We start from the raw sequence: 144,179 nt of genomic DNA on the forward strand, positions 1-144,179 counted from the left end.
ATTCAGGAGTATAGAGCACTTCTAACTCATTCTATGAGACTATGTGATTTAACTAATAGGTAAAAATCATATAAACATTGTATAGAAAAATCGAGGATCAATAGCCTTTCTGAATGTAACTGAAGTATAATGTAAACTTGTGCATAAATTGAAACTTTGTTCTCTGAGGAAGAATGTAATGTAGCTCTGTTGCCTGTCCCTTCACATGTTAAGCTTACCTTTTTCATTGAAAAGCATGTTTTTTGAAATAGGTAATCTTAACATCTCTTTCATTGCAGTGCTTCTCAGTTTTCAGCATGTACTAATCCATTACTGAAAGAGATACAAATTGAGTAATTTCATGATTTTAGAAGAGAAAAAAATGCATGTTAGATTGGAGGTTTTTATACAACATAATAAAAAGCCACATATTTGAATTTGTGAAATTTTGGAAATGAAAGAATGAGACACAGTATATTTGGTGCTCACAAACAAAAGTATATCATTCTTTAAAAAATTAAAATGGCAAATTTTCAATACTTGGTGGGAATACATTACTAAATGTATGTTACAAACCAGTTCCTTATTCTTGGCACTGGAGTAGTAACTTCCTTTTTTTGTTTGATTATTCTTGGTGAAATAAACCAAAGGCTGATGTCTAAACACATTATGCTTCAGGTGGGTGACCTTACTACTAGGCCCAACACAAGAGTGTTTACAGCTGAAAATACCAGAATCCTACAGCAAACTGTTCTCATAACATTGATTCTGACCATATAGTTTCAGACCTTGACATCAAAGGAGTTAGAGGTCAGAGGAAGTGAGTCATTTCTGCTCAAAGCAAGTTGTGGCTTCTAGTAAGGAAAGGCAGAAAGGACACCTCCCTTCTGTGGTATGTAAGATGCATGGATTTGAGGACATGGAACTCAAAAACATTGGAATATAATGGAACTAAAGAGGGAGAGGTTTGTGTTATAGATAGGGAAAAATATGCCTTCTCCCCAAATTCCCTCCCATTACAATCACAACAGCAGACTTGGTTCTTGTACCCCTGAAGAAGAATCCACAAGGGCCACAAGTAGAGCAAGCAAGTAATCAAGGTGATTTTGGCAGCTGAGAAAACAAAAGCAAAGTACACTCCCCAGAGTGAAAGGCAGATTGAGCTGAGCAGCAATGGGAAAAAACTTCTAGTATCTTGATGCATAAGACTTGGTCTGTCATTTTTCTTCCCCTTATCCATTCCTGGGGCTGTTGGTCATGGTTTCCTTCCTAGAATGGGTGGAGGCTTTCTTAGAAGCCAACTTACTCACAGTTCAGTATGTTACAATTAGGTGCATTAAATGTAGTAGTATGTATAAAGGTGTAACTATTCTTAAGGTAAAAAAGTTTACTTCAGAAATCACAACAGTGTCTTGCAGGTATTCCTAAAAGGGTGTTTTGTAGGAGCTGGTCAGAGCCTGATGAGACCAACTTCATAGTTTTTATTGCAGTCCTAGTTTTCATCTTTCCTCTTATCATGTCAGTTTGGCTATATCATAACCAGATATAAGCCATCTTATTTATCTTCTGTAGTGTTCCCAACATTTCTGTTTTCCCCTAATATCTGTTTTTAACTCAACAGTTGGGGTGATACTGTTGTTATAGGTCACAGCAGATCAAAGGAAGATGAAATTCTCTTTGATTAAACATCACATGGGTGCGGTTTGCTCACCTGTAATCTTAGTACTTTTGAGGGTAAGGCAGGAAGATTACGGGTTTGAGGCCAACCTAGGCTATATAGCAGTCTCAAAGGTAAAAAAAAATGAAAGAAAGATTATATATAAAAACTTTAACCTCTCATTTTCTTTGAGCTGTGAATTATGATCATAGAAAGAGCATAAAAGTTGGGTCTAGGGGAAAATATCAACTACATATTTCAAAATATTTGTGAAAACTACTTTGAATGAAGACTCATTTTATTTTCTATGGCGACTTAACAGATATTGATCTGAATGAGTCTTTTATATGAATCTTTGAGTGAGAAGTCTGTGAGTTTTTGTTGTTATTGATTAGCCATTCAATAGTTGACTCCCAGCAACATTGGCATGCTAACCTTATCACATTGTTTTTTTATCCACAAGTTTCCCAGGGACAGAAACTATCTGATTCATTATTATAAGCTCAGCACCTGACTCACAGTAACTATTCCCTGAGGACTACATTATAAAAATATGTCTTATTATTTCTGTGAGAGTGTGAACTCTAGGTAATTTATTCCAGTTATCCCCTTGTTATCTCTTGCACAAAGCCATGGTTTTTTCCATGAGAAGAATACATGACTGACTTAGCTCTGTGCACCCATGTCACTAGTGTGCAAAACCACACATGACACATAGTAAGCCCTGTTTGCTAAGCTAGTAGAGGAAAATAAGCCTTGATGCTTTTCACAGTAGATGAAGGGCTTTGCCACATTCTTGAAGGCTACTAAATAGTTATTGAGGCATTTAAAATCACCCAATCTGTGCAGTGGTTCTCAGACTTTAATATGAATCAGAATCATAGTTTTATTCAACTTGAGATCATGGTCTGTTCTCCAAGAAGCCAGGTAGGCTACCAATCTTCAATAAGCCAATCACAACATCCAAATTAATAGCAAAAAACAGACAAAGAAATATTCTGTATGGCCATATTGTAAATTGGAACAAAGAGATCCAGTGACCTCCAGTGAAATCCATATTCAAGGTCCTTAAGTAATATTAAAATTTAAATAGAGTGCCAAGGATTTTCATATCTAAGCAGTCCCAGTTATGTTTGGTCCTGCTCACCAGTGCTGACCTCCAGTATCTCTAGCAAGGTGGTCTGACAAGTTGCCAGCCTTGCATGTAATTTCTTTTCTGAGAGGCAAGTGCCTCCTGGGGCTGACATCAAGTTTTAGGTTTTCTCTTTCCCAGAATAAAATTACTAGAGGATATTCAGTTTTTGGGAGTCCATTGTTTTAATAGTCTGATAGCCAAATAAAGGGCACAAGTGTCTTTTCAAAATCTATTTGCTCCTGCCAGGCTGGTAACAATGGAGGGCTATGGATTCATGTTCTTTGAAAATGACAGGGTCTGGGCCTTTGGATTCCTCAGGTGATTCTCATTTCCACCCAAATTAAAGAACCCTTTGGTGTAGACCTCAGCCTTTTTTATGTCATCCCATCATGAAAAAACATTATTTCTAAGTACACTAATATAAATAACACAAAATTACTTGCAGGAAAACAACCTCTACTTCCTGGGAAGATGAGTTGGTCCTGCAAAAGCTCAGTGTTGTACCCAATGCCAGCAGTTCCAGCACTAGCCAAGAGCTCATTAAAAATACAAATCTTAGGCTGGCAATAGAAGTCAATGGAAGAGAATTTGCCTACACTGTATAAAACTCTGGGTTTAATCTCTGGCACTGCAAAATGAATGAATGAACTTTTTAAATCAAATAAAAATTCAAGGCTCAGGCTTTTTTCAGTCTCACAGAAGCAGAATTAGCTTTCCAAAGAGATGTCTGGGGAATCCTTATGCAGATGAAAATTGAGAAGCATTGACTTTAACAACCCCAACCTTAAAACTCTATATCATCTTTGACCTCACCATAACTTATGCACATCCAGGAAAGGCCTGAGTTTGCTGCAGTTGACTCAAAGAAGCAAGGGAAGTGGGGTTGAAATCTGCTGAGCTCAGATATCCCCACTCCTGTTTACACTTGAGATGTATTGGCTCCTCTGCTATTTTATTTTTTATTTTTTTTTAAATTTTTTTTTCATTTTACATACCAATCCCAGTTCCCCCTCCCTCCTCTTCTCCCATCCCCCCTCCACTCCTCGGAGAGGGTAAGGCCTCCCTTGGGGAGTCAACAAAGTCTGGCATACTAAACTGAGGCAGAACCAAGACCCTCCCCTCTGTGTCAAGGCTGAGCAAGCTATCCCACCTTAGGAAATGGGTTCCAAAAAGCCATTTTATGCACCCAGGATAAGTCCTGGTCCCAGTGCCACGGGCTCCCCAAACAGATCTAGCCACATAACTGTCACCCACATTCAGAGGGCCTATTTTGGTCCCATGTATGTTTCCCAGCTGACAGGCCAAAGTCCATGAACTACAAGGCTGTCTACTCTCACCATATCTATTCAATATAGTACTCAAAGTTCTAGCTAGAGCAATAAGACAACAAAAAGAGATCAAGGGGATAAAGTCAAACTTTAGCTATTGCACATGATATAATAGTATACACAAGTGACCCCAAAAATTCTATCAGAGAACTCCTACGGCTGATAAACACCTTCAGTAATGTGGCAGGATACAAGATTAACTCAAAACAAAACAAAACAAAAACAAAAACAAAAAACAGTAGCCCTCCTATATACAAATGATAAACGGGCTGAGAAAGAAATCAGAGAAACATCACCTTTTTACAATAGCCACAAACAACATAAAATATCTTGGGGTAACTCTAATCAAACAAGTGAAAGACATGTATGACAAGAACATTAAGTCTTTAAAGAAAGAAATTGAAGAAGATCTCAGAAATGGAAAGATCTCCCATGTCAGAGTCAGCCTGCTGACAGTCGACTGGGTATCTGGGTAGAGGCATGTGGATTGTAGAGACAATAAAGAAAACAGAAAAGAGTTGAGAAGACTGCCAGTCAATGCCAAACAGTCATGAGTTTATTTCACAGCTAGCTTATATACAGTCTTGAAGGACAGAAAGTAGAACAATGCACAGACATTCAATCACTATCTATCCTGTCCTTGAGTCAAGGAGCAGGCAGTTTCATTTTCTATCTCAATGTACCTCCAGCTGGCACCAGCAGTCTGAGCCTAGCTAGATAGTATGTTCCTTCCCATGGGCTAATCAGGACTTTCTCACAGCCCTGGAGCAAACAAGCCTGAACTCTATTGACTCAGAATAGACTTCAGATTCAAACTGGGAAACTGAGTCAATTGTGGGCTTCTACAATCCCAATGTTCTTGGATAGGTAGGATCAACATAGTGAAAATGGCAATCTTACCAAAAGCAGTCTACAGATTCAGTATAATCCCCATCAAAATCACAACACAATTCTTCACAGACCTGGAAAGAAAAATACTCAAATATTCAACTTTATATGGAAAAAAAACCCAGGATAGCCAAAACAATCCTGCACAATAAAGGAACTTCTGGAGGCATCACCATCCCTGACTTCAAGCTCTACTATAGAGCTATAGTAATAAAAATAGCTTGGTATTGGCATAAAAACAGACAAGTGGAACAATGAAATCAAATCAAAGACCCTGACATTTATCCAGACACCTATGAACATCTAGTTTTTGACAAAGAAGCCACAATTGTACAATGGAAAAATGAAAGCACCTTCAACAAATGGTGCTGGCATAACTGGATATTGACATGTAGAAGAATGCAAATAGATCCATATCTATTCCCATGTACAAAACTGAAGTCCAAATGGATCAAAGACTTCAACATAATTCCAGCTACCCTGAACCTGATAGAAGAGAAAGTGGGGTGTAGCCTCAAATGCCTCGGCACAGGAGACCACTTCCTAAATATAACATCAGTAGCACAGATAATGAGGGCAACAATTAATAAATGGGACCTCCTAAAACTGAGAAACTTCTGTAAGGCAAAGAACATGGTACAATAAGACAAAACAGCAGCCTACAGAATAGGAAAATATCTTTACCACCCCACATCTGACAGAGGGCTGATTTCCAAAATATATAAAGAACTCAAGAAACCAGACATCAAAATACCAAATAATCTCATTTTAGAAAATTGAGCACAGATTTAAATAGAGAATTATCAACAGAAGAATCTTGAATAGCCAAGATACCCTAAAAGAAGTGTTCAACATCCCTAGCTATCAGGGAAATGCAAATCAAAATAACTCTGAGATACCATCTTACACCTATCAGAATGGCTAAGATCAAAAACGCTAATGATAGTTGGAGAGGATGTGGAGTAAGGAGAACACTCCTCCACTGTTGGTGGGAATGCAATCTTGTACAGCCACTTTGGAAATCAGTATGGCAGTTTGTCAGAAAATTGGAAATCAATCTACCTCAAGACTCAGCAATACTACTCTTGGGTGTATAGCCAAAAGATGCTTATCCATACCACAAGGACACTTGCTCAACTATGCTCATAGCAGCATTATTCATAATAGCCAGAACCTAGAAACAACCTAGATGCCCCTCAACCAAAGAATGGATAAAGAAAATATGGTATATCTACATAATGGAGTATTACTCAGAGGAAAAAAAAAAGACAATGACATCATGAAATTTGCAGGCAAATGGATGAAACTCATGCTGAGTAAGGTAACCCAGACCCAGAAAGACAAACATGATATGTATTCATTCATAAGGGATATTGGATGTAAAGCAAAGGATAACCAGACTACAATCTTCAGCCCCAGAGAAGCTAGGTAACAAGGAGGACCCTAAGAGGGATGCATGGATCTCCCTAGGAAGAGAAAATAGATTAGATGTCCTGGGTAACCTGAGGGTGGTGGGGGGCATGCAATGGGAACATGAGGGATCAGGATGGTCGAGTTGAAGGCTGGAGTTTCTTGGAGAGTCATTCCTTGGTATAAAGACAAAGTCATTTCATTTTAGATGTTCAACTTTGATTAAATATTTTTGCCTACCCTACACCACTATTCATTTTAATTCACTCTTTTGTCATTTTAGTAGCTATCAAAATTTTAAACTATGTGCTGCACACATATCTATACAATATACTTGCCACAAATTTCTCATCCTCCTTTTCACCTTTCTGTTCTCTCAACATTGTTGCTAGTTAAGCTAATAAAACAATCTCTTTCTTTTCAAACTGCTGAAATCCTTTTACTTTAATAATACAAAAAAAAATGCATCTAGATGTGGTGGTCCATCTATGCAGAATGTAGAATTCCACCTTTAATTCTAGTACCTGGGAGGCAGATGTAGGTGGATCTCTGTTCCAGGCTAGCTTCCTCTACCTAGCAGTTCCAGACCTGTCAGGGTTACAAAGTGAAACCCTCTTTAAAAAAAAAAAAAAAAAAAAAAAAAAAAAAAAAAAAAAAAAAAAAAAAAAAAGTATGCATTTAAAAAATACTTTTCAGCCAGGCGGTGGTGGCACACGCCTTTAATCCCAGCACTCGGGAGGCAGAGCCAGGCGGATCTTTTTGAGTTGGAGGCCAGCCTCGTCTGCAGAGTGAGATCCAGGAAAGGACCAAAGCTACACAGAGAAACCCTGTCTTGAAAAAAATAAAATAAATAAATACTTTTCAAACCACAGAAAAGACTAGGAATAAGACAAGAATGTACATTTTTACCAACACTACTTAATATGGCACTGAAAGTCCTCATCAGAGAAATTAGAAAAGAAAATTTACTAAAGAGGTCTGAATAAATTGTTCAGTTAATAAAGTGCTTGCAATACAAGCTTGAGGACCTAAGTTTAGTCCCAGAACCAATAGAAGAGGGAAAAGCCTAGGAATGGTAATATTTGCTTATAATCTCAGCTCTACATAGGTAGATATCGGCGGATTCTTGCGACTCACTGGCCAACCAAACTAGCCAAATTGTTAAGTTCCAGACCAGTGAGATACCCTGTTTCAAAAACCAAGGTGCATGTTATCCATGAAACATCTGGAGTTGACCTCTGGCCTCCATGTGCACTGTATAGCTGTGCATTTGCATTCATCCCCCCACATGCACACACACATAGGAGAAAAGAAATGCATAAAAGGCACTGAAATTAGAAGAGAAGTGAGATAATCTCTGCTTATGAATTATATGATCTTTCATGTAGAGTCCGTACCAAAAATAAAAGTTTCTTAGAGATGATAAATTAATTTGGCAATGTTACAAGACATAAAGTCATATAAATGGCTTACAATATATGTACAAAAAATAAAAAGCCAAAAAAGAAAACTTAAAAATAATAATTCAACTTATAAACATAAAACAAAGAATAAAATATTTAGAAATAAATTTAATCAAAGAAGATAAAAAGTCATATCTTCTTTTGAGAATTCTCTATTTAAATCTGTACTCCATTTTTTAATGGGATTATTTGGTATTTCGATGTCTAGTTTCTTGAGTTCTACATATATTTTGGATATCAGTCCTCTGTCAGATGTGGGGTTGGTGAAGATCTTTTCCCATTTGGTAAAAGTTGGGGGCAGGACAGAGGGGGAGAGTAATAAAAGAGATAATCTTGCTAGAGGGGGCCATTAAGGGGTTAGAGAGAAACCTGGTGCCAGTGAAACTCCCAGAAAACTACAAAGATGACCCCAGCTAAGACTCCTAGCAATAGTGGAGAGGGTGCCTGAACTGGCCTTCCCCTGTATTCAGACTGATGACTACCCTAATTGTCATCATAGAACCTTCATCCAGTAACTGATGGAAGCAGATGCAGAGAGCCACAGCCAAGTAGAGGGCCAAGCTCTGGGAGTCCAATTGAAGAGAGGGTGGAGGGATTGTATGAGCAAGGGAGAAAACCCACAGAGACAGCTGACCTGAGCTTATGGGAGCTCATGGACTCTGGACAAAGAGCTAGGGAGCTGGCATGGGACTGATCTAGGCCCTCTGCATCTGGGTGACAGCAGTGTAGCTTGGTCTTTTGTGGGGCCCCTAGCAGTGGGACTAGGACCTGTCCCTGATGCATGAGCTGGCTCTTTGGAACCTATTCCCTACAGTGGGACGCCTTGTTCAGCCTTGATGGGGGGTGGGAGCTTGGTCCTGCTGCAACTTGATATGCCATGCTTTGTGGATTTCCAAAGGAGACCTTGCCCCATCTAAATGGAGAGGGAGGAGGAGTGGATTGGGGGGGGGTAATAAAAGGGAAGTGTGGGAAGGGAAGAGGAGGAGAAGAGGGAGGGGAAACTGTGGTTGGTATGTAAAATATATAAAGAAAAAAAACCCAAGCCTTGATAATAAGCTAAACAAAAACTCCAAACAAACATACAAAGTAAAAATTAACACATTAAACCAGAGGTTTGAAATAAAGGTCCCATTTTGTATCTCTTCTCATAAAGAATCTTCCACTGGGGTCTTGGTCTTAAGGAGCCAAGTGAAAAAGTACCCATGACACATCTGTTGAAAGACAGAAAATTGGTCCAAAAATACAGAGAGGGAACTGAAACATTTCACAGAAGGTAGGTCTCAAGAGTAAGAAACCAAAAGAGGAAGATAATGTTATAGAAAAAGAGGAACAGAAATTGAATTGTTTTACAAACGTCTATCCCTCTTCCCTGAGTATTCCACCAAGAAACAACAAAGTGGAAATGGTCCATGAGTAGCATTCCAGAGAAAAAGAATTCTCTGCACTTTTCCAATTGAGAATTCAAATATCTTTCATGGGAGAGTAGTATAATTTCTTTATTAAAAAAATTTAAAGTAGAAATTTTGTTTAAAAGTAGAAATGGATTTTCTTTGTTTCGTCTCCCTGCCTTATATCTCAGAGACTGGCATTAGTTTAAATGACCTCTGAAGCCTTCCCTGGCTTAGAGATAAGGCTGGAAATGTCCTTGTCTGATAACTGTCTTATGCTCTTTTTGATGGACTCTCATTTCAAGATGATTGACTCTTTATACTGAACTTGCTGCTCCTTCAGAGGACCTGGTTAAGTTCCCAGCACTCCATTAGCTTTGCTTAGTATCAGGTTTACTTCTAAGCCTGTGACTCCCAGAGAAAGTACCAAAGCAGAAGACTAGACTGACAGCTTATCAAGAGTGCTCATTTTCAGCCACATTCCAAACCTTTGAAATCACAAACTCTGAAGTTGTTGGTCAGTCTTAAAAAGCTCACTTGAGGATTTTTGTACACTATGATGCTTTATTCATTACATACAGCATGGATGATAAATGTATTTCACAATTTGCAAAAAAAAAAATTACATATAATTTTGGCAAATAACCCACACAAAATTTTTCAGGATAAAAATTTAGGCATTGGTACACTTTTTAAGGGCTCTAAAATAAAATTGATTGCAGCCCCAGTTGCAGGTCAGCAGGCAAGACTCCTGCAGGCAGGCCTTCCTACCATCTCCCTCATCAGACCCTGTAATCTACAAGGCCCACTTTGTCCCCGAAACCTTCCCACCCCGCAGACCTCAGCGGCTCCCTGAGACATAAACTCTGCAAGCTCCAGTTGGAACAAGAGGTGAGTGACTTTTCTCCCAGCCAGTCAGCCAGTCTCTAGGCCCTAAGCCCCAATGCACAACCGGTGCTCCGACCCTGACCCTTTGCAGCCCCAGTTGCAGGCCAGCAGGCAAGACTCCTGCCTGCAGGTCTGTCCACCACCACCCATTGGACCTTGTAATCTACAAGTCCCTCTCAGTCCCCCAAAACCACCCATCCCCTGCAAGACCTCAATGGTTCCTTGAGACACAGAGTCCACCAGCTCCAATTCGACCAATAGGTGAGTGACTATTCTCCAGAGTATTTTTAGAAGCATATAATGCTAGGTCAAATGTGTAATTAATTGTACAGATAAAGAAATACTATTGGCCGGGCGGTGGTGGCGCACGCCTTTAATCCCAGCACTCGGGAGGCAGAGGCAGGCGGATCTCTGTGAGTTCGAGGCCAGCCTGGGCTACCAAGTGAGTCCCAGGAAAGGCACAAAGCTACACAGAGAAACCCTGTCTCGAAAAACCAAACCAAAAAAAAAAAAAGAAAAAAAAAGAAATACTATTAAGTGCTCCCATTTTTTAAGTCTTTATATATCATCATGCTGGTTAGGAAGCTGAGTCTCAAAGACAGTATTTCCTTCCCAGGACCAAAATCAACTGGACCTAGCAGAGCTGGATCATAATATGTGGTGTCTAGTTTGAGGCTCTGCCTACTAAGCCTACATGTATTACATTTGGTCATCCAGATCAACAGCAGGCATCTCTGGACCCTACCTGATGTTTTTGATTACATAGAACATCTTTTCTATTGCAGAAGCTCTGTTTTTCTAGGCCTATGATTTTCAAGCCTCAATGTGCATCGGGATCACCTGAGAAGCTTGTTAAAACACAGATTGCTTCATTCCAAGAGTTTCTGGTTCTGGAGGCTTGGGTGAACTCATGAATTATCTCCCTCCCTCTGTTTCCCTCTTCACTTTTGTCTTGGCCATGTCTTTTCCTTGATTATCTCCTCAGATTTAAATCCACCAAAGTTTATATCAAACCTTTTATCTTTTATCAAGTATTTAATGAAAACCACCATTAAGAGGTTCTCCTTACTCTGAGCTCTCCAAAGCACCGAAGTCTACATTTGTAGGCACTGTCTTATGTTACTTTGTGTTAACACTTCTCCAGATTTTCACAGTGTCATATGTATATTATCATGTCATGCATGGTGGTGGTATTGTGTTCCCCAAAATATTGTGCACCCTAATCAACTTATCTGGGGTCAAAGAACTGAACAGCCACTAGATAAAGAGGCTAGAAAATGGTGGCACTCACACCTTTAATCCTAGCATTCCAGAGGCAGAAATTCCTCTGGATCTCTGTGAGTTCAAAGCCACATTGGAAACAGCCAGGCATGGTGACACATGCCTTTAATCCCAAAAAATGAGCCTTTAATCCCAGGGAGTGATGGCAGAAAGCAGAAAGATATGTAAGGCAGGAAGACCAGAAACTAGAAGCATTTTGGCTGGTTAAGCTTTCAGGCTTTGGAGCAGCAGTTCAGCTGAGATTCATTCTGGATGAGGACTCAGAGGCTTCCAGTCTGAGGAAACAGGATCAGCTGAGGAACTGGCAAGGTGAGGTAGCTGTGGCTTGTTCTGCTTCTCTGATCTTCCAGCATCCACCCCAATACCTGGCTCCGGGTTTGTTTTTATTAATAAGACCCTCTAAGATTCATGCTACAATGCATCTTTGTATTTCATTAGCAGTCTCCAAACACTTTAGGTTTTCAGTCTGTGTTTGATGAATGAATTCATACACGCTGTTCCCAGTAATATTTGTTAATAATCTAAGTGAACTGTAAACATTCCATCATATTATTAGATAACAAAGGTAAATACAACGCTACTATAAATAAGGGAGGCAATTTAATGAAAAATCTTAATCATTCAGACTTTAGAATCTGCTAAATAAATAGTGACCAAGTTGCTAACTCAAGAAGAAAAGACAGGAAATTTTTATAAAAAGCTCTAAGGTTCTGCTACATTTCCCAAAGTCTTGGGTAATAAAGTGAGAACTTTTGGTAATATTCTGTGAATAGTAAAATTTCCCATTTTCTTGACAGTGAAGCAAGATCTGAAGAAGTCTGAGGTGCTTTTGTGTCTGCCACAATCTTCTGAGGATAATGACCAATAGATAGCCACCAAAATTATGTTTATGAATAATTTATAACATAGGAAAAACTTAGCTTGCTTAGCAGAAAAGACAGAAAGTACCAAAGTATGCATGCATGCATAAGCGTGCACGCGCGCGCACACACACACACACACACACACACACACACACACACACACACACGCTATTATACTATTTTAAACAATACGAGCAAAATAAAACCTATAAGCTGAGAGTAATTGGGGCAGATGGAAGTAGCCCAAAATGCTAACATATTTGAATGTATTTTTATATCCTTCTGCTTTTGTTGCTTTGCTTTGTCACTTTCCTTTTCTTTTCTTTTTGAGATAGGGTTTTCTGTGTAGCAGCTCTAGCTGCCCTGGACCCAGGCTGGCCTCAAACTCACAGAGATGTGCCTGCCTCTGCCTCTTAAGTGCTGGGATTAAAGGCCTGTACCACCACTGTTTTTTTTTTTTCATTCTTAAAGTTAACTCCACCTTCATCTGGTTTTACTTATCTGCATCTTCTCTCTTCTCCTCTTAGTGATATAAAGGTTTGCCACTTTGTTTATGTTTTAAAATAAACTTTTGTTTTCAAAATGTATTGCTTCTGAAATAATGATACATACCTGAGTTGCACTACAAATGAGTTGTAATCCACATTCTTGTCCCTCTCCCTACCACATGTTTATGGTTCTGGCAAAGCCAGTATTATTTGGGTAGAACTTCAACTAGCTGTGATTAGCCAGGGAGGGTCCATCTCATTATTTCCATCACCTGCTGCTCACCCAGAGTTAGGCCAGCAATGTGTACCAAACAGAATTTCTGCCACATCCAGGTCTGAGGTTTTTTTTTTTTTCTTCTTTTTTATGCAACTGTACCCACAAAGAGTGCATTTGGATTTTCTGGTGCTTGCTATAGCATCATGGCCCTCCCCAAGGCATGTCAGAAGCTACAGTTTTGGGCATAAAACCAGACACTGATGGTATTCACTTTCATGCTACTTTTACTCATCAGGACTTAAGGAAAGATGCAATGGTATATGAATGCCATCCTTTCCCTCCAAACTGGCTGTTGCCATGTCAGAGTTATTGATACATGTCTGCCAAATAATGTGCTATGCCTTACCACTGTCAGGTCTTCTTCCTAATGGCAGGCTACTCCTAAGACATCTATACTGAGCTCTAGATCTAGCACAGAGCATCTGACCTACAGAAAGACAAGGGACTAGCTCCTTAACACTAGTCTGCACAAATCCTTCTAAGTAACTTGACTGAGTCGGGTTTTCATTTGCAAGTAAAAAGCAAAGTTTCTGACTTCATATCTTTCTTCTCAAATTTTATTTGAATGGACAAAACAGAAACATCCAATCTGCTACCTTTATATTATAAATTTATTAAAATTTAATTACTACTTGGATGGTCTTTTTATTTTTTCTGACATATGTATGTGTATGTTTGGTATATGCATGCATGTGCATATGGATGTTTACTCCTGTGTGTGTATATACATAGAGGCCAGAGGAAGATATGAAGTGTCCCCTCTATCTAAATTATTCCCTTGAGGCAGGGTCTTTCACAGAACCTGGAGCTAGGATGGCAACCAGCAAGCCTTAGCAATCCTCTGTCACCATGCCCCATTGTGTCATGGTTGCATGATGATGACTAGCTTGTGGGCTGGAAATTTGAATCCAGATCCTTACACTTACTCAGGAAATGTTCTTACCTGCTGAGCAATCTTCCCAATGCCTTATTTCTATTTTTGATTACATATTTTTGTCTATTCTTTATCTGGACACTTTTCATGATTATAGAAAAGGGGAAAGAAATTCATGCCTGATCTCTAATCGTTGATATGTCCTTTACAAGAATCAGGAGTTGCTGGCCTTTCTTGTTTTGACTTTTTGTGCCTTGTTGTCTTATTTTATTATTTGGCACAGAAGCAGTGGAAATCATGCATATTTTGTTATGAAGATAAGACCAAAGCAAGTGTCAATATAACGACTGCTTTATCTGTATGTGTTGTATTAGTTTAGATCATGTGTGACTAAACTGAAGGTGTAAAATCCTAGAATTCTCTAGTTTATTTTAATAGGACACAGGAAGCACATAAACCATAGTGAACCCAAAGCATCTATGATGAGAAGAGGCAAGAGTGTTTGCACTTTTAAAGTAGCAACTGAACAAACCCATCACAGAAGAGTAAGGAAGTTATAAAGGACACCATCAAAGTGGCCTTCAGACCATTAATAAACCTTTCTTGTTCTGCTGTCACTTCTCTGGACATGCTATTCCACATTTTCATTTGGTTGTGTCTTGCCATAGATAAGTGGCAAAGAGATAGGTTTTGATATCATCTTAACTTTCAGTTTGAGTGATTTAACCCCCATTGGGGTTCAAATTAATCCTTTTAAGTCACTTGAGAGAACATAACCTTCAGTTAACCTTTAAAGTGATAATCAACATGATTTTAAGCCTCTCATGTCCAGTGTCAGTCTTCTTACAGCATTTTGGGAGTACAAATGATTTTCATTTCATTGGTTTGTAGAGAATTGAGATGATCCTCATCCTTCTCCAGGCAACCTGAAGCACCATAGCCATGACTTCACTGGAATCCTGCTTAGCTAGCAGGTATACCAGAGCTGTGCAGCTGGTGATATGTTGGCTTTGAAGTATCTCAAAGACTCATCTTTCTGACTAAAAATCCTAAAAAACATGAACCTATTGCTGGCAGATAGATACGGAGTTCTCAAACTCACACAAAGGCATCCTTTCTGTTTTCCTTATCCACATAAAGACTTTAAGATGTAAATTCACAAATTTCTAACTATTGATATGGTATAAATGAGATGAAGGTGGCAAGAACAGTTTTGTGGTTCCTCCAAGATCCACTCTGAGCTTCCACTGGACATGTTCACTTCCTACTGGTCCCTTGTCTTGTAGGGTCTACTCATTGGGAGGCAGACAAGGGATCATAAAGTAGGAGTAGGCAGTTGAGGTCTTTTTCCCGCCCTGCTTTGCCAAATAATAGCAACTTATTTTTAGCTCTGAATGTCAGAGTTCAGGTGGTGGATTTATTTTGTTTTTGTTTTGACCCTTCAAGTTCTAAGGAGGAAAACAAAATTCTTTCCTCAATCTGGAAATTTCTTAGTAGGATTATACTTGTGTATCAAATGATGAATTAACAAGGGGGGGGAAAGAAGTATATTTAATATTTGGAGAGAACAAGTACATTTCAAACATGTGGCTTTGGATTTCAACTTATCTTCAACAAAGTATAGTGAAAGTTTAAAGAAGTAGCAAAACAAAGAAAAAAGGAATTTGCATCTCTGTGGGTGAAAACTTGTGGGACAGTTGGAAAATGGCAGCAAAAGACTAGTTAGTAAAGTTTGTGTTGATTCTTCTGGTATAATTTCCAGGTTGATAAAGATCTAAAGTTGTCTTCAGTGGTTAGCTGTTTCTCTCTAGGGTAGGAGGATACCTTTTACCCTTAAAAACTGTATGTTCTGCTTTTGGACAAATAGGGGAGGGCAGAGAGCTTTCTGAATCTGCTGCTGTTCACCAACCACCAATATGCCAACAAACATGGCAGAGTCATGTTCTGGGGTAAACATAGGCCTCCTGAAAAACACAGGGGTAGTAGCTTCCATTGTGGCTAGTCTTTGAGTATTGGTTCTTCTGATCCTATTCATCTTTCTATACCCTAGAGTCAGATCATTTTTTTACTTACCCAACACTGCATTTCTCCTTGTTTTCAAAATGCCATGGCTAGAACTAGTGATCTACATAGTATGAAGATGGAAGTGAAAAACAGTCTTAACCAGGGGTCTTGATTGTAGAAATGGATCTGTTCTAGGACAAGAAAAGAAAACTTTCTAAGAAAAACTGGAGATGTTTTTTGCTTAACAAAACCTAAGTATTATACACATGATTGTCAACTTCCTGAAATCTGGAAAGGACTCTTGGTCTGCACTAAGCTTCCCTGCCGCTGCCATCACTTACAGTGGTGGCACCCCTCTGTCCACTGCTCTCAATAGGGCTTTGGTGGGTTTGCTTGTTTCTTGCTTAACATCTACTGTACACAAGATGACCCATGAGCTGTTTCATAGCCATTTACCCATCCAAAGACCCAGAGCTCTGATGATTCAAGTTTGACTGTTGGGAAAATCAATGCTTAGAAGATTCTGACTGCCAGGTCTGGTAATACTGCAGAGTTCCAGAGACCAGCTCAGATAACTCTGTCCAGATTTGCAGAACATTAGGGACATATGTAAGTAGGTGCTTATGATGCAGATTTTGTTTTAAACAAAGCCTCTTTCAGAGGAAAGTGAACTACAATAATAATAATAAGAGAGCTCCTCTTGCTAAGAAGATCCTTAACACAAAAGATCACTAAGCATTCTCCTTCATTAGAAAGCTTTATTTAAGTAATATTTGTAACCAGATTCCAATTCACAATACTCTGAAAGCAACACACAAGTCTCAGTGAAACCTCATTGCATTTCTTCTGTTATGATCAATGTCCTCATTAGTATTTATTCTCTGGGAGTAATGGGTTCTATTGCACTTGGGCCATGCCAAATAACACAGAGAAGAGAACAGAGATTGGAAAAGCTATGAAAGTAAGTCAAAGAAGCTCAGAGTTGAAATATACTGAAGCAGGGGGACAGGGAGTGGCTGACTCACACTCAAAATTGCATAAGCAAGATTTCAAAATTAATCCTGTGGAGACCTCAGCCCAGTATACAATGTTCCTGGCTGGAAAAGAAGAACTGTAAATCTTTGACTTTTTTCTTCAAATCTTTACCATCACTTGCTGTTCTATCTCCGCCTTCTCTTTCTGCAGGAAACTTTATTTCCTACTTCTGCACACCAAGTTTCTACCTCCAGATCTGAGGTTTTTGTTGCTGAGAAGTCTGAGATACCAGTGCTACCAAGAAGAAGCCATCCCTGGTGAGTTTTGATTTTTCCATGACTTTTTGAATGTTAAGCTCAAGCATCTCCAAGCTTGAGGTGCAGGGCACTAGAGAGACAGCCTGAGAGGTTGTACAGCCTGTGCCTGTGGAGACAATGATCAAGATTCAGGTAGAGGAGAGGGTGTAATATGCATTAAGAAATGTTAGAAAGACCCTAGTAGCAGTCAGGAAATGAGGGTGTTGCTGGGTGGGACCATCCTTTGGGGATCAGGTGATTAAAAGGAGACAACAAAGGGAGGAAAAGTACTCTGCCTGGTCATCTTCTAGGCATCCACAGGTCTACTTAGCATGCAGAGGGCTTAAATTTCTAGAACTTTCTACCATGAAATCTTTCACTCTAGTCTATATATGGGTTAGTCTAAGTCCAGAACCAAAATATTCCATTTAAATATGGCTTTTGCTCTTCTCATGAGGGCCACACAAGCTGAAAAGACCCCCCCCCCAAAGGCAGCTTTCCTGCAGTCCTGAGTGTTAGGTTTTGATACCCAAAGTGATACACAGGCAGTACCTTCCAGTCACTTTGTTGGCTCCTTGATATGTAGGGTTAGATGAATTGCCTAGTATTTTCCATAACAGCTGGAACTTCAGGAACTGACTAGGACTTAGTACAGTGTAATTATTCAGACATGCCAGGTGGTGGTGGCACATGCCTTTAATCCCAGCACTGGGAGGCAGAGCCAGGTGGATCTTTGTGAGTTTGAGGCCAGCCTGGTCTACAGAGCGAGATCCAGGAAAGGCCCAAAGCTACACAAGTCTCAAAAAACCAAAAAAAAAAAAAATGTAATTATTCAGACACATACATTTTCATCTTGACTTTCATCAGAGATCTCATTTAGTTTTTGCAGTCTAGTGATATGGCTCAGTGATGTGAAATGCAAGCTTGTAAAATGTGACTATCTTTGAAGAGATGGAAAAATGCTGTGCTATATAGGTTATATAGGATATAAATAACTTACGGTCAATATCAAGAAAAGGTATTCTTAACAATCAAGATCTAATGATGTTACATCATATAATTTTATAATTATAAATATAGACTTGTGTGCACTCATTCAGTTAGTATTTACTGGTAACTCTTTTAGGCAGATGAAATTATAAGAGTGAGATTAAAAACACTGCCACTCCTTAACCTCAGAGAGGTGCATAGTATGCAAAAGATAGCATGATAAGTGCTTACTTAAATTTCACAAGAGCAGAGTGATCTGTCAGAAGGTGCAGATTAGGCTTCACAAGAAAAGGGAAATTTGAGTAGGAGGTAGGATGAATAGGAGCCATTTTAGGCCAAGGGACATACACATAGTAAATCACCAAGGCATGAAGGAAATGGAGAGATGATGGTTGTAGCTGTGCACAGGACTGGGAATGTGAGAAATGACTGGAGATGAAACTGAGAAGCAAGTTGCCCTAGTGAGTGGATCAACCACTATGAGATCCCACCAAATCTAAATCATGTATAGAAGTATATGTGTGTGTCTCTTCATGTATAAGTCATAGTAGATGCTAAATGAATATTGACTGTATGGACAAATTCATGAAGAGATACCATCAAATAGTGAAAAAATAAACTAAAGTTTTGGAAAAGGTGGGACTTGAACATAGAGCCTTGGAAAATAGGCGTTCAGGAGAATCAAAATCCTGAGATTATATGACATAATCCAGCCAATCTGAATTAGAAGAATTTTGGAGCAAGAAACAAAAGGTAAAAGGGGGCAAAAGCCAAGTATAATGCCTGGGAGCTTTTATGGAATGAGTAATGAGATGTCACAAAAGAAATGTATAAGTAGTCAGGTAGGAACGTCCTCTTAGAAGCTAAAAAAAGTTTAAAAAAAAGATTCATCTGTTTATTTATTTTGTGTAAATATGTGTGCCTACTTCAGTTCATGTGAATTAAGTGTGTACAGGTGCCCATGGAGGTCAGAAGGTTATAGATCCCCCAGAACTGGAATTACAAGTTTTTATGAGCTCCCTGTTGTGTGTCCAGGAAACCAACTTGGGTTCTCTGCAAGAGCAGTAAGTGCCTTTGACTGCTGAGTCATCTCTCCAGCCCCTTAAACAGGGTTTTGAATAAGGAAATTAATGCTCAATGAGAATGAATTTGGAACAAAGTTAAAGCATTTACATTGGGTTGTCATTGAAACCTTGTCAAAAGAAGTGTGGGAGGATGGTGGAGGCAGGAGTTGAGAGGGTTATTAGAATGCTTTTGGATGCAAGGAATGGATGATGCAATTTACAATTGGTTATTTTCTTTCTCAAATAAGAAGTCAGAAAGTGAGCCCCCTTTGTGGTTTCTGTACAATGTCTAGGTCTTTTGTTTATAGTGCTAATCATCAAGCTTATGCTAGGCAAGTTAAAATAAGAGAAGGGGCCAGCAGTGTTTCTTTTGTGTCTCATCTCTTTTATTGGGGAAGAACCTCCATAGAAACCTCCTAATTACATCTTATCATTCAGTGATGTGTCATACTCCTGTTCACCACATGCAAAGGAGGTAACAAATCCAGACATGCACTGATGTAGTGGGTAGCCATTCCAGCTTTGATCTGGAAGTTCCAACCCCCATTGAGGCTTCTGTAACTGTCATGCCTACAAGGCGGGGCCAAAAGAGGACCCTGAAGACCTGAGATCCGGATGGGCCAGCTCCCTTGGTTGCTGGACCCTGGAAGCTGGAGTTAGACCGAGCAGAGTTCTCCAGAGAACACTACTGGGCTGAGCCACACCTTTCCCAGACCCTATAGCCGATCCCTTCACTTGTAAGTTACCCCATAAAATAAACCTCCCATTTAACTACATGGAATGGCCTTAATAATTTCACCAATATCTGGCGCTCACGTGGGCAAATTCCAAAGGCCTGGGTAGCTCCCACCATCAGCTTCCTCCCCAGCTGGTGGGCACTTGAAGCTGCAGGGTACCGCCTACAGAGCTCGGTAAAACCAGGAAAAACCTACATGGTTTCATTCCTGAAAAGGAGCTAATCTGGTCTCAGTTCTGTGGCAAGTTTAGTCCCCAGACCAGTGAAACTGCTGTGAGTGAGACATTCCCCCTACTCCCTGAGTGCTGGCTCCCCATCCTAGCCTGAGGCTTTCACAGTTTCACCTAGTTAAAATAGACATAGCACTGTCCCTGGCGCCACCCTACTCAGGCACAGAGAGGGCTTGGAGCTGTGCCTGCTGGCAGACCTGGAGCTCTACAGGCAGTACCCTGCAGCTTCAAGTGCCCACCAGCTGGGGAGGAAGCTGAGGGTGGGAGCTACCCAGGCCTTTGAAATTTGCCCCATGTTGGGTGCCAGATATTGGTGAAATTATTAAGGCCACTCCACGTAGTTAAAAGGGAGGTTTATTTTGTGGGGTAATTTACAAGTGAAGGGATCGGCTACAGGGTCTGGGAAAGATATGGCTCAGTCCGGCGGTGGAGAACTCTGCTCAGTCTAACTCCAGCATCCAGGGTCCAGCAACCAAGAGAGCTGGCCCATCCTGATCTCAGGTCTTCAGGGTCCTCTCTTGGCCCCGCCTTGTAGGCGTGACAATTACCTAAGCCTCAATGGGGGTTGGAACTTCCAGATCAAAGCTGGAATGGCTACCCACTACACACCATTTGTAGCCTTCCGATGAGAAACATGCTCACCAGGGAATATCAAGGGTGTTAAGGAAATGGTTACTGAGTTGACAAGGTGTATCTACTATGAGGAATAAAAGGAAAGTGATAAACACATGGTGTCAAGAAGACAACTATAAAAGAGAAACTGAAGACTGGATGCTGCATGAGTCGGGCAAGGCTATTTAGATTAGGGAATTTGATATTTGTGTTATAGGTAATCATTTTGTTCTCTGTCCACAGAAGCAAGGGAAATGGGAGACAGTGATATGTTACCTCAGATCATCCATGGCATACTGTCAACATCTCATTCTCTGATTACAAGAAGTATCCAAGAGCTTGATGAAGATGCCACCACACCTTATGACTATGATAATGGTGAACCTTGTCATAAATACAATGTGAAGCAAATCGGTGCCTGGATCCTGCCCCCACTCTACTCTCTGGTATTCATCTTTGGTTTTGTGGGTAACATGTTGGTCATTCTCATCCTGATAAGCTGCAAAAAGCTGAAGAGCATGACTGACATCTACTTGTTCAACCTGGCCATCTCTGACCTGCTCTTCCTGCTTACTCTCCCAGTCTGGGCTCACTATGCTGCAAATGAGTGGGTATTTGGAGATATAATGTGTAAATTATTCACAGGGCTCTATCACATTGGCTATTTTGGTGGAATCTTCTTCATTATCCTCCTGACGATTGATAGGTACTTGGCTATTGTCCATGCTGTGTTTGCTTTAAAAGCCAGGACAGTCACCTTTGGGGTGATGACAAGTGGAGTCACTTGGGTGGTAGCTGTGTTTGCCTCTCTCCCAGGAATTATATTTACTAAATTCAAAGAAGAATATTATCATCACACCTGTGGTCCTTATTTTCCATTAATATGGAAGAATTTCCATGCAATAATGAGGAATATCTTGAGCCTTGTTTTGCCCCTACTTGTCATGGTCATCTGCTACTCAGGAATCCTCCACACCCTGTTTCGCTGTAGGAATGAGAAGAAGAGGCACAGGGCTGTGAGGCTTATCTTTGCCATCATGATTGTCTACTTTATCTTCTGGACTCCCTACAACATTGTTCTCTTCCTGAACACCTTCCAGGAATTCTTAGGACTGAGTAACTGTGTGGTTGCCAATCACTTAGACCAGGCCATGCAGGTGACAGAGACTCTTGGAATGACACACTGCTGCATCAACCCTGTCATTTATGCCTTTGTTGGGGAGAAGTTCCGAAGGTATCTCTCCATATTCTTCAGAAAGCACATTGCTAAACGTCTCTGCAAACAGTGCCCAATTTTCTACAGAGAGACAGCAGATCGAGTGAGCTCAACATTCACCCCTTCCACTGGGGAGCAAGAAGTCTCAGTTGGGTTATAAAACAAGTGGCAGTTTGTATTTTTGGCAGGTACCAGGAACAGTTTGTATATGGCAACAAGCTTCAAAGACAATAAATCTCACCTTTAGGTCTCGACCCCTTGAGGGCTGAATGAAACTTTCACGGGAATTGCCTAAGACCATCAGAAAACACAGATATTTACATTACAATTTGTAACAGTAGCAAAATTACAGTTAAGAAGTAGCAACAAAAATATTTTTATAGTTGGGAGTCACCATAACATGAGGGACTGTGTTAAAGGGTCATAGTATTAGGAAGGTTGAGAACCACTACTCAAAGATATATTGAAGAATAGAGACCTTTAAATCAGGTATCCAGGAACCTTAGGATTATGCCAAGACAGAACTACATCACTTCTTGTATATATAATACATGTTCAGGCAACATTCTAGAATAAATGTCGATAGAATCTTCAGCTTTGCAGTGAACTCATCTCTGTCTCTAGGAAGAGCCTTATTGCCTTGTGTTAATACTATTTTGCCAATCTTCACTATGTTTCCCTTTATTTCTAACAAGATAGGCATGCAATAAACAGGAAGGAGATTGTAAGGGTGTCAGGACTGAGTGAGAAGGAAGAAGAGTTAAACATTGTTGATCCTGGATGAAGATGAAGATGAGCAGGGGTCTTTTTCATTTGGAAAGAAATGTCCTGGTCTTTAGCTCCATCTCCCACCTGTATTTAATTATGAAGGCTTTATCAGGTTGTGGAAAATCTGGCAACTATAATAACTAGTTGGGAACTTTATTTGAGCCCCATGATCCTTTTATACATAACTGCATAGCACATTTTTGCTTTGTTATTTTTATCTATGACAACATGGAAAATCTTCAATATCACACTCCATTGCTTACATGTTTTTCAAGCCACATCTCTTTACATAGTATTTATAAAATTATTGTTTATAAAATATGCATCATTAGTAGTTAGCCTAAAAATAATAAAGGCTCTTTTTTTTATCTTTCCAGAAAGAGCAAAGACTTGAGGTAGTGAGTAACCAAGAATGAGGAGAAAAGCCAATCCCTCCATCAGACATAGAGAGCTGAAGCAAAAAGGCAGGGGATATGTGGAACAATATCACAATAGCAGGGACGTGTGTTTAGAACCACATAGAATCAGAGGCAAAATGGATGCCTCAGCACTGAGGAAAGGTTGCTATCTGGGTGTGAATTGGTTTTATTTCATTGCTGCTATTTCCTGCTGCTCCACTACTTTTTCGCCTGCCTCTTTCCCATTGGTTTTTATTTCTTAACTGCCATACTTCAAACATCAGTGGGCCTGAGGGAAGTATGTATGAAATAGCCAAATATGAACCCCTAGATAGTCCCAGAAGAGAAAATGCACTGGGTATGTTTTGTGGGCAAAGAAAGGGATGGATGCAACAGGGACATGTGGTGGTAATCTAATTGTATTGAAATATTATTTTGATTTGTACTGAAATATTAATTTGATTGTATGTTAATAAATAAAGTTGTCTGGGGGTCAGAGCTATTAGAGCCATAGCAAGAGTGTGGCGGTGGTGGCACACGCCTTTAATCCCATAGATATCTGTGTGTTCAGGGTCAGAGCTATTAGAGCCATAGCAAGAGTGTGGCGGTGGTGGCACACGCCTTTAATCCCATAAGATCTCTGTGTGTTCAGGGATACAGCCAGCATTGGAGACATATGCCTTTAAGATCTAGGGGGCTGTACATTCACACAGTGACGAGGCAGTCATGTGTTTGGGTTTACAACCAATGAGAAGGCAGAACAACATACTTTAAAAATACGAACCGACAGGAAGTAGGTCTCTTTTCGCGAAGCTGGGACAGCAGGAGGAAGGGTGAGATTTTAGCTCTGAGCTCTGACCTCTCGGCTTTCTCTTTTACATTGTTTCTGTGTTTCTTATTTAATAAGACGGTTGGTTACATAAACATCTGGCGCCCAACGTGACAAGAATCCATTAAAAACTGCTTGGCTTGGCGGCAGGTCCGCTTTCCCGCAAGGGCGGCAGGCGGCCCGCGGCGGCGGCGGCGGCGGCGGCGGCGGCGGCAGCGGCGGCACACGGCGGCCGGCGGCGATCGGCTTCTTAGTCCGAGCTGCTGGCGTCCTAGTCCGGGTAGCAACTTCTAGCCCGGGCCTAGGTCTGTGAGCAGCTTGCCTAAAGCCGGTGCTACAAACAACTCAGACCTGCCCTGCCGAACAGGGCCCTGCCTGTAAAACCAACGCACGTGGTCGGAGCTTAAGGAAGCCAGACCCAAGCCTTGACTCGGCACAAGAGGGAACACGTGGCTGCATTTAAGCTTTAGCCGGCTACGCTTTCTTGTGCGTTCTCTCTTTTCTCTCTCTCTCTCTCTCTCTCTCTCTCTCTCTCTCTCTCTCTCTCTCTATCTCTCTGGATTTACACCTGGGACACTAGGTGGCTGCTTTGAAAATCCCCTCGGATTTCTACTGTTCTACGCAGATTTGGTAAGTCATAATATATCAGATATTTTAAAGGAAACTATCTAAAAGAGAATTTTTTTCCACATTAAAAAACAAATGGGTTTTATGTGTACATTGGAAGAAAATTGGTTTTTGTTCGAAATTTTAGGCAGTCTGGCAATGGAACAACTATATAATATTAGTATTGGTGGAATTATGCACCTCATCACTATAATAATCCACATTTTAATATTTAAAAAGATAGTCAATTTAAGTGCCAGGATAACAGCGTTAGAAGAACTTGTTAAACCTGTAAAAATTCAGACAGAAGAAATTAACAGTGAAGTTGTTTCAAGTCGGGATCATAAGGTTGCAGAAAGAAAGCCTGTTTTCACACAGTCACCCTTAATTTATCCTGTAACAGTACAGCAGATGCCTGATCAAATGGCTACACAAAATACTTGGGCTCCAATTGAAATGTTGGATTTAAAAAGGTTTAAGGAGGCAATAGTATCTTATGGCATGCATTCCCCACATGTAAAGCAAATGTTAAACACTTGGTCAACATATAATAGGATAGTACCACAGGACTGGCGGGACCTCGCACAAGGTGTTCTGGAACCCAGCCAGAGACTTCAATTTCTGACTTGGTTTAAGGAGGAGGCTAAAAACATAGAAAAACAATGGAGGGATAAAGGAGTACAAGTTTGACAGGATCAGCTTATGGGCGAAGGCCAATATGCTTCAGCACAAGCACAATGTTTATATGATGTCCAAACCCTAATTTTATGTCGAACGGCAGCCTTGAATGCATGGGACAAAGTTGAGGAACCAGGAAAAAAATCTGAGTCATTTACAAAGGTGAAGCAAGGCCCAAAAGAGTCTTTTACAGATTTTTTACAAAGACTGGCTTCAGCAGTAAAGAGAACGGTCTCGGATTCAGAAGCTGGTAAGGCAATAATTGAATCTTTGGCCTTTGAGAATGCGAATGCAGCATGCAAAAGAATAATCAGGCCATTAAGGGCAAGATCTGCACCTATGGAAGATTGGATTAGAGAAACAATTAATGTTGAAGCTGATGAGCATGATGATACATGGGTAGGAGAAGTAATTTCAAAAGGTTTGAGGAGTGTTAGATGTTTTGGATGTGGAAAGCAAGGACATTTGAAAAGGGACTGTAGACAGGTCATTTCCAGAAACAATGTTTCTTCAAGGAACAATGGCAACAGAATGCCCCTTCCTTCTGGAGTATGCAGAAGGTGTGGTAAGGGAAAACACTGGACCAACGAATGTAGATCAACAAAGGACAGACAGGGTAATCCTTTGCCTCAGTCTTCGGGAAACTCCCAGAGGGGCCTCAGGCAGGCCCCCAGTGCAAATCCAGTTCAAACCTTTCCGGCAGCCATAGAGGAAATGCCTGCTCTGGAGAGCAATTAAATAACCAAATGCCTATTGGAATAAATCATGCTGGTCAGAATGATGAAACAGAGAGAATAGAAAATTCAGGAGAAAACATAAAGAAAATTTTTTGGCAAACTTCTATTAATGAACAAAGACCAAAATTAACGATAAAAATAAATGGTGTTTTGTTGTCTGGTCTGGTAGACACAGGTGCGGACGTTACCATAATTGCACCAGAATTTTGGCATCCAACTTGGCCTCTTCAGGAGGTAAACGTTCAACTGTTAGGAATTGGGACATTATCTCAGGTGAAACAGAGTGCAAGATGGCTCGAATGTATAGGTCCAGAAGGACAGAGAGGAAAATTAAAACCATATGTGGCTAACATAACTATGAACCTGTGGGGTCGAGACTTGTTGCAACAATGGAATACTCAGATTAACATCCCTCCAATCTCAGAAACAAATCATAAACTAGCACATGTTACTGAGAGAAATATTAGAAGATATTGTTCTAATGAGTGGTCACCAGCCATCCATATTATACAAGAACAGGGCACAATAACTGATGATCTTCCAAAGACACCAACAGCTCTACCTTTAAAATGGTTAACAGACAAGCCTGTATGGGTCCAGCAATGGCCTTTAACAACAGAGAAACTCCAGGCTTTAGAAGAGCTGGTAGAAGAACAGTTAAATGCTCAGCATATTGAAGAATCAACCAGCCCTTGGAATTCTCCTGTATTTGTTATTAAAAAGAAATCTGGTAAATGGAGAATGGTAACAGACCTTAGGGCAATTAACAAAGTAATTCAGCCAATGGGTTCTCTACAATCTGGGATGCCTTTGCCTACTCTGTTACCAAAAGGATGGCCTCTCATAGTTATTGATTTAAAAGACTGTTTCTTTTCAATACCCTTACAAGAAAAAGACAGAGAAAGATTTGCTTTTACAGTGCCTACTTATAATAATTCTCAACCGGTTAAAAGATTTCAATGGAGGGTCCTCCCACAGGGAATGTTGAATAGCCCAACTCTGTGCCAATATTTTGTACAACAGCCATTGGAAGTGATACGTAAAAAATTTCCTAAATCTATAATTTATCATTATATGGACGATATTTTACTAGCTGACTCAAATGCAGATACTTTAGAAATAATGTTTGAAGAAGTAAAGAAAATTTTGCCTCGCTGGGGATTACAAATTGCTCCTGAAAAGATACAAAGAGGAGATTCTATTAATTATTTAGGATATAAAATAGAGCTACAAAAAATTAGACCCCAAAAGGTGCAAATTCGGAGAGATAGACTACAGACTCTTAATGACTTTCAAAGATTATTTGGAGATATTTCTCATCTACGAACTATTGTTGGGGTAAAAAATGATGAACTGACTAATTTGTTCAAAACCTTAGAAGGTGACAAGGACTTAAATAGTCCAAGAGAATTATCACCTGAAGCTGAGAAAGAATTAGCCTTGGTAGAAAAGAAAGTGCATGAAGGACACGTGAATCGTATTGATCCAAAGCTGGATTGCATTTTGGTTATCTTACCTTCTAGGCGTTCTCCTACTGGAATATTAATGCAGAGGGAAGATATTATATTGGAATGGATATTTTTACCAAATAAACCAAATAAAAAATTAAAAACTTATGTGGAAAAAATCTCTGACTTGATTTACAAAGGAAAATTGAGACTTCGTCAATTAGCAGGCATAGACCCAGCAGAAATTGTCGTACCATTAACTAAGGAGGACATTGAAAAATTATGGACAGAAAGTGAACCTTGGCAAAGAGCTTGCAGTAATTTTTTGGGAGAAATTAACAGCAAATATCCCAAAAGCAATAGAATTGATCTTATAAAGAGAGCTGATTGGATCTTGCCTCGAATTGTACGGCAAAAACCCATATCTGGAGTTCGTACATTTTATACAGATGCCAACAAAGAAGGAAAGGCAGGTTACAAATCAGAAAATTTAAGTAAAGTGGTTCAAAGTCCGTATAATTCAGTTCAAAAATCAGAATTGTATGCTATTCTGTTGGTATTAATGGATTTTTCAGAACCTCTCAACATAGTAACTGACTCTCAGTATGCTGAAAGAGTGGTGTTACATATTGAGACTGCAGAATTTATCCCTGATGCTTCAGAATTAACTTCACTATTTATTCAATTACAAGATACAATCAGGAAAAGGAATCATCCTTTATATATAACTCACATTCGATCTCATACTGGTCTGCCCGGCCCTCTAGCACAAGGCAATGATGAAATTGATAAATTATTGATAGGAAATGTGCTGGAGGCCTCAGAATTTCATAAAAAACATCACGTTAATAGTAAAGGTTTAAAAAAGGATTTTTCCATAACCTGGCAACAAGCCAAAGAAATAATAAAGAAATGTCCTACTTGTTCCTTCTACAATCAGACGCCATTACCAGCAGGATGTAACCCAAAGGGTACTCAGAGAAATGAAATCTGGCAGATGGACGTGTTTCACTTTGCAGAATTTGGAAAATTGAAATATGTACACCACACTATCGATACTTATTCAGGATTTCAATGGGCAACTGCTTTGAGTTCTGAAAAAGCTGATTCTGTAATCACTCATTTGCTAGAAGTTATGGCCATCATGGGTATACCTGCACAAATCAAAACTGACAATGCTCCATCATATGTCTCTGTTAAAATGAAACAGTTTTTTGCTTATTACAATATAAAGCATATTACAGGCATACCACATAATCCTACAGGTCAAGCAGTTATAGAAAGATCAAACAGAACTCTAAAGGATATGCTAAATAAACAGAAATGGGTAACAAAAAGCCCCAGAAATAGACTGCATAATGCTCTTCTAACTTTGAATTTTCTGAATGCCAATGAGAAAGGAACAACAGCTGCAGAGAGACATTGGATAATAGAAAAAACTACAGAATTAAATCAGCCTATATACTTTAAGGATGTGCTGACCTCAGAATGGAAACCAGGGTATGTATTACATTGGGGACGTGGTTTTGCTTTTGTTTCTACAGGAGAAGATAAGCTGTGGGTACCATCAAAATTGATAAAGGTTCGATTTGAACAAGAGAGACCTCTTAATTAGAGGAGGTGATAGTTCATCAACCAGCATGAACATCCAATTTAAACTAACTTGTATCAATAACACATGCCTTTTCATTTAATCAGATAATAACTTGTCAAAAGGAAACATCCCCAAAATTAGTCTTGGGGAAAGGTTTTTGTTTTTGTCTTTTAGGAGAATGAAGGTTAAAGAATCTGAAGAACACTGGACAAATGAGACAACTGAAGAAAAGGGACAAATCATCTATCCCAAGAAACAGAGTGAAACGGTGTATGGGTATATATTATCTAAAAAAATTTTATGTCTTCCTAAATGTTTGTTTCTGCTTTTCTCTAAAGATTTAACACTATTGGTCTTCTAACAGTCCCAGTTCAATTAAAATTTAAAGCTGACTTTGGAGTTGGAGAATGGCTCTCTCCTTCTTTAAAATCAAGCATGTTGTTAAAAGGAAAATGCAAACTCCCTGTATCATGCCAGAATAAGAGCCATTTCTGCTATGGTACAGGACAAAAGCAAAATTAATTAAGGGACTATTCTATTACTAATCTCAACTCTTTGATTCTATTCTGATTCTTTAAACTGTTCTCAAAGTATAAATTTTATATCAAAATTTACAAGATTAATATATATATATACATTTTAAACTTTGTTAAGATATGAATGGTCACATAGAGTACTAACTAATTCTAGAAAAAAGGCTAGCTGCATATATATGTTTTTGTGTTCGAGTCTCTTATCAGTTTTCTGCAGGAAATCACGGCCTGGCCTAACATCAACTGAAGTCTCCAGAAAGAAGATGGGGCCCCACAACAACAACAATTCCACGTGGACAATAATAATATCATTAAGCTGACAAACATCATCCACAGATCAGCTTTGAACTACAAGGTGCTCAGAGCAAATTTGAGATGACTAGCTGAGATGATCCAGTCTCAAAGACTACTTGAATAAGGACTTGAGATAAACCCTCAACTTTGGCATTATACACAGACTGGATAATGAAGGATATAGTTACCTCTCCTAGAATTTGACAATTAACCTAAAATTTTTCTTTCAGGATAAAGAAAACTTCGCCCATACCCAGCAGGAAGCAATTTTAAGAATACGACGCCCACATTCCCAAAGAGGTGGTGTGGGGCGGGTGGTTTTTTGGTCTTTTTAATGGGTTTTGGGTCTGGGATAATTTTCAGTATTTAGGGAGGTTGGTTACAAGTTATTGTCAAGGGTTAGGAAAAAGGCTAAGCAAAGGAGATTAGATTTAAAGTTCTTGTTTAAAAAAAAAAAGAGAGAAAGAAAGAAAAGAAAAAGACAATTACTAGTTTTAAATACTTTACATTGGATTGAATTGTTTTATATTGTACACAAATTTGAAACTGATATTGTTAGAAAATGCTATATGTATATTTCTAATTGTATTTATTCCATCCATTTAACAATGTAATGCAAATTTCTGATCCTTGAATGTTATTATTATCAACTATTAGGATATAAAGAAATGAAAGCTAGTAGTTAGACATTATCATAGAACTTGTAGTCATATTAGATATGTTTTAAAAATTGAGCAGAGATGTTTTAGACAGGTCATCTTCAAACCCTTCAGAGATCTACAGAATATGGCATTTAAAATGTTTTAATAACTTAGAAAATTTTTCTTTTTTGAGACATGTCGGCTCCTGGCAGTACCAATCTACTTTAGAGAAAATATGGGCATTGAAGAAACTGCATATGGAGTCAACTTTCATTCTGGCAAAAGTTAGCCACTGGACAACAAAGTATCCTCGAATCAACAGGACAAAATGGACAGACAGATCACGAAACAAGGGACTACTGATTCTTGCCAAAACAAGTGTGGTTATGGCTTTATCAAAAGGCATCTTCTGAGGCCAGGACAATATGGCCCCATCCCTGAAGTGGCCTTCGCATCCGGAAAAGGTACGGTGCCCTTTTCTTCGAAGGCAGCTTAACAGGCAGAGGGCCGATGGATTCTGTTGTACAATGGAACAGCAGCTGAAAGCTCATGCCTCTCAAAAGTAGACTGGCATTTAATAGAGGGATGTGGAGAAGAAGGGGATGCTGAGATGAAGCCATATATACACAGCCAAGAAGAATGGACAGCTGAATTAAAAAACTGTCAACAATTTCCAGAATTTAAAATCCTGAATCATGACAGGACACTAGTGGAATTCAGGTGTTTCTGGTACGTGGACTGCTCTCACCCAATGTGAGGTTGAACTGTTGACCTTGTGTACATCCTACTTCACAAATGAGTCTGTCAGATACACTAAGCCTATAGGCTGAAGATGATGCCCCAACACTGCGGAGAAACCTCAGGTGACTGCCCAGGCAGCTGGCTGTTTCTGTCAACTCACAAAATTTTTTGGAAGTTGCTTGCATGCACTTCCTGTTTTTATTTTTGTTAGCTAATATTATTCCCTTCTTGGGTCTCTGAGGGAGTTGAAGATTAGTTAGTTATGGTTGAAGATTAGTTAGTTATAGTTGAAAATTAATTAGGATAGAAAGTACATTAGATACATCTTGGAATTATCAAAATAGGATAGATAATGGAATTATTTTCTCTGATTCGTCAAATACCTGTTTAGGTATTTATTACTTGTATATATTGTATATAGTTATTGTACTTTTGTATATAGTTTTTCTTTTGTTAGTCATAACCTTTTGCTTTTTTTCTTTTTATTAAAATAGAAAAGGGGAAATGTGGTGGTAATCTAATTGTATTGAAATATTATTTTGATTTGTACTGAAATATTAATTTGATTGTATGTTAATAAATAAAGTTGTCTGGGGGTCAGAGCTATTAGAGCCATAGCAAGAGTGTGGCGGTGGTGGCACACGCCTTTAATCCCATAGATATCTGTGTGTTCAGGGTCAGAGCTATTAGAGCCATAGCAAGAGTGTGGCGGTGGTGGCACACGCCTTTAATCCCATAAGATCTCTGTGTGTTCAGGGATACAGCCAGCATTGGAGACATATGCCTTTAAGATCTAGGGGGCTGTACATTCAGACAGTGACGAGGCAGTCATGTGTTTGGGTTTACAACCAATGAGAAGGCAGAACAACATACTTTAAAAATACGAACCGACAGGAAGTAGGTCTCTTTTCGCGAAGCTGGGACAGCAGGAGGAAGGGTGAGATTTTAGCTCTGAGCTCTGACCTCTCGGCTTTCTCTTTTACATTGTTTCTGTGTTTCTTATTTAATAAGACGGTTGGCTACATAAACAGGGACAGAAGCCCTTGCTTTGGAAATCATACTCCTAACCTAGGAATGTATCTTAATTACCAGGCAGGATAAGCCTGGATAAAAAAGATTGCTGATGGAATGGGAAGAAGCATATCACAGACTATCTTCCAGTGCCTTATTTTTTGGATACAAACATAATTCAAAGATTTAAAAGAATCAAAAATAGCCGGGCGGTGGTGGCGCACGCCTTTAATCCCAGCACTCGGGAGGCAGAGCCAGGCGGATCTCTGTGAGTTCGAGGCCAGCCTGGGCTACCAAGTGAGTCCCATGAAAGGCGCAAAGCTACACAGAGAAACCCTGTCTCGAAAAAAGCCCAAAAAAAAAAAAAAAGAATCAAAAATAGAAAAAAATAAAATCAAGACTGGAAACTTTAACTTTTAAATGTGATGAAATACCTCCGTAAGAGGTTTTACCTTGCCAAACTTGAATATGTTACATTAGTTATAGAGAAAATTCTGGCTTTAAGCATCAAAACTGACATAGACAACTCTGGATTCACAGGGTCTTAGATTTGTGATCTGTGGACTTACCCAACTATGGTGATACAGAGTCTAAGCCATCCGGAGCCCAGCACATGCTATACAGATGCCATGTCAGCAGTGTACTTGTTCTCTCAGCCTTGTTTTCCCCAAACTCCTTTTTATCATTCTTCCTAGATGTGCCATTTGGTGATAGATTGTCCTTTGGGTGAGTGAGGATCCCTAAATCAAGCCAACTTCTAACCAAAGCTTTAACAATTTAATTTACAAAGAAGAGGACTTAGACAAATTCCTTCTCATAAGAAAAATATCTCTCCTGAACTGAACCAAGAATGTTCTTCCCTATCCCATAGTATGTTTCTCATCTGACAAAGCAACAAACAAAGGATCAGACAGCCTGGGAACTGGAAGTCTTTGTGGTTTGGCTTTGCTACCACGTGATAAGAAAAAGTTTCTGGAAGAAGTAAGGGATAAGAGTATCACCTTCAGATATTCTAATAGTTTTATTTTAATGATAATAAGATGTAAATATTTTTTAAAAACCTATGATTTGAGAAATAAATCAGTGCTCTATCTATATTGCTAGAAATATTAAAAAGAAACAAGCATATGTTTTGTTATACCAATGTGGTTGATTGTTTTGTTCACAACTACACATATCTTCCCCTGTACTACTTAGCAATTCCACATGCCTGGTACCTGCTGGAGAGGTGTGACTTACAGCTTGCCTTCCAGGCTATACACCCTTCTGCAGTTATTCTGCTAAAAGACAAACACAAAGGACATCTGCCTTTTCCAATTATAGCTTCAGCATGGCTGGTGTGAGGCTCTTTTCAGCAAACTAAAGCCATGCATCTTGGTCAGTGAGAAGATAAGAGAAATGAAACCAGGACCACAGCATGAAGAAGAGGAGCAAAAATCCATGTCCACTATGATAAGCCAAGGGGATTATTTGTTAAGACAATGCTAACTAATACAGATGGGAGATAATGTTTATTAAAAATGTTTTTCTACTGTGGAATGCAGTGTAAAAAAATAGCCTGTCTACAGATTGGATGGGTAAGGTGAAAATGGATGTCACTGTCATGTCCTTCATGTCCTTTAGACCTTGCAGTCCAGGGCCCTGGAGAGTGGTATAGGTGCAGAGGGCTCAGATATGATCACATGAACAAAGGGAAAGAAGAGTATGTAAGACTTTTTTGAGAATCCAGAGGGTGGGGACTAACTCAATGTTGGTCATGCAGCACAGTATAAACATCTACAATAGGATTTTGTTGCCACAGAAGAAATTGCCTTGTAGGAATTGTCTGTTATGTCTTTCCAGAAGTGAGCTCTAAATTCATCTGGGGAGAACCTTTGAGTGGACAGTTGGAGGAAAGTAGGAATGAAGGGAAGAAAGGCCACCATACCAAGGGATGGGTGTTTGGACAGTTTTGGTGGAATAGTGGGCTTGACACTGTGCCTAAATGGCCTGTGGTCTGTGCTGTCAAACAGCTGGGGAAGCTGAGTATGTGCAGAGGACCCTGCAGTTGTCTGAAAGGACTCCATCTGCTTTTACTCATTATTTAGACTTCTCTGGCCAACAAAATTACATCAAATGAGAATATCCAGCAAAGTTGACTACCCAGGTATCTCTACAGAAACACATCATGGGAGAAAAGGAGTCTGGGCTGAGTGCTCTTGCAAGGCATCTCAGGAATGGGGTGGGAAAAGAACAGGCATAGGTTTAGGGAGTGACCAATAGAGGCTAGAATGTTAAAATATGGACACTTTGGCATTTTGTCTTAGTCACTATTCTATTGCTGTAAAGACACATTGTAGTGGGTAGCCATTCCAACCTTGATCTGGAAGTTCCAACCCCCATTGAGTCTTTGATAACTGTCACGCTTACAAGGCAGGGCCAAGAGAGGACCCTGAAGACCCGAGATCTGGATGCAAGGGCTCTCTTGGTTCCTGGACCCTGGACGCTGGAGGTAGACAGAGCAGAGTTCTCTAGAGAACACCACCAGACTGCGACACACCTTTCCCAGACCCTGCAACCCACCTATCCCTTCACTTGTAAGTTACACCACTAAATAAACCTCCCTTTTAACTATGTGGAGTGGCCTTAGTAATTTCACCAATAACACACTATGACCATGGCAACTCTTATAAAGGAAAGCATTTAATTGGGGTTTGCTTACAGTTTCAGAGGTTTAGTCCATTGTCATCATGGTGGGGAACATGGTGACATGCAGGAATAGTGCTGAAGAAGTAGCTGAGAGTTCTACATCCAGATCCACAGGCAGCAGGAAGAACAAGACACTGGACCTGGCTTGGGCCATTGAAACCTCAAAGCCCACCCCTAGTGACACACTTCCTCCAACAAGTCCACAGCTACTCCAATAAGGTCATACCTCCTAATCCTTTCAAATAGTGCCATACCCCAGTGACTAAGCATTCAAATATATGAGTCTATAAGAAGCCATTCTTATTCAAACCACCGCACATATTATCTGTAACTTTGAGAAGGTTCTGGTATAGTGTGCTATATGGTGAATGTGTGTGGGAGGCAGGGGAGAGGGTAGATAAATCAAGCCTTATATCCCTGCTGGCCCCATCATAAAGCTTGTGCCGCATCAGCTCAGCAATTCATAAGCAAAGGTCAGGGAACTTAGTAAAGTTTTGGTTCATTGACAGTGACTATTAAACCTCCTAATGTAATCTGTTTACAATATGAAATTATTTTCTTTCTCCTGAATAAAGTTCAGTTGATTCTTAGAGTCAATTAGATTCTGAAAGGCTGCGCCTAAAGTAGGTATGAGTTCTGTCTTTTCTGTCCCAACTCCACCTCTACCTTCAGCCCTGGTTTGTGGTCTGCCTCAAGATGACCTCCAGTGCCTCTCCTTTCCAGGCATAGCAGACATGAGGAAAGTGGATATGGCCAGGAGAAGGGCACATATTTCTTTACATAGCCGGTCCCTGCCACAGGCCCCTCTGTGTTGGCAAAGATGCCAAGAAAGATGAACACTGATGTGTTCTTCCTTCAGAGGACCCAGAGCTAGTAAGGATACCCATGACCACCTATTAGATATTAGATAAGTAAAATCTCCTTCAAATGGGCCTTTTCCAACCCACCATTTCTTGGGTGATGATGTTACCTGTCTCTGATAGTGGGCTCCACAATACAACTGTAGCCTGGTTGCCTCTTTTGGTAGTCATGCAACCTAGTGAACATGAAGTAGATATCTTTGTTTCCTAGTTACATACCCTGCCTCTAGCCCCCACCTTCAATTCTATCCCTTAGTGCCCTGTTCAGCTAACTGGCTGCACTGTGAAGGCCCATGTTGTAAGGAGTTCTGCCCTTCCTTTTTGTAAACCCCCATTTTAAATGTGATTCTCTCAGAACACCACTTTGCTTTGAGAGGAAGAGCCTCATCAATCTTGTCCTCCTACAAATTGGGTGCTTATACAGACATTAGGAAGAGTTGATGAGACAGCACAGAGATGGTTCTGTCACTTCTTAGTAAGCCCAGGAAAGATGTCTAACCCCAAGTGTCAGTGGTTTCCTCTATAATGAAGAAGCACTTAACACTTCTTGACCTCAGCCTTAGGTTATGGTTGCCAGTTTCACAGTGATCAGAATAGTCTTACATAATATCCTGTTATGCATGGAGCTGCAGGTGTGATCTGACCCACTCAAGATGACAGTTAAGTGTTGTAAGCTTTAACTGGTGTTTAGATTCTGTGACCATCCCCATCCTTACATCCATGCCTTTGAACTGTTCTAAAATAAAGATTCCAAACACATTGTGCAGAATTCCAAACTGAGCTAAGTGGTTTATGCCATGTCCCAGACATATCTAATCAAAGTATACAGCAGACAGTCTCTGAATATTACATGATTTGATATTTTTCATGGAGCATATAAATGGTGTATAGGCTGGGGAGAGGCTTTTACTTTTCATTATGAATGTCTAGAGGACAAAGACAAAAATGGGAAAATAGCACAGTACCTCCCAATTCCAGTTTTCATGACAAGAGTATGTAGCATGAATCTTAAAAGTTCTTATTAATAAAACCAAACCCAAGGCCAGGTATTGGGGTGAATGCTGGAAGATCAGAGAAGCAGAACAAGCCACAGCTACCTCACTTTGCCAATTCATTAGCTGATCCTGTATCCTCAGACTGGATGCCTCTCTGCTGAACTGTGCTGCTCAAAAGCCTAAAAGTTTAACTAGGCCCTAGTTCCTGGTCCTCATGCCTTATATACCTTTCTGCTTCCTGCCATCACTTCCTGGGATTAAAGGTGTGAGTCACCATGCTTGGCTGTATACTTGAACACACAGAGATCCAGGCAGATCTCCACCTCTGGAATGTTAGGATTAAAGGCGTGTGCTGCCACTGCCTAACCTCTATGTTCAATATTGTGGCTGTTCTGTTCTCTTACCCTAGATAAGTTTATTAGAGTGTACAATATTTCGGGGAACACAATACCACCACAGGAGTATGAAACAGAAGGTAAAGAGTCTGGGAGTCATTGAACCCAAGTATCATTGCTGAGGCACACAGGTGACAATGTGTGACATTGAGAGGTGATGAATAGAACTTTCTTATTTTTGTAAGGACTGGAAGGAGTCTCTGGCTACCCTGATAAAGGTAGCCTTGTGGGCACTAGGGACTTCCTCCTTGACAGGACAAAAGAACATTGACAATGGCAATTAGTATAACATTGTTCCTGTTAGTAAATTACAGAAAAGATCTTATCTGATCTGTAAAACACATGTAATGTTGTGATGTAGAGCAAAAGATACCAGGCAGGAGGAAAGCAGCATCTGGGATTTCCTTTTTATGAAGTTAAAAACCATCTGATCTATACAAGGTCAGAATGACACTTACCCCCTGGGCAAGACAGAGGGCACCTTGCTGGTCCATAGGGAAGATATATTCCTTATCACCAAATCTTGATGGAGTTTTATAACTATCTAAATCAAAACTGTCAAAACTATACAACTAATATATAAGACTTCAATTAAAACTACAATTAAAGAAATATATTCACAATAAAAATGTTTTTGAGCCAAAGTCTCACTATTTAGCCCTAGCTGGCCTGGAACTCACTATGTAGACCAGGCTAACCTCATACTCAAAGAGATCCACCTGTCTCTGCCTCTCAAGTGCTATGATTAAAGGTGTATCCCACTATACCTGGCCCATAAAAAAATTTAACAGCACAAGGAAATGACTGTGCCACAATACTGAGGAAAAATATTATCAAAAAACCTAGAAGCTAGAGTGGTATATGTGTGAGAACAGTTTAAAAGGGTTCATGGGAAAGGTTTAGGATTGAAATGTATTAAAAAGGGGACTAGATTTTGAATTATGAGAATATGGCTTATTTTATTTTTGTTTTTGTTTTCCTCCACTTCTTCTTATAATTAGACATTTGTCTGTATGTGATATATGCATGTGTATGTGGGTTCATGCACCTGTGTATGAACATGTAGAGGCCAGAGCTCAATTTCAGGTGTCCTCAGTCACCCTTCACCTTAAATCTTGAGACAAGATCTTTTACTGAACCAGAAGTTCACTAATTGGTTCGACTGGCCGGTTAGTGATCCCCTGGGATCCTCCTGTCTCTGTCCCTCAGGACTGGGATTAAAGGCAACACTGCTACATTTGGCTTTTAAAAAAATCTGAGTACTGAGGATCCAAACTCAAGTCCTCATGCTTTCAGAGCAATCACTTTATCCACTGAGCTGTCTCCCCAGCACTAGATACTTGTTTTTTCAAAAGATTCATTTACTGTTTTCACAGCCCATCTTACACTGACAAGGATGCTGTGTTCTTGTGTTCATATAGGTGACCCCTTGAACTCAAAGGGAAAAATCAGCATCTCCCTATTTGTTGAGGATGCTCTGAATATGGGTTCAGGGATGTTGCAATGAGAGCAAAGCAAGGAGAGGGAAACTTACAATGGCTAGTGATGGAGAAGTTGCTTAAAGACTTACTGGTGTCCCAGAAGAAGACTGGCTTGAGATACTCCACATGGACATTGAGTCTAGAGGGACAAACTAATCATAAGATCATTTCATATTGGAGTCTAAGTACAACATATATAAGAACAAAGTAATGCAAACTGAGATGGACAAAGCAGTAAGTGAAGCAGAGACCAAAATCCAAGTCGCAGCACAGTATACTATTGTTGTAATGCCCAGAAGTTTATTTGTGAGTAAAGACTTCTCCATGGGTCCATAGGCCCTCATTTCCTTGCGCATCTTGAGACAAACTTCTACCCAGGAGCTGACTGGAACACATCTCTGGACCAGGCACTCAATAGAGAGACGGTAATACCTTGCTCAGCTGGGCTTCTTGTTGCAAACTGTGATCTTGGCCCTGGCTCTGTTCTAAGATACACTGCATGATCTCTGGTAGCATTAATTCTTTCATGCATCTTCTAGCACATCACTAACAGGAGAGACAATGGAATTTCAGAGATGAAGTAGCTTGCCAAGACTACATTGGAGTCCTTGTCTGAGTGACTTTTGAGCCTGTAGAACTTCTCCACACTGCCCTCTGGGGGTGAGCTATAGCTCCCATATCTTCCATTACCCTATGAAACTATCTCAGCACAGGCTAAGCCCTAGATCTACATGGAAACAATAAGAATCAGTAGTATTCACAAATGAAATTATAAAATTTGTCTAGCAGCACTGGAGAGGTCTACCTCAGAGAATGATAAAGAAATGAAGATTTTTAAATTGTCTTTATTTTGAAAAGACCACTGAGTGAGTAACTAAGAGATTGCTGTTTATTGTGTGTGTAGTTTATCTATATACTTGCTGTAGTGCATCTTATTGCTACCACTCAGAAAATTAGTCTCTGGGAGACAATAATTGGAAAAAATAAAGCAGGCTTTATGGAGGATGCCAGTCACCTGGAAGGAAGAAAACTGATGACTCAATTCCCCCCATTCCAAGTTGTTTGGGGAAGTGGGAATATTTATGTGAGGACAAGATTAAAGGTTCTGTGTAGACTCAACATTCCCAGGAACCTGAGTTAGACAATCCTGTGCTAGCCAGAGATGTTAATCTCCTGGTGATGGTCTATTCTTACCTTGAAGACAAGGTGCTCTGGAGTGTGGAGAGAAGGCCATATCTTGGGAATGAGGAATAAGAATAAAGAAAAACGAAGTTACTGAAGGCAACAGCCTGTTATAACAAACCATGAAGTGACTACTGTTATTCAGCCTAACACACACATGAGGCAGCTGATGGGAGTCAAGAGTGGCAGTCTGGAAGCAGAAGCCTTGCTTTGGTCCATGTGCTAGGTTGTCTCATGTAGATTTAGGGACAAGTAATTTTGCTGTTTCAAGTTCCCTTGCTTTCCTATAGGTCATAAATCAAAGCTGCTGCTTCTACGGCTCAGCTGTGGAAGCCCAGAAGGGCTCTTGTGTATCATTGGCAACTCTGCTGTGTTCTCTCTCAGCTTTGCTGTCATTCCTTGATGTCTTTAAAAAGTCCACCCACCATCCAGCAGACCTGATATGGCCACATACAGCATTATCATATTATCCTGAATTTTATCATGCCCTTCTGTTCATTGTTGCATGAAAAATCTCCCATGGCTCCAGATAAATTATGTTCTTGGAGTGAGGCACTCCGTTACCTTCAAATTTGGCATAGAGTAGGTACTCATAGATGTCTACTTAAAATTATATGTCTCAGCAGCTGCCAGATTTAGGGGAGAACCAAGAAATATGTTTAGTTCCCAGGAAAATATGTGGTAAACCCTTTGATACTCTTTTGCCAGTTGCTTTAGTTTACACAAAAGAGTCACACCGAGCAGTAAATGGAGGACAGAAGGGGAGGATGGATAAAAGAAGGAACAAGGTTCTGTTCTGTAATGAACCTCCTATCTGATGTTAAATTGGCTGGATTTTACTTTAACCAAGAACAACTATGAGGAGAACAAACTATGTTCTTGCCCTTTTGGCTTTACCAGTGAGAAGCTGAGGTATTGTGTACATTATTTGTCACTTGAACAGCCCTTGATTCAAACATGGGCTTTAAGTAATGGATATAAGTGTTTTTTTAGCTTTAATACTTTTTACTTCTTTCTAATTTCTAATGGACTGTGGAGTTGGTGAGCAGAGAACATAAGTAAAATAATGTGAGGAGGGAAGCTCCTCAATAAAATTTCAGACCAGAGCTGCCTTCTATTTTCTGCTTTAAATGCAACTTTAAAAAAAAAAAAAGAAGAAGAAGAACTGATTCAACACTCCCACACATATACTGAAACACTACGTAATACCCTTTCTCATAAAACTCCACCCCCTTTGAAAGAAATTGTGTTTCTTACTTTACTGTCTATATGTTTGATTTGTACAACACTCACAGACAGAGGAGCTGAGACATCCGTTCCCCCTACAAGAAACTCTGGTAAGTCACCTCTCAGCCCTTGGCAGGTCAGTTAGCTCAGCTTCTGTGATGAGTAAAAACTTCAACAGGAAATCCTGAGAGGACATCTGTCAGCACCAGGTGCTCACTGAATTATCTGAAAATACAATCTTTAAGATACAGAAAGGGCAAGAATTTAGGATATGTTTCAGCATGTGATGTCATCCAGTATATAAAACATAATTGCAAATGAAATATTTAAAAGACAGTTTGTGTTTTTAAAACAAGCAGAGTTTTTACCTCTTAAAATAGCTTCTACAACAATGATAATGGCTGAAAACTGCTTTGATAATTGTTATCTTCAGCTGAGAAGAGGTGAAACCTCTCCGTGGGTCACCTGGAACATGAAGCTCTAAGTCTCTTGTGCTTTCTTTCTCTCCCTGCCCCATCTGTCTCCCAGAAAAGAGGGAAACGTGAAAATTGTCTAAGTTCATATCAAATTACAAATATCAAAGTTTCTAGAGCACACTTAGTAGAGGATTCTTGTTCTGGCTCAGCACTTGAAGGTGCTTCTCTCAACTAAGTGGGAGATATGAAGAGCTTTAGAGGTACAAGGATCAAGTAGAGAAAATTCACAAAGAAAGCAGTGGAACTTGGACAGGAGAAGCCAGTTGGTTGTAGAGGCTGAACACAGAACTATTTAGCCTGTAATATATTCACCCATGGAGAAGGATGAAACATTTTCTACTTGATCATTTCTTCTGCTTGTATGAGAGCCCTTGATGGTGGCAACTTAGGAAGCAGAAATAACTTGAGAGAAAAGATGAAGATAGCCTACTTTAATAATTGATGGTAGATTCTATGACACTGTTAGAGTACTTGGATTTCAGCCCATGTCATCTTGACTACAGAGAGGCAACATGTTACTTTAAAAAGCTTATTAGTTACCAAGAAGTGACAGACAACACATGTCAGTTAAGGGTTCATGGTGCCCAAATTCAAAAACAGTTATTCCTGAGTGGTGTGGTTTCGTGTTAACTTATTCATTCTCTCTGTACTTGGGGCCTTTTTATCTAGGAAAAATGTGAGCAATATTATCTGCCTCAAACAGTTACTTCAAGCATTTAATGAATGAGTAGGTAAGAAGCTTAGAACAGTGATTAGAACTCAGTGTTCATTCTTACTGGCACTTGTGTGGCACCTACTATTTGTGGGTAAATGCCTATAAGCAGCATCTTCAATAAAGTACTTAGCCTGTGAATTACATAGTGCCTGGCTCAGTTTCACAGATTAATTCACCTCACATTGATATGGAAAGCAAGATTTTATTTGACAAAAATGCATCTTTGGCAAATTTCAGGTCATACAATGAGGGGAAAATTAAATGTAAAAATCTATGCCTCATAGACCTACTAAATTATAAAACCATTTGTAATTGTGGTAGGCCAGTAACAACTTTTAACTTTATTAAGCATTGTCTTTTTTTTTTTTTATTCATAGGTTCTTATAGGATGGATTTGCAAGTGTCAAGTCCAACCTATCTCTATGATACTGATTATGGTATGTCAGCACCCTGCCAAAAAACCAATGTGAAACAAATTGCAGCCCAGCTCCTGCCCCCACTCTACTCTCTGGTATTCATCTTTGGTTTTGTGGGTAACATGTTGGTCATTCTCATCCTGATAAGCTGCAAAAAGCTGAAGAGCATGACTGACATCTACTTGTTCAACCTGGCCATCTCTGACCTGCTCTTCCTGCTTACTCTCCCAGTCTGGGCTCACTATGCTGCAAATGAGTGGGTATTTGGAGATATAATGTGTAAATTATTCACAGGGCTCTATCACATTGGCTATTTTGGTGGAATCTTCTTCATTATCCTCCTGACGATTGATAGGTACTTGGCTATTGTCCATGCTGTGTTTGCTTTAAAAGCCAGGACAGTCACCTTTGGGGTGATGACAAGTGGAGTCACTTGGGTGGTGGCAGTGTTTGCCTCTCTCCCAGAAATAATCTTTATCAGATCTCAAAAAGAAGGTTTTCGTTATACATGTAGTCCTCATTTTCCACACACCCAATATCATTTCTGGAAGAGTTTCCAAACGTTAAAGATGGTCATCTTGAGCCTTGTTTTGCCCCTACTTGTCATGGTCATCTGCTACTCAGGAATCCTCCACACCCTGTTTCGCTGTAGGAATGAGAAGAAGAGGCACAAGGCTGTGAGGCTCATCTTTGCCATCATGATTGTCTACTTTATCTTCTGGACTCCCTACAACATTGTCCTTCTCCTGATCACCTTCCAAGAGTTTTTTGGACTGAATAATTGCAGTAGTTCTAATAGACTAGACCAGGCCATGCAGGTGACAGAGACTCTTGGAATGACACACTGCTGCATCAACCCTGTCATTTATGCCTTTGTTGGGGAGAAATTCCGGAATTATCTCTCAGTGTTCTTCCAAAAACACATTGTCAAACGCTTTTGCAAGCACTGTCCAATCTTCCAGCAAGACAATCTTGATCGTATAAACTCAGTCTATACCCGGTCCACAGGGGAGCAGGAAGTTTCTACTGGTTTATGACCTGGGCTAAGTTTTGTGTATCACTTGGTTTTTCTATGTAGCTTGGGAGTCGGAATGTTTTTTTTTTTTTTTTAAAAAAGAAGTTACTATCATTGAGGGCCTAAGATACATGTATGTTTTGGATATTTATTTTAGATAGATTGGGTCTTTTAAAGTCGATTGATTTTAGAAAGCCAAATGAGAATGTATTGATAAGGTAGCAATCCCTGGTCTCATTCCCACTTACCTCCAGTTATTGGCAAACTCTTCTTTAGCCACAAAAATTCACTACAAAAAAAAAAATCCCAAGAACTGGGAGTTTTTTGAGCTTGACTATCTGAACAGAAATAACAACATCAATCAAGAAGAATACCTTGTACAGTTTTTCCCCTTACAAGGAAAAATTCAGGCTATATATGTACTTAAAATAGGTTTTTGTCTTGCCCTGAGAAGAAGAGATGAGAGTGGGATTAGTTAGGAGATAGATAACTAAGTTACATGAATTAGTTTTATAGACTTGTATGATCAGGTGAATTCTCTGTGACCTGGGAGGGCTGGAAACAAATCCCTTTATAAGAAGGGATTTGAACTGGATCATATGTTAGCAAATGAGAGGGAAACCATTCTTTGGGTGGCATGACTGCACAAGCAAAGCAAAGGTATACTTGTGGGTAGCTGGAAAGGCCATGGAGAGAAATGTCAAGGCTGGATCAAAATGCATCATGTCAGCATTGCTCCTTCAAGTTATATGCAGGGTGGGAGCACCTGGTTAGGTTTGTACAAAGCCTATTTCATGGCTAAGAGTGTACTGACAATGGTGAGCATTTAGGGAAAGTAGATCAGCAACAATAAGGTCAGAGTGCAATCAAGTCACCTGGGCTAGACAGTGGGAAAGTACCACTTCTGCATACAGAATGTAGAGTCAGCAGAACTTGGGGTAAATTTGAGGTAGAGGTGAACAAGAAGACCTAGGCTCAAGCACATTGGAATAATTGTTGAAGAAACAACAAATACAAAAGAAGAGTACAGGAAAGAGTCTGGTTTAGGGTAGTCTCATTTTACAACCTGTTACCTCAGGCTAGCATTTTGTTCCTTCCCTCAGACACAAATCTTGCCATACCAGCTTTGAATCTTAAGAGGTAACCAGGGGGCTGTGAAACACCTGGCATATGAATCATGAACCTAAAATCTAGGAATAATATGGACTCCTTGTGGATTCTAGCTGAGGGTTGCTTATACAGTTTAAACCCAGACCTTTACAACCTTGAGCAGAGGCCCTAAGATATGAGGGGGAAACATCAATTTTCTCTATTTACCTAGCAATCATCAAATCAGAGAGATAATCCATCCTTTTAGAAACAAGTTGCTGTGAGCTTCAGAAGTCATGAAAGTGTAATTACCACCCTCTGTGTTCCAGGCTAAGTTTGAAGGCTTTAGTAACTCTTTACAGATGGCTTCTTTACACAAGCAATGCTATTTTTAGCCACTGCAGAGAGATTTAGGATTTTTTTTTTTTGTTTTTGCAGTTGCTATTTATGATATTGTTTTGAATTTTGGAGCAGTTAAGATCTTCATAGTGAAGACTAAGGGAAGAAACAAAAGGGTGAGAATCACTCAGAGGATTAAAGTGTCTGGTTAACAAAAGGTGCTACTTGTTTTTCACGAGCTCTGAATGTGAAACCAGAGCCTTGTGGCTGTCAGCAAGGAGATGAGCATTTGCTTTTTTCTTTCCTGGAATCCACATTTTCTCCCCCAATATGTAGCTGAGACTAGACTCAAACTCATGATCCTCCTTCCTACATCTCAAGCACTGGGATTACAGGTGTATATGAACACACCCAGCTCTGTATTTCTATATTCTTAAGCATATAGAAAGTTGTAAATTCTTTGAAGATATGAGTCTTATAAAAAGTGCTTTGTAAAAAATAATTTCATTATTGTTCTTTCAATCAAGTGTACATTCAGTGAGTAGTACACAAAATTATGAGAGTATTTTATAAGTAGTTGTTTTGAAGAACATCCCCAAATAGTACTTATTTAAATATAGTCCTTAGCTTAAATGTATGGTGATGGTGATTATATTTTCTTTAAAATATTTTTAACAGTCAACTTTCTTCCTGAGACAAATTGTTGTAACAGTTTGTTGTTAAAGGTGTTACTTCTAAGCGTGTAGTTCCTGAGCAGAGTTGCCTTGAAAGATTGTAAATTTCAAATTGTGTTTACCCTCAACCAAAAGAGTTTTAATATACTTACAAATTGATGTCAGAAGTCAAGAATCTGCTTGAAAATAAAGACATGCAACTTTGTGGTCTGGTATCTGAGTGGGAGGCACATGGTAGGGAGGATGAGCATTGCTTTTCTTTTATTTAAAATTCTTTCCTAAAGTGTGTTAGTAATTTTAGTAATGGCAACTATGTAACACTGGGATTTCTGTCATCATATTTCTTGTTCAGAGAGAGGATAGATGCTCTAGGGAGAGTTTGGAACATACTGGTTTTCAGTCTGCTACAGCATCAGCTTCCAAAGCAGGATGTGTGAAGATGTTGGAGCTGGTCATGCTCTTAATGGAAGGTACACAAAATGAGTAGTAAGCAAGACAGGGCTCTGGCTAGTACAGTAACTTCTTCTTACCAGATTCAAAGGGTTGCTTCTCATACCTTAGATCCAAAGGTGGAATGTAGCAAAGAAGAGTGGGAAGCAGCTAGGGTTAGAGGAGAGAAAAGAATCAGGGGGAAGGGATCCCTATCTGCTATGATAAAGCCAGCTGTTGTATGGATATGAGAAAGTGTGCTAGTAACTTTTCTTGTTGCTGTGACAAAATACCTGAGGAAGGCATCTTAAAGAAGGAAGGGTTTACTTGTGTTGGTAGTTTGAAGGAATGCAGCCTATCATGGTTTGTGAGGAATGCAAGGTTGTTGATCACATTGTATCTGCATTAGGAAGCAGAGAACTGAATGCTGGTTTAAGTTTCCTTTCCCCTTTTCATTCAGTCAAAGTCCCCAACCTATGGAATGGTGTTGTCCACATTAAGGTTGGTTTTCCCTTCTCAGTTAATCCTTTCTAGAAACACCCTCATAGATACAGCCAGAAATGTATTTTCTAGGTAATTCCAGTAAAATACCAACCATCACAAAAAGTGTCAGTTTTTTTATGGCTGATGTATACAGTCCTTCTTACCTTTCTATATGTAGGATGAATCCATGAAGAAAAGTTGCTTGAGGTGTCATATAACTATGCATATATTTCTTTCACAATTTTATAAATATTTTAATGTTTCATTTGGCTCCATATTGTTACTACTTCATTGGATTATAAGTTCTGGGTTATTATAATTCTGTCATATTCCAGGAGCTTATTTTTGTTATTATAAAAATAGTTTTTTCATTTGTTTTGTGAGACAGGGGTTCTTTGGGTAGCCCTGTCTTGTAACTCACTTACTGCCTTTGCCTCCTGTGTGCTGGGATTAAAGATGTGTGCCACCACCTCAAAAAATAGTTTTTAAAGCATATGTGGAGGATATGAATCTTTTCCCTGACTGAGTCAATGGGAAGGCTATCAAAACTGCAAATAACCTAGGCTATACTGCTTCCATACTGCCCACCAGTGGCCAACTAGCAAATTAACAAGGATGCTTGGCAATCAGCATTGACCACAGCACACAAACAAGGAACATGGTTTCACTCGGTTGTTTACTGTTTGTGTCTTTCATTCCACTGTGGACAGAGGCATATCCAGAGCAGCAGCTCAGGGCAGATGTCACACAGCTCTTTCTCACTGCTTCTGAAGAACAGGAAGAGCATCAGTTTAGGACACAAGTTGACAATTTGAATGAAATAAATGTTTCAGGTGGATCTGCAGAATGCTGGAGCCCAAACCTAGAATAAAGTCAGGAAATTATTCTAACTAGGCATTTTTCACATATGTGAAATGCTCCAAACTCCTCCTGCATTTCATTCTAATCTGCATATCCCATGCGTTTGAAGTGAACAAATATAGTTGAGATGCAGGTGGTTTTCTTTGATACTTATATTCTCTTTTCTCCATTACTGTTATCACTCCATTTGGATGCAACACTCTTACAAAACTATATACCTTGAAAATGGAAAAGCCATTGAGTACCATTCAGTCTAGGTGCCTCCCTCTGTAGGTGAAGAGCAGAGTCTACTACAAGCCCCAGAGAAGGCTTCAGAGGACCCAAGCATCAGCTATGCTATGACAGTGTTCCCCAGTCTCAGTGGGCAGTCAGTGATAAGTCATTGAGTGGAGTAGGTGGGAGGGGTTCTGGTATCCCTTACAATCATGCCTGGATAAATTCAGAAGCTGAACCTACAATTCATGGAGGCCATAATCTGCTCCTGGCTTAATCTTAGCTGTACTTTGAAGTGAAATGGGGGAGTTTTACAAATAGTGACCCTGAGTCCCACTCTAATCAATTCTACTCCAATCAATTTTGCTTCAACCAACCCACAATGTGGCTTGTGGTTTTAACTCCTAGAAACTCCCCAGATGCTTCTCAGAATAGCCAAGTTTGAGAGACACTGGGAGTCAAAACTGGGGTTGAAGCCTGTCATACTGGGTATGATGGCTGGAGGCTGAGCCTGTCACACAGAGTGTGAAGGTTGGGGTATAAAGAAAATCATGCCTGGCCTGCAAATAGGTGTCATGTAGATCAGGGAGTCTAGATTCAGATTCTTGATTTTCATCACTGAACATTAATTAACTCCATCTTCCTCAAAGCTGCTTTATAAAGCATATGAATCTCGATTCAGTGATGATACAAAACACCTGAATTTGAGGCTCTCAGTTTGCAGTTTAATTTCTGGTTCTGAGGTTCCTGTCCTTTCCAAGTGAAAAACAAATAAAAGTCAGATGACATCTGGGACCCAAGCTGAGCCTAGAGACTTCAAATTTAAGAGAAAACAAGTCTCTTGAGTAGAAAAGGGTATACTAGGGATGTTTTATAAACAAACATTGATTTTGCTTATGTTGGCAAAAGTGTTCTCCTCTTATCTCTAGTGTTTGTTGCTCTTGTGAGCTCCCTTTAAACTCTGCCTAGTAAAGTATTGTTTCTGAAGAATTGAGAATCCGAGTAGTTCATTGCAGCCCTAGTCAGGAAATGTTAATTCTTTAATGAGTGAAAATTTAGCATTAAGATAGCAACTCTTAGATGGCCTGGCATCTAATTTAAATGTATGCACACACACACACACACACACACACAAATATATATATATATATATATATATATATATATATATATATATATATATATTATACAAAAATATATATATATATGTATATTAAACAAAGCTTGGCTTGTGTTAGTTACTTTTGTGTCACTGTGACAATACTACTCAATTAAAACAACTGAAGGGAGGAAAAGTTTACTTTGGCTCATTTTTTTTAGTTCATTATAGAGGAGAATAGTTCATCTGTCCTATTGGAATATATGTGTATGTATAGCAGAGACTGTTCACATTACAGCAGTTCAGGAAGCAGTGGCCAGAACCAGGGTGCAGGCTATAACTTTCAAAGGACCATCCCTAGTGACCTACTTCTGCTAGCCAGACCTCACCTCTTAAAGATTCTATAGTCTCATATAGTGCCACCATCTTGGAACTACACACAACACATGAGCCTATAAGGGATATTTCTGAAAAGCAGATATAAGTTGCTCTTCTCGTGAAACTATATAACTCTGAACATAATGCAACTAAGTCTAAAAATAAAAATATAGTGGAAATATAGACCAGTATAGTCTGTATTTACTCCAAAATTCTTCTACTTATATTTATTTCCATTATCTTAGATTACTCAAAAATATCCTATAAAGAAGTTATATTTTCTCAATACATAATCAAATCATAACTGTTGATTGGTCAACTCAGTCTTTCCTTCATGATAAAGATCAAACTCTGGGGGTCAGAAGAGTAATAACTTAAAGGTTATATTGGCCTGAATATCATCTTGAGGCAGTGGGAGTTTAGGAAGGGAACTTGGTAATTTGAAGTAATACTGATATTAACTGACAGGGCTATTTTGGATAGAAAATATGTAGACCAGTCTGTCTAATAGAATTTCCCTAATGTCATGCTCTTGGTCTTTATCTTCTAAACGATAAATGATAAGATATCACACAAGTGCAGAATGTGGCTATTGTGGGTTGTAAATTTTACTTAATTTTAATGTGGCCAGGGTTATTATATTGAACATTTCAAGTCTAGTGTGCATATAAATAAGTATCAGTTTGACTTGGATTTTGGCGTCAGGGTTGTGGTGATATATTATGTCACCAATATATTGTGTACTCTTATAAAGCTTATTTGAGCATCAGAGGAAAAAGCCAGCCACTATATTAAATATAGAAGTCAGGTAATGGTAGCACACATCTTTAAACCTAGCATTCCGGAGGCAGAGATCCATCCAGATCTCTGTGATTTTAAGGCCACACTGGAGAACAGAGCCAGGTGTGGTGACACATGCCTTTAATCCAAGCACTAACCATAGAGGCCTGGAAGTCTGTACAGACAGACAGGAAGTGATGTAGCTGGGTAGAGAGAGGAAGTGAGATGCAGAACAAAAAGGCATATAGGCTTGGGTATACAGGAAGTAGGTCTCTTTGGCTGAGGATTTCCAAGTGGTAAGAATATGGCTGGCTTCTTTCTGCTTTGCTGATCTCTCAGATTTTACTCCAATATCTGGCTCCAGGTTTTTTATTAATAAGACCATTTAGCAATTTGTCTTACACAGGGTATTGAGTTAATTTGCAAATTTTACTATTTTAAGCCTTAGTTTTCTTCTGTATAATTGAGTATAATAATACCTGCCTCATAGTTTTGATTAGAGGATAAATAGGATATTGTATGGGAAGACCTTAGCATGGCATTACCTAGCTCACAGACATTCTTGTAGATATTTGCTATTATAAAAACTTGCTAAGGATATCTAGTTCCTCTTTATCTTGGAGCACTCTTACCTATGTCCAGAAATTCAAATCAAATTCTGTCATGAGACAGAAGTTACAGGAAACCAAATTCTATGTGAGGGTTCCTTGCCTGTGAAGTCAATTGTAGATGTAACCAACAATCTTATTAAATAAGAAACACAGAACCAATGCAAAGAAGAAAGCCAAGAGATCAGAGCTAAGAGCCTTACCCACCTGCTGCAGCTAACCTCTTTAGCCAAGAGACCTCTCCGAAAGAGACCTACTTCCTGACTGTTTGTCTTTATATAGACTTTCTCTTCTGCCTTCTCATTGGTTGTAAATCCAAACACACGACTGCCTTGTCACTGCCTGTATGTACAGCCCTCCAGATCTTCTAAGGTATTGAGATTAAAGGCGTGTGTCTCCAATGTTGGCTGTATCCTTGAACACACAGAGATCTACCTAGCTCTGCCTACCAAGTGCTGGGATTAAAAGGTGTGCGCCACCACCACCTGGCTCTTGCTATGGCTCTAATAGCTCTGACCCCCGGGCAACTTTATTTATTAATATACAATTAAAATCACATTTCAGTACAAATAAAATATCACCATAGTCAATACCATTTTGTATTAGCCAATCAATACCATACTACAGAGATCAGTGTAATGTCCTGGAAAATTTGTCATTGTCTTTCATATATTTCATATATTGCTCCTTCTGAATCATTTTTTGGTGAGCTAGCAGGACATTAATAATTCTGGTCAGATGTATGCTGTGGGATGTTCTGTATGCTGTGAATATGTGTTGCTCTGATTGGTTGATAAATAAAACGCTGATTGTCCAGTAGCCAGGCAAGAAGTATAGGCAGGATAAGCAGACAAGTGCTGCAAGCTGCAGGAAAACATAATGAATTCAGCTACTATCACAAAAGCTACTGCTTGGAAAAGTCAAGGACTTCTCCAAAGGTCAAGCCATGGCTTAAGAAGTCTTGGTGATATTTTAGCTTTTGTATATATATTAGCTGGTTCCTACAGTGATTTTCTTGTAATGCTATGCGTGCTTCCAAGAACTCTTTACAGTGTATTTATATAAAATACCTATCAAGCATCCAAGGCCAAATGAAACAACACCTGTCTCCTAGGTCAGGTGGATAGTTTTATTTCTTGTGCAATCTGAGACCCTCCTTTTCTATCACTAACATTATAGCTTCCTAACTTCTTACCTAACTGAGCACATAGATCCCCTTCTTGATATACTAACCGATCAGCTCTCAATTGGCCTCCTCCCTTAACCACTCCATTTTCAGGTTGTAAAAGAAAGCCTGATGGTCACTGCCTGAGGAAAATCCTTACCTGTATGACCCTGTAAGAATTCAAGCCTGATGATCTGGCTGGAGGTGGAGGATTGCTATTGCTTGAGTATATAACTGGATACCCTAGAGAACTAGGGGAGGTAAAGAATTGAGGGTTATAAGGAGATTCAGAGGAGGAATTTGAGGGATGAAACTTGAGGATGAGACAGAGAAGAGAAATGAGAATGGAAGAACTAGATGGGTAAGAACTGGAGAGGAACAAACTAGATGGGATGAACTATATTGAGGGCTAGAAGAGAGTCCTAGAAGAATGAGATGGAAGATGAGGAAGAGCCAGATGGGGAAGAACAAGATGAGAAAGAAGGAGATAGGAGAGAAGCTGAGATGGGAAGAACTAGATGCATGAGAACCTAGATGGGGCAGAACTAATATGAGAGAATTAAGATAGAACTTAGAGAGGACAGCAGATACATGTAGAGAGAAATCAGGCAAGAAAGGAGGTAGGCATGAGAGCAGAATAGAAGCTATGCAGAGAGAGAACTGACACAGAATAATAAAGTGTATGGACTAAGGAGTTTTGTGTACATAGATTCATTTCCTATTATCAAAAATTAATTATCAGCTTGTTGTAGATTCTTCCCGGGCCCTGGGAGGGCACTATCAAGGGACTGGACCCCAATAGTGTAGCTAGAGTTTTCCTGCCTTGCCCACAGTTAGGACAAATCTCTGTCACCCGCCAGTCCCACAGCTGCTCAGACCCAACCAAGTAAACACAGAGACTTATATTGCTTACAAACTGTATGGCCGTGGCAGGCTTCTTGCTAACTGTTCTTATAGCTTAAATTAATCTATACCTTGCCACATGGCTCGTGGCTTACTGGTGTCTTCGCATGCAGCTTGTCATGGTGGTGGCTGGCAGTTTCTCTGACTCAGCCTTCCACTTCCCAGAATTCTTCTCCTCCTTGTCCTGCCTATACTTCCTCCTGCCTGGCCACTGGCCAATCAGTGTTTTATTTATTGACCAATCAGAGCAACAGATTTGACATACAGACCATCCCACAGCACAATAGTCCTTGATAGACAAGGAGAATTCTGGGGAAAGGAAAGCTAAGTCAGGAGACATCAGCCTGCCATTCAGGGAGCAAGCATATAATGGCACATAGGTAAAGCCACAGAACATGTGACACCATATAAATTAACATAAATGGGCTGAGTTTAAATGTAAGAGCTGGTCAGTAGTTAGCCTGAGCTAATGGCTGAGCAGTTTTAATTAATATAAGCCTCTGTGTATTTACTTGGGTCTGAGTGGCTGCAGACCAGGCAGGGCACAGGAAAACTTGCAGCTACAGATGTAGACTCTATAACTCAGGGGAAACTAGGAGAGCAAGTGTAGTTTTAAATCTCCACTATGGATTTCAATATAATATGACAAATTAGGAGAAACACATAAGAATTAACTTATCAAGAACTAAAGGAGCAATACACAATGAAAAGCCCCAACAAGGCCACATGGGAAAATATTTACTTAGGTACAGAAAGGAAATTGTTCTTATATTACCCTCTCCTTTCATCTACATCTAGAGTCTCACTCTCAGATGTGCCTGTGAGAAGGGAATTAATTAGTCAACCCTAAGTCTGCTTTCCCCTCCCATGGAAGATAATGAGTATCATGGCTAGGATAGGAATGCTTTCTTCAGTTCTCCTTCAAGAGGATGAGGGAACTTGGGCAGAACTTTCACCCTTCTTGAAGCAGATGTGGAAACATTTAGAGAAGGTAATATGTAATATGGTACACTAACCATCCATAGCAACATTCAGCATCCTTGTAATCATTCAACAGATATTTATGGAGGCCTGCTGTATTCAAGATGTTAACCTATGCCACAAAATAACTCCTAATTTTATGAGATTCACTATTTAAAGAAAAAAATGTAGTAATATAGACAAAGTCACATTAGTTTCTAAGAATCACTGTGAATGACACAGAGACTCCAAGAGCAAAAGGAAGGTGGGCTACACAGTCCAAGAATAGAAACCTAGAGAAAGGAGTTCTGGGGAAAGTCCTGTTGCATCCAAGCAAGAGTTGGCTCACAGTTAAATGGAATATAGAGTAGAAATTCTCTGCAAATGTGCAGAGGTAAAATAGAGCAAGGTGTGGTCCATTTACCTAAAGTGACACAAAAATTAGATGAATTGATAGATGCATTACAGATATATAAATACACAGACAAACAGAGACAAACAAGGATGGATGGATGGATGAATGGGTGGATGGGTACATGGACAGATAGACACTGTATGAATACAGGAATGGGAAGGGAAGGAGAAGTAAGGGTGGAGAGGGAAAGGAGGAAGAGAAAAAATGAAAGGAAGGATGATACGAGGAGAGAATAGGATAGGAGAGAAAAGAATAGCCTTTTAAGGAGCATTGCAGTTTACACAAGTCACAGAAAGCTGCCTTCTGGTCACAAATGTTAAGTCTGTGCCATCTAAAATGGATCAATTATAGCCTAACTACTAGAAATAATGAACATAACTGGGCCCTACAGAGGCAGTCAAAAGGCACATCCCTGAAGAAAAGATCTATGGCCACCAGAGTAGATGTCCCACACAGAACTGACCTGAGTCTGGTGTTTCTAAGTCCAGATGCCCAGGTATTTACTCTGTGCTCCGACCAACTTTGCCAACCTTCAAGTCTCTCCTTTTTTGCCAAGTAAGCCCAAACTCATCTCACTAACTTGAGTGCTTTAACTAGCACCTGGATAAAAGTATCCATTTCTTGCACATTTTCATCCTGAATTACTTCTCCCATCCAGTTTTCAGCAGCTCTTCTCCCCTGAGATTCTTGCAATAGAATGAACAGATTTCATACTCAAGTGAACAATTACTTGTTTATTAGCACTGTTCATGACAAGATGTTTATCTATAGTTCGCAAACTTGCTTTCTTATGGGACCTATGTTGCTTACAAAAGAATATTCTCCTCCTCCTTCAAAGTAACTGCCATACTTCAAAGGGTCAAATAGTACTCTTTTTATATTAAATTCCTTCTACTAAGGAATAAATAAAAGATTACAATGGAAAACATCACTAATTCAGAGGATTCACATTTAAAATTATTTATTCTTTAACAAAGATTTATTGAGAAGCTACTATTCTGGTACAAGGACTATAATAGACACAAGTTATCTTAGAACAATGTAAAAGTCTAAATACAGAAGCTAGAGAGGTAAACCCAGTCACAATGCAGTGATGCATGTTCCATGGGCACATAAGAAGGCTTCCAAGACCAGGGCTAAGCTGTCTAAACTGTCTTCTGATGTGGCTAAATGAGAACATGAGCCTCAGAGTGAGCTTTCTAACATCTACTAGTTACATCAGTGCAAAGGGCACATGCTTTAGAATCCAATGTTAATATCTAACCCCATAACTTTCAGGCATACTCAAGATACATAAGATCCATTTTTCTGTTCTGTGATCCCTAATTTTATCCCTTCCTTATTCAACCTACTGTTGATTATTCTAGAGTAGGAAAGATTTATTTTGGCATGAAAGATAATGGTAGAGAAGAACAGCTAATATCTTGGTGGCCAGGAAGCATAGAAAAAAATGACTGCTTTGGTTGGTTTTCTTTTTTTCCTTTTTTATTCCATCTTGGTTCTGTCGTGGAATATTACTTTAACTATGTAAAGACATGTTGCATTTGTTTAACTTTGTAAAGATGTGTTGCATTTGTTTATGCTGTGTTTAACTATGTAAAAATGTGTTGCTTTGTCTGCCTACAGCATCTGATTGGTCTAATAAAAAGCTGAATGGCCAATAGCTAGGCAGTAGAGGGATAGGCAAGGCTGACAGGCAGAAAGAATAAGTAGGAGGAGGAATCTAGGTTCAAGAGAAAAGAGAGAATGAGGGAGGAAGAGAGGGAGATGCTCTGGGCCAGCCAGCCAGGCAGCTGCCAGTCAGCCAGACATGGAAGAAGTAGGAAAAGCAGGAAATAGAGAATGAAAGAAAGGTAAAAAGCCCGGAGGCAAAATATAGATGAAGAGAAACAGGTTAAAATAAGTTATAAGAGCTAATGGGACAAGTGTAAGATAAGGCTGATCATTCATAACTAATAAAGAGTCTCCATGTCTTTATTTGGGAGCTGGTTGGTGGCCCAAAGAAAGCCTACGATAGGCTCCTAACCTGTAGGATGGTGCTAACTACTTACAGGACAAATCTTCCCCCTTTTGATGAGTCTCGCTATAAATGCCTTCACAAACTTACCTAGAGGAGGGATTTACTACGTTCTTCTAGGCACTTCTCAATCCAATCAAGTTGACACTATAAAAACTTATTAAATCCAGAGTATTCACAGAAACATGGTTTTGAATCTTTTGTTGGTGATGGCTTGTGGAGACTGTGGTGGAAGAGTCAGGCTGAAGACAAAGTTGTGGCTAGTGCTGTTTCAAGAATATAACAGACATTATCTCAGATAGACAGGCTCTGAATGAAGATATTAATGGCTTGAAATGTGATGAGGGAAGTTGGATGATCATGAAGACTTGGACTTAGGGAGAGGTTGTGTCAGGATGTTCTGTGTAGCACAAGTTGGTTGAAGGAAAAAGGCACTCCAAGATGAAAATTTAAGGCCTATGTGGCAGCAGGAAGATTCAGCCTCTCTGGTGGACTGAACCCCCTGAACAGCCATACAAAGGCATATTTATTGATTGTTACACAAAGTGTTTCTTCATACCAAGGTCCCTAGCCTAACTTACATGTCTTACTAAAGGAAAGCATCACATGCCCTCACAACTTTAGTCCTTTATCATTTGCAATACACAGTAATACAAGAAAAAGCCTCAGGTGTACCTGGGGTGTCTTGTGACCAAGGTCATAGTATGGCAATAATGTCCCTTCAGTAAAACAAATGATGGAAAACAATATTTTCCACAAGGATTCTTCAAGGTCAAAGTACTTCTAAAAAACAGCTGTTTGTTTTGGATACAGTGACTCTGCTAAATTCCCACCACAGGTATGGGAGTCAAGCTTGACCCTCAACCCAGTGAAATGAAGAACACTGACTTCAGAATGTGGAAGGATGGTTTCCACTTTTAAGATAGGTTTAGTTAGAAACCATAAGGAAAATCTAGCAGTAGAGGAAACTGGGTGGGGAATACTGGCAGGGCACTAAGAAGAGTGACTGAATAGAGATGTACACCTGGAGTTATGGGCAATGGATGCCTCAGACAGAAATTAGAGTAATGCAAGCAGCTAAAGAACAAGGAAATTTGCTAGGAAAGGCAGAAGTGCTTTTGTACTGAAAATACATAGCAGCCTAGGGAAGAGGACCCTGAAAGGAAGAGAAAGTAAAGTGTCAGCAATGACCAATGCTGCAAAGACTCGCAAAAGACATGGGTAGACAACAGAATATCTACAGCATTATGATGGTTTCAGAATGGCATACCACTCAACTCCTGTCTGCTTCTTCCTTGGTGATCTGTTGAAAAGGGATGTAAAGAAACTTTTCTTCTTTGTCCCAGAAAAGCACTACTTTCTTTTTGTCCCCATGTTTGGTCTCTTTAGAAAGTATGAGACTAATCTATGCCCCTTTCTGAACAGCAACATAGGAGACATGAATGGGGGAGGGGAAACTGTAAAATAAATAAATTGCATATGTCCTAGAAATGATTGGCTCATAACTGTCTGTAATAAGATCTGGTGCCCTCTTCTGGCCTGCAGGAATACAATGAGGCAGAATACTATATGCATATAAATAAATTTAAAAAAAGAAAAAAAAAAGCAAATTGGGGAGGAAATAGTTTATTTCATCTTACACTTCGATGTTGCACTCCATCACCGAGGGAAGTCAGGACAAGAACTCAGGCAGAGCTGAAGCAGAGACCATGGAGGCTGGCTCTCTCATGTCTAGCGCATGTCTAGCTAGCATTTTTTGTATGGGCCAGGCCCACCTGCCTAAAGATAGTACTTCCCACAATCAAGACAATACTCCACAGACCAATCTGATCTAGGCAATTCCTCAACTAAGTTTGCACTTCCCATAGAGACTCAGAATTGTGTTACATTGACAACCAAGATTAGCCATCTCATGGTACAAAAACTGCTACATATGTAATTATTGTTTTTTTTTTATTTTATATAATGAATTATAATTATAATATGTAATTAACTGCAAAAAAGAGAGTATGAGACCAGCCTTGTGGTTTTGAGAGCTTGGTTTACTTGAGATGGAGACACCTTATTAAGAATGTTTCCAGAGGATGTGGCTGAATCCTTTGTGAGGAAAAGATAAAGGTCATTGATTCTGGGGTAGATAGTAGCTCAAATTCTTGGAGACTCTGAAGCCTGAGAAAGGAATGGTGTGCAACCTCTGAGGAGTCTCAGGACTGTTCCTGAGGATAGCTAGTAGGGAGGAAGCAGAGCTTCCTAAGTGCTCAACAGAATTTAGGACAGGCCACCTAGGCTGTAGCACAGGCTGAAACCCCTTTCCTGTACAATTAGAATGAATCATAATTTAATTTTATTAGAAGTACTATTGTAAAATGAGGATGCTGTTATTAATTTTACAATATTAAAACATAAATGAAACATTTTTATCTGAGTCTTTTTAAACCCCATCAATCTTGAGTGTCTAAATAGATGGGAAAAAAGAGGAAATAGGAGAGCTAGAAAAATGGGGGTTGGGCAAATGTCTCAATTCCTCTCTGATCCTTCTGTTCACATTTTTGGGACAGAATGAAAAGCCAACCTAATGATCTGGTGGAGCAATAGACACTGTCCCCTCAGTGGGCATGTGACTTCCTCTTTCAGGATGATATGTCTCTGTGTGGTTTCTACAGTCTTACAAAACTGTGGTTTTATGATTTTTAGTTTTCATTTCTTATTATTCAGAGTAAATAAATTTTGTAAGAAATCCAGATCCCCTTTTCTAATCATAAAGGATACTGTGAGAGCTGTCCAGGTGCCCTTTTCATGGCCAAGGCACTTGCCACTCCCTTGATTACCATGGATGGGGCTGCTGAGACTTGGAACTACCTGTCCAAGCTATGCTATTTCTTATCAAGTGGCTTAATATGGGAGCTGATGGAAAGGCTTTGTCCAACACCCAAATTTAGAACACTCCTCAGGGCCATTTTATCTCTACTGTTCCTTATAGTATTAGCTGAACACTGGTTGTTACTACATTATGACCCCCTCTCTTCTGCCTGATTTTTGCCTCATTCTGTCCCATATAGGGAAGACTCTGACCAACTCTTGGAGCCCTGGATTCCCAGGAATCTAAATGATCTGGTTCTTGGTTTAAATTTTTCTCTTTCACTGAAAATCACAGATGTCAATAGATGATAAAAATGTTACCACTTGGACTTCTGTGACTTTTTCTTCCCCTGTCCCATCTCTGGTATACCAAAATATAATCCTCCAAAACTCACAACATGTGGGTATGTATTCCTGTAAACTACTATTTAATAACAAAGAGCCAAGCCAGCAGAAAAAAGATTGTTTCCTAAAAGCAGTTTTGGTACTTTTCCCATTAAGGACTATATGACAGAATAGATGCTATTTGAAAGTTTCACCACTGTATATTCTTTTTTATAAACATTTCAAATTTTCTATAATGTAATGTTTACCAATTAAAATTAGATGGCTAGAAAATCTATGAAAACAAATATTTCAGAGACAGTTATAAGAAACAGATTCAAATATGACAATTCCAAACAATCTAATATCTATTCTGAATGTCAAGTTAGGATCTTGATACCTGACACTGGCCAGCACTCTTCATCTCAGCATCCAAGTATTTTGTGTAACTTGAACTAGACACTAAATATAAAGAATTCTTAACTAGGAAAGAGTATGAATGACTAAAGAGAATAAGAAGAACTCTAAATGATACAGGAATAGTGCTACAGGTAGCACCTATTGCATGTAGATTGATGTAGAGAACCCAAGGAAGGAATTAACTTTGAACTTCCTCCCAGGTTCATATATCTTGTTGAAGAAGGATTTGTTGTGAGTCACTAAGTGGTTAACAAGGGTGATAAGTTACAACAGGTTAAGTTTGGAGAACATGAAACTGCCTGAAATATACAAGTGAGAGTCACAAGACAGTAGATTCCCTAGGTATTGTTCATGCCTCTGTGTTATTTCTTGAATATAAAATGTCCCCAGAAGGCTCATTATGTTGAATTCTTGGTGCCAGATGTTGATGATGTTTTGGGAGGTGGTGAAAACCATTTGGGAAATGGGTCTTATTAGAGAAAGCAGGTCACTGGAGCTGTGCTTTTGAAGGTCTGTCCTTCCTCTCTCTTCTCTCTGCTTGCTATCTACCATGAGGTGAAGAACCTCCTTGACCACATACTTCTGCCACCATGATATTGAGACCAAATACATAGAACTAAGCAATCATGAACTGAACATTCTTGTTGTATGACATTCCCTGGGAAAAGATGATAAAGTGTCTGTTTTATCCAAATAAGTCAATGACAACAGATCAAGAAAATTATCCCACTGAAGTGTAGCTTGGTAAACCAGAGAATTTATTGGGATTACTTACGGGAACATGGTTGAAGGGACTATCTAGAGAAACTTGGATGACTCAGGCAGCCATATTACTGAAAATTCCACACCACCATGGGCAATAAAAGTTGTATCATTGGAGCTTCCTGAACAATTTGTGGGCCCCTCCATTGAAGAGTCTCCTTTCTCCCAGAGAATGTGTGCTGTTTATGCTTCCTCAGGGGCGAACCACCAGTTTCATGGGCTTCTGAATGACATGTTTCTTATGAGTTTCATGAGTCTTCTGCTCCTCCCAAATGTTTCAATTTGCAGGAAGCAGCTATACAATATCTTTGACACCATAACCAAAATAAAAAATTCCTTTGTTCTGCTTTGTGGCTGTTTCCTTCATACGAAAGTTCACATGTTAAGGAAAACAGAAACTTTGAGAATTATTAAGTGCCCATCCCCAGCAGTATCAAAAGGAGTAAACAACTTCTGGTAGAGGAAACTCTGACCATCTTACTACAGAGAAAAGAAATCTTCTGACTAGCTTCCTCAAGCTGTGCAGAAAGCTCCAGGGTTGCAGCTTTTGTGAGTCATGCAGCTGCTTTTGAGTCATCCCTGATTCTTGTAACTCCTCACCCATATTCCTGTTAGTAACAACAAAAAAACGGTGTTGGTTTATCAAATTGTACATTGTTTCAGTCTTTACTTTGGTCTGTAATACGTTCTCTTTTTTGGGATGAAGAGATGTGTTTGTGTTGTGTCTTCCCGGCAACTGTATTTTTTTGAAAAAGTGGCTGGTATGTTTTGCCAAGAAATATGTTTCTCAGATGCCAGAAAAATTTACTGAGAGGTTACCTATTCTAGGTGTCAGCAAAATTCAGTAAGAAGACACCCATATGATGTATTGGTCTGTTGTCTTTTGCTATAATAAAGTGCTCAATGATGGGTACCTTATAAAGAAAAGAGTTCTATTTAACTCATTGTTTTGGTATATATTAATTCACTCTTAGACAAACTTACTGGGACTCTATGTAAACTGCATCAATGCCTTCCTAATGATCTTTCACTCTCTTCTTCCAACTTCACCTCACTGAAACCAAGCTTCAAACACATGAAGGTTTGGGAGACACAGACTGTATCCAAATCACAGTATGGGTGCTTGCAAAGCTCAGTGAAATGTGGTCACTATAATCTCCACTCAATACTGCAAAGAATGGGTTAGTATCTGAAAGCAATATGTTGATGATAGGGACAGTATATACTTTGTTTTTAAAATTGAGAATATGTCTGTTTATTTTAAACAGTTACTGCTAAAATTATGACCTAGGATGTGCTTTCAGTACCCTTGATATAAAAACTTTGTGAGAAAGAATGGGGCAACTTGAAGATGGACTTATCTGTCCTGCCAGCCAGTTTCCAAATAACCACACAGAGACTTAATATTAATTATAAATGCTCAGCTGATAGCTCAGACTAATTTTTAGCTAGCTCTTATAACTTAAATTAACCCATCTCTATTAATCTGTGTGCTGCCCCGAGGCTCATTTACCTGATGTATGTACTTCCCATCCTGCTCACTCTGCATCTCGTGGCATCTCCTTGGACTCTGCCCTTTTTCTCCCCAGCATTCTTTCTGCCCCCAAAGTCTTACCTAACCATCGGCCAATAAGCTTTTTACTAACAATGAGAGCAACACATCTTCACAGTGTACAAAAGGATTAGTCTACAGAAGCAATTGGTGTTATTTATTGGACTGATCCTTTGCTGCTTCTTTGCCCATTCTCTCAACAAGGCTGCCTCTTGCTACTGAACCACCATTGTTTTGAAAAGTCTCTGAGACCTTTTAGACGTTCCAGGATATTAGGGTGAACTGCCTTGGAGCACTGGCTGAAGCATCCACCATCCATGCTTCTGTTATAGGCCTAGGTATATTTGCTGCATAGCATACAGGATGCCATAAACATCTCCACCCATGACTAAAGAGGAGATAGGGGGAGTGAGAGCATCACAGAGGTAATACAGTCTCATTCTAAATAGCCTTGAATATAAACAAAAACACTGTAAGGAGGGGAGAGGGGAGAGAGAGAGAGAGAGAGAGAGAGAGAGAGAGAGAGAGAGAGAGAGATATGGGGGTTAGGTGTGAGTGTGTAGAGGCCAGAGGTTGATACATACCTTAGTTTTGAGACAAAATCCCCCACTGAACCAGGAGCTCACCATTTCAAGTAGACTTGCTGGTCAGTGAGGTCTTGTGATTACTGCTCTGGTTATGGATCACAGGATCACCCTATCCTCCATCCCCATTCCAAGGAGGCTCTTACCATTCAGACTTCCAGGGTTAAGAATATTTGGGCCCAGCTCCCCCTTGTCCCCTAAAGGACCACTAGAAGCTGCTGCTTGGCACCTAACCCTGATTTTCTGGTGGTAGCTTATGTGGCTTCCACAGTGTCTTTTGGTAGCTTCAACCCCAGCTCCTAATGCTAGACGCCTTAGAAGCTCCAACATGGCTCAGACTAAGTATTTCTTCTTCAGGTCATTCATGGGAACAGCTCTTTCCAGCACCTGACAGTTTACCTCTGGGTCTAATGTGGTTCCACCTCCCAGGCCAAGTTCTTATTGCTTTTCTGTCTGTCCTGATCAACAGCAAGATTTTCCACACTTGGACAGTGACTGCAGTTGACATTGTACATATCTTAAGGTTACCTATGGTTATTGTAATGGTCAATATGGATTGTGAACCCTGAGATTGTATTATTTGCTGGAAAAACCTGCTTCTAATTGTGGTATGGCTCAGCCCTACCATACACCTTTAACCTAAGAGCTTTCTGCTTGAATATTGTCAACAGGATTAAATGAAGTCAACCATAGGTTAAGAGGCAGAGCAAGCAATCAATTGATAGGAAGTGAACATAATAAACCATAGAGATTAAGAAGAAGTGAGGAGTACAGATAGAGAGACACATAGGAAGTAGAGGAAGGAACATCCAGTTGGTAGAGTTTTGCTTAAGATGGCATAGGAAAAAGCTCTTTCTGGGATGCTGGTGGAGAAGAAAGCAGCTGGATGCTTTCTCTGCTTCTCTGAGCTAGCAGCCTTTCATCCCAGCATCTGGCTCCCAAGTCTTTATTGGTAAAATCAAATGATTGAGATTTAGTTAAAAAACAACACTAGAGATTTTGTTAAAAACAAGTTCATCTGCCCAGCAACTATCTGTTCTATCCTGGGCTGATATGATTCTTGTTATTGTGGTAAGAATTAGTGTTTCAAAATATCTGTTCTAATCCTTGAAATTTTTGCATTTAAAAATACCATTTTCTGGAAGTAGAGCTTAGTGTAAAACCATTTTCTGGCTATGTGAAGTTGTAAGATCAGTTCCAAGAAGTACTATATAAAGAGAACCATTCCTCAACATCACTGAAACATTTCCATAGTTTGCTATAATATATATGTTCCCACTGCAATGATATACTCTTATGATTGCAATACTCTTCATCCCCAACATTGATTTTTTTTTCAGTTGTAATGTGTTTCTTTCAGTAAACACCAGGTACTCACTGTGATTTGCCATTGTATACTATAGGAAATGTTTGGTATTTTTTTTTTTTTATTAGAGTCAGGAGTCAAGGGTCAGGGGTCAAGGGTCAGAAGTTACAGTTAGGATTAGAGGTTAGAGTTAGGGGTTAAGGTTAGGATTAGACAGGGTTAGATGTTAGGGGTTAGGCTTAAGGGTTAGGGTTTGGGGTTAGGATTAGGGATTAGGGTTAGGGGTTAGGATTAGGTGTTAGGGTTAAGCTTAGGGGGTAGGGTTAGTGTTAGAGGTTAGGATTAGTGTTTGGGTTAGAGGTTTAGAGTTAGGGTTTAGGTTTAGGTGTTTAAGCTTAAGTTATGGTTAGGGTTCAGGTTAGAGAGTTAATGTCAGGGGTTTAGGTTTATGGCTAGGGTCATATTAGATGGTTTGGGTTTGTGGGTAGGGTTATATTTAGATGTTTTTAACTGAAAGTGAAAAAATGCTTTTCCTCCTTTTTATCATCCCTCCTTCCTTTCCAAGGTGCTCTCCTCTCTTGTATCCCTTCTTTTTTCCCCACTCCCCAGTTGACTGCTTCTTTTTTTTTGATAATTATTGCTGCATACATACACGTATGTATGTATGCATGAATTTTTTTTCAGGCAGAAATGTGCTCTCCATAGCCCTGAATCATGTGTTAAGAAGGTCCCAGTTCAGGACTGGGGATTTAGCTTAGTGCTAGAGCGCTTGCCTAGCAAGCACAAGGCCCTGGGTTTGGTCCTCAGCTCTGGGGGGGGGGGGGGGAAGAAGGTCCCAGTTCAGGATTGGGTATGGTGGTACACAACTTTGATCCTAGCATTCAGGAGGCAAAGGCAGGAGGAATTCTGAGTTCAAGGACAGCCTGATCAACAGTGCTAGTTCCAGGACAGCTAGAGATACACAAAGAAATTGAATCTCAACAAACGAAAACCAACAAAAGGAAGGTCCCAATTGAAAGGATAGAATCTAAAAATGGTGTTTTGGCGACCTCTTTTGGAAAATCAGTTTTTATGCATTTTTATGGGGAAACAAAATGGTTCATAGAGGGCTGGACATGCTATCTACCTTCTGTCCTTTTTGTCAAATGCCACTGTTCAATTTTTTTTTTTTTTAAAAAAAGACAATCTTATACTGGTTCCTAGATGTATACTAACCAATACCATAGCACCACTACCTCCACTTGCCTCTCTCTCTTGTCATTTGGAGTAAGAAGACCACAATAAAAACAAAGAAAATGGTATGGGCATGCAGCCATAGTTACATCTGGAGGGAGCCCAGAGTTACAGGACTGTTCCTTTGTTTGTTTGTTTGTTTTTATCTAAATAGATGGTGTAACCCTGAAAGTCATTTTGTTTTGGCAGGTGCAGTCAAAGAGGCTACAGAAAAACTGAAGTGTAGAGGAACAGCTCAGGGTAGTAGAGAGCAGTGTGGGATGGATGCTGGAAAGATATTTCAGCAGTTGAAAGCACTTGTTCTTCCAGAGAATCTGGGTTTGGTTTTCAGTACACACCAAAGGCTAACAATTACCTGTACTTGTAATTCTGTCCCAGGAGAGGCAATGCTGTCTTCTGGACTCTGCCCACACCTGGCAAGCATGTGATGCACACACATACAAGCAGACAAAACACACAGAGACATAAAATAATAAAATGGGGGGAGGGAGAAAAAGAGCATTCCTTAGACAGAAAACCTGGGATTCCTCTATACTCAACTAGAGCCACAAAATGTCAGAATCATGCAGCTAATCAGAATTACCTGCAACTGGATATCACAGAAATGGCCTCAATTGCATGGAAAGAATTGCTTGATGGGAAATGGTAGGCAAAGTTGCTCACCATAACCATAAGAAGACGCTTTCCAAATTGATACTCAGGAACAGCAAAGTTTGGAACAAGCTGATTCTCTCTTAACGTTATCTCTTTCAGTTTTGAATTGTAGTGGTATATATTTATATATATATAGCTTAGTTGGAAGTTTTGTTTTACAAACAACACTGGTCTTAAAGGCAGGGAACTGATAGGATGTTAAAAATAAAAGGATGTTGTAAAACAGCAATAGAGTTTAAGACTACAGTTGTATTTTTAAGCAAAATAGATGTAGACTTTCTAGCCTACTTTTTTATTTGTTTAAATAATAGTACAGAATCAGCCACTTTGGCTTCTAAAAGATCCTATGTAAAACTTAGTTTTATTCCCCCCACTACCCCCAGCCTTCTTGGGGTTTTTCTCAGACAGGGTTTCTTTATATAGCCTTGACTGTCCTAGAACTAACTCTATATATCAGGTTGGGCTGCAAGTCAGAGATCTGCCTGCTGGGGTTAAAAGGCATGTGCCACCATCCCCTGGCTATATTTTTATATTAATATTTTAATCGCTTCTGCTCTTATCTGTCTAGTTGCTTGGGTTTCTGAGTTTCTCATGAATGTTCTCTTGGCATGATAAAGTTTAATCTTATACTTTGCATGCAGAAGGGACACACACACTATAATATCTGCAATGACATGTTCATCTTGGTTGCCAAGTACTGAAAATCATATTTTGGAACAGAAGGTTTCTTTCATGTGTATTTAGCCTGGAGCTATTTATATAAACCAGGATGTTTTACTCCCTGATATCTGCCTGCCTCTGCCCTCCTCCTTGAGTTCTCCAGCTAATAGTGGGCACCACCAAGGCAGGCAGTTTCTTCTTGGTGTCCTACAACCACAAACAATCACATTACTATTGGCTCATTATAAAATATATCATTCGTTTATGGGATTCAGGATAATGACTGAATTTCTACCATGACATCTGACAAGGCTTGTAGAGTAAGAACTTTTAGTTGGGTATTTGGAGAACAGTGTCTTAGTGTCCCAGAAGACACTGGCCTGAGTTTTCCAATGATAGTCAGTGACCTGGGTTCCCTAGCATTATCATGGCTCTGAAAGACCTTTGAACTTTTGCCAGGTAGAGGGGTGAGCATGAATCTCACCAGAGAACAAGTGCGCCTTTCGGTTATGACTAAAGTTGGGTTCCTTTTTGAGAGAGGAAATATGCTTGTGGACCAAGGCAATTATAGAAGACACTGTTCAGATGCACTAAATTCTTACTTCCACAAGGTGGCACCCCACACCTGGTATGCACATCATCACATGACCACCTTTGGCCAGAAGAGAGCACAACAACACCCTCCTTCTGTATGTATATATATTTCCCTTCCCCCAACCAATAGCTTAGGAACCTATTGGAAAATGAAATAATACTGGTCTAAAAGAAAAAAAAAAAAGAAACATATTGATAAAATGACTCCTAATGATATTTTGATATACTCATAGATCAATTCTCTCATCAGCCACCATCAGAGAAGCTTCTTCCTGTAACAGAAGAGAACAAATACAGAGACCCACAAACAGACATTGCACAAAGAGTGAGAGCCCTTGGAACACTCAGCCCCCAAAATGGGATATTTCCATGAAATCCATGCCCTCAGAGCTCAGGGAACCCCATGGAAGAGGAGTCTGAAAATAGTTTATGAACCTGAGAGAATGGTGGACACCAAGAAAACAAGGCCTGCTAAATAAACATAGCAAAGCTTTTATGGATTCACAGAGATTTAAGCAGCATGGACTGGACCTATATGGGTCTGCACTAGGTCCTCCAAGTATATATTATGGGTTCCAGTTTAGTATTCTTATGGGATTCCAGAGTGTGTGAACAAGTGGGTCTCTAATTCTTGTGCCTTCCAATGGGATCTTCTCTGATAACAGCCACGGTGCAGATGATGCTACATCCAGAACAGCTTCAAAGCAACTAGCTGAGATGATGCAGCCTCACAGACTACTACAGCCAAGATTTAACCATAATTGTAAATTTTCTCAGGATCCCCATAAGATTGTCAGCACCTCCAATCAGCAGGAAGTAGTATGAAAAGCTATACCCAAATTCCCAAAATATTGTTTATGTTTGTTTTATTTAAAGGGTATTGATTATAAATGCAATCTTTTTCTAAAGAAAAAAGGGGGATATGATATAGAAATGATAGAAAGGGATAGATTATTGAGTCTACTTTGATACAAAAAATAACTGTTAATCTCAAAATACTTAACATTGGTATGGATTTTGGTTTATTGATACAAACATAAAGTTAATGTTGTTATACTGTATGTGTATTTCTACTCTTGTTTAAGGTATTATATTTATGCAACTCATTTAAAATTGTAATATATTGCTGTGGGACGGTCTGTATGTCAAATTGCTCTGATTGGTCAATAAATAAAACACTGATTGGCCAGTGGCCAGGCAGGAAGTAGGTGGGACAAGGAGAAAGGAGAATTCTGGGAAGCGGAAGGCTGAGGCAGAGAGACACTGCAGCCACCGCCATGACCAGCAGCATGTGAAGATGCCGGTAAGCCACCAGCCACGTGGCAAGGTATAGATTTATGGAAATGGATTAATTTAAGCTATAAGAACAGTTAGCAAGAAGCCTGCCACGGCCATACAGTTTGTAAGCAATATAAGTCTCTGTGTTTACTTGGTTGGGTCTGAGCGGCTGTGGGACTGGCGGGTGACAAAGATTTGTCCTGACTGTGGGCAAAGCAGGAAAACTCAAGCTACAAATGGTGCCCAACGTGTTGGCAAGAGTTTTTACCTAAAACCTGAGAAAAGATTCTAAAACGGAACTAAAAACAGCTTCCTAATTGTCTCTCTCAAATGAGTGGCAGCCTGCCGGTGTGAGCTACTGGCGGGTTCCTAGCGTGTGAGCTCGGTCTGCAGTATGGTGGGAATGAGGCCTCTGCAAGTGGCACATTAAGCTGCATGGTGGATTTAGCCTTTGCTAGTACAAAAAAAGAGGTTTCTGGGCTACACGCTGCTTGGATAAAAGCATAGACCCACGATGGCTCCCAGAGCTGGCGGAAAACGTACCACTGCCATGTTGGGAAGCTGAAGTGGGCGGAGCCAGAAGCCACAGCGCCATTTCAGGCTTAGAAGGCTGCAGTTTAAAGCAATAGGCTCAAGGTAATATAAAACATAAGCCACATAAAGATGGCTACCACACAGAGAATCTGGATTATGTTCTCTTTGATATTCGTAACTGAAGAGAAACATTTGATTGCAAAAGCTGTTGAGTTATGCCAAAAGGTGTGTTTTAAAGTTACCTTAACTTCAAAATTTGGATGTAAGGATATGTTGCTTTGGAAAGGAGGCTCTGCTTTTGTTTCCACAGAAAACCAGAGGCTATGGATTTGTTCCAGATTAAGATACATCAGGTTTGACCAGCCAAGACCACCTGAAAGGTCTCCGATGACACCATGGCCCAGATGATCCAACATCCAGAATTGTTTCAAGGCAACTGGCTCAGACGATATGGTCTCACGGACTACTCCGTGATCCTAAAATTTTCTTTGTGTCCCCATAAGATACAGCGCCCCCCTCCAGCAGGAAGTAGTAAGAGAAGCTACGCCCAAATTCCCAAATATACCAAGCTGACTTTGGAGATGTGTAAAAGTTAAAACCTTCCTTTAAAAAAAAAAAAAAGAGGCCTGCGCAGAACGGTCACGTGCCGGCTGGCCGGGAAAATGGCGGCTTCGGGAGAGAGCGGGGCTTCGGGCGGCGGAGGCAGCACAGAGGAGGCATTTATGACCTTCTACAGTGAGGTGAAACAAATAGAGAAGAGAGATTCTGTTCTAACATCCAAAAATCAGATTGAAAGATTGACTCGTCCTGGTTCCTCTTACTTTAATCTGAATCCATTTGAGGTTCTTCAGATAGATCCTGAAGTGACAGATGAAGAAATAAAAAAGAGGTTTCGGCAGTTGTCTATATTGGTGCATCCTGACAAGAACCAAGATGACGCTGACCGAGCACAGAAGGCTTTTGAAGCTGTGGACAAAGCTTACAAGTTGCTACTGGATCAGGAACAAAAGAAGAGGGCCCTGGATGTAATTCAGGCAGGAAAAGAATACGTGGAACACACTGTTAAAGAGCGAAAGAAACAGCTAAAGAAGGAAGGAAAGCCTACAAATGTAGAGGAGGATGATCCGGAACTGTTCAAACAGGCAGTCTACAAACAGACCATGAAACTGTTTGCTGAGCTGGAAATTAAAAGGAAAGAGAGAGAAGCCAAAGAAATGCATGAAAGGAAACGACAAAGAGAAGAGGAGATTGAAGCGCAGGAAAAAGCCAAGCGAGAAAGGGAGTGGCAGAAAAACTTCGAGGAAAGCCGGGATGGCCGAGTGGACAGTTGGCGAAATTTCCAGGCAAACACAAAGGGGAAGAAGGAGAAAAAGAACCGCACCTTCCTTCGGCCGCCAAAAGTAAAGATGGAGCAGCGAGAGTGACCAGCAGGGCCACAGCCACAGCTGCCCTGGCTGCTCCTTCTGCTTCAAGGACTCATTCTTTCTCCACTTCCACCCCAACATAGAGTAGTGTTGGCTTTTTAGTCTATTTTGTTTTCAATACGATTTAATATCAATCAAAGTAATTTGTACATTGAGAGGAGGGGCTTGATCTAACCTTCCCCGCCCTCACTCACGGAACCACCGGGATCGGAAGGGGCCGCTGACTGCCGCCTGCTCTTCCTACAGCCTGTAACTTAATGTTTTGTATTTCACTGAATTGTGGTGGCTCAAGGTCATGTATAGTTGGTGGACATCCTCCAATTTAACGTCTTGCTTACAGTGCTATTTCTGTGACTCCAGACCAGCCTGGGCCACCACGGGAAGCCCCTTTATTGTTTCTAGGTGTGCCATCCTTGATGCCTAGATCCAGTAGAGGCCTGTGGACTCACAGGGCAGTCACCCTCGTGCCCTGTGGTGGTTGACTGACTAATCACTCAGAGTGGAATGAGGCTCCCAGCCACTTGGACCTGCTCACTTTCCAAAGAATTTCCATCTTCCAGCCAGCCCTACTGTGTCCTCGCTTGTCTGCATTCATTAGTGCTGATATTCTTTTACGTATAATAAATTTTTATACCAAAAAAAAAAAAAAAAAAAAAAGAAAGGGGAAGTGCTGTGGGACGGTCTGTATGTCAAATTGCTCTGATTGGTCAATAAATAAAACACTGATTGGCCAGTGGCCAGGCAGGAAGTAGGTGGGACAAGGAGAAAGGAGAATTCTGGGAAGCAGAAGGCTGAGGCAGAGAGACACTGCAGCCACCGCCATGACCAGCAGCATGTGAAGATGCCGGTAAGCCACCAGCCACGTGGCAAGGTATAGATTTATGGAAATGGATTAATTTAAGCTATAAGAACAGTTAGCAAGAAGCCTGCCACGGCCATACAGTTTGTATGCAATATAAGTCTCTGTGTTTACTTGGTTGGGTCTGAGCGGCTGTGGGACTGGCGGGTGACAAAGATTTGTCCTGACTGTGGGCAAAGCAGGAAAACTCTAGCTACAATATATCATTAAGAAATTCAGATTAATAGGCATTTATGATAGTCAAACTTTTAGCATGTTAATTAAGTTTTCTAGGTATACAAAGATATATTTCAATTAGATAGATAATCTTCAAACACTTCAAAGACCTACAGAATATGGAATTTAAAATGTCTTAAGAATTTAGATTTTTCTGGATGGTGAGACATGTCTGCTCCTGGTAGCACCAATTACTTTGAAGAGGATGATGGGCACTGAAGAAACTCTTTATGGAGTTTGCTCTGAGCTTCTGGCTACATTATTTGCCTGACCCAAACCCACTAAGAAGGAAGGAGTAATCCACATTTCCCAAGTCCCTGGCCAATCTTTTCCAGAAATGCAAGAAATGTCTGCACCAGTGTCCAGCAAAAACAGTTATTTTCTTTCCTTGTATTTTAAGAGTTTTAGATGGTCTAGAGTCTCTGATTTCCTGAATCCAGAAAGCCATGTCACTAGAACCAAAACCAGCAGTTCCCCTTGGGGCTGCACAGGCTGTGCTTCCTGTAACCTGATATGGGAGCAGCAGCAGCTGTGTTATGTGCTGTCCTGCACAAATATGAATTCTTTTTGTGGGTTATACAACAATTTTAATTTCTCCAGTAAAGTCAGGATCAATCACTCCTGGGACAACATTAAGAACTTTAACAAAAGAGGAGCTATGGCCTATTATTAGCCCCAGTGTCCCCTCTGGGGGAGGTCCATAGACTCTGGTGTTAAGACAAACTGATGGGGAGTTGTGAGTTAATATTATAAAGGTGGTGGTACACAAGTCCATTCTTATACTTCTGCATGTTGCGCTCTGAAATTGTTGAATGGTCCTCCATTTAAGAAGGGGTTGTTTGTCTAGGCTGGCTGAACTTCTCCTACTATTTGATGGGGCTGGGGCTGATCCCTCACGAAGTTTCCCTGGTTATCCAGGGGTCTTGCACTGATTGGGGAGGCAGTAGCAACAATTAGGAGAGTGCCATCCCTATAGAAATTGGGACTTAAAATCCCTTTTCCAAAAAAAGCCTTTTTGGCAATGAGGGCATAATCCAAGAGGCATGCTTTGATTTATATTGTGAGCCAAAGCTGGAGCATTTGAGCTTATATTAGTGCCTCTGGAACTGGAACTTATATTAATCCCTCTTTGAAAGGAGCAGTATTTGCTAGTATGCCCAATTTGTCCACATGAGAAGCATTTGAGACCCATGCTTCTTTGATCAATTATGATTGATCACCCCATTGTTGTGTATTTAGAAATTGGGTAGTTGTTCATTCCTATAATGCCACTGCCATTGCCACACCTTGAAAGTAAGAGGGACTGACATCAACACCTGCTTTAACATAACCAGAAATGCTCCCAGTTTTCTTTATTGGAGTTAATAGAGATTGACAAATAGGAGAAGCATTTTTAAAAGCCAATTGTTTCAAAAATGGTATCTCTTGCTTCAGAGCTGGGAACTGCTCTCTCCACAGCCTCCATTAGTCTAGCAATAAATTCTGTAAATGGATCCTCTGGTTATAGTAGTGAGCCCTTTGGTGTTAGCCTTAGCTGATGGCAAATGCTTGCATGCTGCTAAAGCTGCTGTGGAAATTGTCTGCAAGGTTCCCTGTGATAACTTGAATTGTTCAGCTGTCTCAAACCATTTTCCAGTGGCCATGAACATCTCATATGTTAAGTCTCCCCACCTCTCCTTCTGGCAGTTTTAGACATTTTCTGGTGAGCGAGGCACTCATAGTCAGCTTTCCATAGTAAGAAAGTGCTTCCTGCTAAACAAGCTTTAGCTACTTGGGACCAATTAAACTCTCCACAAGATTGAGTGTATATGGAGAAGTTGGCCCAAAGGCAGATGTAGCCTGTTTTATTTCCTTAAGCAGTTTAAAAGGAAGGGGTTCCCATGTGGGCTGGTCATTAGTTCCTTGACTAGGAACAATAACAGGAAAGCATCATAGTGCCTCACCCTGAAGGTGGGTTTGTCAGATCACTCCAGCAAAACCCACCAGCTCCCTTCACTTCTTTTTATGTTTTTCAGGGGGCCATGTGGAGTGTATGGTTAAACACTGTAGCAGAAGGCAGCTGGGTGTTCAACAGCTTATTGCTCCCTTTACCCATTCATCTTCTTCCTCAGAGATTGATTTTTCATCACTAAAATTATCAGAAATCTCCTCTTTAGGGTCCCTTAAAGAGGGGGGAATGTTCTGTTTCGATTCTGAACATGGAGACAGTGTGTGTGTGTGTGTGTGTGTGTGTGTGTGTGTGTGTGTGTGTGTGGTGTTCTCTGAAGGAGAGGGGCCATGGTATGAGCAGATGGTGAGAGAATAGTTAGCTCTGATTCTAGCTGGAACTTAAGTTCTTGATCAGTTGTCAGAGCTTGTTTAAGCATATTCCACATGGAAAATGCTATGGATGGCATCTGTTGCACTCCACACTGTGCATGCCAGTTCTTAATCTCCTTCCATACAGCTTCCCAGGCCTCAGAATTCGTGGCCCCATGGTTTGGGAAACAGGGACTTACTTTCTGTACAAATTTAAGAAACTCAGAAAGTTGACTAGAATTAACTCAAACTCTTTCATCTTAGCATATGTTTAATAACTTCCACAAGAAGCTGTTTCTATTTAGATTCATTTTGTCACATAGTACAGGAAAGATTTAAGGAGAGTGCTAAAGGGAGGGGTTATTCAATGTCTCTACTCACTGCTCTGACAGGCAGTGGGTTCCCCCAGGATCTGCAGAATCCTTTGGTGAGATCTTGATTGTAGTTGACGACTAGGGAGGTCTCCTATTCATATCTCTGGGAGGGGCTAGGTCTCCCTTTGCTGGACAGCCCCCATCAAGTGATACCTCTTCCCCTGGATATGCTTGAATACCTACTTTTTTTTGATTCCCTAACACCCAGGCACCAGGTAACGAAGACTTTTAAGTACCTACCTTAAAAACTTTCTTCCAGGGTTCTAAATAGGTACTAAAACAAATGAGGAAATACTAATATCTGAGAACAAGAATAAGTCTGCTCACACTGTGCTCTTTCTATCCATGTCTCTTTATTGTTCTGAAACTATCCAAGTTCTACAGTGAGAGTACCAGTTTATATACATTTACAAACAGTGGGTTCTTTGGCAATATATTACAAGGCTTGAATTTCTCAAAGAGATAAGATTGACACACAGAGCAGTTACTGTCAGCTTTCATTTACGGCACAAAGTGAGAGTGGTTAATGGAGGTTTCCTGATGAGGTCAACTACAGATTAAACCAACAAAGGAAATCTAATTTGTGCTCTTAAACTACAGTCTTAAATGTGGCTAGGTAATAAGCTAAAAGTCTATAATCAGTAAAAATCAAAAATAAGGCTAAAAAAAAAAAACTGTCTTTTTCTCCATGTGATGCTTCCAAGCAGCTCGCATGCTGCTTTTCCAGTGGGCAGGGGAAGTGTCCTCTGTTACTAGGCAACCAACATAAGTAGTAAAGGAATACATGCAGCTTTTGGTATGCTGTAGAACTTTTGCCAGTGTTGTCTGGCTTTAAAGAAGCTCTCAGATCTAAAGGATTACACCTTTTGCCTTAAGTGGTTAAAACAAAGGGAGGACATGAGCCTATTTTGCACAACATATGGAACCTGGCATCTCTCAGCTGCTCTAGTCTTAGTGGCATAAATCTCAGCCAGTCTGGAAAATTATCTTTGAGAATGAACAAATGTGTAATTACTTTACCTGTTATCACAAGCAGTAAATCTCTAAGCTAAAATCTTGTATTAATAAACCAAGGTGAGAATAAAAGCAAGGAGTTAAGGGTCTGTTAGTGTGAGGTAGTTTGGGTCAGCAGGATGAAACCAGCGCATGATTGTTCCCTATCTATCTGAGTGGCTATAAATCAACAGGTCCAGACATGTAGTATCTGTGAATGTCTCAAATGAGATTTTCCTGGACACTAACACTGGCCAATAAGGATAATTGCAGGAAGGCAGACCTCTAAGTTCACACTGGAAAATGGAACAAGTACTTGGTTGTGGGAAACAAAGGTTTTGTTTGTGTGACTGCTTTCACACATAGCTTAGGGAGGTCATCCAAAATATACCAATACATAGAGGAAATTATGCCCAATAAATGATCAAAACACTGCTAAACTGTGGGAATAAATCCCAAATTTGTAACAGATGGGAAGCGCTGTAGCTAACAAGAAATCCTGCAGCCGGACCAGCAATCCATTCAAAAAGCAAATAATCCAAAAATGCTATGTGTGATGGTTTCCTCCAACAAAATCCACATTTCTGATTGGTTGGCCTCATAAATGATGGATTAATTCTTATTGCATAATTCTGCACCATGCAATATTTTGTTGTCTAATTGCTATAGCTAGAACTTCAAGTACTATATTGAATAGATATGGAGAGGGTGGACAGCCTTGTCTTGTTCTTGATTTTTTATGGAATCATTTTGAGTTTCTCTCCATTTAATTTGATGTTGGCCGTTGGGTTGTTGTAAATTGCCTTTATTATGTTTAGACATTTCCTTGTATCCCTGATCTCTCCAAGACCTTTTTTGAAGGGGTGTTGGATTTTGTCAAAGGTTTTTTCAGCATCTAATGGAATGATAATGTGGGTTTTTTCTTTCAGTTTGTTTATATAGTGGATTACATTGACAGATTCCTGTATGTTAAACCACCCATGCATATCTGGGATGAAGCCTATTTGATCATGATGGGTTATTTTTTTTTTGATGTGTTCTTGGATTTGGTTTGACAGTATTTTATTGAATATTTTTACATCAATGTTCATGAGGGAGATTAGTCTGTAATTCTTTCTCTTTGTTGCATCATTGTGTGGTTTGGGTATCAGGGTAGCTGTAGCTTCATAAAAAGTTTGGCAATATTCCTTCTGTTTCTATTGTGTGGAACAATTTGAGGAGTAATGGTATTAGCTCTTCTGTGAAATTCTGATATCTGCTCTGAAACCATCTGGCACTGAGCTTTTTTTTTGGTTTTTTTTTTTTGGTTTTGGAGATTTTTAATGACTGTTTCTATTCCCTTAGGGGTTATAGGTCTATTTAAATTGACCTATTAATTTGGGTATGTGGTACCTATCCAAAAAATTGTCCATTTTAGTTTTTTCAATTTTGTGGAGTACAGGTTTTTGAAGTATGACATGATGATTATCTGGGTTTCCTTATTGTCTGTTGTTATGTCTCCCTTTTTGTTTCTGATTTTGTTAATTTGGATATTCTTTACCTGCCTTTTAGTTAGTTTGGATAAGGGTTTGTCTATTTTGATTTTCTTGAAGAACCAACTCTTTCATTGATTCTTTGTATTGCTCTCTGTTTCTATTTTATTGATTTCAGCCCTCAATTTGATTATTTCCTGCCATCTACTCCTCCTGGGTGAGCATGCTTCTTTTTGTTCTAGAGCTTTCAGGTATGCTCTTAAGTTGCTAGTGTGAGATTTCTCAAAATTCTTTATGTAGGCACTTAGTGCTATGAATTTTCTACTTCGCATTGCTTTCATAATGTCCCATAAGTTTTGGTTGCTGTGTATTCATTTTCATTGAATTCTAGGAAGTCTTTAATTTCTGGATTTCTTCCTTGACCTAGTGGTGATTCAGTTGAGCATTTTTCAATTTCCATGAGTTTGTAGAGTTTCTGTAATTTGTGTTGTTGTTGAATTCTAACTTTAAGCCATGATGATCAATTATGGTACAGGGGGTTATTAGAATTTTTTTTGTTTGTGTGTGCCTTTTGAGATTTGCTTTGTGGCTCAATATGTAGTCAATTTCAGAGAAGGCTCTATGAGATGCTCTCAGGGTATACTTTTGTGTTTGGGTGAAATGTTCTATAAATGTCTGTTAAATCCATTTGAGTCATAACATGTTAGTTCTCTTATTTCTGTTAAGTTTCTGTCTCAGAGACCTGTCCATTGGTGGAAGTGGGGTGTTGAAGTCTCCCACTATTAGTGTGTGGGGTTTGATGTGTGATTTAAGTTTTAGTAATGTTTCTTTTACAAATGTGGTTGCCCTTGTCTTTGGGGCATAGATGTTCAGAATTGAGACTTCATCCTTTTTTTGGTTTTTTGAGTCAGGGTTTCTCTGAGTAGTTTTGGTGCCTGTCCTGGATCTCACTTTGTAGACCAGGCTGGCCTCGAACTCACAGAGATCCACCTGCCTCTGCCTCCCTAGTGCTGGGATTAAAGGAGTGCACCACCACCACCCGGCAAGACTTCAGCTTGATGGATTTTTCCTGTAATGAGTATGAAATGTCCTTCTCTATCTCTTTTAATTGATTTCAGTTTGAAATCTATTTTGTTAGATATTAGGATAGCTATGCCAGCTTGCTTCTTAGGTCCATTTGATTGGAAAATCCTTTCCCAACCCTTTACTTTGAGGCAATGTCAGTCTTTGAAGTTGAGGTGTATTCTTTGTATGCCGCAAAAGGATGAATCCTGTTTTTGTATCCATTCTGTTAGCCTATGTCTTTTTATAGGTGAATTGAGTCCATTCATATTAAGAGATATTAATGACCAGTGATTGTTAATTCCTGTTATTTTTTTGGTTTTGTCAGTGGTAGTGTTTGTGTGTCTCTGTGTGTTTCCCTTCCTTGAGATCTGCTGGTGTGAGATTATCTATTGCCTGTGTTTTTGTGGGTGCAGCTAACTTCCTTGAGCTGGAGTTTTTCTTCTAATACTTTCTGTAGGGCTGGATAGGTATTGTTTAAATCTGGTTTTGTCATGGAATATTTTGTTTTCCCCATCTATGATGATTAAAAGTTTTGCTGGGTATAGTAGTCTAGGTTGGCATCCATGGTCTCTTAGTATCTGCAAAATGTCTGTCCAGGCCCTTCTGGCTTTTAGAGTCTCTATGGAGAAGTTGGGTATAATTCTGATAAGTCTGCCTTTATATGTTACTTGGTCTATTTCATTTGCAACTCTTAATATTCTTTTTTTTTTCATTCTGTATGTTTAGTGTTTTGATTATTATGTGGCAAGGGGATTTTTTAAAAATTTGATCAGTATATTTGGTGTTCTGTAAGCTTCTTGTATCTTCATAGGCATGTCCTTCTTTAGGTTGGGAAAATTTTCTTCTGGTTTTGTTCTGTGCCTTTGAGTTGGAATTTTTCTTCTATCCCTATTATTCTTAGGTTTGGTCTTTTCATGGTGTCTCAGATTTCCTGGATGTTTAGTGTTAAGAATTTGCTGGATTTAACATTTTCTCTGACCAATGAACCTATTTCCTCTATCATATCTTCAATGCCTGAGATTCTTTCTTCTATCTTCTCTTGTATTCTGTTGGTTATGCTTGCATCTATAATGCCTGTTCATTTATCCAGATTTTCCATTTCCAGAATTCCCTGTTTGTTTTCTTTATTGTGTCTATTTCAATTTTCAAGTCTTCAACTGTTTCTGTCACCTATTTGTTTTTTCTTAGCCTTCCTTAAGGGATTTGTTGATTTCTTCCAATTTTTTGTTGGTCTTTTTCTCATTTTTAAGGGATTTTTAAAATTCCCTCTTTAAGAGCCTTTATCATCTTCATAAAGTTGTTTTAAGGTCATTCTCTTCTGTTTCATCTGCACTGAAATATTCAGGTCTTGCTGTTGTAGAACCACCAGGTTCTGGTGGTACCATATTGCTCTTTATGTTGTTGAATGTAGTCTTACACTTCTGGTTAGCCATCTGGACTTGGGATAGTTATAGGCACAGGTGTTGCTCATGATGTGTTTATTGGATGGGTCTTTTGTTCCTTTATTGTGTATTTCCTTTATTGCTTTTGGCCTGAATGGCCAAGAGTTTTGGTGATTGGCTGGTTATCAGGTCAAACAGGATTGTTTCAGCTGAGGTTTGTGGTGGTTTGGGTACCTAGACCCAGCTTTCCTGCTCAGGGATTGGTTGGTTTCATGTTCAGTTCATCAGGGGAAGAGTGTTTCTTTGGCTCTGGTTTCAGGGCCAAAGTGTGTCTTTCACTGGCTCTGGTTTCAGGGTCAGGGTATGTTTCTTTGGCTGGCCCTTTACCCTACACATGTGGCCTCATAAATTCATTTTTCTCTGAGTTTGTAGGTACAAACAATATAAAAAATGGACATCATAATGCTTGAACAGATATTGACATTGTCAAATTTTCTTCTATAGAATAAACACTCTAGTGTAACTGAATGCAACTGTGTTGGATAAATATCTTACAAAATACTTTATAATAATAAGCCCTCAGGATTTTTTTCAGGTACTCAAAGACTATTGTAATATGCAAAGAATTTAACAGAATGATTGCACACTAAAAGTTTTACTCCTATATAAAGTGCAAAACTTTACTACACTGACTAAATTTATAGGGTTTCTCTGCAGTATGATTTTTTCTCATGATTTCGAAGACTACTGACACATGCAAAGGCTCTACCACATTGATTGCATTCATAGGGTTTCTCTCCAGTATGTGTTCTTTTATGCATGTGAAGAGTATTGTGATGAACAAAGGCTTTACCACACTGATTACATTCATAGGGTTTCTCTCCAGTATGTGTTCTTTTATGCACTTGAAGAGTACTGTGTTGTGCAAAGGCTTTACCACACAGATTGCATTCATAGGGTTTCTCTCCAGTATGTGTTCTTTTATGCTTTTGAAGATTACAGTGATGAGCAAAGGCTTTACCACATTGATTACATTCATAGGGTTTCTCTCCAGTGTGTGTTCTTTTATGCATTTGAAGATGACTATGATGTGCAAAGGCTTTACCACATTGATTACATTCATAGGGTTTCTCTCCAGTATGTGTTCTTTTATGCATGTGAAGAGTACCATGACGTGCAAAGGCTTTACCACATTGATTACATTCATAGGGTTTCTCTCCAGTATGTGTTGTTTTATGCATGTGAAGAGCACTGTATTGAACAAAGGCTTTACCACACTGATTACATTCATAGGGTTTCTCTCCAGTATGTATTCTTTTATGTCTTTGAAGATTACAGTGATGAGCAAAGGCTTTACCACACTGATTACATTCATAGGGTTTCTCTCCAGTGTGTGTTCTTTTATGCCTTTGAAGATTAGAGTGATGAGCAAAGGCTTTACCACATTGATTACATTCATAGGGTTTCTCTCCAGTATGTGTTCTTTTATGCATTTGAAGTTGCCTGTGATGTGTAAAAACTTTACCACATTGATTACATTCATAGGGCTTCTCTCCAGTATGTGTTCTTTCATGCCTTTGAAGATAATTGTGACATACAAAGGCTTTACCACACTGATTACATTCATAGGGTTTCTCTCCAGTATGTGCTCTTTCATGCATTTGAAGAGTATGTTGATGTATAAAGGCTTTACCGCACTGATTACATTCATAGGGTTTCTCTCCAATATGTGTTCTTTTATGTATTCGGAGATTATTTTCACATACAAAGGCTTTACCACACTGATTATATTCAGAGGGTCTCTCTTCAGTATGTATTCTTTTATGTATTTGGAGATTACCATGATGTGCAAAGGTTTCAACACACTGAGTATATACAGAAGGTTTCTCTCCAGTATGACTTCTTTCATGCCTGTAAGGATAATTGGCACAAGTAAAAGTGTTACCACATTCAATATACTGTTGAATCTTTATATCTGTATGAGTTAATTTTACCATTTGGTCCAATTGTAAAGAGGAATCAGATCTTAAGATTGTATTACTGTATTTACACTCATGTTGTTCCCATTCATTAAGGGTTGTTTTGTATTTTTTAAGATACCTATGATGGTAAAATCCTTTATTACATGGTTCACATTTACAGAACCTTTTCCTATATGAGATTTTTCACATATTTGAAGAGAACTGGAAAAACTCAGAGCTTTACCAACTTTGGTGCATTCATAAATTTTCCTATACTGTGAGTCATACTACCTTTGCAAAGTGAACTAGGTACTCATGGGGCTTTTTGGCAGTGTGAGTTTGTTGATGTATTAACAATGAAACTAGAAAACCAATTACTTGTATACTTGAATCAAATTCAACAAGTATACTCAATGTGGGGACTGCTACATATCTTCTAATTTTTCTGAGAGGTATGTTATGTTGTTCCATATCCCTATGTTCATATGTCTTATCTCCAGAGAGACATATCATATGCTTAGTAAAGGGAGAACAATGAATAAAAGGGTTCCACATTGAATTCATACAGTTTGACTTTCCATTCCTCATAATTTTGTGGTATAGGGGTTAATATATATCCACAACAACTGCCCCTTGACTCTAACTGCCTCTCCTTTCACTCAACTTAGCAGTCACAAGTGTATGAGTTACACTAGCTTTACTATGGACTATTTACTTATTAGAATGTTTTGAAGATATACTTATTACCTCTTCAATGTATATGCCTTTTGTAATATGAGTGGTATGAAACTAAATAGATTGACAGTTCTACAGCATAGCTCTCATGGTGTTATGATTCAAGTGGTGATATCTGTTAAGGCATTGTTTCCTTGTCTTTTTTAAAAGCATGCCTTGCAAAGGCAATTCACCTACCTGAAATTGAGGTATATAGTTTTTTGAGAACTTCATAATCATCAATGCACTTTAAGTTGTGCTTATTTACATGGTTGCTTTTGTGTAAAACTTTCAGGACACATTATAATTTCTTCAGAGACACATTTGTATCAGCTTGCCCATGAAAATTACCTTTCATGTCTTCCAGAACTTTGACAATGTACTTCAATATTACTGTCTTCCCAACTGTATCCTAAAATATAGTACCAGAAAATGTATGTTACTTAATTGAAAACTATGCAAAATTTAAGTTACTATCCTCAGTGAAACTTAGAACTATGCCTGATTTATTCAGCTCACTCTTCTTTCTCAATCAAATTACAGAAAAGCATCAATAACTAAGAAACAGTTGTCTCATTTTAAAACATGAAGGAAAATTCAGTCTTACCTATGGTGGTAAGGTTCCTGTATGTCTCCAGCATCACATCTTTGTAGAGATTCTTCTGGAAAGGATCCAGCAAAGTCCACTCTTCCCAAGTAAAGTTGACATGCACATCATCATAGGTGATTGTATTCTAAAATATCCCATACATGTGTACAATAGAAAGCATGATGCTAACAACAGTGTAAATGTATACTTCTTTGACAATATAGTCATATAATTCTGGTATTCCCCATACCTATTCCATAACATACACATTCTAATTTTACCAGCAAGTGACTTTAGAAGGAAACTATATGGGAGGTTCACCTCTGCCATTTCTGTACCCTTTGAATGGGATATCACCTTATAAGAGAAATGCCTATTAACAAACATAGAGAGACAAGTAAACAGATCAACAGTACAGAGTACACATGACAGAAATTGTATGAACAATTAATTACTAACTACAAAAAGGAAAAAATAATATGGGCAAGCTGGGTGTATTGGCTCATGCCTTTAATCACAACACTCAGAAAGCAGAGGCAGGTATATGTACCTCTGAGTTGAATGCCAGCCTAGTCTATGCAACCAGGACCAGGACAGCCAGAAGTACATATTAAGACCCTGTCTCCCATGCAAAATTCAGTCAAATAAACAAAAAAGATAGAAAGAAATCAGAGGTTTTTACTGAAGTTCCTACAAAGAGTTATGCATGCATTTTAATTCAGTATTCATCTTCCAGAAACCAAAGTACCCAATTTAAACTGTAATATCAATAAGATTTTACTAAAAGGCACTGTGTGTTTAAAATGTTACAAATAGACAGATGAAAACATCAGCAATATAAATGTTGATCATAAATAATCAACACAGGGCAGGAGTAAAGAGCTCTTGCTAGTCTTGCATACAGGAGGTCTTAATTGCCAGTACTTACATGGAGGATCACAACTATTCATTATTACAAGTTCAAGGTTTCTGAGACTATCTTCTGATTACTGTGAAGACCAGGTACCCACATGGTGCATATCCATGCATACAGGTAAAATACTCATATTCATTAAAAAGTTCAAAACAAACACAACAAGCAGGAAGAAGGTGATGCATCAGCAACCCAATGACTTAGAAGTCTCAGGCAATATTAATGTCATGAATACATGCCATTCTGAGAAACAGAATGATACCCTCTGTGAAATTTTAAAATTCAAGATATGGATGAAGCTCAGTACAACAAAATTTGCTTCAGTGGACAAAAACCTACATTCCAGGCCCATCACTCTATAATATAAAAAACAAACAAAAAGCCAGGAATGTTGGCCTACATTTAATCCCATCATTTTGTAGCCAGAGTCAGGGTGATTTCTGAGTTCAAGGCCAACCTGGTGTATAGAGCTACTTTCAGGACAGCTAGGGCTACACAACAAAACTTGTCTTAAAGAACAAACAAAAAATTAATACAACAGGCTATCAAACTGCCTTAGCACTGCATAGCAATTGCTTCTACTGTATCTTATGTGATTTAGGGAGAGAGTCTATAACAGTGGTGAAGACATGACAGTACAAGAAGGAAGCTGGCTGATTAGTTTCAGCCATAACACTACTGTTATGGCTGACATAACAGTAGTGTTATGTCCTATCTACTGACACATGGAACAGGAAATGTGTTAAGGCTATAGAGACTCATATGATATCCCCAATGAGGAATTTCATCCAGAAAGTCTCCTCCTACTGATGGTTTCACAAGCAACTGAAAGAAAGTCACCAAGGAGAGACACAGGCTCAAATACATCTTCCTATCTGGGAGGTTTTTCATTCAATCAACTACATTCTGACCTAAGTCACTATAGGCTAATGGTCATCCATGAAGAAAATACTTTAATCACTTCAGTGATTCTTATAGTCTACAACAGCCCTGTTCATATGTCCTGTTCAAAAAACACTGTTCAAATGTCCAAAATCTCTTTTAACATTCAAGATAATCTCTTGACAGTGACATCTTGTAAAATCAGAAAACATGTTATATCTTTCCAACATACAATGGCACAGAATGGCATTCACATTCCAAAAGAGAGAAATGGAGACACAGTGAAGGAAGATTGGACCACAGCAAGACTGAATCACAGCAGGACAAACATCAACTCCTGTAGCTCTGTCTCAGATGCATGGGACTTCAGTTTTAAAGGACTTACATGACCCTATCCCTGATACTTCTCATATCTCTCTCTCTTTGGTTACTTCCACTCCCAATATGCAGCTAAGTCTCCATGGAAGATGTCTCATAGCTTAGGTATGTTAACATCTTGTGGCCTCAAAATGCAACCCAGATTGTTGTGGAATATTACTTTAAGATGTTTTATATTTGTTTATGCTGTGGAACATTTGTTTTAATGATGCAAAGGTGTGTTGCAGTTTTTTATGTTGCATTTTTTTAACTGTGCAGCTGTGATACTTTGCCTATATAAAATAACTAATTGGTCTAATAAAGAGCTGAACAGCCAATAGCTTGGCAGGAGAGTATAGGTAGGGCAGGAAGGCAGAGAGAATAAATAGGAGAAATCTGGGAGGAAAAAAGGAGAAGCAAGAAAAGAAGACACCAGGGGCCAGCCATCCAGCTACAAAAAAAGTCACAGAGTAAGAAGTAAAGAAAGGTATACAGAACAGAGAAAGATAAAAGCCCAGAGGCAAAAGATAAATGGGATAATTTCAGTTAAGAAAAGCTAGCTAAAAACAAGCCAAGCTAAGGCCAGGCATTTATAAGAAAAGAGCCTCCATGTATGTGATTTATTTGACAGTGGGTGGCAGGCCCCCAAAAGAGTAAAGAGTTAACACACACACACACACACACACACACACACACACACACACACACACACACATATACCAAAACAGCCAACCAACAATACCAGGTTTCATCATCACAGCTCATGCAATGAACTCTCACAGTCTCTTCACTGGGTGTCTACTCTACTAAATATAGATGCCTGCAACAATGCTGAACTGTAACCACAGACTAAGAATCTATGACCTTAAGTTTTCTTTCTTGTTTCCAGACCAGTACATGTTGGGTGGTCCTGAAAAGTTTGATTTCTTAATTGGGATGGACAATAACAAACATGGATCACAGGTATGTGGTGATATATTGTGTACCCTAATAAACTTGCCTGAGGATCAGAAGACAGCCAGCCACTAGATTAGACATAGAGGTCAGGCAGTAGTGGCACACACCCTTAATCCTATCACTTGGGAGGCAGAGATCTGTCTGGATATCTGTGAGTTCAAAGCCACACTGGAAACAGAGCCAGGCAGTGGTGACACACACCTTTAATCCCAGTACTGGGAAGCACATATGCCTTTAATCCTAGGAAGTGACAGCAGGGCAGAGAAAGGTATATAAGACATGAGGAGTTAGGAAAAAGGCAGTTCAGCTGAGACCCTTTTGGGTGAGGACTCAGAGGCTTTCAGTCTGAGCATTCATGGAGACAGGATCATCTGAGGTATTGGCAAGATGAGGTTGGCTGTGGCTTGCTCTGCTTCTCTGATCTTTCAGCTTTCATGTCAATATCTGGCTCTGGGTTGTTGTTGTTTTTTCTAAAAAACCATCCAAGATTCAAACATCTGGTGTCCAACTTGTGGGGCATGGTTCATGAAAAAGCTGCTTGCCTGTGGCCTTGCAGGCCATGGCTCAGGTCCCAGTTGCACTCAGCCAGAATCTCCACCTCATGTGGGCTCGAGTCCCTAACCCACTAGCTAAGTTTTTGTTGCAGCCTCTCTGCAGCAAACACCATAGGATTTTTTTTTTTGGTGGTGGTGGTGGGGCTCCAAAAACCATAGAAGTTAGCCACTTTCTCATGTTCCCTCATACAGACGGCTGGCTCTTTGGCTTCTTCTCTCCTGGTAGGTTGAGGGCTCTCCCTGGATCTCCATCTTGGGCTGCTACCACACTAGGTAGTTGCCTTGAAACCTGCTCAGGCTTCTACTGTTCTACACAGAAGCAGTCAGCCTCACATCTGAATTATCATTGTCGGCAGATTTGGTGAAACAACTGGGATTTCTTAAAGGGAGAAATTAGTTAAAATTTTTTTCCCAAATTAAAAAATGGGAAACATTTTTACAATGCAGGGAATTTGGTTTCTGTTTGATAATACAATTAACAGTCTGAAAATGGAACAATTAAATGAGAGGATAATTAATATAGATGGGATTTATGTAATGTCAATTATAAATACTATTTAATTATTTTTGTTTTATCATTAAAAAAGGTTATATCTTGATTAATATAAGTGCCAAGATAAAAGTTTTAGAAAAACTTGTTAAAACAAATCATAGAAAATTCAGTCCCAGAGAGAGGAATTTAAAGGTGAATCAATCTCAGCATTGCATTATATGTTACAGACAAACAGCCTAAGGCTTTCAAACAGCCAATCTTAATCTATCCAGTAATCTTACAAGAACTGCCAAAAGCTCAAGGCTGTGTAAGAGCTGACTGAACTTCTGTGCAAATGTTAGATTTCCCTATTTGTGAAGCAGATGTTAAACTTGTGGTCAACTTGCAATGGAATTATCCCTCAAGACTGGAGAGATTTGGTTACAGCTGTTGGGGGACCTGGTGGAAGGATGAGGCTAAGACCATTGAACAATGAAGTAGGACGAGAAATTCAGAAGCTAGACAGACCAAGTTTGAGAGCCAATCACCAATGACCAAGAGGACACTGAAAATACCAATTTTAAAGAAATAAACCCAGTGGAGTGCCATTTATCATAGATTTGGAAAAACATCACAGCAGCAACAGTCATCTATAACTTCCAATGGAGAAAAATATCTCTTAAATCATCCTTCCATATTACAATGAAGAACAAGGGGACAATAAGATTTGCAATGCCAGGCATGGAAATAGTAGCAAACACAAAATTCCTTTCAGCATTCTTCATGCCATACATATTGAAGATGAACCCTGTGTTTGGCTACCAGTACAATAAAACTACCAGAATTGCAAGTGAAAATGTATACAATTATCTGGACTGAGACCAGGAGCCAGGTTACTTGACTGAGGAGACATCAACATCAATCACAACAAACCCATGAGAACCCATGATTTGGCAGAACTGTACTGTGGTAGTATTGTGTTCCCCAAAATATTGTGTACCTTAATAAACTTATCTGGGGTCAGAGAACATAAAAGCCACTAGTTAGGCAGAGATAGCACATGCCTTTATTCCTAGCATTCCAGAGGTAGAAATCCATCTGGGATCTCTGTGAGTTCAAGGCCACATTGGAAACAGCCAGGCATGGTGACTCACACCTTTAATCCCAGAAAGCGAGCCTTTAATCCTAGAGAGTGATGGTAGAAAGCAGAAAGGTATATAAAGCGTGAGGACTAGAAACTAGAAGCATTTTGGCCTGGTTAAGCATTGGCTGGTTAAGCTTTCAGGCTTTGGAGCAACACAGTTCAGCTGAGATTCATTCTGGATGAGGACTCAGAGGAAACAGGACCAGCTAAGGAATTGGCAAGGTGAGGTAGCTGTGGCTTGTTCTGTCTCTCTGATCTTCCAGTGTTCACCCCAATAACTGGCCTCAGGTTTGACTTTATTAATAAGAACTTTTAAGATTCATGCAACATTCGTGTTCGTATTAATAAGAACTTTTAAGATTTGCCCAATGTTCGTGTTATGAATTCATGAAAAAGCTGTTTGCCTGTGGCCTTGTGAGCCCCAGCTCAGGCCCAAGCTACACTCAGCCGGTTGTGGTGGCGCATGCTGGTAGGATTTGCTGAAGGAGACAGGCAGTAGGATCCCGAGTTTGAGGCCGGCCTAGGAGGCTTGGGAGAAGCTTTGGCCCGGACTGACCCACAAACAGTGGTGGGACCATGGAAGCAGTGGCTACTGCTCCACATTGCCAGCTCCTTCTCATTGTGTTGGTGACTGCGGTGATGCTGCTACCTGGGACAAAGGGTTTACTGCTGCTGGTTCAGAGAAGAATTGCCAGGACCATCGTGTTACAAGAAAGCATCAACAAAGGTCAGTTTGGAAAAGTTTGGCAAGACAAATGGTGGGGAGAAATTGTTGTGAAGATTTTCTGTTCTAGGGAAGAATGTTCATGGTTCCGAGAGACAGACATTTATCAGATTGATTGCTTCAAACCACAGAGGAGGCAAAAAAAAAAAGTCTGCAGGAAACCATGACCATGCCTAACAGTGACTTTGAAATCTTCAAAAAGATGACAGGATCCTACAACGATGATTCCACATGGACTATGATAAAGCCATTAAGCCAATTAACACCATGGAAAAATCGACTTTGGACTACAAACTGGTCAGGACAATTTCGAGAGGACTAGCTGAAATGATCCAGCCTGACAGACTACTCGAACAAGGACTTGAAACAAGCCCTGAACTTTCCTATTATGCAGAGACTGGACAAATGATACAGGACTTGACAATTAACCCAAAAATTTTCTTTTCAAGATTCCCTAAAGATATCTTCACCCCTAGAAAGCAAAAAGAAAAGGAGAATATAGATATGAGATAGATCATCTAATCTACTCTGAGAAAAAAGATAAAAAAATAATAGGATAAATAGGTAGATCACTGAATCTACACTGAAGAAAAAGGGGAAGATATAAAAATGACAAAAGGTAGACTACTGAATCTATTATGAAAAGAAAAAAGAGAGAATATGGATATGATAAGATAAAAGGGAAGATTATGGAATCTACTTTTAAAAAGGAACTACTTGTTTTAAATAAGATAAGTAATGAAATTTTTTTGGTCTGAGTTTATCAGATGTTACTGGACTGGACATTGTTAATATATATAATGGAGTTTTTATCTGAATCTGTCAAATGTTAATGGACTAGACATCATTAATGTAATTTTTGGCTGTATATATTGTATATACTAATTGGATAGTTTTTCTTGTATTAGTTATAAGCTTTCTTTAATTTTAGACAAAAAGAGAGGGAATGTGGTGGTATTGTGTTCCCCAAAATATTGTGTACCTTAATAAACTTATCTGGGGTCAGAGAACAGAAAAGCCACTAGTTAGGCAGTGATAGCACTTTAATCCTAGCATTCCAGAGGTAGAAATTCATCTGGGATCTCTGTGAGTTCAAGGCCACATTGGAAACAGCCAGGCATGGTGACTCACACCTTTAATCCCAGAAAGCGAGCCTTTAATCCTAGGGAGTGATGGTAGAAAGCAGAAAGGTATATAAGGCATGAGAACTGGAAACTAGAAGCATTTTGGCCTGGTTAAGCATTTGGCTGGTTAAGCTTTTAGGCTTTGGAGCAACACAGTTCAGCTGAGATTCATTCTGGATGAGGACTCAGAGGCTTCCAAACTGAGGAAACAGGACCAGCTGAGGAATTGGCAAGGTGAGGTAGCTGTGGCTTGTTCTGTCTCTCTGATCTTCTAGTGTTCACCCCAACAACTGGCCTCAGGTTTGACTTTATTAATAAGAACTTTTAAGAATCATGCAACACTGGTACCTTTGATCCAGACACTGATAGGAAAACACCATGGAAGCATTTTCTCTCTTGGAATACAATACCACTCCCACATGGATTCAAATGCCCAAATTCACTTTTTGGGCTATAAACACAAACTGAATATGCCAAACATGACCGTAGTGTTTGTGGTCAAATTTCCCAACCTACCCTATTATGGTAAGATGGACATATGTAATAATCACCTGGTATGGAAGGCAGAAAATGATTCATTTCTATCTATTAATGACTGTCTGGAAATTACAGCACTGGGGACACAATATTACAGATTTCCATTGATCATGACTGACCTATTGCCACAACTCTTCAAATCTTATGATACTAAAGCCCCACAACCTGAGGACCTATGCAGATGTCCAGACACTTTGTGCCTGCATGGTGTTCTACAGAACTCAGGTATACCTTAGCACAGCCATCCATATTTTTTACATACATGGACTATATACCACCATAATTTTTAATGCAAAAGGCCTCAACCCCCATAACAGAATCTCTGGAATGGATACCAACCAATGCAAATAGGAATAATGTACTGACTAATGTCATTTCTTGTATATGGAACAACCACTCAGTGCAATCACTCAATTCACACTGGCCTTGTGAGGGCAAGTCTGTTCAGATTGCCTTGCAGCCCATCAAGAGCTCCAACTTCTTCTGGATTACCACTATACAAGTTTTAATACACCACCAACAAAACAACAAACTTAACTGATGGAAGAGACAATAGAGTAACCTAACTGACCTTCTGGTCTTTTACATTCTCAGAAGATTTACAATTTGACAACTACATTTACTGACACATTTTTAAGGAAAATGAAACCAAAGGAACAATGGACTCCAATAATTATTGATGATACACTGGAACCCATCTTTATAACAAAGAAAAATCTGCATGCCAAATAAGGAAGAATTTTTGTAGCTGTGATACCATGCATATACTCCGCAACAACAAAACAATGAACTTTCCAATTCCTCTGGATATACATGCCAGAAACATCACACATTGTTTCATTCCAGAATATGGAACATTAGTTCCCAGTCTGTTGAAATTCTAGCCTGTACTTATACTGGCTAACAAACTGATTATATCAACCCAAGAGTGGATATGATACAATTTGCAACCAAAGGATGCCCAAGATGGATCCTATGACTCCTTTGTACCAAGGTATCACATTTAAAAAGGCAGACTATAGGCAGAGTGAGCAAATGAGAATTCTGGGAAGAGGAAGGGCTAAGTCAGGAGTCACCAGCCAGACACACAGGAAGCAAGATGACAAGGCAGAACTGAGAAAAGGTACCAAGCCACGTGGCTAAACATAGATAAGAATTATGGGCTAATTTAAGTGTAAGAGCTTGTCAGTAATGAGCGTAAGCTAATGGCCAAGCAGTTATAATTAATATAAGCCTCTGTGTGCTTACTTGGGGGATGCAAGTGGAAGAGATCTGTCCCGACCACCAGCCAGCTGGGACACAAGAAAACTTACGACTACAGCAGACCACAGAAATTTACATTGGTGGAAAACTGCAGGTATGGATCTTTCCAAAGTGGAACCTTGGAAACATACACACCCAGGACCTCCCTATTATTTCCACATGATTCTTCCACTACCACAGCTCAAGGAATGGGACATTGCAGACTTTGTGACTCATGAGCCCAAACTCAACATATCACATGTAGGAACTCTACACAAAGGACCCCAAATTGATGAGGTATATGTCTTCCCCATAATATAGAAATTCTATGTAATCAAAGAAGGCAACCTAACACCATACATTAATAAAGGAGGATAGCATGAGAACAACATGTTCTTCATAGCCTACTACAAGGCAGCATGTCAATCCCCCTACTTTTCCACCAATGGTTACAGAGTACCCATGATGATGCCTGACATTAGCCTGCCTATAAGACATAATTACACCTAGATCCAGAAGATCTCACTTACCTTCAACCTCAAATCATGGCTCCCGTCTGAAGAACTCTGCCCTGAGCCTGAATTTAGGAAAATACCAGCATTTTCCTACTCCTCAGGAAATAAGTTTGCTGCTAGAAAACCTTTACAATTGATGGTTGCTGGAGCTATGTTGGTTGGCTCCTTACATGGAGCTACCATAGCATCTTCTGTTCTTTCAGACATAAATGCAGATGCAGCAGACATCAGAAATCTTACTGAACAACAAACATTGGCTATTAACACCTTGTCTAATGGACTAGCTACTACTCAAAAACTGATTACAGGTCTTCATCTGGAACTAAGTGTATTAAAGCAATCATTGGTAGATACTAACAGATATACAGCTGAAAATTTGAAGAGACTAGCTGTAGCCAACTAGATCTTGTGGTGATATTTTAATTGTGCTGAAATGTGATTTTATTTGTATGTTAATAAATAAAGTTTGCCTGGAGATCAGAGGTCATTAGTGAGCCAGGATCAAAATTCAGGTGGTGGTAGCCCATGCCCTTAATCTGATCACATGGCAGGCAGAGTCTCTGTGTGGTCAAGGATACAGCCAAGTGTGGTGACCCTTGAGCCTTTAATCCCAGTACCAACCATAGAGACCAGGAGGTCTGTATAGACAGGCAGTGATGAGGAAGTCATGTGACTGGGCTTAAAGCCAATGAGAAGGCACAAGAGGAAAGCAATAAAACACAAGACACACAGGAAGACGGTCTCTCTCAGGGGAAGGACGACAGCAAGTGGTAAGCTAAAGGTAGTTGTGGCTCTTGCTCTGATCTCTTAGACTTTAACTCTGTATTTGACTCTGTGTTTCTTATAGACTGTTTAGAAATTCATCTACAAGACCTCTCAAAATTATCTGCCACAACTTATTCAGAGGAACAAAGAGAAGAATGTATCCAAGCAAGACTTGGATGTTTCAATGAGTACACAGACCTATCTCAGCCCTTTTCTCAGGACTTGGAACAAAAACAGCAATCTGTAAGTGTCTAGTGGACCCAAGGCAAACCTCTTGGTCTGAGCATATTCTGCAAAATACATTTATACTTAGTCTATAGAAACAATACAGTACCAGCTTAGCACACATACCTATTGCCTAGGAAACTTGATGATGGGCTTGTATCCATTGATTCTTTCCTGCAAACTAGTTAGACTAGTACAGAGGGTATCTAGTACCCAGAGGAACATACCATTTCACTTGAGGCCAACATATTTATGGCCACCCACCCTCTGCTCAGTGAGCACCACCAAATGTCAGAATGGACCCTTTAGGTACTTGCAAACCAACTCACAAACCTTGGCAATGGAGTCTTTATTGCATGCTCCATGAAGCCTTCAACCTCATAGTTAACATCACCATATAACATCACCAAGGATACACTGGATTCTACTTTTTATTCTGCAGAATCTGGTTGTCTGGATGTATACAATGCTACTAGAGTTACAGCTCCTTTCTCAGGACAGGTAAACATGTCCAAGTTATCTATCCTAACATTTGAATAGAGACATGTTTTTGACTCAGGTACCTTATATATTAATAAACCAGAAGATGACTTGCTAGGAAAGGCTAGAAAGTCATTAATGGTATTTCCACTGTTCTTGCCTTTAACATGCCACAATTATAGTCAATGGATTATGAGATTACTAGGGATAATGAGACTCCAGGAAGAGAGATAGATAGAGTCCAACATTTATCAGCTATACTCAAAGCAGACACTATTGCCTATACCCAAAAGGTTACCAAGCTTAAAAATGCTCTTTATGTGATGTGACTGGTAGGATATTTAGATTTCACTATACCACTTCCCTACAAGGAACTTATTCCACTGGATAGAGGAGAACCTTTGGCTGTTTGTACACATCATATTGGTCCTTGTAGTGTATAAATTCCTTTCTGGGCTGGTTTAATAAACTTCATTTTAGGAGAAATTATGACAATGAGCTGTAGAGACTCCTATAATACCAGAAGGAACAAACCAGCTACGTATGATTCCAGCAGACATATCTGTGCAAATCATGATTTAAAAAAACTTCTTCAGGAAATGTTTCATCTCCATGATGACACCTCAGGCCAGGAATATTGTATTCCAGATTCTGCCTCACTACATCATTGCCATTTTTGCCAGAAAGAGGGTCTATATACATTGGTCACAGACCAAAGATGGATGCCACTGGAGACTCACCAGACTTCCTGATGCTTTATATTCATCATTTGCTTTTTCATAATATTAACATACAAAAAAACTGAGAAACAACACTAGAAGTGAACTATGAAGCTTATGGGACTCTTAGTTGCTCTTTGCACTCATAAAAGAAGAAATACCTGGCCCATAGCCATGACCCACATGCTCCTACTTTAGACTGATCAAGTTAGGATAATGCACTACTATGATTTGCTCAGCTCTGACTCCTACAGCTCAAACCCTGGCTATGCCCCCATTAACATTTTTGTTTGAAAGTGATTGCATTTCCTGTTATTTCTGAATGTGTTTTTCTACTTGATGCATAACAAACCTAGAGAAAATACAAATTTAGGGAAATAAGTATATTCAAAAGGATCATAGCAATATCCTATGGTCTATATTGTTTGGACCATTTTGCTTAATAATTGTATGTTTTAGTGCCTGAGATTTATTTGCCTGCATTTATTTGTCTATTAGTAATTGGAATATTGATTATATGCTTTCTCTTTTTCCTATTGTGGCCTAAATTTGTAAACTGCTGTGAAACTGTTAATATTTCTTTTATGTGGTCCCCATTGGCACTGTGTATGCCTCAAGGATCAGGGAATGGAATGGAATGTGCATAGAAAAAAAAAACCCTTTTAGATATGTTAAAAATAGCTTATTCAAGAACCCCACTATACCCAAGGCTGTACTTAATAACCGGAACCCAGTGACATCACTCACTCAAAATAATCAGACCTAGTCCTAGAATACCATGATGCCCACTGGGCAGTATATAAGCAGAGACCAAGAGCAATGCTCTGCTCTGTACATCTGGAGAGACATCACCTTGATCTTCCCAGCAGCTAGAGCATCTCCCCAAGGATCCTGACCCTTGAATCAGAGACATCTGTTAGAGACTGGACCTGAACTTCAGCTAAGGTGTGTGACACAGATGAGCAGCCTTTGGGAAATAGGTTCAGGATCTCAGTTAGGAATTTAGAGGGTGAACCTTGTGTGATGACCATCAGCATAATAAAATACAATTTTGTTATACTGACTATGCATATCTACCTTCTTGCTCATGCAAGTTAGGATCACTTTCCTATAATTGATAACTAGATGTAAGTCTGCATTAGAATAATGACAGGAAAACTTTTCCAAACCAAAAGCAACATATCAGATTTTTAAAGAAACAGTGTATGACCTGTATTATACACCTAAAGTAACTTGTTTTACTCTAATTGCTTTGTAAGTCACAGGCACTTTTGAAAACAAATTTATTACTGTTTGTATGTGTATATTTGTGTGTTTGAGAGAATGTCTTCCATGTGTACACAGGTGACACACAAGAATAGAGGGTATCAGATTCCCTGGACCTGGAGTAACAGGTGATTATGAGCCTCCCAATGTGGGTGTTGTAATCAGGACTCAGGTTATCCCCAAGAAGAATATGTGCTAAGCAACCTACCAAGCCCCATGATGCTTTTTATTCAATAATCTAAAAGTCTTTCACAGACTAACAACAACAAAACCTAACTAAATAAAATAAATAAACTATCCTTAGGAACATGGTGAATCCATATTAAGATGTATATGGTCAATCAATATTAAGATGTATATGGTCAATTTGCACCATAAGTTTAACAGAATCCAAAGACAATGCCCAACAATTTATACCAGAAAAGCTGATTCCAAAGCTACATGCAAAGTGGAAACACTCAAAATGCTCAAGGGGATTGTTAAAAAATAGTACACACATGGACAAAATGTGATTTCTATATTTACCACAAAAGCTACCATAATTAAGATTGTGTACAATATTTGTAAAAGAATAAAGGGGATGAAGAGAATAAGCCAAGAACAAAAGCAGGAAAACATAGTCAACTTTTAATCAAAAGACCAAAGAAAACTCAGCCAGGAAAATTGTGATCTTGACCAATGTTACCCAGCTACCTATGATTCTATGTGTATGGAAATTTAATAAACAGACTTCACAACTCCCACAAAATTAACTCCAAGTGATCATTAAACTGTTGTGCTTCTTACTCTTTATCTATTGATATTTCTTCCAAACAGAAAAGCCCCATGCTCTAGAGCCCTCTCTGCAAATGGAGATAATCATCTCCAGAGCCTACTATGGCTCTACAGGCCCTCATACCCACTGTGTTTTCATGCAAACCCAGCCCCAATGATGTCCAATCACAAAACAATATAGAAAAATAATTTAATGTCTGCCTTCTGCCACATGGATTAAGGCACAAGATGTGGCATCTGCCCTATCCACCTGCCCAACACCATGTAAACTTGAGAAACCTCTGCAGCTCAGAAACCTCTTTTGTGCACTGGAACTGAACTTCCCTGAATCACACCATTGTGGCTGGTAGTAGCAGAAAGTTGAAAGTATTCTAATCATATATTGCTGAAGGATGATCCCCATCACCTCCTTACTACCAGTTTCTAAACTATCTGTAACAATCATAAGACAACTGAAAGTGGAATGCAATGTTCAAAACTTCTAGAAACCAGATCTTCAGTTTTCCAATCTGTCTTCCCAATGCATACCAAAAGCAGTGCCTGGGTGTGCACACTGGACAGCGATATTACCAGCATCTTAGCCTCCCATGCCAAGGCAACAGAACCTCCTGCTCCCCAGGGAATCCACACTCAGCAAGGCTCAGAAGCCAAGGGCCACTGCCCAAGTCATCACATGGATCAAGAGAACCACAGTCTGTCTCATGGTCCATTCCAGTCCCAGCAGCTCTGACAGCTCAGCAGACTTGTTCCTCCTGGTCTGGGGTCAGTGGTCCCCACACTTACCATGGCATGGCTTGTGGTCTTCCTTAAGGCTCCCTACAGCAGAACAGAAGAGAATCCTACAGAAGAGAATCTTGAAAAGAACCTACCTCCTACTGGTACTCCTGATCGCTAAGTCTTCCCAGAGTTAGGACCACCCAACTTGGGGTCCAGACATCAGCAGTTACCCCACTAAGTGAGCAGAGATCAAATGACTAAGACAGCATAGGCCATCACAGCTCTGCCCTTCTACCCTAAGGTCACATAGGGACCTAGTCTGGGAAAAGTGTAGTTTAGTAGAATCTTCCATTCTCCCAGAACATTTCCTGATCCTCTTCCAAGGTACAGGGTCCTTTGTGTGCACATTCCATTACACACTCAATGTCCAGTGCAGCCAACCCTTTACTTCATAGCTCAGAGGTCCTACAGCCAAACACAGGTCATATTCAAACAGTAACTGTTGTTAAAGCAAAAAGAAGCCATGGATTAGACAACAATGAAGTGTCTCTGGGAGGACTTGGATACAGGAAAAGTAGTAGAAATGATATCATTATAATCCTAAAAAATTATGTTAAAAAGTTGAATCAGGCTTTATGGTCATGTGCTCCAGAGACAAGGGATTTGTATTAGGGCATACCAAGTACTACTCACATCATTTAATCTCTCAGGTTATACATCTTAAACCTGGAAAACCTATCATGTTATGCAGGGCCTCAGCATTTTATCCAGTTCTATTCTGGTTGGACTAGTGTAACTACAGTAATTTGTTTTCACAAAAGTTCAATTCTTTATCCAGATTCTTGATTGTCTGGTCTGTAAACCAGATAAATGGCCAGTCAAGACATTTATTGATCATCTAAAATTGATTATCTCACTGCTCATTGCTAATGTCAACTACTGTCAAAGCAGAAAAGCTTTTACCCTCCTTTTGCCTCCCTTTCTATGCTATGACTACACTTGCTTTACAGTTGGTCAGTGAACTCATTTCTTACACAGGTCCTTCTTCATTTGTAAGTTCCCAAAAAAAAGTCAGAGAAGTTGGAGGACACTCATTCACTGGTCTATTTTTCCTTCTCACAGACCAGTCAAGTCCCAGCCTAGAAGGAGTTGCAGGACTGCCTGTCTTCTCAGCCCTAGGCAGTAGAGGAAGGATTAAATGTTCAAAGCAATTCTCAATTACATAGTGTGAGGCAAGTCTGAGCTACAGGAGACATTGATCTAAACCAGTGGTTCTCAAACTTCCTAATGCTGTGACCCTTTAATACAGTTCCTCATGTTGTGGTGACCAGCCCCAACTGTAAAACTATTTTCATTGCTACTTCATAACTGTAATTTGCTACTGTTATGAATTGTAATATAAATATCTATGTTTTCCAATGGTCTTAGGCCATTCCTTTGGTAGGGTCATTTGATCCCTCAAAGGGAGCCTCAACCCCCCAGGTTGAGAACCACTGCTCTAAACTGATACATATAAATAAATAAATAGCACTTAAGGAAAAAAAATGGAATGAAATTCTTAATGGCTGGGAAACACTGGGAAATAAAGACAGAGATTAGATCAGTAATGCATTTAAAGAAAATGAAATTTTAAAAATGAAACCAGTAACTGACTTTTTAAAATGATAAAAATAATTGGAAAAACACTTAGCTACACTGACTTTGAAAAAGACTAGGCACTTTCCTGGTAGAGAAAATGCCATTAATAAGACATTGGATGACTTTGTCCCATGTAAAATGTTAGCTGTTGAGTGCTATAAGCTGACACATGGAGTTATAGCTGATGTCTTGTGTCTCAAACCTCTCAGCTGACTTAACTGTTTCAACCAGGATTGCATATATCTGCATAGGAGAGTTTCCTAACTCAGTAGTTCAAGGTACCCTCCCTAAATTGTACACCCACCAATTCTGCCTGTCTTCATGTACATGGAAGCAATTAATACAAAGAATTAAATTACATAGAAAGTCACTCACCCTGCTCCAGTAGGTCTGTCTTTATGATGGAGACTCCTGCAGCTCACTGCCTTAAACTTGAGTCTGTGATCTAGTTACTGTCTAGCCTGTTTATCCCTGCAGTGTACACAAAACAAGCCATGCTCCACATGCAAATCCTTTCCGTTACTGCAATGGACAGTCTACTATGTGACTTAAATTGGCAATTTTATAATTCTGTGGTGCTACAGATCTGTAATCCCAGAATTTAGGATGTCTAGTCAGAGCAAGGGCAATGCCCTGTGGGTCTACAGACAGGTTTCAAGTCCACCTCAATTTACATAGGAGACCTTGACTCAAAACCACTTTTCAAAACGACTGGAGATGCAGCTGTTCTAGAATTAATATATCTTCGTGGCACACCAGGACTTAATGTTGGTTGTGGGCCTTTTGGCTGGTTGTAAATCAGACTTGTTTCCATTGTTATGGAAATTGTATCTTAAAGGCCAGTTAAACCTGGTGAACAAACATTTACATCTTATCATACTAATCTCTAACAGGCATGATTAGCACACCTCTTATCTTTGGGGTATTTGGGAGGCAGCATTCCTTTATCTTAATTCTACTTTTTGACTTAATGTCTCCTAAGAATTGGTAAATCTTTATACCATCAATTTTATTATCATCAATTCTACTCTTCCACATCACAGTCTAGCAGTGGAGTGGAAGATACTGTTTAAAAGCTCCACAGAATTAATTCCAGACAGATCCTAAACCTAAATTTTAAAAGTGCAGAACTTCTGGAAGATACTAGAGAGACCATGACTCTCCGGGTTTGGCAAATCTGCCTTCCATAGTGACAATACAAGTACCACAGGTGCCAGCATTTCACAGTGATGTCAACAACAAGGCTATTTCTAAGCACAGTCCCGTTCCCATGCAGACACAGTCCGTGAAATGAAGTTACTCAGAGGCTCCCAGTCAGTCCTTGGGATAGACCATGCAGCACCACTCAGGACTACTCAGGACCATGCAGGGACATGCTAAACTCCGCATAGCCACTGGCTCCCACCCAGGCGGGGGAGGACCCAACACACCGGCTCCCATGGCTCAGCCAGCTGCTCCACCCAGTCTGGGGACAGCAGACCCTCATTCACCATGGCCAGCCACTCGTTCCAGTCTGGGGACAGCAGCCGCTCACTCACCATGGTGTGGCTGCCAAGCTTGCCCACACTCTCCCTACAGGGAAGTCCGAGGCGCAGCAGCTGGGACGACTTCCGTCTCCCTCAGCAGAGAAGTTGAGCCTGGAGCCCGGAAGAACCCGCCCATCTGACTGGCACGTCCACAGGAGGCTCTGATTGGCTAGTGAGGTATGAATGACAGGACCCAGTAAGCTGAAGGAACACACTGCAGGAGTTTCCCCCTGGCTTCCACCCATAGCACAGACCTATCCCAAATTGCCTGGAGATCTGTACCAAATTCAACAAGTCTCTGGTTAATGTAAACCAATGGATACAATTTTAAAAAGAAGTATACAAATTCATAAGGAGGCTAGTCAGACAATGTTGCACAAAGGGAACACAGGGTAACTCAAGAACATTATTAAGGTCCACAATGGTGTTGGGACTGATAACCACAGCCCAATGAGTGGAAAGAGTGGGGTTCTCAGGATCTGAAGCATCCCCTTCCCAAATGCCCTGGTCATAGACCTTTATCAGCTCTCCCAAGCATATTCCTGGTTTTAGAGAAGGAACTGTTTTGCATCAGGGCCTTAGAGAAAGCTCCTGAGGCCTAGGCAGGTTGCCAAACTTGGAGAGGCCTAGTTTCTCAAGTGTCTTCTAGAAGTTCTGCACTTCCAATTTGACATTTAGGTGTAAGATCCATTTGAAGTTAATTTTGTGAAAATTGTAAATGGCATCTCATATGTTCAATAGACTCTACTACTAAGCTGTGATGTAGAAGAATAGAAGTGGTGATATAAAAGATTTACCAATGCTTAGGAGATTGTAAATCACACAATGGAGAATTTAGCTAAGGGAGGGCTGCATCTAAAATACCTCAAAGATAAGCCATATGTTAACCATGCCTGTTAGAAATTAGGATGCTAGGATGTAAATGTTTGTTCACCTTTTATGAATACTGTTATTAGTCATACATCTGTGGCTAAAACAGCTAATGGGATGTTCATCCATGGAGAGGATAGAGAGATCCTCTTTGTATAGCTATCTCTATAGTAAGCTGGAACATCATAATGTTAAGAGGAATTTCTTAGTTGTGTTGTACTGTGTATACATCAATTCAATGATGTTTTGTAAGTATTTTCTATTTCTTTGTATTGCCTACATACATCCATTAAAAACCAAAAGCATGGTTATAGTAGTGATGCCATGTATTATGTGAAGACTGCTTTGTGTTTTCTCTATGGTTTAGCTTAACAAATGGTACCTAGGAAATATTAATTTATTACATTATCTTATTCACACTTTTATTCATGTTTCTTTTATTTAATTTTTGTTGCTCAGAACTATCTTAAGACAAACAGTTGGTACCTTCCTATGATCAACTGTACCTGCTTACAAAGATTGACCACCACAGAGTTTGCTGACTATTGATATTCCATCACAGAAGAAAATTTCCCTTCCTTCTGAGTATATAGCCTCTTTCCCAGCCAACTGTAAGCAATTCAGCCCTAATGACACATAGTCCTATGGTTTGTGGGAGGAGCTAGAGTATATAGCCTCAGAAAGACTTAGATGGAGTTGGATTCTGCATATGCACCTATTGGAAAGCCATCTTTAAAAGTGGTAATTTACCTTGAGCTATCAGGCTTACTTCCTATGTACACTGAGAAGTGTAATGCAATGCTAGAGTATATGGGAAGTGGAAGAGTAGAGAGAAGGTAAGCTCTACGATGCAGCTATCGGAGAGCCATTGTATATAGTAAGTAGAGACATTCCTGTATAGCTGTTTTTGAGTATCTGTCTTGGAGTTTCTATTGCTGTGAAGAGACACCATAACTATGGCAACTCTCACAAAGAAAAACATTTCACTGAGGCTGGCTTACAGGTTCAGAGGGTTTGGTCCATTATCATCATGGCAGGAAGCATGGTGGCCTACAGGTAGACATAGTGCTGGAGAAAGAGCTGAGAATTCTACATCCAGATCAGCAGGCAGAAGAAAGTAACTGTAACACTTTTCCTCCAACAAGGCAATACCTCCTAATAGTGCCACTCCCTACAGGGCTATGGGGGCCATTTTGATTCAAACCACCAAAGTATCCAAACTCCTGTAAGTATCTCTTCAACCATGTTCAGTAAGTAAGCCCCATAAATTCATTGGTTCCCCAGGGTAGACTTTGTTGAAAGTCTACCAAAGACATTAGGACAGACATTGTATATCCCAATGGGATGGAATAGACATTGCTTTATGCCCCTCCACAGAGGATAAAATTCCCACAATAGATCATAAATATATTTGTTAATGTTCCTATGTCTCATGGTATTATAAAAAGGAATAAGTGCATAAAAGAACATATTGGAAGAATGTAAATATGGAAATGGCCTTAGTAAAGAAAGACTTAGATATATAAAGATAGTGTCTGGATGGCTCCAGAATAAAAAAGTTATGAATGTCCGAGTAAGTTGTTTAAGGTACATAAAGGATGAGATTTAGGAATCATATATTGTGTTAAAGTTGGCAAAGTCAGATATCTACTATTTTAAGGACTGACTAAAATTTATATCAAACAAAAGTTTATTGAGTTATGTCTGGCTATTGAAATATTATACAGTAGTTAAAAATAATGAGCTTGTGTGAAACTGATCTTCTAGGTGTTTAATAATCATTCTTGGAAGCTATTCTAATGTGGTTAGAGGGGCTAAAAGGGAGAATATTTCTCCCCTTTGTAACCAGATGAATCTCTCCTGCCCACCTGTTCCTGAATAACCATTCAGAAGCTTATATTAATTATAAATGTTTGGCCATTAGCTCAGGATTATTATTAGCTAGCTCTTACATGTTGTTCAGAATCTTAAATGGTCTTATAATTTAAAAAAACCCAGTACCAGATATTGGGGTAAAAGCTGAAAGATTAGAGAAGCAGACCAAGCCACAGCCAACCTCGCCTCACCAACTCCTCAGCTGATCCTGTTTCCACAAATACTCAGGCTGAAAGCCTCTGAGTCTTCACCTGAAAAGCCTCAGCCAAAAAGAGCCTCGGTTTCAGTTTCCTCATGCCTTACATACCTTTCTTTGCCCTGCCATATTACTTCCTGGGGTTAAAGGTATGTGTGCTTCCCAAGCAAAGGCATGAGATCTCAAGTGCTGGGATTAAAGGTGTGTGCCACCACTGTGTGACCTCTATGTCTAATCTAGTTGCTGGCTCTGTTCTCTGATCCTCAGGTAAGCTTTATTAGAGTACACAATATATCACCACATTTCTTGTTTTTTTTTTTTTGTCTAAAATAATAAAAGAAGGTTATAACTAATATAAGAAAAACTATATACAATAAGTACAATAAATATATACAATATATGCAGTCAAGAATTACATTAACAATGTTCAGTCCATTAGCATTTTACAGATCCAGAGAAAATGCTCCATTATCTATCTTATTTTGGTGAGTCCAGAGTGTTGTACCCAGTTCACTTTTTATCCTAACTTGTGTTACCAACAAAAAACTATATTTTGATGTCTTTCAAACTTATACACTTTACACCTCTTTAGTGAGTTCCATTTCTGAATTTGTTAGCAAGGAAAACTGTAACTTTAATTATCTAATCTTCAACTCCATCAGAAACCTAAGAAGAAAACAATATTACCTAAGTAAGCAGGAAGTGCAAACAAGCGACTTCCAAAAAATGTGAGAAATGGCAGAAACAACTGGATACCAGATTTCTCCACAACATTGGGGCTTCCATCTTTGGCATACAGGCATAGCATATCTGACAGACTTATCTGTGAAGCAGGATTTTGGGAGCAAATACCACTACAGTCTTCCTACCTTGTCTTGGCAAGGTTCGGCAGTTCTTTCTTTTGTGTCTTCCTTGTCCATCTTGAGCAGCATACTGTCAGCCGTTGAGGCAAGGCATTTTCTTGCCCAGTGGCTTACTTTTCCCACAAAGGAAGTAAACTCCATACGGAGGTTCTTCAGTGCTCATCATCTTCTCTGAAGTAGATTGGTGCTCCCAGGAGCAGACATGTCTCATTGTCATTAAAAAAAAAGAATCTATGTTATTAAAACATCTTAAATGCCATATTCTGTAAATCTCTGAAGTGTTTGAAGATGATCTGTCTATCTAAAATATATTTCTGCTTGACCTTGAGAACATACATAATATGGCTACAAGTTTGATTGTAATGACTAACTACTAACCTGCATTTCTTTATTATCCTAAATAGTTGGTAATAACTTTCAAATAATAGAAAATTACATTACATTGTTAAATGAGCTGAGTAGGTACAATATCTTAAACAAGAGTAGGAATATATATACAGTATGTTCTAACAAAAATAATCTCAAATTTGTATCAGCATACAAAATTTGTATACAATATACAAAAATCCAAATCCAATATGTAGATGTAACCAACCGTCTTATTAAATAAGAAACACAGAGCCAATGCGAAGAAGAAAGCCAAGAGATCAGAGCTAAGAGCCTTACCACCTGCTGCTTAGCCTCTTAAGCCAAGAGACCTCTCCGAAAAAGGGGCCTACTTCCTGTGTGGTTGTCTTTATATAGTCTCTCTGTTCTGCCTTCTCATTGGTTGTAAACCCAAACACATGACTGCCTCTCCACTGCCTCTCTGTAGAGACTTCCAGGTCTTCTATGGTATTGAGTTTAAAGGCGTGCATCTCCAATGCTGGCTGTATCCTTGAATACACAGAGATTTACCTAGCTCTGTCTACCAAGTGCTGGGATTAAAGTCGTGCACCACCACCGCCCCGGCTCTTGCTATGGCTCTAATAGCTCTGACCCCCCGGGCAACTTTATTTATTAACATACAATTAAAATCACATTTCAGTACAAATAAAATACCACCATACCAATATAAAATATTTAAAACTACTAGTTGCTTTTTAAAAGCAGCTTCAATAATCTACTCTTTTATCTTATCATATCCATATCCTCCCTTTTTGTTTTCCGAGTAGATTCAATTATCTACCTTTTATCCTATCATTTCTATATTATTTTTCAGAGTAGATTAGATATTCTACCTTTTATCTTATCATTTCTATATAATACATTTCTATATCATATCCCCCTTTCTTCTTTTAGAAAGAGATTGACAAGGACCAATAACAATTTTAACCAACTCCTAAACAAAGACAAACATCCATAATGCATTTTTTGGGGATGTGGGCATAGTTTTATAGGTTACTTCCTGCTGATTAGGGGCACTAGTAGTCTTATGGGGACACAAAGAAAATTTAGGATTATGGTCTAGTCCTGATTAAAGTAGTCTGTGAGTCCGTATCATTTCAACTAGTCATCTCAATATTATCCTGAGCAGTTTGTAGTCAAAAGCTGATCTTTAGATGGTGTTTGTCAGTTTAGTGGTATTATCATTGTCCTGATGGAATTATCATCATGGGACCCCATCATCTTTTGGGAGACTTCAAAGTCACTGTAAGACATGGTCATGGTTCACCACAGAAAACTGATAGAAACTCAAACCCAAAATGATGTACAGGAAGCTAGATGAAGCCTTTTTTCTAGGATTAGTTGGTACTCTATATGACCATTAACATCATGACAAAAGTTTAATATATATATATAAACCTTATAAATTTTGATATAAAATTTATACCTTAAGAAAGGTTCTAAAAAGTCAAAATAAAAACCAAAGGATCATGAGATTAATAGCAATAGAATAGTCCCTTAATTTTGGTTTTACTTCTGTCCCATATCAGGTGGCTCTTCTGACACAGATTTTGGATTTTCCTTTTAACAAGCATGCTTGGGTTTAGAGAAGGAGGGAGCCATGCTCCAAATCCAAAGCCAGATTTAATTTTTAATGGAATCGGGACTACATAAAGACAATTTGTATTATGTGTCTGTAGAGAACAGCAGGAACAAACATTTATGGAGACTTATGAAATTTTATCCTGTTAGATATGTGATATGCTGATAGGTCAATTTACTCTTTTTCTTGGGGAATTTTTTTTCTGGATGATTTGTCCATTTTCTTCAGATGTCTCATTTGTCCAGTGTTCTTCAGATTTCTTAGCCTTCATTTTCCTGAAAGACAAAAACAAAACTCTTCCCCAAGCCTAACTTTGGGGAGGTACCCTTTTGGCAAGTTATATCTGATCAAATGAAAAGCTTTTGTGCAAATGTAACTGTCTTGTTAAATAAGAAACACAGAGCCAATGCAGAGATGAACGCCCAAGAGGTCAGAGCAATAGCTAAGAGCTAAAAACCTTACCCTTCACTGCCGCTGCTGTCCTTCTCAGCAAGAGAACTACTTCCTGTGTGTTTGTCCTTTTTATTGACATTCTATTCTGCCTTCTCATTGGTTGTAAACACAAACACATGTCCTCCTCATCACTGCCCATCTATACAGACCCCCAGGTCTTCTATGGTTGGTATTGAGATTAAAGGCATGTGTCTCCATGCTGGCTGTATCCTTGAACACACAGAGATCCACCTGGCTCTGCCTCCCAAGTGCTGGGATTAAAGGCATGCACCACGACCACCCAGCTTCTGCTATGGCTTGCTATTAGCTCTGACCCCCAGGCAACTTTATTTATTAACATACAAATAAAATCACATTTCAGTACAAATAAAATATCACCATATTTCCCCTTTTCTATTTTAATAAAAAGAAAAAAGGGAGAAAGTTATAACTAATATAAGAAAAATTATATACAAAAGTACAATAACTATATACCATATATACAATCAATAAATACCTAAACAATGTCTAGTCCATTTGTATTTGACAAATTCAGAGAAAATAATCTGAATTTCTATAATCTATCCTATTTTGGTAAGTCTAAAATATACCTAATTCACTTTCTATCCTAACTAATCTTCAACTATAACTAATTAATCTTCAACTATAACTAACTAATCTTCAACTCCCTCAGAGACCCAAGAAGGAAATATTACAAAAATAGAAACAGGAAGTTCATTCAAGCAGCTTCCAAAAAAAATGTGAGTTGACAGAAACAGCCAGCTACCTGCCTAGACAATCACCCAAGGTTTCTCCACAGCCTTGGGGCATCATCTTCAGCCTATAGGCTTAGCGTATCTGACAGACTCATTTGTGAAGTAGGATGTACACAAAGTCAACAGTTCAACCTCTCATTTATTGAGAGCAGTCCATGTACCAGAAACACCTGAATTCCACTAGTGTCATGTCATGATTCAGGATCTTAAATTCCGGAAATTGTTGATGTTTTTTGAATTTAGCTGTCCATTCTTCTTGGCTGTGTGTATGTGTGTGGCTTCATCTTGGCATCCCATTCTTCTCCACATCCATCTATTAAATGCCAGTCTACTATTGAGAGGTGTGAGTTTAGTTACTCTTCAAGAATAACTGTTTCAGCTGCTGTTCTACTGCACATCAGAAGCCATCGGTCCACTGCCTGTTCAGAAGCCTTAGAAGAAAAGGACACTGTACCTTTTCTGGATTGCAAAGGCCACTTCAGGGATGGTCCCATATTGTCCTGGCCTCAGAGGATGCCTGTTGTTAAAGCCACAACCACACTTGTCTTGGCAAGAATCGGTAGTCCTTTGTTTCATGTCCTGTCTGTTCTGTTTGTCAGCAGTTGATTCAAGGATACTTTGTTTTCCAGTGGCTAATTTTTGCCATAATGAAAGTTAACTCCATATGCAATTTCTTCAATGCCCATATTTTCTCTGAAGTAGATTGGTACTGCCAGGAGCCAACATGTCTCATAGTCATAACAAAAAAAGAAAAACTTTCTAAGTTATTAAAACATTTTAAATGCCATATTTTGTAGATCTCTGAAGGGTTTGAAGATGACCTGTCTATCTAAACTCTATCTGCTCAATCTTGAAAACATACCTAATGTGACTACAAGTTCTATTGTAATGTCTACTAACTTTCATTTCTTTATATCCTAATAGTTGGTAATAATAACATTCAAGGATCAGCAAATTGCATTACATTGTTAAATGGACGGTATAAGTACAATATTTTGAACAAAATTAGAAATATATACAGCATTTTTTAACAATATCAATTTCAATATATATGATTTGTATACAATATAAAAAAATCCAATCCAATGTAAAGTATTTAAAACTAGTAATTGTCTTTTTCTTTTCTTTCTTTCCTTTTTTTTTAAACAAGCACCTTAAATCTAATCTCCTTTGCTTAGCCCTTTTCCTAACCCTTAACAACAACTTGTAACTAACCCTCCTAAACAATGAAAATTATCCCAGACCCCAAACCCATTAAAATACCAAAAAACCACCCACCCCACACCACCTCTTTGGGAATGTGGGCATTGTATTCTTAAAATTGCTTCCTGCTGGGTATGGGTGAAGGTATCTTTATTCTGAAAAGAAAAATTTGGGGTTAATTGTCAAATTCTAGGAAAGGTAACTATATCCTTTGTTGTCCAGTTTGAGCATAATGCCAAAATTCAGAGTTTATCTCAAGTTTTTATTCAAGTAGTCTTTGAAACTGAATCACTTCAGCTAGCCCTCTCAAAATTGCTCTGAGCACTTTATAGTCTAAAGCTGATCTGTAGATGATGTTTGTCAGCTTAGTGATATTATTATTGTTCACATGGAATTGTTGTTGTTTCGGGGCCCCATCTTCTTCCTGGAGATTTCAGTTGATGTTAGGCCTGGCCGTGATTTCCTACAGAAAACTGATAAGAGACTCAAACACAAAGACATGTATAGGCAGCTAATTGAAGCCTTTTATCTAGAATTAGTTAGTACTCTATATGACCATTAATATCTTAAAGTTTAAAATGTATATATATATGTATATATATATATTAATCTTGTAAATTTGATATAAAATTCATACTTTAAGAAAAGTTTAAAGAATCAGAATAGAATCAAAGAATTGAGATTAGTAATAGAATAGTTCCTTAATTAATTTGGTTTTTCTCCTGTCCCATAGCAAAAGATGGCTCTTTTCTTCTGTCATGATACAGGGAGTTTGCATTTTCCTTTTAACAACATGCTTGAATTTAAAGGAGAGAGCCATTCTCCAACTCCAAAGTCAGCTTTAAATTTTAATTGAACTGTGACTATTAGAAGATCAATAGTGTTAAATTTCTTTAGAGAAGAGCAGAAACAAACATTTAGGAAGACATAAAAATTTTTAGATGATATACCCATAGGCCATTTCACTCTGTTTCCTGGGATAGATGATTTGTTCTTTCTCTTCAGTTGTCTCATTTGTCCAGTGTTCTTCAGATTCCTTAGCCTTCATTCTCCTAAAAGACAAAAACAAAAATCTTTCCCCAAGACTAATGTTGGGGAGGTTCCCTTTTGGCAAGTTATTATCTGATTAAATAAAAAGGCATGTGTTACTGGTATAAGTTAGTTTAAATTGGATGGTCATGCTGGTTGATGAACTATCACCTCCTCTAATTAAGAGGTCTGTCCTGTTCAAATCAAACCTTTATCAATTTTGATGGTATCCACAGCTTATCTTCTCCTAGAAACAAAAGCAAAACCTTGTCCCCAACATAACACATATTCTGGTTTCCATTCTGAGGTCAGCACATCCTTGAAGTATATAGGCTGATTTAATTCTGTAGTTTTTTCTATTATCCAATGTCTCTCTGCAGCTGTTGTTCCTTTCTCATTAGCCTTGATAAAATTCAAAGTTAATAGAGCATTATGCAGTCTATTTCTGGGGGTTTTTGTTACCCCTTTCTGTTTATTTAGCATATTCTTTAGAGTTCTGTTTAATCTTTCTATAACTGTTTGACCTGTAGGATTATGTGGTATGCCTGTAATATGCTTTATATTGTTATAAGCAAAAAATTGTTTCATTTTAACAGAGACATATGATGGAGCATTGTCAGTTTTAATTTGTGCAGGTATACCCATGATAGCCATAACTTCTAGCAAATGAGTGATTACAGAATCAGCTTTTTCAGAACTCAAAGCAGTTGCCCATTGAAGTCCTGAATAAGTATCGATGGTGTGATGTACATATTTCAATTTTCCAAATTCTGCAAAGTGAAACACATCCATCTGCCAGATTTCATTCCTCTGAGTATCCTTTGGGTTACATCCTGCTGGTAATGGCGTCTGATTGTCAAAGGAACAAGTAGGACATTTCCTTACAATTTCCTTGGCTTGCTGCCAGGTTATGGAAAAATCCTTTTTTTTTTTTTTAGATTTATTTATCTATTTTTATTTATTATGTATACAATGTTCTGCTTACATGCATGCTTGTAGGCCAGAAGAGGGCACCAGATCTCATTACAGATGGTTGTGAGCCATCATGTGGTTGCTGGGAATTGAACTCAGGACCTCTGGAAGAACAGCCAGTGCTCTTAACTGCTGAGCCATCTCTCCATCCTGGAAAAATCCTTTTTTAAACCTTTACTATTGACATGATGTTTTTTATGAAATTCTGAGGCCTCCAGCACACTTCCTATCAATAATTTATTAATCTCATCATTACCTTGTGCTTGAGGGACTGGCAGACCTGTATGGGGTCGGATGTGAGTTATTTATAAAGGATGATTCCTATTCCTGATTGTATCTTGTAACTGAATAAATAGTGAAGTTAATTCTGACTCATCAGGAATAAATTCTGCAGTCTCAATATGTGATACCACTCTTTCAGGATACTGAGAGTCAGTAACTAAGTGGAGAAGTTCTGAAAAATCCATTAATACCAACAGAATAGCATACAATTTTGATTTTTGAACTGAATTATAAGGACTTTGAACAATTTTACTTAAATTTTCTGATTTGTAACCTGCCTTTCCTTGTTAGTTTGCATCTGTATAAAATGTATGAACTCCAGATATGGGTTTTTTCTGTACAATTCGAGGCAAAATCCAATCAGCTCTCTTTATAAGATCAATTCTATTGATTTTGGGATATTTGATGTTAATTTCTCCCAAAAAATTACTGCAAGCTCTTTGCCAAGGTTCACTTTCTGTCCATAATTTTTCAGTGTCCTCCTTAGTTAAAGGTACGACAATTTCTGCTGGGTCTATTCCTGCTAATTGATGAAGTCTCAATTATCCTTTCAAAATTAAGTCAGATTTTTTCCATATAAGTTTTTAATTTTTTATTCAGTTTATTTGGTAAAAATAGCCATTCCAATATAAAATCCCCCCTCTGCATTAATATTCCTGTAGGAGAATACCTAGAGGAAAAAATAACCAAAATGCAATCCAGCTTTGGATCGATATGATCCATGTGTCCTTCATGTACTTTCTTTTCTACCAAGACCAATTCTTTCTCAGCTTCAGGTAATAATTCTCTTGGACTATTTAAGTCCTTGTCACCTTCTAATGTTTTGAAAAAATTATTCAGTTCATCATTTGTTACCCCAAGAATAGTTCATAGATAAGTAATGTCTCCAAAAAATCTTTGAAAGTCAGTAAGAGTCTGTAATTGATCTCTCCTAATTTGCACCTTTTGGGGTATAATTTTTTGAAGACCTATTTTATTTCCTAAATAATTAATAAAATCTCCTCTTTGTATCTTTTCAGGAGCAATTTGTAATCCCCAGCAAAGCAAAATTTTCTTTACTTCTTCAAACATTCTTTCTAAAACATCTGCATTTGAGTCAGCTGGTAAAATATCATCTATATTATGATAAATTATAGATTTAGGAAATTTTTTACATATCACTTCCAATGGCTGTTGTACAAAATATTGGCACAGGGTTGGACTATTCAAAATTCCCTGTGGGAGGACCCTCCATTGATATCTCTTAACCAGTTGAGAATTATTAAAAGTAGGCACTATGAAAGCAAATCTTTCTCTGTCTTTTTCTTGTAAGGGTATTGAATAGAAACAGTCTTTTAAATCAATAACTATGAGAGGCCATCCTTTAGGTAACACAGTAGGCAAAGGAATTCCAGATTGTAGAGAGCCCATTGGCTGAGTTACTTTGTTGATTGCTCTAAGGTCTGTTACCATTCTCCATTTACCAGATTTCTTTTTAATAACAAATACAGGAGAATTCCAAGGGCTGGTTGATTCTTCAATATGCTGAGCATTTAACTGTTCTTCTACCAGCTCTTCTAAAGTGTGAAGTTTCTCTGTTGTTAAAGGCCATTGATGAACCCATACAGGCTTGTCTGTTAACCATTTTAAAGGTAGAGCTGTTGGTGTCTTTGGAAGATCATCAGTTTTTGTGCCCTGTTCTTGTATAATATGGATGGCTGGTGACCACTCATTATTCTAATATTTCTCTCAGAAACATGTGCTAGTTTATGATTTGTTTCTGAGGTTGGAGGGATGTTAATCTGAGTATTCCATTGTTGCAACAGGTCTTGACCCCACAGGTTCATAGCTATGTTAGCCATATATGGTTTTAATTTTCCTCTCTGTCCTTCTGGACCTATACATTCGAGCCATCTTGCACTCTGTTTCACTTGAGATAATGTTCCAATTCCTAACAGCTGAACGTTTACCTCCTGAAGAGGCCAAGTTGGATGCCAAAATCCTGGTGCAATTATGGTCAAGTCAGTACCTATGTCTACCAGACCAGACAACAAAACACCATTTATTCTTATTTTTAATTTTGGTCTTTGTTCATTTATGGAACAAAAAAAAATTATGTTTTCTCCTAAATTTTCTGTTCTTTCTGTCTCAGCTGTTTCATTACCCCGAGCAGCCCGGTTTATTCCAATAGGCATTTGGTTATTTAATTGCTCTGAGTAGGGGTTTCCTCTATGACTGCAGGGAAGGTCTAAACTGGATTTGCTGTGGGGGCCTGCCTGAGGCCTCTCTGAGAGTTTCCCAAAGGCAAAGTATTACCTTGCCTGTCCCTTGTTGATCTACATTTGTTGGTCCAGTGTTTTCCCTTACCATACCTTCTGCATACTCCAGAAGGAAGGGGTATTCTATTGCCATTGTTCCTTGAAGAAACATCATTTCTAGGAATGCCCTGTTTACAGTCCCTTTTCAAATGTCCTTGCTTTCCACATCCAAAACATCTGACATTCCTCAAACCTCTTGAAATTGCTTCTCCTATCCACATATCATCATGGTCATGAGCCTCAATATTAAGCATGTCTCTAATCCAATCTTCCAGGGTACAGATCTTGCCTTTAATGGCCTGATTATTCTCTTGTATGCTGCATTTGCATTCTCAAAAACCAAAGATTCAATTATTATCTTGCTAGCTTCTGAATTTGGGACCATTCTCTTTACTGCTGAAGTCAGTCTTTGTAAGAAATCCATGAAGGATTCTTTTGGGCCCTGTATAACATTTGTAAATGACTCAGTTTTCTTTCTTGGTTCCTAAACTCTGTCCCATGCATTCAAGACTGCCATTCAACATAGAATTAGGGTTTGGATATCATATAAACATTGTGTTTGTATTGCAGCATATTGGCCTTCTTCAACAAGCTGATCCTGGGAGATTTGTATACCTTTAGCCCTCCATTGATTTTTCTGTTTTTAGCTTCCTCTTTGAATCACATTTGCCACTGCAGCTGTGCCCAGGGTTCCAGAACAGCATTTACCAGCTCTCGCCAGTCCCGTGGTATAATCTTATTATAAGTTGACCAGAAGTTTAACATTTGCTTTACAAATGGGGAATGTATGCCATAAGATACTATTGCCTCCTTAAACCTTTGTAAATCTAACATTTCAGTTGGAGTCCAAATATTTTGTGCATTCACTTGACCAGGTAGCTGTTGTATGGTTGCCAGATAAATTGAGGGTGATTGTGTGAAAACAGGCTTTCTTTCTGTAACCTTATAATCCAATCCTGAAACAATTTCACGGTTAATTTCTTCTGTCTGAATCTGAATTTCTCTATAATTCATTTTAACAGGTTTAATAGGTTTTTCTAAAACTTTTATCCTGGCACTTAAATTAACTATCTTTTAAAATCGTAAAATAAGGATAAGGAAAGTAGTAATGTACATAATCCCATTAACATTAATCTTCTCATATAGTTGTTCCATTTTCAGACTGCCTAAAATTTTATCAAAGTCCAATTTTCTTCTAATGTAGACATAAAATCCATTTTTTTAACGTGGAAAAAATGTTTCTCTTTTAAATAGCTTTTTTCCTTTAAAATATCTGATATCTTAATTGACTTACCAAGTCTGTGTAGAACAGTAGAAATCCGAGGGAATTTCAAAACAGCTACCTAGTGTCCGAGGTGGGAATCCAAAAAGAGAGAGTGACAGAGAGACAGAGAGACAAAGACAGAGAGACAGAGACAGAGACAGAGAGGCAGAGAGACAGAGGTGGAGAGAGAGTTAGAGAGAGAAAGGAAAGAAAGAAAGCGTAGCAACATGTTCTGGCTTGAGCTGAGTTGAGCCTGGGCTCCGGCTTCCTTAAGCTCTGACCACGTGAGTTGGCATTTCAGCTGCAAGCAGCTCTATCTGTAGTTGTGCTTAGCTGCTACAATTGGTGGTAGCTCTGGCAGGCCTGAGTTGTTTGTGGCACCAACTTTTTTTTTAAGCCTGAGCTGCTTGAGTTGTCAATCTAGCTGCAAGTAGCTCCAGCTGTGGGTAACAGCTTGGGCCTGGAGCCTAGGCCGAGCTGGCCACAGCTGGGGAGCCACGGAGCCAGTGGGCCGCCAAGCTGCCAAGCTGAGCCAAGTAGTTTTTAATGAATTCTTGCCATGTTGGGCACCAAATGTAGATGTAACAGTCTTATTAAATAAGAAACACAGAACCAAATGCAGAGTTAAAAGCCCAAGAGGTCAGAGCAGTAGCTAAGTGCTGATACTAAAAAACCTTTCTTACCCTTTGCTGCTGCTGTCATCCTTCCACTCCGAAAGAGACCTACTTCCTGAGTATCTGTCTTTTTATTGACTTTCTGTTCTTCCTTCTCATTGGTTGTAAACCCAACCACATGACCTGCTTGCCACTGCCTGTCTATACAGACCTCCAGGTCTTCTATGGTTGGTATTGAGATTAAAGGCGTGTGTCTCCAGGGTGGCTGTATCCTTGAACACACAGAGATCTGCCTGTCATGTGATAGGGATTAAAGGTGTGTGCCACCACTGCCTGGCTTTTGCTATGGCTTGCTATTAGCTCTGACCCCCAGGCAACTTTATTAACATACAAGTAAAATCACATTTCAGTACAAATAAAATATCACCATACTACTCAATCGCAAAGACACACAAACACAAATACACACATACACACAAATGAATGCACAAACATAAAGACACACACAAACACAAATAGACACACATCATATAAACCACACACAACACATACACACGCACACAGATACACACACACAAACACATATATACCCACAAAGAAACTTTCAGAAACAATATTAGTATTTAAATAACAGGATATGTGTGTTGAATAAATTTATACAGGACTGGATTTTTTTCTTCAATTTGTTAATTTTTATTTGTATGCCATAACAGCATGTTCTGAAAAGTTCTGACCTCATAGAACTAGTCTTTTTTGTAAGTATGATACTTGGAATACTGTGACTACTATTAGGAGAGGATGCATAAAATATGTTTGCATTTAATATTAGTAGTTTTGAAGAATCATTTTAATCTTTATCAATACCATAAAAGGCTGTGACTGTTGGAGACACTGAAAGTTTAAAGACTATTTAGGCTTATGTAATAGAGGACTTAAATATTCTGATGTAATAAAAGTAGACCTTGTGGCCGGGCGGTGGTGGCGCACGCCTTTAATCCCAGCACTCGGGAGGCAGAGCCAGGCGGATCTCTGTGAGTTCGAGGCCAGCCTGGGCTACCAAGTGAGTCCCATGAAAGGCGCAAAGCTACACAGAGAAACCCTGTCTCGAAACCCCCCCCCCAAAAAAAAAGTAGACCTTGTTTGATTCAGTTGGTTTTTTGAAACATTCTTTATATGTAGTTTTGGCTGTCCTGGAAATTGCATGTAGACCAGGCTTGTTGTCCCAGTCCCACCACTGGGAGCCTTATGTGATTATACAAGATGGCTAGTTCATCCTCCATATTCTTAATTAGTAGCAGTCCTCACTGGGTCCACCCTTATAGGTTCCAGGAAGTTTGCACTGCATTGTTTCCACATGTCCTGCTAAAAGATTCCCTACTCCAGTCAGCTCTCCCTGTCTTTTCTCCTTCTCTCCCTTCCTTACTCAGCTGACGCTTTTTGTTCCCATCCCCACCTGCCTCCAGTTGTTGTGGATATCGCTCTATATAAATAAAACACTGATGGCCAGTGACCAGACAGGAAGTATAGGCGGGACAAGGAGAGAGGAGAATTGGGGAAACAGGAAGAAGGGGGAAGAGACACTGCAGCCACTGCCAGGACAAGCAACATGTAAAGATGCCGGTAAGCCACCAGCCACGTGGCAAGATATAGATTTATAGAAATGGGTTAATTTAAGATAAAAGAACAGTTAACAAGAAGCCTGCCACGGCCATACAGTTTATAAATAATATAAGCGACTGAGTGATTATTTTATACATGGATTGTGGGACTGTGGGGCTTGGTGGAGCCTGGAGAGAAGCCCTCCAGTAACATCCAATGTACCCACAGTTCTATTTCCTCTTCCCAAAGAGATCTGTGCATCTACCCTAGAGCTATTCTTGTTACTTAGACTCTCTGCATCTATGGATTATTCTGTGATTAACTGTGATTGTACTTTACTTAACTACTAATATCCACTTATAAGTGAGTGCATACATATCATGTTTGTCTATATGCTTCTGGGCTGCCTCACTCAGGGTAATAAAGAACTCAAGAAACTAGGCAACAACAAACCAAATAATTCAATTATAATGGTGTACACCTCTAGACAGAATTGTCAGTAGAGAAATCTAAAGTAGCCAAGAAACACTTGAAATTTCCAAGATCTGTAGCCATCAGGGAAATTCAAATGAAGACTACTTTGAGGTTTCATCTGACACCTGTCAGAATGGTTAAGATCAATAACACAAGTGACAGCTAATGCTGGTAAGGACATGGAGCTAGGGGATTTATTGCTGTCACAACTGCAAACTTGTACAGCCACTGTGGAAGTCAATATGCAAACCTCAGAAAATTACGAGTCAATCTACCTCAAGACCCAGCTATACCACTCTTGGGTATATACCCAAAATATGCTCCTCCATCCTACCACAAAGAAACTTGCTTAACTATGTTCATAGTAGCTTTATTTGTAATAGCCAGGAACTGTTATGTCTGTGAGACATTGTGTTGATTGATGATTGATGTGGAGGCTCCTCCACCTAGAGTGTCAATATCCCTAAGAAAGCAGGCCTGGGCTAGGAAAGGGAGCTATTCAAACATGAGACGATGACTAGGCAAGAGAGAAAGCTAGGAAACAATCTTTGCCCATGGATTTTGCCTTTAATTGTTAGCTTGAGTTTCTATCCTAATCTCCCAAAATGACATAATATGTTCTGACACAATCAGCCAAATAAACAAATTCATCACCTGAGATGTTTATGATTAGAGTATTTTATCAGCAGGATAAAAGCAAGTTTGAACAAAAAATATGGAACAATAAAATTATTTTGTTGCTAGGAAGAACCTGGGAATGTTGTCTTTTGGAAGAATGTGAAAGATATCAAAACTTTAGATGGCAAAAACCATAGTAAGTTGTACATAGAACTTAGTTGGCTTTTTTTTTAGGACCAGCAAGATTGGACTGTTAAGAATAATGGCAGAGAGTGGAGATTAAGATCATAGATTTCAGTTGGAAATAGGTAGATTCCATAAAAAAATAAACTAAACATTATTTGTATCATATTTTTGCTCCAAAATCTTTTTTATTCTGTCCATACCATGGAAATTCAGTAAGGCGGAATTAAAAAATTATGAGCTAATTCCTTAAGTGGAGTATTGATTCTGTTGGATGTTTATTACTGATGACTCATTCAGGTCTACCATGAAAAGAAAACAAGTGGGGCAGAAATAAATGAAAATAAAAAAGTAGTTTCAGATGGCAGTTAAGTGCTGAAACAGGCAAGAATTTTGAAAGTTTGTCACTATTATAGAAAAAGCCCTTGGTATGGAATGGAAGCCTAGCAAGGTGCCCTAAGGGTATAATTCTATCCATCTAAATCTTCAATTTATGGAAGGAGTAAGCAAAGTGATTCCTAGTCCCAGGAAGCAAGCTCATATAAAACCTGCTACACCTGTTGGTGACTTTCTTTCAGTTGTTTGTAAAGCCTCTACTAGGAGGAGCCTTTCTGGATGAAATTCCTCATTGGGAATATGATATGAATCTCTATAGCCTCAACCCCTTTCCTGTTCTTTGTGTCTACTGTGTTTTGGTTGAAACTAAGCCAGTTTCCTTTCTGTACTGTCAAGCCTTCAGCACCATTATAGACTCTATCTGTAAATCACATAAGATACAGTAGAAGCAGTTGCCTTCAGTGCTAAGGCAGTTTGGTAGCCTGCTGTTTTAATTATTTTGCTTGTTTGTTTTTTAAAACAAGGTTTGTCTGTGTAGCCCTGGGTGTCCTGAAAGTATACTTCTGTACACTAGGCTGACTTTGAACTCAGAGATTCCCTTTACTCTGGCTCCCAAGTCATGGGATTAATGGTGGGCCAACATTCCTAGCTTTATTTGTTTTTATATTATTGGGTGATGGGCCTGGAATATAGGTTTTGGTACAGGTCAAGCATAGGCTGTTGTGCTGAGCTTCACCCATATTGTGAATTTTAAAATTTGGCAGAGGGTATCATTCTGTTTTTCTGGATAGCATGTATTCATGACATTAATAGTGCCTGAGCCTACTGAGTCATTGGATTGCAGGGGCATGACCTTCTTCCTGCCTGTTGTATTTGTTTTGAATATTTAAATAAATATGAGTATTTTACCTCTATGCATCGATATACGCCATGTGGGTATCTGGTCATCACAGTGATCAAAAGATGATCTAAGAAATTCTGAACTTGGAGTAATGAATTGTTGTGATCCTCCATATAAGTACTGGCAATTGAGCCCACCTATATGCAAAACCAGTAAGAGCTCTTTACTACTGAGCCATCTCTTCTGTCCTGTGTTGATTATTTATGATCACCATTTATATTACTAAGGTTTTTATCTGTTCATTTGTAACTGTTTAAACCCACAGTGCCTTTTAGTAAAATTTTGATGTTACAGTTTAAATTGGGATACTTCAGGTTTCTGGAAGATGAATACAGAACTAGTGTGACTGCCTAACTCTTCGTAGGAACTTCAGTTAAAACCTCCAAGTTCTTTCTATCTTTTTTATTTGTTTGATTGACTATTGCATGGTAGACAGGGTCTTAATAAGTACTTCTGGCTGTAATAGACATGATTGCATAGAGTAGGCTATAATTCAACTCAGGGTATCTGCCTCTGCCTTCTGAGTGTTGGGGTTAAAAGCATGAGCCAATGCATTCAGTTTGTCCATTTTATTTTTCTTTTTTTGTAGTAATTGTGCATAAATTTCTCTCATATATACTCTGCACTATTGATCATTAATATGTTTGTTAATAGGCATTTCTCTTATAAGATGATATCCTATTCAAAGGGTACAGAAATGACAGGAGTGAACCTACTATTCAGTTTTCTTCTAAAGTGATTAGGTGATTACATTATAATGGCAATGTCATGAATTAAGTGTGGGGAGCCTCAGAATTATATGATTATATTGTCAAATAATACATTAACAATGTCAGTATCATGCTCTCTTTTGTACACATGTATGGAATATTTTAGAGTGCAGTGACCTATGATGATGTGCATGTTGACTTCACTTGGGAAGAGTGGAATTTGCTGGATCCTTCCCAGAAGAATCTCTACAAATATGTGATGCTGGAGACCTACAGGAATCTCATTACTATAGGTAACACTGAATTTTCTCTATGTTTTAAAATAAGGTGACAGCTGTTTCTTGATTTAATGATGCCCTTCTATAATTTCACTGAGAAAGAACAAGAATGAAATGAAAAAAATCAGGCATGTTTCTAAGATTCACTGAAGATTTTAACTAAAATTTTGCACAGTTCTCAATAATATAACATATTTTTCATATATTTTAGGATACAGTTGGAAAGACCATAATATTGAAGAACATTGTTAAAGTTCTAGAAGACATGAAAGGTAATTTTCATGTGCAAGATGATACAAATGTGCCTCTGAAGAAATTATAATGTGCCCTGGAAGTTTTAAAACAGAAGCAACAGTATAAATAAGCATAGCTTAAAATGCATAATAATTATTAAATTCTCACAAAACCATATACCTCAATTTCAGGTAGGTGAATTTCATTTGCAAGGCATTCTTTTAAGAAAGAAGTCAAGGAAGCAATGCCTAAAAAGATATCACCATTTGAATCATAGCACTATGAGAGCTATGCTATAAAACTATCAATCCATTTATTTCATTTCATTCATGTTACAAAAGGTATGCACAGTGAAGAGGTGATAAGTATATCTTCAAAGCTTTCTAATAAGCAAATAGTCCATAGTAAAGAAGTCTAACTAATATACTTGTGAATGTGCTGTTTAGTGAGAGGGGCAGTTAGAGTCAAGAGTCAAGTAAAAAAATAATTTTAATTCTTATACCACAAGTCTATGAGTATAAAAAGTTAGACTGTGTGAATTGAATGTGGAAAACTTTTATTGGTTATTCTTCCTTTACTATGTATATCATATGTCACTCTGAATACAAGTCAAATGTGCATAGGGCTATGGAAAGACATAACATACCTCTCTCTCAGAACAATTAGAAGATATGTAGCAATCCTGACATTGTGTTTACTTGTTAAATTCAATTCAAATATACAAGTAATTGGTTTTCCAGGTTCATTGTTAATGCATAAAGAAACTTACAGTGCAAGAAAGTCCTATCAGTACTAGGACTGTGTAAAAACTTCTGTTTGTCCTATTTCATTTAGCAAATGTAGTCTGATTCACAGTATAGGAAAATTTATTAATGCAATAAAGGTGTTAAAACTCTGAATTTTTCCAGTTCTCTTCAAATATGTGAATAATATCATATAGAAAAAAGATACTATAAATGTGAACCATGTAATAAAGGATCTTACCATCACAGGTATCTTTCAAGATGCAAAACAACTCTTTTTTTTTCAATTTTATTTATTTTATTTTATAATACCATTCAGTTCTACATATCAGCCACGGGTTCCCCTATTCTCCCCCCTCCCACCCCCTCCCCTTACCCCCAGCCCACCCCCCATTCCCACCTCCTCCAGGGCAAATCCTCCCCCGAGGACTGCGATCAACCTGGTGGACTCAGTCCAGGCAGGTCCAGTCCCTTCCTCCCAGACTGAAGTAAGCGACCCTGCATAAGCTCCAGGTTTCAAACAGCCAGCTCATGCAATGAGCACAGAACTTGGTCCCACTGCCTAGTTGCCTCCCAAACTGATCAAGCCAATCAACTGTCACACCTATTCAGAGGGCCTGATCCAGTTGGGGGCCCCTCAGCCTTTGGTTCATAGTTCATGTGTTTCCATTCATTTGGCTATTTTTTTTCAATAATTGAGTAAAAGCGAAATTTATTATAAGCCACAGTCATCCTAGGGACCTCCATGCTATATATATAGCCTCCATGGTTCTATGGGTTGTGGTCTGATTGTTCTTTATTTTATATCTAGAATCCACTTATGAGTGAGTACATACCATGACTGTCTTTCTGGGTTTGGGTTACCTCACTCAGGATGAATTTTTCTAGTTCCATCCATTTGCCTGCAAATTTCATGCTTTCATTGTTTTTCTCTGCTGAGTAGTACTCCATTGTGTATATGTACCACATTTTTTTTCATCCATTCTTCCATTGACAGGCATCTAGGTTGTTTCCAGGTTCTGGCTATTACAAATAGTGCTGCTATGAACATAGCTGAGCATGTATCTTTATGGTATGAATCAGCATTCCTTGGGTATATGCCCAAGAGTGGGATGGCTGGGTCTTGAGGTAGTTCGATTCCTAATTTTCTGAGAAACCGCCATACTGATTTCCACAGTGTTTGTACAAGTTTACATTCCCACCAACAGTGTTCCCTTTGCTCCACATCCTCTCCAACATTGACTGTCATTGGTGTTTTTGATCGTAGCCATTCTAACAGGTGTAAGGTGGTATCTCAGAGTTGTTTTGATTTGCATTTCTCTGATGATTAATGATGTTGAGCATTTCTTTAAATGTCTTTCAGCCATTTGTGTTTCTTGTTTTGTGAATTCTCTGTTTAGCTCTTTAGCCCATTTTTTAATTGGACTGTTCAGTATTTTGATGTCTAGTTTCTTGAGTTCTTTATATACTGTGGAGATCAATCCTCTGTCAGATGTGGGGTTGGTGAAGATCTTTTCCCATTCTGTTGGCTGTCTTTTTGTCTTAATGACTGTGTCTTTTGCCCTGCAAAAGCTTCTCAGTTTTGAGAGGTCCCATTTATTAATTGTTGTGCTCAGGGTCTATGCTGTTGGTGTTTTATTTAGGAAATGGTCTCCAGTGCCAATGCGTTCCAGAGTGCTTCCTACTTTCTTTTCTATTAAGTTTAGTGCAACTGGATTTATGTTCATGTCTTTGATCCACTTGGACTTGAGTTTTATGCATGGTGACAGGTATGGATCTATTTGTAATCTTTTAGATATTGAGATCCAGTTATGCCAGCACCATTTGTTGAAGATACTTTCTTTTTTCCATTGCATAGTTTTGGCTCCTTTGTCAAAAACCAGGTGTTCATATGTGCATGGATTAATGTCAGGGTCTTCAATTCGATGCCATTGGTCCGTATGTCGGTTTTTATACCAGTACCAAGCTGTTTTTATTACTATAGCTCTATAGTAGAGTTTGAGATCAGGGATGGTGATGCCTCCAAAGGTTGCTTTATCATATAGGATTCTTTTTGCTATCCTGGGTCTTTTGTTTTTCCATATGAAGTTGAGTATTTTTCTTTCCAAGTCTGTGAAGAATTGTGTTGGCATTTTGATGGGGATTGCATTGAATCTGTAGATTGCTTTTGGTAAGATTGCCATTTTTACTATGTTAATCCTACCTATCCATGAGCATGGGAGATCCTTCCATTTTCTGATATCTTCTTCAATTTCTTTCTTTAGAGATTTAAAGTTCTTGTCAAAAAGGTCCTTCACTTGTTTAGTTAGTGTTATCCCAAGGTATTTTATATTATTTGTGGCTGTTGTAAAGGGTGATGTTTCTCTGACTTCTTTCTCAGCCCTTTTATCATTTGTGTATAGGAGGGCTACTGATTTTTTTGAGTTAATCTTGTATCCTGCCACTTTACTGAAGGAGTTTATCAGCTGTAGGAATTCCTTGGTAGAGTTTTGGGGGTCACTTATGTATACTATCATATCATCTGCAAATAGTGAAAGTTTGACTTCTTCCTTGCCAACTTGTATCCCTTTGATCTCCTTATGTTGTCTTATTGCTCTAGCTAGAACTTCTAGTACTAAATTGAATAAATATGGGGAGAGTGGACAGCCTTGTCGTGTTCCTGAATTTAGTGGTATCGCTTTGAGTTTCTCTCCATTTAATTTGATGTTTGCTGTTGGCTTGCTATAAATTGCTTTTATTATGTTTAGAAATGTTCCTTGTATTCCTGATCTTTCTAGGACCTTTATCATGAAGGGGTGTCGGATTTTGTCAAAGGCTTTTTCAGCATCTAAGGAGATGATCATGTGTGTTTTTTTTCTTTCAGTTTGTTTATATGGTGTATTACATTGACTGATTTTCTTATGTTGAACCATCCTTGCATCCCTGGGATGAATCCTACTTGGTCGTGATGGATAATTGTTTTGATGTATTCTTGGATTTAGTTTGCCAATATTTTGTTGAGTATTTTTGCATCAATGTTCATGAGGGAGATATGTCTGTAGTTCTCTTTCTTTGTTGCATCTTTGTGTGGTTTGGGTATCAGGGTAATTGTAGCTTCATAAAAAGAGTTTGGTAGTGTTCCTTCTGTTTCTATTGTGTGGAACAGTTTGAAGAGTATTGGTATTAGTTCTTCTTTGAAAGTCTGGTAGAATTCTGCACTGAAACCATCTGGTCCTGGGCTTTTTTTGGTTGGGAGACTTTGGATGACTGTTTCTATTTCTTTAGGGGTTATTGGTCTATTTAAATGGTTTATCTGGTCTTGATTTAATTTTGGTATGTGGTATTTATCCAGAAAATTGTCCATTTATTCCTGGTTTTCTATTTTTGTGGAGTACCGGTTTTTGAAGTATGATCTGATGATTCTCTGGATTTCCTCGTCTGTTGTTATGTCTCCCTTTTCATTTCTGATTTTGTTAATTTGGGTGCTCTCTCTTTGCCTTTTGGTTAATTTGGCTAGGGGTTTGTCTATCTTGTTGATTTTTTCAAAGAACCAACTCTTTGTTTTATTGATTTTTTGTATTGTTCTCTTATTTTCTATTTCGTTGATTTCAGACCTCAATTTGATTATTTCCTGGCGTCTATTTCTCCTGGGTGAGTTTGTTTCTTTTTGTTCTAGAGCTTTCAGTTGTGCTGTTAATTCATTGGTATGGGATTGCTCCATCTTCTTTATGTGTGCATTTAGAGCTATGAATTTTCCTCTTAGCACTGCTTTCATAGTGTCCCATAAGTTTGGGTATGTTGTACTTTCATTTTCATTGAATTCTAGGAAATCTTTGATTTCTTTCTTTATTTCTTCCTTGACCCATTGATGTTTCAGATGGGCATTATTCAGTTTCCATGAGTTTGTGGGTTTTCTATAATTTTTGTTGTTGTTGAGGTCTAACTTTAAGGCATGGTGGTCTGATAAGATACAGGAGGTTATTCCAATTTTTTTGTATCTGTTGAGATTTGTTTTGTGTCCAAGCATGTGGTCAATTTTTGAGAAGGTTCCACGGTGTGCTGAGAAGAAGGTATATTCTTTTGTGTTAGGATGGAATGTTCTGTACATATCTATTAAGTCCATTTGAGTCATAACATCTGTTAGGTCCTTTATTTCTTTGTTAAGTTTCAGTCTGGTAGATCTGTCTTTTGGTGAGAGTGGTGTGTTAAAATCTCCCACTACTAATGTGTGGGGTTTGATGTGCATTTTAAACTTTAGTAGTGTTTCTTTTATGAATGTGGGTATTTTTGTATTTGGAGCATAAATGTTTAGAATCGAGACTTCATCTTGGTGGATTTTTCCCATGATAAATATGTAATGTCCATCCTGATCTCTTTTGATTGATTTTAGTTTGAAGTCTATTTTATTAGATATTAGGATAGCTACACCAGCTTGTTTCTTAGGTCCATTTGCTTGGAAAGCCTTTTCCCAGCCCTTTACTCGGAGGTAGTGTCTGTCTTTGAAGTTAAGGTGTGTTTCTTGTATGCATCAGATGGATGGGTCCTGTTTTCTTATCCATTCTGTTAGCCTGTGTCTTTTTATAGGTGAGTTGAGACCATTGATATTGATGGATATTAATGACCAGTGATTGTTAATTCCTGTTATTTTTTGTGGTTGTGTTGTGTTGTCCTTCTTTGGTGTATGTTGGTGTGGGATTATCTATTGCTTGATTTTTCATGGATGTGTTTAGCTTCTTTGGGTTGGATTTTCCCTTCTAGTGCTTTCTGTAGGGCTGGGTTTGTGGACAGGTATTGATTAAATCTGGTTTTATCCTGAAATATTTTGTTTACTCCACCTATGGTGATTGAGAGTTTTGCTGGGTATAATAGTCTGGGTTGGCATCTGTGGTCTCTTAGTGTCTGCATAAGATTTGTCCATGATCTTCTAGCTTTCATAGTCTCTATTGAGAAGTCTGGTGTTATTCTGATGGTTTTGCCTTTATATGTTACTTGGTCTTTTTCCTTTGCGGCTCTTACTATTTTTTCTTTGTTCTGTGTGTTTAGTGTTTTGATTATTATGTGGCGAGGGGATTTTTTTTGGATCCAGCCTCTTCGGTGTTCTGTAAGCTTCTTGTATCTTCATAGGTATTTCTTTCTTTAGGTTAGGAAAGTTTTCTTCTATGATTTTGTTGAATATATTTTCTGTGACTTTGAGTTGGTATTCTTCTCCTTCTTCTATCCCTATTATTCTTAGGTTTGGTCTTTTCATGGTGTCCCAAATTTCCTGGCCGTTTTGTGTTACAACTTTTTTGTCTTTAGTGTTTTCTTTGACTGACGAATCTATTTTCTGTATTGTGTCTTCAGTGTCAGAGATTCTCTGTTCCATCTCTTGCAATCGGTTGGTTATGCTTGTTTCTGCAGTTCCTGCTCGTTTAGTCAGGATTTCTATTTCCAGCATTCCCTCAGCATGTGTTTTCTTTATTGTCTCAAATTCATTTTTCAGATCTTGGAATGTTTCTTTCATCTGTTTAATTGCTTTTTCTTGGCTTTCTTTGATTTCTTCCCATTTTTTGTTCGTTTTTTCTTCCATTTCTTTAAGGGAGTTTTTTATTTCCTCTTTTTTTTTTTTTTTGGTTTTTGAGACAGGGTTTCTCTGTATAGCTTTGCGCCTTTCCTGGAGCTCACTTGGTAGCCCAGGCTGGCCTCGAACTCACAGAGATCCGCCTGGCTCTGCCTCCCGAGTGCTGGGATTAAAGGCGTGCGCCACCACCGCCCGGCCTTTATTTCCTCTTTAATGGAGTTTTTCATTACCTCTTTAAGGGAATTTTTTATTTCTTCTTTAAGGGAATGTTTTATTTCTTCTTTAAGGGCCTCTATCATCTTCTTAAAGTCGTTTTTAGGATTGATTTCTTCTGTTTCTTCTGTCTTGGTATGTTCCGGTCTTGCAGGTGTAGAATCACTAGGTTCTGATGTTGCCATATAGGTCTTTATGTTGGTGCCTGTATTTTTGCACTGGTGTCTACTCATCTCTTCCTCTGCTCGGTGCAGGTGGTGTCTGTGTCTGAGAGTGCCTCCCTTGTTCTAATTTTTAGTCTTGGTTCAGTAGGAGTTCTTGGTTAAATTGGTGCTATTGGGCTGTTTCTTCAGGGGCAGCTGATCTCAGTCGGTGAAGTATATACTTATGATTCTGGTGATCTGGTTTGGTGGCTGGGCAGCGCTTTCTTCTGTGTTCCCAGGTCACGTTTTGTTCATTCATCAACTCCTCAGCTGATCTTGTTTCTTCAGACTTCAAACTGTAGGGATCTGAATCTTCTCCCGGATGGATTTCAGCTGAGCAGGGTAGACTCACCAACACCTCCAAGTTGTTGGGTTTTGCAGGATCAGCAGCTGGGCCCTGGGTGTCAGAGTGTTCAGATTCGTTCTGGTTCCGTCCCACGGAGATAGCTTCTTCCCCGGGTGCTAGGGTTAGAGGCGTCCCTGCCTCTGCTTGTCACTGCTGCCGGGCTTGTCTACCTCTCCAGGCCACTGCTGGGCCTGTATGTCTCTCTTAGCTGCCCCCGGGCCTGTATGACCCTGTTGGCTGCAGCTGCCGGACCTGTGGGCTGCCACCAGGCCTGTATGTTTCTGCCAGCTGCTGCCGCGGGCCTACCTGCCTCTGCTTGTCGCTGCTGCCAGGCTCGTCTACCTCTGCAGGCCGCCGCTGGGCCTGTATGTCCCTGTCAGCTGCCGCTGCCAGGCCCGTCTACCTCTGCGGGCTGTCACCGGGCCTGTATGTTTCTGCCTGCTGCCGCCGGGCCTGTATGACCCTGTCAGCTGCAGCTGCCAGGCCCGTCTACCTCTGTGGGCCACCGGCGGGCCTGTATGTCTCTGCCGGTCACCGCTGGGCCTGTTTGTTTCTGCCGGCTGCTGCCGCGGGCCTACCTACCTCTGCTTGTGCCGCTGCAGTGCCTGTCTACCTCTGTGGGTTGCCGCTGGGCCTGTATGTCCCTGCCGGCCACCAGGCCTACCTGCCTCTGGTTGTTGCTGCTGCTGGGGCTGCCGCCGGGCCTGTATGTCCCTGTCGGCCACCACCGCTGGGACTGTCTACCTCTGTGGACCGCCGCTGGGCCTGTATGTCTCTGCCGGCAACCGCTGGGCCTGTATGTCTCTCGCAAAACAACTCTTAAAGAAAAGGAGTAACATGAGTGTGAACACAATGATAAAACCTTAAGATCTAATTCCTCTTTATAATTGGACCAACTTGTAAAATTAACTCATACAGATATAAAGATTAAACATAATATTGTATGATGTAATGCTTTTACATGTGTCATTATTTTTGCAGGCAAGAAAGAAGACAAACTAGAGAGAAACCTTCAATATATACTCAATGTGTTAAAGCCTTCGCACATCTCAGTACTCTTCAAATGCATGAAAAAACACACACTAAAGTGAAGCCCTATGAATGTAATCAGTGTGGTAAAGCCTTTGCATATATCAGTAATCTTCAAATGCATCAAAGAACACATACTGGAGAGAACCCCTATGAATGTAATCAATGTGATAAAGCCTTTGTATGTCACAGTCATCTTCAAATGCATAAAAGAACACATACTGGAGAGAAACCCTATGAATGAACTCAGTGTAATAAAGTCTTTGCACAACACAGTCATCTTCAAAGGCATAAACAAATACATACTGGAGAGAAACTGCATGAATGTAATCAGTGTGGTAAAGCCTTTGTATGTTATAGTCATCTTCAAAAGCATAAAAGAACACATACTGGAGAGAAACTGCATGAATGTAATCAGTGTGGTAAAGCCTTTGCACAACACAGTCATCTTCAAATGCATAAAAGAACACATACTGGAAAGAAACCCTATGAATGTAATGAATGTGGTAAAGCCTTTGCATGTGACAAAAGTTTTCAGTTATAAAAGAACACATACTGGAGAGAAACCCTACGAATGTAATCAATGTAGTAAAACCTATGTATGTCAAAAAAGTCTTCAAATGCATAAAATAACACATACTGGAGAGAAACCCTATGAATGTAATCAGTGTGCTAAAGCCTTTGCATATGTCAGTAGTCTACAAATGCATCAAAGAACACATACTGGAGAGAAAACCTATAAATGTAATCAGTGTGGTAAAGCCTTTGCACAACACAGTCATCTACAAAGGCCTAAACGAACACATACTAGAGAGAAACACTATGAATGTAATCAGTGTGGTAAAGCCTTTACATGTATGAGTAAACTTAAAAATCATGAGAAAAAATCATACTGCAAAGAAACCCTATAAATATAGTCAGTGTGGTAAAGTTTTGTACTTTATACAGGAGTAAAACTTTTTGTGGTAATCAATCTGTTAAAGCCTTTCCATATCACAATAGTTTTTGACTATCTGAAAAAGACGCTATGGGCATCTTATTATAAAGTATTTGGTAAGATCTTTATCCAATACACTTATAATCAGTTACATAGGAGTGTGTATTCTGTAGAAAAATATTTGACAATGTTAACAATCTGTTCAACATTTTGATGCCAATTTTTATATTGTTTACACCAGAAAACTCATGGAACAAATGAACTTATGAATTTATGAAAGCTTATGTATGGGGTAAAAGGGCCAGACACAGAAACACACCCTGACCATGAAAATAGAGCCAGTGAAAGACACACCCCTTGGCCCCAAAATCAGAGCTAAAACCACACTTTGACCCTGAAACAAGAGACAGAGAAATACTTTGTCCCTGAACCAAGAACCAGTGATAGAAGCACCTTGACCCTGAAACTAGACCCAAAATGTTAAAAGGAGCTAGTGACAGAAACACACTTTGGACCTGAAACCAGAACCCAGGAAACACACTCTACCCTTGACCAACTAAGCACCAAACCAACCAACCCCTGAGCTTGAAACCAACCAATGCCTGAGCATGAAATACAGCCAGTCTTTGAGCTTGTTCAAGCCCTGTGACTGTTCAGTTGGCAGCTGCCTTTTACCACCCTGGCAGAGGCAGTGGCTCTCCTGGATTCCTTTCTCCCAAATAAGTCTCTTGAATGAGTTTTGGGTGAAGACCTTTCAGTGTAGCAGTTCATAATCTCACTATTGGCTTGGATCAGAGAAACAATGGACACCTCTGCTGGCAAACTCCCTTAAAGGAGCACAGCAGAAGTAACAACTTTTCACTAGAGACTGCTGCATTTCTGCAGCCATTTTCCCCTTACTTGAGTGAAGCAGAGAAGTAACAATTTTGGCTGGAGCTGAGGAGAAATGGACATCTCTGCTGGGACACTCCCTAGTAGAGCAGAGCAGAGAAGCAATTGACAGCTCTGCTGAGAAACTTCCTTAGGGTAGTGGGGCAGAGCAGCAATGGGCATCTCTGCTGGGTAACTCTCTTAGTGTAGTGTCACAGAGCCCAGCTGTAATGGCTCCCTTTTGGAGAGGAGCAGGATTACTGCATTCTTCAGGAATATCATTCCTTACTGGAACACAGCTTCATGTATAACCTGACTTCCCAATAGTCAGGGTACCTTTCTCCTCACAGAAGTAGGTATCCAGGATATCTTTCCTTCAAAACTGTAGGTATGGCCTGATTTCCAACAGTCAGAGTATCTTTCTCTTCAGAGCTGTAGGTATCCAGGTGACCTTCCTTTGACAGCTATAGGTATAGCATGACTCTGATAGTCAGGATACCTTTCCTGCCAGAGCTTTAACACTTGCACTATGAATTTAAACAATAATGTAACCCTTTTAGATTCTATACTTCTCTTCAATTACATGAAATAACTAATTCAGGTGTAAACCTTTATGAATTTGTGTTAGCTCCTTTTTGTTGTGATATAATGTCTAGGTCAGCTTATAAATGAGTTTAATTTGGCCCTTTGTTCCAGATGGATATAGGAACACCACGAAAGTGGCATGGCAACAGTGTCAGACACGACAGCTAAAGCAGGAAGGTAAGAACTCACATCTTTAACCTGCAACATGAAGCAGAGAGTGGGAACTAGAAATAGTGTGTAGATGTAAATTCTTAAAGCCTACCCCCAGTGACATATTTCCTCTATCAGGGCAGCATCTCCTAAATACTTCCAAATGAAACCACTAACTTAGAAGGATTGATTTCTCAGATTTCATGCCTAAATGTTGCTTTTTTGTTATATGAACCAATTCATGGTGAAGAAAAACTCTGTAAGTAAGCAATTAGATACCTGAACACCTGTGGTACAGGAGTGAATGCTTACATGAGAAAATGATTCATGAATGTAAAATTGTTTAAGAATTGTTTTATTTGTAATTATGTGATGTCATTGTGTGTTTATGTGGGTGTGTGAATGTGCATGCTCATTCCTGAGAACTTTAGACCCTTGGATCTTCTTGTAGCAGGAAATACAGGAAGTTGTCAAAAAATGGACCTTGGTCCTGGGAATGAACATTTCTTAACTGCCCAGCCATGTCTCTAGTACTGTAAATATTCTAAAGCCTATTTATGTCATTTTGAAGTCAGGAAATAGGGACAAACTCATGCAAGAGAAAAACCCTATTTGTGTAAATGATTTGGATATCATAGTTGTTTTCAGCTTCAAGAAAAAAATCATGTTTCATTTATTTTTCATTGTAGCCTTGAAGGAAGTAAATTACTTACCATGTTCACATAAGACTGATGGTGGAGATGACTGCATTGTGGTTTCTATTTTGAAACATTTGAGATACATACTAAAGTGTGTATATATGTGTGACAAATCCATTTGTTGAAGTTTATTTTGTGGTCTTTATATTCCTTTTGTGGCTTTTGTTCATCTTCTATTGTACTTTTACTTAGTGATAGGTATTTTTCTGCTGTAATGAATAGGATGGTATCCTCACCATCTAAGTGATCCATTGTTTATTTAAATATTAGGCAGTGTTTGATTATACTTTACAAGTAAGGGTGTCTGTGAAATGGTTATTGTTCCTGGTTTTGTTTTTCATTTTCTCACAAATTTCCTTGAGATTTTGTTGTTTGTTATTCAGCTTGGTTTGGATGTCAGTAATGATTCAGGGATACATTTGAACTTATGATCCTCATGAATCTGCTTCCTGAGAACAAGTCCAAGAGTAAATGATGAACTCTCAACATGAGCTGTTTTGTCAACACAATTTAACAATGCTAATGTTAAAATGTTTAATAAAAGAGACTATAAGAAACATTAAATACCTCATGTATGTACTGAAAGCAGTATTTTCATTTATCTGGTAAAAATGCAATAAAGTAGGGTAATCAGCAATCAACTTTGTATTTCATACTACAGCTTGATGTTCTATAGATATATACACATATATTATATATAAGTAATTTGATATTCCATGCTTCTTCATGTCCCCATTACTTAACCATTTGGCATTTTTTCTCAAAGCACTGCCTTTTAAGGGAATTACCTAGAGATGTAATGTAATGGCACTAAGATTTATTTTGTAACAAACATTTATGGTGTGTGTATAATGTGATTATGGGTTTGTAGGTCCATGGCAGATGTGTGGAGACCAGTAGACAGCTTTGTGGTTTCTACTTTTTGTCCTCTTGTTATGGTAATCAAGGTCAGATTTTCAGCCATAGACCATTTCCACTGAGCCATCTCACTGGTGCTCAAATAAGATTAGTAGAAATATTACAACAGTAAACTATTGTCTTCTTTTAAGATTGCAAACTTAATTTCATGCAATGATAGAGAAAAACAGGACAATTTGAATAATAAATCCTCTTCACATATAAAAATAATTATATGACCATACATTTCTAATTTGTTTATTCTGAGGAATAAACATTTGTTTATAACACTTTCTCAGAACCACAATTGATGCCAGAGAATTTCCTCATTCATTAAAGTTTGTAGCTACTAACCTGATGACCTGAGTTGTATCTCTTAGTAACCATATTACTCCTACAAGTTTTTCTATTATTTCTATTGGGCAGTGGCATGTGCATACTCCTACATCAACACATACATAAATAATTTTTAAACCTGAAAAAGTGCCATTAAGGTCACTTGCATCCAAATGACTCCCTAGGTTTCATCACTAGAACTCATATAGGGGAAGTAGAAAATAGACAACTGTAAGTTGTCCTCTCACTCCTACATACACATCATGGCACAGGTGTATACACACAAACATAGTTCAAACACTTTTAAATGGATAAAATTTAAAAAGTATAAAATAACCTAATTATTGAGAACATATGGAATGATTTGTCCATTTAAATGATAGAATTTCAGGAAATATTACTGTTCATCAAAACAGTGATGGTCCCTTTTTAAATCTTATTTTATTTATTTATTTTCTGATTCAATGATAGGTCATTTAAAAACACATACCTCGAGAGCTGGAGAGATGGCTCAGCCATTAAGAGCACCGACTGCTCTCCCAGAGGTCCTGAGTTCAATTCCCAGCAACCACATGCTGGCTCACAACCATCTGTAATGAGATCTGGTGCCCTCTTCTGGCCTGCAGGGATACATGCAGACAGAACACTGTATACATAATAAATAAAAAATCTTAAAAAAAAAAAAAACCACACACACACACATACCTCAGCTGGATTTAGAGGGGTATAGTTATAATCCCAGCACTTGAGAGACTATGTTGGGCCAATGTCTGTGAGTTTGAGGCCAGCTTGGTCCTCATAATGAATTCCAGGGCAGCCATGGCTATGTGGACATATCTGTCTCAAAAAATTGCAAAAAGAAAAAACATATTTCAAATTAGGGAACTTTTCCCAATATAATATGGCTGGATTCTGACTGGTTTCAACAAAATCTTTTGTTACCTTTAATCACATTAAGAGAACTGTGTTAACAATGAAAATAAGAAGCAATATAGAGAGTCCATTCACAGAGGTATAAAAATCCATTGAATCCTTAGACAACCATCTAGGGAGGACTTTCCTTACCTTTAAGTGATAGGAAACAGAAGGAGCAGAGGGACATCTTCATCTTCAGCATTCTAATGACATATCTGGGACCTGGAGAATTGGCTCAGTAGCACTGATCCACTTGGGTACCCAAGTTTGATTCCTACCACCCATATCATATTGGTCAGAACTACTTGTATTTCCAGGTCCTGGAGATCTGGTGCATCCTTCTAGCCTCTTAGGGAATCAGATATGGAAATGGTGAAAGACAGATATGTATGTGATTCTATATTGTAAAAAAAAAAAAAAGGTTTTCTTCATGTGCCTGTTATCTTAAAAAAGAATTAAATTTAATTGTATAAGTTTTGTCAGTGAGTATACCAAGTGCATATGAGGTACCAGAAGATGGTGTCTGATCCCCTGTGACTGTAGGTACAGACAGTGGTGAGCTGTCTTTTGGGTGCTAGGAATTAAAGTCAGGCCCTGTGTATGAGCAGCCAGTATTCTAAGTTCTATTCAGCTCCACAGACTTGTTATTAATAGCAGTAAGGTGTGAATGGTTGCTAAGTTCATCTTTACATCAGCCCTGATGACCCAGAAGAAATATAAAATAGCAACAGAAACTAACTTAGACATGGTGCTGATAGAAATTTTTGAGCCTAGGTCCCCACAAAATGAGGGAAAAGTACAAAGAATTATCAGGAGGGAAACTGACAATAAAAGTCTTTAAAAGATGATTGAGCCGGGAGGTGGTGGTGCAGGCCTTTAATCCCAGCACTCGGGAGGCAGAGGCAGGCAGATCTCTGTGAGTTCGAGGCCAGCCTGGTCTACCAAGTGAGTTCCAGGAGGCACAAAGCTACACAGAGAAACCCTGTTTCGAAAAAAAAAAAAAAATAAAGATGATTGACCATTTAACCAAAGCCACAAGAGTGAATTTATCTCCAGTGTTGTAAACAGGCAGCAATTGGGACCCAGAAGTTCACATGTCAGGTGTCCCCTGCTTGACTGTATACCTCCTGTAATAAGAGAAAAGGAACTTGCAGGCATGAAGTCTGACTTGTCTGAATATGATTTTTTTTTTTTTTTTTTGCTTTCCTGATGCCTGTAAAACCTTCAGTTTGGAGCTCTGAATGGTGGTGACTCTAGATGACATCCAGATTATGAAGAGATCCTGAGACTTGATCTGAAGTCTCTCTAAGGCTAAGGCCTCTACAAAGAGCTGTAGAGTTTCAAAGAATTGTTAGGGATGGACTTTTTGGTGTGAAAGCCCAAAGTTCAAATGCCAGAGCAATGTTTGGGGTGTACCTGAGGACAAGCTGGCATGGACTGTACTTGGTATCCACTCAGCTGTGGTGGGTCAGACACCTCCAGGTCTTCTACACTTTACTCTTTGTCAACTTGTGTAGCTGTCAGTGACAATACCCTGCAGCCTCCACTTTTCAATTTTCACTGGGACCTTGAAGTTCCCTAGTTTCCACCCTATCAATATCTGGTACTTGCCTGAGTATTAAATAATAAGGATATTCTAAGAGACATTTATATCTCTCCCTTTGGATAACAGCTAATGAAGCAATAGATGCTATGAATTTCTAATTTTGGGGGGAATTTCATTGTGGGAAAAGACTGACTCCTCTATATGAGAATGTCTCTACTGAAGAAACATTTACTCCTTATCTGACCACCTTGCAGGACAGAAAGGAACTGAGGTTGGAGGAGGGTTTTAGAGATGGAAAAATGCTGTGGGATGTTAATGTATGTCCTGTGGGAGCCCTTCTTGGGTTCCTTGTGGCGTTACCCAGCAGGTTTGCATAGAGGATGATTAGGACCATGGGCCTGAGTGCAGGTGTCTGAGATGGTCTGCACTTGGCTGTATTGGGGGATGGTCTGTATGTCAAGTTGCTCTGATTGGTCAATAAATAAAACCTGATTGGTCGTGGCTAGGCAGGAAGTATAGGTGGGACTAACAGAGGAGAAATAAAAGAACAGGAAGGCAGAAGGAGACACTGCCAGCCACTGCCAGGACAAGCAGCATGTGAAGATGCTGGTAAGCCACGAGCCACGTGGCAAGGTATAGATTTGTAGAAATGCGTTACTTTAAGATATAAGAACAGTTAACAAGAAGCCTGCCACGGCCATACAGTTTGTAAGCAATATAAGTCTCTGTGTTTACTTGGTTGGGTCTGAGCGGCTGTGGGACTGGCGGGTGACAGAGATTTGTCCTGACTGTGGGCAAGGCAGGAAAACTCTAGCCACAGAAAAATTTTCATTATATGGCTTAGTTGTATTACTTAGTTGTGCATATCTCTTGTCATCTATCTAAACCTATTAAGACCCCAAGCATTGATTAATTACCTTATATCTTCATCACTGTTCCATATTAGTCATGCTGAAAACAAGTTTACAATTTTTTATTAACAGTTTTTTTTCTTTTGTTTTCTATTTTCTTTTAAAGAATCTTCTCACTATGAATCTCTGGCTGGCCTGGAACTCATCAAATAGACTAGGCTCTTCTAGAACATCAGAGAGATTTGCTTACCTTGTCTCCAGTGTACTTGAATTATACATGGGCAAATCACAGACAACTAACTTCTTTCTTCTTTCTTTCTTTCTTTTTCTTTTTTTTAATTTTCTTTTTTTTAAGATTTATTTATTTATTTTGTATACAATGTTCTGTTTTCATGTATCCCCACAGGCCAGAAGAGGGAGCCAGATCTCATTACAGATGGCAGTAAGCCACCATGTGGGTGCTGGGAATTAAACTTAGGACCTCTGGAAGAACAGCTGGTGTTCTTAACCTCTGTGCCATCTCTCCAGGCCTTTTTTTTATTTTCAAGACAAGTATTTTTGTGTAGCCTTGGCTGTCCTGGAACTAGCTCCGTAGACCAGGCTAGCATAAAATTTACAGAGATCCACCTACCTCTGCCTCTCAAGTGTTAGGATTAAAGGCATGAACTACCACCTATTGTAACTTGGCTCTTTTAATCCTTCTCCTCTCCTAGTCGGTGCTGGGAACTGAACCCAGGACCTCTGGAAGAGCACTCAGTGCTCTTACCCACTGAGCCATTTCTCTTCCTTCTCTTCTTGTTAGTCTTTTTTGCTCTTCTCTCTTCAGCCCAGATGTCTCCTATTTATTCTCTCTGCTTGCCAGACACACCCATCCCTTCTCTGCCTAGCTATTGGTCCTTCAGCTCTTAACCCATCAGGTGCTTAGGCAGACAGAGCCAAACAGATGCAGCACATCTTTACATAATTAAACACACATCCTTGCATCATTAAGCAAATGCAGCATGAACAAAGGCAACACACTTTTACATAGTTAAAAGTAACAGTCTACGCCGGGCGGTGGTGGTGCACGCCTTTAATCCCAGCACTCGGGAGGCAGAGGCAGGCGGATCTTTGTGAGTTCGAGGCCAGCCTGGGCTACCAAGTGAGTTCCAGGAAAGGCGCAAAGCTACACAGAGAAACCCTGTCTCGAAAAACCAAAAAAAAAAAAAAAAAAAAAAAAAAAGTAACAGTCTACAGCATAAACAAATGTAAATACATCTTTGCCTAGTTAAAATAATATTCTACAACTGTCATTTTGTGAGGTGATTTGCAAATATACATGCATAGACACATAAAATACGATTTAAAACTATGTAAAACCAAAGCCATAGTTTAAGACGCTCCATTGCAAGAGAAGTACAAACCATGTACCAAAATGTTAGCAGAGGTCATGTGGGGGAGGAGAATTATGAGGGATTTTCTTTCTTTTTCACCCCTCACATTTTCCACATTGTCTATACAGAAGCTTATTAATAGTTTTTCTTCTGAGGTGAGCCTTGTCTAACCTTTCCAGCCCCCTACAAAAAAAGGTCTGTGTCTGCATGCTAAGCTTTAATCATATACTATACAGAGGTACAGGAGGAGGAGGAGAAGGAAGGGGAGGAGGAGGTTGAGGGGGAGGAGGAGAAGGGGAGGAAGGAAGGCAGAAGAGGAAGAGGAGGAGGGGGAGGAGAGGAGGAGGAGGTGGGAGATGGTGGAAGAGGGGAGCGGCAGCAGCAGCAGTGTGTCTTCCACTTGTAATCCCTGCACTGAGGAGGTAGTGACAGGCGGATCCCTGGAGCCTGCTGGCCAGTGTGACTAGCCTACTTGGTGACTTATAGGCCAGCAAGAGACCCTGACAGAAGAGAGAAAGGAAGGGAAGGAATGAGGGAGGGAGAGAGGGCTGAGAGGGGAAGAAATGTAAGGGAGGGAAGAAGGGAAGGGAAGGGTGGAGGAAGGCTGGATGACACCTCAAGACTGACATGTGACATCTGAGGTATTCCTCTGGTCTCCATGAGCACTCACACATATGCACACTCACACATATGCACACTCACACATATGCACACTCACATACATGCACACTCACACACATGCACACTCACACATCTGCACACACACATGCACACTCACACACATGCACACTCACACATATGCACACTCACACATATGCACACTCACACATATGCACACCTACACAGGCACAAACATGAACACACGGACATACAAAAGAGACTTGTTGTGACTCCAGTTAGAATATAGAGCTCTTTCCCATAGAAACCCATTAGTTCGTGGCTCTGTGGAGAAGGACCACCAGTGGATGGGATGCTCCCCCTGGGAAAGCAGCCTTGCCTCCTTGCTGTCTGCGTTTCCGCCCACAGGCTGACTGGAACTGAGCAAGCAGAGCAGGTCTTTAGATCTTGACATCTCAGACCATCAGGTATTTCAGTGTCACAGAGCTGCCACCTAGCCACGGGCACATTCTGATTGTCACATCAACCTGCCTAGCCACCATCTTGACAGGTATGGGGGACAGGACTCAGAGGGGTGACTTGCAAGGTTATGCTGCTAATGAGTGACGGTTCTACAGCTTGGATCAAATGTGTGTGACTCAACGATGTCTCCCCTTTCCACTCTGTCAAGCCATGTTTGGGCAAGCTCAGTGATTTGGGCCAAGTTAGGGTCCCTTCTTCCAGAATGCCCATCATCCTGATGCAAAGCATAGACTGTAAACAGACCGGGCACTTGCACCTTCTCAGTTCTGGGCGAGGTCCCTGGCAACAGCTGCATACTTACTGGATACAGAGGCAGTCCCAGGCCACCGCTGGAGCAGGGCCACGGGACAACTGGAAGGTAATCCCTGCTAGGTGACTCAGATGGCACAATTCCATGTTGACTTTCCAAGTCAAGCTGTGCCAATCTGAGGCATGAGCACCAACATCCTTAGATCCTTCTTGCCTGTGTCTTACCTCAGCAAGGAGAGCTGGGAGGGGCTCAGGTTGTACCAGAGTTGGGGGACTGCATGCCTGGCATTCTTAGAGCCCTGGGTTTGATTCTCAGTGCTTCATAAACCAGGTGCAGTGGTATACGCCTGTTATTCTGGGGTTTGAGAGAGAGAAACCGCAGGGTCAATGTTCAACATCATTCTCAGCACATAGTGATTTTGAGGCCAGCCTGGGAGGCATGAGATCCTGTCTGGGGGAAGAAAAGATGGAAGGAAGCTGAGGAAATAGCTCAGTAGGTAAGAGAGCTTCCTATGCAAGCCTGGGTGCCTGAGTTCAAATCCCAGCACTCACAAAAAAGGCCAGGCTTGGCTCTATGTGCCTGTAATGACAGCATTAGGGAACAGAGACCGGCAGATCCTGGGAGTTCACAGGCTGGCCAGCCTAGCTGTGACAGACAGAGACAGAGGCAAAAGTGACAGAGGAAGCCAGCCAACATTCTCCTCTGGCTTCTGATGCATGTGCAAGGGCACCTGCAACACACACACACACACACACACACACACACACACACACACAAACACACACACCTATACAAACACCTAAGGAAATAAATCTTTAAAGCAATGAAAGCTGCAACTTGGGTAAGAATTTAATTCACTTCTGGTACTGAGGAAAGCCTTCCAAGAGATGGTTGTTATGACAACAATCATGTCACCATCCACCAGGGAGACATTTTGAAGTTAAACTGGGACCAGAAGAGATTACCCATGTGAGACACATGTTCTCATGCCTGCCGGCAGGCATGGGCCCAGTGCGAGCAGGCTGCCCTGCCTCTCTGTGGAAGCCCAGAACACCAACCACATCCAGGCAACAAAGCTGCCACTCAGACTCAGTGTTATGATGATGCAATGTCACCTTTCTGTCATCTTCTGGAGTCACTTTCCCCATTAGCTCCTGCTTGGAGTCATCAGTGAGAAGATGCTGTCACCAAACACAGGGTGCTGGGGCCAGATTCAACACAAGAGACAGCAGGGAGCCCCTGAGTCCTGTTCTAAGAAGCTCATAGCAATTCCTTGAGGCAGGTGGGTCTAGTACTAGCATGTCTACTTGACAGATGAAGAACCTGAGACCAAGAAGGGCAGGTGGCTGCCTGGGGATCCATCAGTATTATATGTAAACAGATGTTTTCCTGTCCTGACTGCCTGCTCCCTGTCCTGGCAGCTACTTCCAAATCAACACACAGACACTTAGTATTATTTATAAATGCTCGGACAATAGCTCAGGCTTGTTACTACCTAACTCTTACACTCAAATTAACCCATATTTCTATTTATGCTTTGTCATGTGGCTCATGGCCTGCTACCTCATTTTCCATATGTCCTGCTCATTTGGCAGCTGGCTGGCACCTCTTCTGACTCCGCCCTCCTTCTTCTCACCCTTCTCAGTTTGACTTTCCCACCTAACTTCCTGCCCAGCTACCAGCATGTCAGCTTTTTATTAATCAATGAGAGGAACACATATTCATAGTGTCCAGAAGGATTGTTCCACAGCAATTGCATATTGCTAGCAACACTGAATCTCAAGTCTGTAAAGTCCTAGATCCTGATGCCTTCTTCCTCTGGACAAGGATTCTTTCCTGAAAGACACCAGAATGTGGGGTTTGGGACCGTGGGTGGGTGAGTGGTACAACTTGCCTCAAATAACAGCAGTGAGGGTGACAAGTCAAGACAGACACCCCCCACCCCCACCCCATGAGACCCACTGCATAACCAGTGGGGGGGGGCAGCAAACAATGAAAATGCAGGTCCCCTTGTTCAGGCATCAAGAACATGAAGATAAAGACTATGGGGACTTTGAGGGATGGCTACTCAAACATGAGGACCTGAGCTCAGGTCTCCAGCACCCACATAAAAGCCAAGCCAGAGGCTTACACCTGTAGCACCAGTGCCTGAGGGGGTGGGGGGACAGGTGGATTCTGGAGGCTCACTGGCCAGGCAGTCTAACCTAAATGGTGAACTCCAGGTCTAGTGAGAGACTTTGTCTCAATATAGAAGGCAGAGGGTAATTAAGAAAGACATCTGACACCAACCTCTATCTTTGAGCACACACATCACACACGTACCACACTCACAAAAGATAGTGACAGATAAGTACTAAGTGAGCTCAAGCCTTTCTAAGCATGGCTCCCTGGGTGGCTGCAGAGGGTCACACCCCTCTAAGGATAGCCCTGGCTCTCATCCCCAACCCACCGAGGTCTAGCACATGATGCATTGCAGAGAAAATCATCTCTAGCTCTGACAAGAAGTGGCTTCTCTTGGCTAGCCTCCAAGCCTGCCCTGATGCCAGCCTCCAGCAACTCCCCCATGCACACACACATCTCTTGGGCAAGCTGACCTAGCACCCTGCACCGTTTTCCGCTTTGCAGATCTGTCCTCTCCTGGCTCACACTGCAGCTGTCTTCTTTGCTGAGAAGCCCAGTCTCTCTGGCCCAACTGCCATGAGACACACCCCCATTGAGTCATGACCCCAGGATGGAAACATCTTGAGGTTGAGGTGTTCTTTGGCTGGGGTGTTGTTTGTCTGAGACCCCTATTTCCTATCCCAGCAGAGAGCTTAGGGTAGGAAAGAAGGGTCTCTTCCAAAGATGACCTCACACTAGTAACTAGCTGTGCTCTCCTCCCACTCTCTCTCTATCTCTCTCTTTTCTGGATCTGGGGACTACAGAGAAAACAGAGGCTGTCAGATTTTTATACATAAGAAAGATAATTTGGTGTTAATGAGACATCAAACATACAAAAAACAGGCCTCTGGTCTTCTAAAAACCCAGGTGACTGCCCATGGGTATCTGTGACTGACAGATGTTGTTTCATTTCCCACAAATTTTAAAGTTATCATGGCACCAGCCTGGGAGCTCACTGGGGCCACCCACAGTGCACCCCAATGCTGCTTGGAAGCCTGAGTCCTAACCCAGTCAGAACTGGGACAATTCTACAGGGGGTTGTAGGTAGAGATACAAATAAGGAGTACCACAGCACACTGGCACACACTCTTTTCACTGTCCACTCCATTGTGAGAACTGCTGTCAATCATCTTTCCTGTTCCCTGTCTCCTGTGTTATTGTGGCATAAACCCCAGTCATATTTTTAATCCTAAATATTTCATTAAGCATTTCTATAAGATGTCAATAATTTTTCAATACAGTAATGGCAATATTTGATGGGAAATGGAAAGAAAAATATGGACAGGAGGAGAGGGATGGAAAGGGTTTAGGGATGGATATGATCAAAGTATTTTATATACATGTATAAACATGTCACAATGAAACCAACCACTCTTTATATGTTATATGCACTAATAAAAAACATAATGCTGCCAGGTGTTGGTGGCACATGCCTTTAATCCCAGCACTCGGGAGGCAGAGCCAGGCGGATCTCTGTGAATTCGAGGCCAGTCTGGGCTACCAAGTGAGCTCCAGGAAAGGCGCAAAGCTACACAGAGAAACCCTGTCTCAAAAAAACAAAAAAAAACAAAAAACATAATGCCAGTAAGTGGCCTAAAAATAACACTTCCCAGCCAGTGCCCAGATGTTTTAATGTCCATGGGTAAAGAGGAATGGTTGGCCGAGGACCATAGACCATCACCTTCAAAATTAAGGAATAAAAAGTAGAGAAAATAAAGATAATTCAGAAAGAAAGAAAAGGCTCCAAGAGGAGAATAATAGCATGTCTACAGAAACAAAAAAATTACAAACAAGAACCCCAAAGGACATGCTGTGGTGGAGCTCAGTAGTGGAGCAGTTACATGCAGAAGACATTAAGTTTGATCCCCAGCGTGAAGAAAGAGAGACAAACAGGAGAATAAAAAAAAAAACAGCATTAGGAAACTAGGAGAAAGCAGAATGAGGATGTCTTGATTGGGAATGTCTGTGTTATACAAGGTCTGAGCACTTCAAGGAGGGGACTGAGGACTATCACAAAAATTGGGGCTGGGTTAAGGAAAGCCAATCATTAACAGAGAAGCCCTGCCCTCCACTCAGGACCACAAGAAGCAGGAAGCCCTTCCCACTCTGGGCTGAAGAGAAGAGAGTGATAATAGAGCTTAGGGGGCCCTGAGGATGAAGTGGCCTTAAGAGCTCACCTTCTGCAGCCATAAGAGGGCAGATGAGCAGCAACATTTCTGCCTTCCACTATTTCCCCAATGGCTGAACTATTGAGGGCCAGTGTCTTAGTGTATAGGGCAAGATAGAGAAGGGAAGAGAGGAAGAGAGCTCTAGAAGAGGAAATAAAACACTGGGCACAAGAATCTGTTATAGTTTAGATGTGGCAGGCTCCCCCCAAAGGCTTTTATGTTGAAGGCTGGATCCCCAGGGCAACAATGTTCAGAGGTAGACTTCAAAAAGTGTGGGGATCATGGGAGTACTGGTCTTCTCACTGAGTTAATCCATTGATGGGTTTATACTTTGATGGGCTATTGGGAAGTAATGGAAGTTTAAGCAACAGGCCCTATGTGTCAGTTGCCATTTACACTGCTATGATGAAAATATCTAACAGAAACAAGGCATGAAGTATTTACTTTGACTCACAGTTGGAAGGTACAGTTCCTCATGGTGGGGTGTGTGGCACCAGAAGCATGAAGCAACTGGTCCCGTGGAATTGACAGTTAGGAAACAGACGGAGATGAATGCTGGTATGCAACCTGCTTCCTCCTTTTGGGGCAGTATGGGATCCAGTCCATGGTGGCACTACCCTCATTTAGGGTGGACCTTCTCACAGTTAACTTAGTCTCTCACACACATGACCAAAGGCGTCTCTTCTGTGCTCTAGAACCTGTCAAGTTGACAATATTAGCCATCACAACCTATTTGAAAGCCATTGGAGGCGTGTCTCGGGGGACCATACTTTCCCTTGAGTCCTTTCTTTGTCTGTCTGTCTGTCTGCTGTCTGTCTGTCTGAGCTTTCTAGAGGTGAACAGTTTTGTCCCACCATGCCCCTCCTCCACTATGGAGTTTTAGCCTTACCTCAGGCCTACAGCACTGGGCCCAACAACCACAGGCTTAAGATTTTTGAAGCTCTGGGCCAAAGCTACCTTTTCTCCCATAGGTTGACTTGTTCTGGTGTTTTGTCACGGCAATCAAAAGCTACCTAACACAGAGTTCAAATAAAACAGGTCCTAAAAGGAAATGTTCATCATCAATGTGATGTGAATTCTCGACTCAATGCAAAACAAGAATAAAGGGCTAGCACAGTGGAGAAAAAGAAGAGTTTTTAACAGTTGGCTGTGGGTTTGACAGCGAAGCACGGTCAGGCACACTAACAACTTGACTAACCAGTAAACAGTCAGACAAATGGCAAGGCCATGGTCTCAGGAAATATGTAAAGCTGTACATGAAGAAGACGCTACTGACAGCCATAGAGAATGCTGTCCTAAGCAGAGCACATTGACATCAATCTATCCAGTGAGAGACCAAAATGAGCCATCTTAGAAATAAGACCAAGCCGGGCGGTGGTGGCGCACGCCTTTAATCCCAGCACTCGGGAGGCAGAGGCAGGGGAATCTCTGTGA

The 144,179-nt window shown here is 39.6% G+C and overlaps 4 protein-coding genes and 3 long non-coding RNA genes across 8 annotated transcripts; 5 read left to right on the top strand and 2 right to left on the bottom strand.

The window, feature by feature from the left end:
• Window positions 1-16,967: 16,967 nt before the first annotated feature.
• Window positions 16,968-32,525, top strand: Ccr2 (C-C motif chemokine receptor 2). Of its 2 annotated transcripts, none has more exons than XM_076577455.1 (3): window positions 16,968-17,215; window positions 21,073-23,610; window positions 32,347-32,525. In XM_076577455.1, the coding sequence occupies exon 2, from the start codon at window positions 21,081-21,083 to the stop codon at window positions 22,200-22,202; it is 1,122 nt and encodes a 373-aa protein (XP_076433570.1). In that variant the 5' UTR covers window positions 16,968-17,215; window positions 21,073-21,080; the 3' UTR covers window positions 22,203-23,610; window positions 32,347-32,525. The 2 variants fall into 2 exon arrangements, with proteins under 2 accessions (XP_076433570.1, XP_006990841.1); XM_006990779.4 differs by having other exon boundaries at window positions 16,969-17,215; window positions 21,070-23,610.
• Window positions 32,526-37,910: 5,385 nt separating this feature from the next.
• LOC143274389 (uncharacterized) lies at window positions 37,911-41,446 on the bottom strand. The gene is made up of 3 exons (XR_013053038.1): window positions 41,268-41,446; window positions 39,934-39,975; window positions 37,911-39,285 (listed from the first exon to the last, which is right to left on the bottom strand). It is a non-coding gene; the product is annotated as an uncharacterized LOC143274389 (long non-coding RNA).
• On the top strand, window positions 41,133-47,049 carry Ccr5 (C-C motif chemokine receptor 5). Its single transcript, XM_006990778.4, has 2 exons — window positions 41,133-41,258; window positions 42,717-47,049. Exon 2 carries the CDS (start codon window positions 42,728-42,730, stop codon window positions 43,790-43,792), a length of 1,065 nt encoding a protein of 354 aa, XP_006990840.1. The 5' UTR covers window positions 41,133-41,258; window positions 42,717-42,727; the 3' UTR covers window positions 43,793-47,049.
• A 2,017-nt stretch (window positions 47,050-49,066) lies between these two features.
• Window positions 49,067-83,624, top strand: LOC143274390 (uncharacterized). Its single transcript, XR_013053039.1, has 2 exons — window positions 49,067-68,246; window positions 71,420-83,624. It is a non-coding gene; the product is annotated as an uncharacterized LOC143274390 (long non-coding RNA).
• LOC102920757 (dnaJ homolog subfamily C member 8) lies at window positions 69,578-71,028 on the top strand. Its single transcript, XM_042282184.2, has one exon. The coding sequence runs from the start codon at window positions 69,606-69,608 to the stop codon at window positions 70,365-70,367; it is 762 nt and encodes a 253-aa protein (XP_042138118.2). The 5' UTR covers window positions 69,578-69,605; the 3' UTR covers window positions 70,368-71,028.
• LOC102920460 (uncharacterized) lies at window positions 74,449-99,931 on the bottom strand. Its single transcript, XM_042281921.2, has 3 exons — window positions 99,834-99,931; window positions 82,053-82,113; window positions 74,449-80,937 (listed from the first exon to the last, which is right to left on the bottom strand). The coding sequence occupies exons 1-3, from the start codon at window positions 99,834-99,836 to the stop codon at window positions 79,688-79,690; spliced, it is 1,314 nt and encodes a 437-aa protein (XP_042137855.1). The 5' UTR covers window positions 99,837-99,931; the 3' UTR covers window positions 74,449-79,687.
• A 16,494-nt stretch (window positions 99,932-116,425) lies between these two features.
• LOC143274391 (uncharacterized) lies at window positions 116,426-129,890 on the top strand. Its single transcript, XR_013053040.1, has 3 exons — window positions 116,426-119,577; window positions 119,774-119,987; window positions 127,822-129,890. It is a non-coding gene; the product is annotated as an uncharacterized LOC143274391 (long non-coding RNA).
• Window positions 129,891-144,179: the final 14,289 nt, after the last annotated feature.

This window comes from Peromyscus maniculatus, chromosome 7, assembly GCF_049852395.1.
Source record: "Peromyscus maniculatus bairdii isolate BWxNUB_F1_BW_parent chromosome 7, HU_Pman_BW_mat_3.1, whole genome shotgun sequence".
Classification (NCBI taxonomy): Eukaryota; Metazoa; Chordata; class Mammalia; order Rodentia; family Cricetidae; genus Peromyscus; species Peromyscus maniculatus.

Coding starts and splice junctions, on each gene's coding strand:
- Ccr2 (XM_076577455.1), top strand. CDS start 21,081: ATGGGAGACAGTGATATGTTACCTCAGATCATCCATGGCATACTGTCA.
- Ccr5 (XM_006990778.4), top strand. CDS start 42,728: ATGGATTTGCAAGTGTCAAGTCCAACCTATCTCTATGATACTGATTAT.
- LOC102920757 (XM_042282184.2), top strand. CDS start 69,606: ATGGCGGCTTCGGGAGAGAGCGGGGCTTCGGGCGGCGGAGGCAGCACA.
- LOC102920460 (XM_042281921.2), bottom strand. Junction 80,938..82,052: donor AGTTCTGGAAGACATGAAAG/GTAATTTTCATG, acceptor TTATCCTTACAG/GCATGAAAGAAGTCATACTG.